Source organism: Nymphalis io, chromosome Z (genome assembly GCF_905147045.1).
Source record: "Nymphalis io chromosome Z, ilAglIoxx1.1, whole genome shotgun sequence".
Lineage (NCBI taxonomy): Eukaryota > Metazoa > Arthropoda > Insecta > Lepidoptera > Nymphalidae > Nymphalis > Nymphalis io.
Genome location: NC_065918.1, coordinates 14892495 through 15005935, shown reverse-complemented (window position 1 = coordinate 15005935; position 113441 = coordinate 14892495). Strand labels below are relative to the sequence as shown.

General features: G+C 32.9%; 2 protein-coding genes across 4 annotated transcripts; one reads left to right on the top strand and one right to left on the bottom strand.

Moving 5' to 3' along the window:
- The first annotated feature begins 35749 nt into the window (after positions 1-35749).
- Positions 35750-49225, top strand: LOC126780477 (UDP-N-acetylglucosamine--peptide N-acetylglucosaminyltransferase 110 kDa subunit-like). Of its 3 annotated transcripts, XM_050504998.1 has the most exons (9): positions 35750-35844; positions 36006-36249; positions 41323-41717; positions 42627-43864; positions 43937-44228; positions 44309-44489; positions 44571-44675; positions 48170-48353; positions 48924-49225. In XM_050504998.1, exons 2-8 carry the CDS (start codon positions 36137-36139, stop codon positions 48321-48323), a joined length of 2478 nt encoding a protein of 825 aa, XP_050360955.1. In that variant the 5' UTR covers positions 35750-35844; positions 36006-36136; the 3' UTR covers positions 48324-48353; positions 48924-49225. The 3 variants fall into 3 exon arrangements, with proteins under 3 accessions (XP_050360955.1, XP_050360957.1, XP_050360954.1); XM_050504997.1 differs by having other exon boundaries at positions 35753-36249; XM_050505000.1 differs by lacking the exon at positions 44571-44675 and having other exon boundaries at positions 35752-36249.
- A 10464-nt stretch (positions 49226-59689) lies between these two features.
- On the bottom strand, positions 59690-100493 carry LOC126780502 (gamma-aminobutyric acid receptor subunit beta-like). Its single transcript, XM_050505056.1, has 10 exons — positions 100386-100493; positions 69034-69134; positions 66462-66529; positions 64242-64468; positions 63382-63464; positions 61653-61790; positions 61010-61294; positions 60621-60799; positions 60371-60502; positions 59690-60016 (listed from the first exon to the last, which is right to left on the bottom strand). The coding sequence occupies exons 1-10, from the start codon at positions 100463-100465 to the stop codon at positions 59852-59854; spliced, it is 1458 nt and encodes a 485-aa protein (XP_050361013.1). The 5' UTR covers positions 100466-100493; the 3' UTR covers positions 59690-59851.
- Positions 100494-113441: the final 12948 nt, after the last annotated feature.

Genomic DNA, 113441 nt, shown 5'->3' with positions numbered 1-113441 from the left:
AGGACGCGTGTATCGTGAAGATATCTCATCTTCAGTAACGAAACGGTGGACGCACAGCAGTGTCTGTTAGGAGGTGAAAAATTAGGGCTCAATTAAAAAAAACATTTAAGTTTGAAATACTCGAAATATTGCTAACATGATGTGTCCATTTCGTGTTTTTAAATTCTATTTTCGTAAATCGTTAACCATTAATGAAAAATCTAATCTTAACGATTATGAATCCATTAATTTATATTAGTAGCTAGTATTATCTGAAGTTATTGGAATAGTATATATTAAATTATTAAAACGATTAAACTGAAAAATACCAATTTCATAGAATCGATGTTCCGCTATAAATTTTTAAGTGCTCAGTCAGTCATCGTCGTTCACATGTCGTTTGTACTAAAACATTCATCAGGTTGATTACAGAGTTCGTGATACGAAGCAATATTGTTTTAATGATTATGAATCATGTTCAAAATGGACATTTAAATTTGTGAAAGATATAATTTTATGTGCGACTTTTTTGTTTTTATAATTTTTGATTTATGAATTTTCAGTATTTCATTTCGATAGATTTTAGTCTGTAGTAGAGTTTATAAAACTATGATAATATTTTTATTTAAAATAGATAGACAATAAGATGGTAAAAGGTTATTACTGCTAGATAGACTTATAGAGGTTAATCCCTTACATTGTTATTGCGGCACCAAACTTTGAAACTAAGATGTATAGAGTATGTCCCCTGTGCCTGTAGTTGTACACTGGCACTTACCCTTCCAACCAGAATACGACAAAACTAAGTATTTCTATCTGGTGCAGACGGGCTTACACAGAACCTTACCACCAAGTAAATGTTTATATAAGCCTTTTCGTAAAACTTGTGATTTGGATTAGACCTCATGAAAAACTTATGAGGCGCACAGTTAGATGTATTAACAAGTACGGGCGAGAATGTTGTCTCGCATTGACATATTGGTTGATAGTTTTAAAGCAACTTACCAAAAGAGAAGAGTTATCTAATAATTCTTCGGATTTTTTATACATTTGCATTTGCATATCTCGATCACCATTTCAGATGTAATCTCGAATGGTGGAATCTCGGTGTAAATGGAATAAGGTTGAAAAACTAGTCTTATTTAAGCAGCACTTCAAGGGTCTACCCAGTAATTACAGGGACTAGGGTCATTATATTATTTCCCAAGGTTGATGTCGCAATGTTGATGTAAATATTTACAGCGCCAATGTCTATGAGCGGTGCTGACCACTTATCATCAGATGCACCATTTACTAACGCCACCCTCTCTATTTTATTATTAAAAAACAGTTTATATTATTTTAACAGTTTTACCCTTTCTAGCTTTGATTGTTACCAACTAATTGTAAGTGTTTTGATAGTGAAAATATTCAAATACAATGTAACTAACTAAGAGCCGAGATGGCTCAGTGGTTACAAAACGAAAATTTTAACAGAATGTTTCGAGTTTAATGATTTTTCACGTGCTTCATTTGTGTTCATTAATTAATTTCGTTCGGTGAAAATAAACATTGCCCCCTTAAAAGTCTGTTTTTAAGTATTGACTTTATAAACTAAAAATAAATTTCAAAACCGAACTCTCTGTTCTTTAGTTAAAAACCAAATTTCAACTTAAAATAATAAACAAGAAACGTTGTGGGGAGCATTATGAAACTTGTTTGAAGTTTTTTTTAAGCTCATTGGAGCATTTGTATCAAATACAAACAGTTTTTTGTTAAAATAATATTTGACTTTGACATTGTAAATGAATATAGGATTTTTAGTTTTCTGTGCCTGATTATGTCTGGTGCATATATAATGAATGATTAATAATGTAATACTTAAAATTTTGATGTTGTTTACTAACTGTATTGTGGTCCCTCATATGTTCATGCTCTGGGTATTGACTATATTTTTTTGTTATATCATAGCTGACGTTTTGTATTAATTGTGCTACATATATTTTGGTTTGTATCTTCTGAGAGTACGAGGATATTGTCGCCTACGCAGGCCTGCCAGTGCATATGTCTCTGGTCGATTCCACTCAATAGGAGTAAGTTCCATAGTTTTAGGTCCACTAAAAGATTCCTGGATACATCCTTTGGATGTATGTAGGTTGACTTCTTAACATAGGTATTTGACGCCCTCAAAAGCGTCCTCTATGTCTAATGAAACTAGTATGTAAGCATTTTTTTTTACTTTTGATTTTTAGTTGCACGTGATATAAGCTATATGTTAGAGGGCATCCTCCGTGCTGCCATGATGAACAAAGCCGTATTGTCAGTGCTGCAGCTAGGTAACAGATGACACCTAAGTATTCGACTATCATTTTTTCTAATATATTTTCATCCAGTCGCAGTTGCCTCGTAGGCTTATACGATTTTAGATATGGGCGAAGAGTAATTTTTTAAACGGTTTCAGTAGGACTCCTCCTGCTGTTTTTTTCACAATGCTGGAAAGTATTAAAGGCTGTATATACCTATTGAATATTCCAAAGAATATTTCTTGTACCGATCCACTTAAGGTTTTTATACAGTTACTAGCTACAGCTATATAGCTTTATTTGTTTTAGCGTAAACAATTATACGACATAACTCACGCGCCATCTATACGTTCATGGTACAATGCCAAAATCATTCACGTATTTTATGGACAAATAACTGGTATTTCATGTTTCAACTCGAATGTATGACATACGACGAGAACAAAAAAGTCCCTTTCAAATATATCGCGATTATAATGAAAGTGATTGTTTGAAAATAAAAAATTTCAGTGATTAAAATGTACTGTAACAATTTAAAACTGATTCATGAAAATATTTTACTTTTATAATATTGTAATAACATTTCTTAATTATTTATGTATTTTGTTTTTTTTTTAATATTACCCTACCGTTGAACTATTATTTTTAGGTGCTTCATTTTGCTATAAAAGGGGTGCTCAATTGTATCAGGGCTCATTCTATTGTAAAGCATCAAAGAGTAAGAATTGAGAGGAATAGACGAGTGATGGAACTCTGTTTTATATAAATAGTGAACTCCGAAACTTTTAAATGTAAGTAGAATGTTAACACTGTCCTTTCATTATCTTTGTACATAATGAGTTGTTAAAAATTATAATATTATATAATATATACGCAAAAAAAATTAGAAAGAACTTTTAATACAAACAACAAACTCAATATGGGAAAAAGATTATTGTTTATCTTGTTCTAGGTACCGTACGTTTCGGACCAATTGATGTTCCATGATACCATGGGGCCAATTGCATATGTATATTGCTTGTACAATGCCATTGGATTTAGTTTGTTGTTTGAATGACGCTGGTGACAAGTATTTGGGCCAACAAATGATATTACCTAGGTCATAGGCGACCGAGCTTTGCTGGGTTCTAATAATAAGTTATAAATGGTGACCCATTAGGCTATTGTCGTCCCCACTCCTGAGACAAGCTATAAATAAATATATGAATAAATGAATAATAAATATATGAGTATTAATAATTCCTTAAATAGAGACATTGCTAGAATCCTTAAACAACTATTTACTGGTGGTAGGGCTTTGTGCAAGCTCGTCTGGGTAGGTTCATCAGATATTCTATATATAAACAGCAGTACTCGGTATTGTTGTGTTCCGATTTGAAAGGTGAGTGAGCCAGTGTAATTACAGGCACAAGGGGCATTATATTTAAGTTAAAAAAGGTACCTACCGAGATCAAGAAGATCTTGCAAAACCTACAACCAAGAAATAAAAGACTAATTTAGTATTTTAAGATTATAAATGGTATAAATCTATTCATAACATTGCCAAAGTGCCATGGAATTGAAGTTGTTATAGTATACGTGTTAAAATTTCATAAAGAGCAATACTAATCATTAGTATGTAAGCTCACACTCTGAACTAAGCTTAGCAGTAATGCCTTCACAATAGATGAAGTTTCATTATTAATGTTCTATTATTTAATCTATCTACTTTGATATGTGCATTAGCTGATATGTTTATAATGCATCTTGTGCTGAGCGATGATAGACATTGTGAAGACTATTATATGTCATCACAAGGAGAGGCTTACAAAGTTTTTCGTGGACACGGTACTTGTTAAACATGTTGCAAACAGTGTTGCGATTGCCAAACGAACTTGATTGTCTCAACTGAAAGGCTATGTAGCCGTTAAAAACGTGAATATGAATTTAACTACAGTAAAAATTATTGATTGAAAAAGTTAACATGATGATCGGGGCTGAAGAATGGAAAAGGTTTGCAATCACGCGATCAAATGTGAATGTGTGGGTGTTAGACAATTACACTGTTATACTTTTGATAAATACAGCTGATAGTGACAATGATATTGACCTCATTGAGAGCATATAGAGAATTTAAATGTACGCTATTAAAAAAATCATCAACATGATACAAAAATGATCTTTTTATTTTATTTTTATATACTTAATCTAAAGATTAATAATAATATAAATAATTGGTGTTTTTTATTCAATTACATATTAACTCATAATTTTTTTAACAACTCCTATAAGATACCGGGCTGTTAGTGTTTCGTGCGACAGAGATAACGCTCTACGAACCCGAAATTAGTCGATTGTATTTTTTCAATGGTCAATGTGCAATGTATATTGACGGATACTATTTTGGCATTATTAGATAGTTATAAAAATAATCAGTTTTATGAACAGAGCTTCCAACGTCCATCGCTAGATGCCTCTATTAGTCTTTTAAATCGCGCACTTTCACTCGGTGCGTTCCTACATAAAAAGCGCCATTTGTTTGGAAATATAAGTTTACATAAATTAATTTTGAACTTAAAATTTTTGGATCGTTGTATAGACTAAATGTCTACTGCCATGTCGATAATTACTTTTATACCTTACGCTATTTGAGCACGATCTTGATAACAAATGTATGATTGTACGAAATTAAAAATGTATGTATGTAAATGTATGTGTATGTAGACTATTGACACATTGTAAAGTAATTACCAAACACTATGTTTTTTTTACTTGTAGGGAAAAGATATAGCTTAACGCTGTAAGTTGTATTACTCTAGATATAAAATAACTGCTCATTTCATATTAGTACCTAGGTGAGCCAACTTCGTTCGGATTTTATAATTAATTTAATATTTTTTACGACAAATTTTAATTAATTATCTGTGCTTTTTTTCAAATGTTGCTACCTCGTTAACTCGACTAGATAGAGAAGTGAAAAACACAATGTTATTGTTTTTTAATAATAATAATAATAATGACTGGAATGAGTTCAGGCGCAGAAGAAACGACTTTAAGTCAATTTTAGTTGAACGATTGTTAAATTGAAAGCGACTTCAAACACCGAAACAAATTTTTGGTGGAACAGATGCAATAAAAATAAATTAGATACAAGTTAGCCATGTTATAGGTTTTATTAATTCCAATATCTTGTTTTTGAATTTAATTTTTTTTAATAGCTGAGGTCTTTGTGGCCTATTTATAATAGAAAAGGAAACATGAATTGATTTCTTTAGGTTGCATATATACATCATTAATACTGGGGTAATGCCTACTTGTTCAATGTGGAAAACAAGAACACCGACCGTAATGCACAACACATACCCGGCGGCTCATCCGTTGGCTTTGTTTGCAGCAGCCACTGGCTTTTATGTCCGTAGTTCCACAATTATCAGCAACAATTCGCTCGTGACTTCAGACGATAGTGTTAGTGGCGTATATTATTAATACAGCTCTTTAGCGACCGTTTTTTCAAAATACGTATTTTGTTGTTTAAGTAAAAACTTTCACATAATCAAAATATCCAAGCCAAACTATTACAGACGTCTCTAACGCCCTTTTGTATTATGTTATCGTATAACAAATTTTAAAACCGACACAACTAACTTCCGAGCCGAGAAGTGTGATTCTAAGCATAACAGAAGTTTGCTGGATCCAAACACTACTTAATTTTCATGTACTTAATATGTGTTTATAACTATTCAACTTTCGAGTGCACTAACATGCTGCAGAGCAACGTGCTGGAATAAGCCCAAAGCCTTCTCTCCTCAAAAGGAGAGGTGACCTTAGCCAAATCGTGGATCATTTACACGCTTATTTAACTTTATACTTTCTATGCCCTAGAAGTATTTATATAAGAATTATTTACATTAAGGTCTTAATTACATACAAATATAAGCTAAATTTACCTGCTGTACAAATCATCTGTATCGAATGGTAAATTATAATAATAGTATGCAAGTCTCCGAAGAACGCATATCCTCGTTGAATTCGGAACAATTGCATTTGTAACATTCTTACTGACGCAAACGTCTGAACCGTTCTTAATGTATTCAATTTTCATTCTGGTAAAACAAACGATATTTTATTTAGAAAACATGTATCGTATGTTTCGTTAAATAAAACTAAGACCGAACTATGGATTAGAATTTTCCATTGTTACTTTTCCAAGAATCTAATGCAATATGTGTAATGTATTGCGCCATCGCCTGGTCAGTAGTTCCCATGAGACTTGAAAATAACATACAAACATTGGTTTGGATTTAAAGAAACAAGGCACAGCTTCAATTATAAAATAACTTCATGAACGCAAAAAAATATTAAAATATATTACAAGTATTTCGTCGTATAATATTGAGTCGTCGATCATAGTTTCCATTTTCATCTCAGTTAAAAGCACAATTGAGTTTCGGCCAACTCTAAGAAACTTACAAGAGCCAGTTACAAGGGAAAATGTTTCTTAAGATCATATATAGTCCTCCAGACCGATTTCAGCTACGGCAGCCGGTCACAAGAGAGATAAGCCAACTGGTGCACTCTCTATTCCCTAACTCTCATAATCCAATGGGACGGCAAACCGACAGGACCGGAACGAGTTCAGGCGCGGAACCAACCGCTTTACGTGCTTTCCGAGACATGGGAGTGTACACACTTTCAATTTTCAGACACCGGGCTGCTATTGAAAATTTTCGATAGAAAAATTCAATAACTTTTTTTTATTGGCCTGACCTGGGATTTGAACCCAGGACCACAGGGTCTGCAGCCTTAGATCTAGCCACTACACCAACGAGGTAGTTGTCTGTTCTTAAGATCACATAAAGTGAGAGCGTTCTTCACCTTGTAATAAAAGTTTAACAACCATTAGCTTGAGTAAATATCTGTTACCAAGAAGGAATTTTATATTGCACGCTTTATCATAGTTCAGTTTATTTAAGCCAGCTAGTAAACAAAATCTTGGAAGTCAACCTTAACCTATTTCTAATTCTCGTATCTTTTTGAAACTGCAAATACAGTACTTAATATTACAATACAAAAATTTCGTTGTGACTTATTTGAAAATGGAGCAAGCATTATTAGTGGAACTTTTCACCTCTTCAGCTTACTAATCTTTTCCATTTTGATATAAAATTTCTCACTGTGATATATAAGCTCTTCTCTTTTTAACTGTGATTAATTTTTACGCTATTAAAATATAATTACATATTACTTTTATGCTTTTATGCTTGCCACCATTCCACGCGGTCAGACTTTGTACAGTAGCTACTTTTAATTTTCATTTGTATACATTTATGGCTATCATTGGAATAAATCTTATTTAAAATTATTGTCAATAGATAGAAAAATAAGCTTTTGTGTTATTCTGTAAATATATATTTAAGCATAAAAAAATTAAAAATAAGAAAACCTCTCCGACATATTATGAAGAGAAATGAAATTGAGATAGTCCAAGAGACTATCGCAAAAAAACGTACTCGCAATTATTTATAATTAACGTCAAAGCCGTCAAAGGATTGAATCACGCCTCAATAGTAATAATTAAAATTTCAGTGGCTAAAGCTTTTAAAGTACCTAAAATGTTACTTAATATTGCAAATAAAGGTTAAAGGTTAAAGGTTAAAGGCTAAATGTTAATTTGTTCGAAGTTATAATATACTAAGTGCCTTTCCCGACATAGAAAGATTTATCCTTTTTATTGGAATAAAAATTAAAGGATTTTATGCTGATATATTTTTAATCAATGACATATTAATATTCGCCTATGGATCTACTCACCCGTTTTAAGAATGCATCATACGACATGCCCTAATTATTTTTTTATATTCTTGTAATATGTATTTTTAAAACAATCGATTCGAATTTCGAAGTGCTAAGGGCAATATATATCTATATAATACGTTTCAAATTAATTTCTTTTTTATTTTAGTAGGAATTAATACTTTTATTAGACGTTTAACTAAAGGACAGTCATTGTCTTTATTTATTCTTATCTTAAACGTAGTAATGCTTAGTTAGTTATGTTTTAAAGATATACGGTTGCTGTCTGTTCTTTAGACGTTATTGGTACTAATAAATCTATCTATATTGTTGGTAGACGCTTTAAAACACATAATATTCTGTTCGAATACGTCTGCATATAATAATCTCGAAAATATATATATATGTTAGTGACAAGTGTTGACAGTTACAAGGCTTCGAAGACCAGCCCCTGCATGTACTGGTTTACTGCGAATAATGAATGATTCATGTAGCCTACGTCTGACCTGAAAGTATAAATTAAAATTATTTTTAAGTTACACATCAATCGGATTAGTAATTTTTGCGCGAAATTGAATAAAGCGAATAAACGAAAATTATCTCTTTATAATATTAGTTCAATTTTATAGTATTTTACATAAATAATATTTTTTTACGACAACGGTGACTTAAATCTATCTTGATAATATAGTTTTAGAATTAGGATTAAATATATTTCATTTATGGTAACTACTAAAGCCGCGTCTCGAATAGGATAGGTAATTTGTACTACTACTAGCACTGCACGCGGCTTTGACTGTATTCAGCTGGTGATTATAAAAGTATAAGTACAGAATCAAGTTCAATAATTTTCTTCGTCACTCTACTAAACTAAGTTTTTGACTCTAAGATCACGGCTTCAAAAAGGAGGATGTTCTGATTTATACGTATTTTTGTATGTATGTATATTCACCGATTTCTCTGTCAATCGTATACTGAATTTGAATTTCTTTTTTGTTTGAAAGAGTATGTGTCTAAGTCTCATTATGAAGTCATAATCTAATGAGGCGCTCCCTCTTGGAAATCGAGGGAAACCCTTAAATTGTATCGGCATGTACAGCCTGTTTATTGAACTCTCTAAAATCAAATTAAATCTGTTAATGATTCAGGCGTTCGAGGGTGCTTACGAGATACACGCTCACACACGCGGGGAGACTGGAAATGTAGCAGGAGCGAATTCAGTCTCTCTATCTACTTACTACCTATTTAGTATGGCAACGACTTCAAGCCGGTCAGTAGGTATCGTATGCTTGTAATAATATTTTATTGAAATTACAGGCGTGTAAATAAATTATAAATGTTATTAATAATTTGGTTATTTACCAAGTGGTAGGCCTTTGTCTGGGTAGGTATGTAGTACATGACATCTTTATTCCCAAGGTTTAAGGCGCATTGGCGATGTAAGGAATGGTTAATATTTCTTACTTACTTTCTACGCTTGTGGCACTTCCAGTCTGAGATCTTACTACACTCATGTTGTTCTGTGTAACTTACGTATGACGTTGCGCATAGAGGACGAAAAATTATGAGCTCGTCTCGTTTCCCCGAGGTGGTGAGGGGAGGGCTAGAACGTCACTAGCTTGGGGTAGGTATTGCAATGTCAAAGGTCGTAACGACTCACAATATTCGTAAACTGTTTGTGATTTTATTGTGTAGGATGAGAAATGCTTTTCACTTGCTAAGAGATTTAAATAATTAAAATAATTTGTCAACACGTCTGCTCTGCACGCCACTAGATTATTTCTATTATTATCTATTACGCAATCACTAGACCTGCATAATAAGATGAAGGATTAGAGATTGGTTTCAAGCAATATATGCAACTTTTTAACTAAAATGGAACAGTCGGGTTGGTCTAGTGGTTAGGCGCCAGTTAAACCGCTGGAGAGGTGGGTTCGAATCCTACACCTGACACACGATCTAAAGCTCTAGTCTGCTTTTGTTTTTTTTTACATTTTTTATATATTTTTTAAATAAATTTAAATTTTAAAAATAATACTTGCAACCTATGCCGGCTTCTCACGGAATCAATTTACAAACTGTACGTTCATATTTTATAAAATATATTTATAAGTTTATGTAAGTACTAACTTTCCGCCGTATATAATATATTTTTTTATATAAAATTAGAGCAGTGGATCCACGCATGCCGTGTATTTAGCTAGTTGCCTAGTTGTTATGAAATCCAATAAACCAAATATTGTAATTTTATTAACGCTAAAGTTACCTCAATACTTGGAAATCTCTATTTCAGGCAATTCTTGTAATTAAGACGCCTTGACGCATTGCATGCATCATTTTACAATAACAAGATTCCTTCAGAGACTTGTGCAACAGCAATTGTTGAAGTAACTGTATTGAATCATACAAAAAAAAAATAAGAAAAATTTACAATTATTTGAAATATTGTTTCACTTTAAAATTATGTAGTGATTGAGTGTTATTGTTTATGTATTAAATAGTATATAATATTTTATATATATGTACCAGCATATTATAATAATATGCTGGGACTTCATTCACACACGACCATCTGATCCCAAACTAAGCAGAGCTTAAACTATGGACAACAGAAAACTGATATACTACTTTTCTTTTGTAAATACATACTTATATAGATAATCACATCCGGACTCAGGACAAACAGACACGTTCATTAACACAAATGTCTGTCCTGGGTGGGAATCGAACCCAAAACCTTCGGCGTAAAAGGCAAGTATCTACCAACCACGCCAACCGCCCAATAAATTTATATATATATATATATATATATTTTATATATGCCCCGGGATGGCAAATGACTCTACTCCACCTGATGGTAAGTGGTAGTAGAGTCCAAACGCGACGACGGCCAGTACAGACGGGAAAAACGTTCTAAACTAGCCGCCTTCGCCTTGCCGGCCCGCAAGATGCCTCTTCACGCCTCGTTTGAAGGAACCCGGGTTGTAAGAGGAGAGGAACACGTGAGCTGGTAAGGAATTCCATTTTTTGGTAGTGCGACAAAGAAAGGAGTTGCCAAATTTCTTTGTGCGCGATGGAATTGATGTCACAGTTAGGCGGTGACATCGAGAAGCAGCTCGCGTGGACTTAAGAAGGAAGGGGGAAGCAGGAATTAGAGAGAATAATTCCTCAGAGCACTCGCCGTGATACAGTCGATAGAAAGCGCTCAGTGCTGCTATCTCGCGACGCAATTGTAAAGGTTCAAGGGTGTTTGTGACCTTTACGCCGCCAATAATGCGTACTGCACGTCGCTGCAACCGGTAGTAGGTGTAACGGTAGTAGGTAGTAGCCTCCAGTAGGTGTATAGGTTATATAGGTATTTGAGAATATAATTTTTGTCTTCAAATTTGATTATCCGCCTTGAAGTGTACTCTTTTAAATAAAACTATACTGTTGATTAAGATAATTATTACCTCTTTATTTTTTTATGTCACCTTAAAATCCTATTAATAGTATTGCACCAATAAGAATAGTATATTAAATTAAAATATTACAAACGTTAATATATATTTAGCAATCAGTTGGACGTATGTTCAACTTATAATCTAAGCTAAAATATTCAATGGTTCCCATAAGATAATCAATCTGGCATTAGTACAGTCCTTGAGCTCAAGATGTATCCAGATCGAATTTACGGATGAGATACACGGTGATTCAATATATTTTATTTATCACGTAATTCTTTACTGTGGTCACTGGAAAGGATTTGATAGATTTCTAAACATACTATAACTTCGAAGAAGAAAAGTGTGCATAAATTTACACTCATAAAATTTGGTCGAAATAGACAAATAAATAGTTGTAGACCTACCACAATAAATTAATAGTGGTCTTAGGTATACTATAACAAATGAATTATCAAAAACCCCCACCTATCCTACGTCTGCTAAAAAATACATTCAAGGTATCGGTAAATCAAAAGTATCGGTTTTTATTGCATTTTATTTATTTATTTAAAAACTTTTGCCCACCACAGTGTGTAGTATGACAAAAGGCGGACTTAATGCCTGAAGGCATTTTCTACCAGTCAACCTATAGGCTAAGCAGAAATTCGTGTAGGCAGTTTCTTGTAAGCGTTTTATTGTAAAAATAGATAAAAGGTAAACTTTAGATCATATAAAAATAGATAAAAGATAAACTTCAGATCATATAACTATCAAAAAATTACTCTAATACTACAATGAACGCGTACAAAATCTCCAGTTTTATATATTTATAAATTATAATCACTTCATTTGGCGTTAATTTGATAGGATTGAGGATATGAATCGAAAACGTAATCGATAAATCTAAAAAGTATAAATCAAAACGATTTGAGGTTGTGTGATTGCGTGTGATTTTCCTTATCATATTGAACAATTCGGTCCAATCTTACGAAGTCATAGTCAAATTAAGACAAATAGCAACCTAAATAATTTGTAACTAGATCAATTACTACTGTAGTGTTCCTACTCGAAATATTAAAAGACAAATAATAATAATTTTGGAATGGATTATGAATAAATAAAAATATTTAAAAATTGATATAATTTACACAATTAATTAATTAGATCCATGTCTCAATTTTGGAATACGTAGAATAGTTACTGTGATACACATTTTTTGTGCCGATCCTTATAAATCATAGTTAATAAAGTCAATATCGCTCGTAGTGAGGAGTAGTAGTTCTTACATTTCAAGATAGGGTTTACAATCAGTTTCTAAATTGTACTTTCCAGTACTTACTTATATTAATATATAATTACATTAAATATAAATGCTGTAAAAACATAACATTTTAAGATTTTTTTAAATAGATTATCGTCACAGACCTCTGTTACATTTTTTTATAATTTTGATCGAAATTATATTTTATGTTATTATTTTTAGGTTCCAGTTTGAAATTGGTCCAGATATTATGTGAAAGTTGTCCTTGAAGGAGACATATTGGTCTTTACAAGCTTGCTTAAGTTAAGAACGTTTCTGAATTCAGCTTATAAGAACATATTTATACATTTTGCTATTTAAAATATTGTAAAATCAACTAAACTCTACCCTTACATTAGTGGTTAAAATAATCTGACTTAGAATACATACCTTATCGACCAATATTTTTTTGAGACAGACTTTATATTTATTAATCGACATATGAAAAATATAGCTTTCAAATATTAAAACTGTATAAAGTGATTATTTTATTAGATTTTCGTGGTTTTCATTCTTATACGATATAATTAAATAAAGTTACTTTCCAAGAATGTGGACAGTTCTCAATCTATTCACAGTTATGTATACTGTCTAGATTTGTAACAAAATAACGTTACTTAGAATTTTACACTGGCTTATATATTGTTTTCTCTGTAATAGAAGGAAAACTAAAGCATATACAATTTCGATACGATAAAATAGTTCAGATGCCCATCCCCGTAACGCAATGCCGTCATAACCAGGTAAGGTTATGTTATGAACAAAGAAACACATTTTTGGCTAGGATCCAGTACGAAAATAGGTTAAAATATTATAAGATTTTTTAACAAGAAAATTATTTTTGATTGATGATCTAATTAACTAAACGTTGCTATAATTTAATGTCCTACAAATCGTGGAGATTATTTTATAGATGTTTTTAATTTTACGAAGCAAATACAACTAACGATTATGAAAATCCCACAACTGCTTTTTAATCCAAATAAAAAATATTATTTCACGGCATATTCGAATTCTATCCGATTTTCAATAAAATCCGTCTCGTTTGAGCACAGCATGCTTTGCAATGCCTGTTTAAATTTTTTTGTATGCAATTCACAGGCGTTCTATTGTTGACTACACTATGCTAGAATCTTTCTCGCTAGTACGAGCGAGTACTGTAATACTGTATAAAGTTTCAGCTCATTCTATTAATGGCTTAGGAACGCATACAAGCAAATAAATATTAATTCTTATTTACATTTACATAATATTATTTCTATAAGTTTTCGTTCGGAAAAAATATTGGTTCACTCATTGGAGGTTACTATAAATAATAATATTTAAAAACCCCAAACGTTTCATTCATAATATTATAGTTTTTTTTTCATAAATTTTTCAAAATATATTTTAACATCTTTCAAACTGTTTGGCGGAATTTTTTATTTACATGAAACGGAAAATTAATACGTGCATTTTTTATTTACATGAAACGGAATATTAACGGAAGTTTAATCCGTGCAGTGACGGAGAAAGAATACATTTCACTGCCCCTCTCTTTCCCATGGGTGTCGTAAGAGGCGACTAAGGGATATCTGAGCGACCATCTGCTCATCTGGTGGTAGGATGCTAACATCCGCCTGGCTTGTTACCACCGTACGCATGGTGAAAAACTCGTGTAGTGGCTTGCAGCCGCGTTTCGAGGTCACCCAGCGTACAGCCAGAGCCCGAGCGAGTATTGCCGCGATGGGTGTTGGTCCAATTGGAGACGGCTGTTGAACCAATGCCGGGGGAAACTGTATTGACCTGCCGGACAGGGAGACCCGAAGAAACGGCTGTTCCGCTGGCCGCCCGTGGCATAGTACAGGGGCCCGAGCGTGCCTAACCAGCTCGTGAGGCTGCCCCACCAGGCCACGCATAATCTCGGGATGGACCGTCGTGCCGGTTGGTGACCGGTAGGTGGGGTCCCGGCGGCCACTTCCGGGGGGGTTCGGGGGCCCTTCCGTCCGGCGGGTCAGTGTATTTTTCCTTTTGGCAACCACTTGGGGAAACACGCCTCCACGCTTTGCCCATCCCTATCGTGGCAATACATCGCTCGCTTCATGTCTCTTTTCCATTCTATTTTTCCCAAATGGCGCAACAAAACAGAAATAACGGTCGTACAGCGGTGCACACCCCCACCATACCCTCGCTGTTTGAGGTCGAGTTCTCTAACATCCGAGGACTCCACACTAACCTCAACGCTGTCCACCACCATCTCGAGACAGCACGGCCAGCAATGTTGTTTCTCACGGAGACACAAATACTCCGTCCTGCCGATACCAGCTACCTTAATTATCCCGGCTACACGCTTGAAGAATCCTTCAAAGCGAAAGCCGGAGTATGCTTGTTCGTCAGGACGGATGTTTGCTGTCACCGACTGCGCTGCTTGGAGGACCCCTCCTTCTCCATGTTGGTGGTACGTGTGGACCTGGTTCGTCCGAGCCGAGTCTACGTGTGCCTCTACAGATCCCACAATGGTGACTTGGAGACAAGCCGATTATTTGACCATCTTAGTCGGGTGGCAGATGCTGCGCAAGAGCAATATCCTAACGCGGAATTGGTGTTTTTGGGGGATTTTAATGCTCACCACGAATTCTGGTTGAAATCCCTCAAAACTGACCATGCTGGAAGGACTGCTCATGCTTTTGCTCTCACACATGACTAGACCCAACTGGTTGATCAGCCTACCAGGATCCCAGACATTGATGGGCAAGCACCTTCTCTACTGGACCTTCTGCTGACTTCTCACCCGGTGGAATATCAGGTTGTGGTTCAGGCTCCTCTTGGCTCTTCGGATCACAGCCTTATTTCTACCAGAGTGCCACAGGCCAAGCTGCCGCCACTAGCGGTATGCAAACGTCGCGTTTGGCACTATAAGTCGGCGGATTGGGACGGTATGCGCGATTACTATGCGTCGGTCCCTTGGAAGGAACGTTGCTTCAGTGGGAATGACCCGACAGCTAGTGCCGCTGCTGTTGCTGGCGAGATCATGCTGGGAATGGAATACTACATTCCTAGCTCAGATCTCGTCAGTAGGAGTACGCGTAACCGTTGGTTCACTCGTGAATGTGCCGATGCTGTATCAGCTAAGCAGGCGGCATATCGCAAGTGGATCAACGGCTGCATTAGCGGGGCATCTAACATTGACTCACTGAAAGCAAACTATAATAAAATTTCCAAGTCCTGTAGAAAGGCATACACGAGAGCGGATGCACAGCGCATTGTACAGATTGGTCATGACCTTGTTTCGCATCCTAGGGGCTCCCGTAGCTTCTGGCGTCTGACCAAGACTGTGCAAAACAATTTCTGCCAACCTTCGCGGTGGCACCGCTCAGAAATCCGGATGGATCGCTAGCTCACAGTCCGCAAGAGCAAGCTAATCTCCTGGCTAAACTCTTTGCCGAAAACTCTGTGATCGATGATTGTAGTGCGCTACCACCAACAATACCTTCATGTGGCCACACGATGCCTGACATCAAAATCAGGCAACGTGATTTGCGTGCGGAGCTGCAATCACTTGATATACGGAACGCTAGCGGTCCCAATAGAATACCAGCCATAGTGCTGAAGAAGTGCGCGGCGGAGCTGTCTCCTGTGTTAACGCGCCTGTTCCAACTTTCTCTCTCTTCGGGAAGTGTGCCGGAGGCTTGGAGAAGAGCTAATGTGCAAGCGGTTCCCAAAAAAGGGGATCGGTCTGACCCGGCAAATTATCGGCCAATAGCTATCACCTCAGTACTTTGTAAGGTGATGGAACGGATTTTAAACAACCAACTGATCCATTACCTAGAAGATCACTCTTTAATTAATGATCGTCAATACGGGTTTCGACCAAAACGGTCCACAGGTGATCTTCTAGCGTACGTAACGCACCTCTGGGGTGAAGCTATCGACAAGCATGGAGAATCGTTGGTTGTCAGCCTCGATATCTCCAAGGCTTTCGACAGGGTCTGGCACAGAAGTCTTCTCTCCAAGCTGCCGGCATATGGTCTGCCTGCTCAGCTATGCACCTGGATTGCCAGCTTCCTACACAAGCGTAGCCTTCGTGTTTTAGTTGATGGTTGCGCTTCACAATTCTATGTAGTGAATGCTGAGGTCCCCCAGGGATCTGTGCTATCTCCCACACTCTTTCTTTTGCATATCAATGATATGCTCTCTCTTGGGAACATACATTGCTATGCAGACGATAGTACAGTGCATGGTGGATACCACGGACGCGCAGTGGCTGGGCGAGCGGAAATTGAGGAGAGGCGGAAGAATCTTGTCATTGAACTCGATAGGACGTTAGAGCTCATCGCCAAATTGGGCTCTGATAATCTTGTTGAGTTTAATGCCAAGAAAACACAGGTATGCGCTCTCACGGCGAAAAAGTCAACATTTTCCCCTCTTCCCTCCCTCTGTGGTACTCCGCTGGTGATGCAAAGCAAAATCGCCATGCTGGGGATTGACGTTCGCTGCGACCTTAGTCCAAGGGATTACATCGAGGCTGTTATAAAAACAGCTTCACGGAAACTCGGAGTTCTGAACAAGGTGCGGCGCTTTTTCACGCCACAACAACTGTGTCTGCTGTACAAAACACAGGTACGGTCTTGCGTGGAATATTGCTCGCACCTTTGGGATGGCTCCGCTAAGTACCTACTTGAGGCCTTGGACCGGTTGCAGCGACGTGCCGTACGCATTATTGGCGACGTAAAGGTCACAAACACCCTTGAACCTTTACAATTGCGTCGTGAGATAGCAGCACTGAGCGCTTTCTATCGACTGTATCACGGCGAGTGCTCTGAGGAATTATTCTCTCTAATTCCTGCTTCCCCCTTCCTTCTTAAGTCCACGCGAGCTGGTTCTCGATGTCACCGCCTAACTGTGACATCAATTCCATCGCGAACAAAGAAATTTGGCAACTCCTTTTTTTGTCGCACTTCCAAAAAATGGAAATCTTTACCAGCTCACGTGTTCCCCTCCTCTTACAACCCGGGTTCCTTCAAACGAGGCGTGAAGAGGCATCTTGCGGGCTGGCAAGGCGAAGGCGGCTAGTGCAGAACGTTTTTCCCGTCTATACTGGCCGTCGTCGCGTTTGGACTCTACTACCACTTACCAACAGGTGGAGTAGAGTCATTTGCCCTCCCGGCGAATATAAAAAAAAAAAAAAAAAATACGTTATTTATTTGATCCACTAATACTGTACGACCAGTAAATGAAATGAAAGTTATATAAATATTTTTTCATATTTTTTCAACAATATTTAGATAATGGTTAATCTTTTTTATTTACAATTCAGCAGTACATTAAATAATAATAATATCCTGGGACTATATTCACACACGGCCATCTGATCCCAAATTAAGCAAAGCTTGTGCCATGAAACCAGAGAGCTGATATATTACATATACTACTTTTCTTTTGTAAATATATACTTATATAGATAATTACCCAGACTCAGGACAAACAAACATATTCATGCACACAAATGTCTGTCCTGGGTGGGAATCGAACCCACAACCTTCGGCGTGAAAGGCAGGAAACCTACCAAACACGCCAAACGGCTCGTCAAATGTGTAGATATCAGTTATATTACGATTTTTAATCTGAATAATGTAAAAATCGTATCAAATAGAAAAAGTTAGTGAATAATATATGGACAATCGCTAACTGATTCTCAGTTACAAATAGTTTTATTATAAGTTCAACATATTTGGTAACTGGTTTAAATCATATTTCTCATTAATTAATTAAAGTCCAATTTAAACCTTTATTGCTACCGACTTTTTTTAAATGGCTTCCGCTGTAATTTAATACAATAAATGTAATCCAACGGAAATTCGAAATAACTCGTCGTCGGCAGCTGTCGAAATTGTGAAATATTACGTTCAGAAAATGTTTTTTGTTTACAATTATGATGAATCATTTCATTTCCGTTCATCAAAATGTTTTCATGTCTTCATTTATAATACATTTCCAACAAAAATTTTCGTGAAAACTTTTTTTGATTCGCATGTCGTTTTGAGTCATTTCCTATTCTGTTATTTAAACACTTTTTCAAGCTTTTTTCACATTTTTCTTAACCAAAACTTTACTAAAAATGGCCAGAACTATCGAAAACTTATAATTTATTAAAATTTTAACACAAAGCGAAGCAGATCTGGGTCGTACAAGATCAAGGGAGTTGTGTCAGCGATGTTGCGCAGGAAATTGGCGTAAATAAATGTCACCTCCAAAAAACCTGATTATCCAAAAAAAATAGCGAAGAGGGTTCAGGGAGGGATTTACCTGTTCGCCTTAAGTGGCCTAAGGCCTTGTCAAGCAAAGATCAAGATTTCAATAGTTATATTATATCATATATCTAATGAAAGAACACCCGGAGAGGGTGTTTTTGCATTCTTTGACATGAACATAAAGAAAACGGGTCGGGCAGCGGATGCGTACGAGAAAATAATCTAGCGGTCTATCTGATCCACATCAAGAACGGATAGCTTAAAGGTTTTTGGTGGTTAATAATCCTGTATAATAATAATAATGTCTCAAGACCGATTTCGCCCACGGCAGCAAATCTCAATAGAGATTAGCCAACTGCGCAGGAGCTATTATAGTGCACAAGTATGTGCGCAAACACAAGTGCAACATGATCGGAAAGAGTTCAGGCGCAAGACCAACGCTTTTCTGAGGCACAGTACTCACTTACAACTTCCAGACTCTGGGCTTTTAATTGGCCCGACAAGGGAATTAAACCCAAGACCTGCGGGTCTGCGACCTTACATCTAGCCACTATACCAACGAGGCAATCCCGTATAGCCTTGTACATAAAAGGCCAGGGTGTGTTTGTAGAGCTTTCTCCTACCATAATTAAAATTTAGAGCTAATTAAAATTTAGTTATGTACCGTTAAAAGAAATACTTTTTAGTTTCATGTTTGAAGACTAAGAAAGCCAGTTTAATTAAAAGATCTTAGTACCCATGATCGGTACCTATTACTTTTATTATGCATTTCATTCATAAAAATACAACAATTTTATTACACACCAATGAAATAAAATACAATAAATTGTCTGGAATGTTCGAGAATTATATTAATTAGTTGACGTTCAGAAGTCCCACAAGAGTAGTATTACACTGATCGAAATATACAAACTACACACACTTACGTCCTATTTCAAAGCAAATCAACCTACGGTGGTTCGGTATAGTTATAATTTTTTTTATTCATTTGCTATCAAAATAGAGTTGTAACTTTATTCTAATTTTAAAATTCTGAATAAATCCAAACAACCGAATTAGCGAAGAATTTGGTCTCATAACATCATTTAATATAAGTAACCGACAAGAGCGCAGCACGTAACCCTCGAAATAATTTTCAAGAATGCGCAATGGGGCATTGTCAAGAAACTCGATAATTGATTGTCACTTATTTTAAATAAAAATAAAAATGACAAATTAAATAAAAACTGACAAAATACGATGATTAATATGATCTAAATAAGTCTTCGCTCTATAAGTAAATGTACATAAAAAAAACAATATAAAATCCGCTTAAAAATCACAGGCAACATCAGCTCATTCCATCGCAGCAGAAATAAGTCACGAGCCAGTTGGCGTGGTTGGTAGATACCTGCCTTTCACGCCGAAGGTTGTGGGTTCGATTCCCACCCAGGACAGACATTTGTGTGCATGAACATGCCTGTTTGTCCTGAGATTGGGCGTAATATCTATATAAGTTATGTATTTATAATAGTATGAATAATGTCCCAGGATATTATTATTATTAACCTTCTCCTCAAAATAGGAGAGGAGGCCTTAGCCCAGCAGTGGGACATTTGCAGGCTGTTACTATTACTTACTTACTATTATTATTATTATTAAATAAGTCATTACTTAAAATACTCGCGTTCCTGAAAAGTGGATTCATTTTTAACATTGCACAACACTAGAAATCGTAGTTTAATTTGAAACGAAGTCCTTTATGTGTGAGTAAATTTGATCCGTCAAACGGCAGCTATTATATATCCTATGTAATATGAAAACCACTTTAAACGAAATAAAAAAGTGCAGAACAGCGTGACCTAGTTTGATGCGTTTGTGATGACCTCGTTCGTGTTTTGACTTTAATTTGTTTGTAATTAAGGCTTAGAGCAGCTTAAAGTCAAATTATCGCATGATCATATATTATTTTATCACGAGAAAGACATTACTTTGTACACTTTTCAGTAAGTTCAAATGTTTTATTAATGTTATAAAAAATTGTTATGAAACTATTACACTTTAGTGATAGTAAAATTGCTTTGTTAAATTGAAGTTTGCCCATTTTTCATTAAAAGTAACTTCCGCTTTTAGTAACACAGCTTAAAGTGGCTTTCAATTCAATGTTAATATTCGCTCAATATTTTTTAAGCTTTATCTTCTATAAACCAAAAAATGATCATTAATATTGGATAAGCATTTGCAGATGAATAACGATTAAAGAAAACAAAATTAAACAAAGACTGTTATTGAAATGAATGTAATTCAAAAACATGCGAAGGAGATTCGCAATTTAAATCATACGTTTTATACATAATTTATATGTATTATATAAGTGTGCTAGATAAACGTAATATCAATATATGTAATCTAAAGCTTTTAGCTAAAGAATAACGTTAATCGAGTAATACATTACGTACGTAATTGTTTGCAGTTGTTGCAAGTTCAGTATGCGTATTCGCATATATTATAGCGTAAGTTTTATTTGCGCAAGGCCTTATCTGTGTAGTGACAGGTGTCTAATTGCTAACAGGCTGACTAAGATCACAATTCAAATGTAATTATGACTATATTGGAGATAATCTGAAGTATATATATTGATGGAAATCTATTTGAAACACAAGTATGCTTCGTTTTTAGAAGCACAAATAGGTTAATTATATTTAAAAATAATTAACTTCAAGATGACTACTATTTTAGTACTGTATTCAAGACACGAATTGATAAATAAAACTATTTTATACCAACTCCTAACTGAAAAATTTATTCATTTAAACAATTATATCAAACTTTAATAAACCACATTACTGGTGGTAGAGCTTTGTGCAAGCTCATCTGGTAGGTAGGTACCACCCACTCATCAAATATTCTACCGCAAAACAGCAGTACTTGGTATTGTTGTATTCCGGTTTGAAGGGTGAGTGAGGCAGTGTAATTAGAGGCACAAGGGACATACCATTTTAGTTCCTAAGGTTCGTGGCGCATTGGTGATGTAAGCGATGGTTAACATTTCTTACAATGCAAATGTCTATGGGCGTTGAAGACCACTTACCGTCCAGTGGCCCATATGCCCGTCCGCCTACCTAGTGTATAAAAAAAATACCAAAAGTTGCAGCGCGCTTCGGAGAAGGTTTTATTATATAATATTATTATGTAAGTAACGCTTTGAACTATTGACGTGACAAGCGTGAATTTGTCTTCTCCTTAATATTATATTATAATAATATTGAATATTGTTGTTAAAGTATTGTAAATATTGTTTAAAATTAAAATAGATAAATATGAATCGATATCACCGATATATCTGAAGCAATTAGTCTAGAACAGGGACACAAAAAACAGTCGCTTATACAAAGTTCATAATCGATATAAAGTACATACAAGGTATCGAAGTCTGACCTAATATATGTTCACATACAAAGTTGGACGCAAATATGACATACATTTGTGAGTTGTCATAAATAATGAACGTTGTTAACAAATACAATTCTCGCGATATAAAAGGTGCCTTTTTATAAAATAATTGTTTTCAAAATATTATGAAAATATACATTATTTAATTCAAATTTCAAATAATGAATAATGTAGTATCCTAGATATAGTATTTTCGGGACGTTGTCCGCCTAACTGTCGCTCACAATATAATACAAACTGTTTATCATGGTTTAAGGTTATATGAGTAGGTGATTGATAAAACAATACTTTGGTTTTATAGGTAATTTATATATAATTATTTAAAAAATTAAAAATGTGCAGTTCATATTCTTTTATTGTTTTTAATTGAAAATAAAATATCTACTAATATTCTACTTATGTGTATATTTAACCGAATTTAAAGAGGACGGGAGGGCGTTATATATTTTTTAATTATTATCCAAATAGATAAGAAATAATAAATATATTTGGTTACTTTAAAACGACTAGAATGGCCTATATGATTGAATATATATAATTGAAGGCCTATATAATTGAAGGGCATATAATATAATATTGAGCCTTCTAGTAACATATCGTAAACCCAATATTGTAATAAATCGCTAAGACTAATAATAAAAATAAAAATATTTATAAAGATTTTTTATTGTATTGGTAATTGGTCATCCGCCCATAGATAATATTAAATATTCCTTACATATCGAATGCGCCACCAACCTTGGAACTACGTTATGCCCCCTGTGCGTGTAGTTAGTTACACTGCCTCGCTCGCACTTCCATCTGGAACACAACCATATATTGCTCACACAACCAAGTATTGCTCTTTGGTAGAATATTCTGATGAGTGGTTAAAATCATTGTTCCTTTCAAATATCAGTTATTAATAGCAAAAAAAAAAGTTAGGTCGTTTCTGTGTTAAGTATTTAATTTTTTTAATGCCTCCCTGGAAACGTTTTATCAAGGGACATAAAATCTTAGTTCCCAAGGTTGGTGGCGCATTGGCTATAAGCGATGGTTGACATTTCTTACAATGCCAATGTCTAAGGGCGTTTGGTGACCACTTACCATCAGGTGGCCCATATGCTCGTCCGCCTTCCTATTCTATAAAAAAAAAAAAAAATAACCTTTCGTCGGCTTCTGCTCAAGCCAAACGAAGACGATTGAGAAGATTAACAGAATGTCAACCATAGCGAGGAGAGCGTCTAGTATCGTATCGTTCTAGAAGTGCTGTCTCAGTCTCAAGAGATTTTTTTCTGAACGAGATCCGAACTGTTCAGTTAGAAGAAGACTGGCTGCGACATGACGTTCTAAAAACTGCTGTCTCTGATAATGTTTCGCGAGTAAACGATCCCAAAGAGAGAAGAAGAGTAGAAAAAAAGATGATTTTATTATGTCTCAATAATAATAAAATTTGCCAATTATACACATCTTGACTGTAGGAACGATATATGATTTCCGTGCATTGAAGTAGAATGAAGAAACCAAAGAAATGTGTTGTTCATCTGGCAAAGTTCATTTAGAGAGAACACAAGAACTACCAGAATCATTGACAGTACGACCAGTAAATGAAATGAAAGTTATATAAATATTTTTTCATATTTTTTCAACAATATTTAGATAATGGTTAATCTTTTTTATTTACAATTCAGCAGTACATTAAATAATAATAATATCCTGGGACTATATTCACACACGGCCATCTGATCCCAAATTAAGCAAAGCTTGTGCCATGAAACCAGAGAGCTGATATATTACATATACTACTTTTCTTTTGTAAATATATACTTATATAGATAATTACCCAGACTCAGGACAAACAAACATATTCATGCACACAAATGTCTGTCCTGGGTGGGAATCGAACCCACAACCTTCGGCGTGAAAGGCAGGAAACCTACCAAACACGCCAAACGGCTCGTCAAATGTGTAGATATCAGTTATATTACGATTTTTAATCTGAATAATGTAAAAATCGTATCAAATAGAAAAAGTTAGTGAATAATATATGGACAATCGCTAACTGATTCTCAGTTACAAATAGTTTTATTATAAGTTCAACATATTTGGTAACTGGTTTAAATCATATTTCTCATTAATTAATTAAAGTCCAATTTAAACCTTTATTGCTACCGACTTTTTTTAAATGGCTTCCGCTGTAATTTAATACAATAAATGTAATCCAACGGAAATTCGAAATAACTCGTCGTCGGCAGCTGTCGAAATTGTGAAATATTACGTTCAGAAAATGTTTTTTGTTTACAATTATGATGAATCATTTCATTTCCGTTCATCAAAATGTTTTCATGTCTTCATTTATAATACATTTCCAACAAAAATTTTCGTGAAAACTTTTTTTGATTCGCATGTCGTTTTGAGTCATTTCCTATTCTGTTATTTAAACACTTTTTCAAGCTTTTTTCACATTTTTCTTAACCAAAACTTTACTAAAAATGGCCAGAACTATCGAAAACTTATAATTTATTAAAATTTTAACACAAAGCGAAGCAGATCTGGGTCGTACAAGATCAAGGGAGTTGTGTCAGCGATGTTGCGCAGGAAATTGGCGTAAATAAATGTCACCTCCAAAAAACCTGATTATCCAAAAAAAATAGCGAAGAGGGTTCAGGGAGGGATTTACCTGTTCGCCTTAAGTGGCCTAAGGCCTTGTCAAGCAAAGATCAAGATTTCAATAGTTATATTATATCATATATCTAATGAAAGAACACCCGGAGAGGGTGTTTTTGCATTCTTTGACATGAACATAAAGAAAACGGGTCGGGCAGCGGATGCGTACGAGAAAATAATCTAGCGGTCTATCTGATCCACATCAAGAACGGATAGCTTAAAGGTTTTTGGTGGTTAATAATCCTGTATAATAATAATAATGTCTCAAGACCGATTTCGCCCACGGCAGCAAATCTCAATAGAGATTAGCCAACTGCGCAGGAGCTATTATAGTGCACAAGTATGTGCGCAAACACAAGTGCAACATGATCGGAAAGAGTTCAGGCGCAAGACCAACGCTTTTCTGAGGCACAGTACTCACTTACAACTTCCAGACTCTGGGCTTTTAATTGGCCCGACAAGGGAATTAAACCCAAGACCTGCGGGTCTGCGACCTTACATCTAGCCACTATACCAACGAGGCAATCCCGTATAGCCTTGTACATAAAAGGCCAGGGTGTGTTTGTAGAGCTTTCTCCTACCATAATTAAAATTTAGAGCTAATTAAAATTTAGTTATGTACCGTTAAAAGAAATACTTTTTAGTTTCATGTTTGAAGACTAAGAAAGCCAGTTTAATTAAAAGATCTTAGTACCCATGATCGGTACCTATTACTTTTATTATGCATTTCATTCATAAAAATACAACAATTTTATTACACACCAATGAAATAAAATACAATAAATTGTCTGGAATGTTCGAGAATTATATTAATTAGTTGACGTTCAGAAGTCCCACAAGAGTAGTATTACACTGATCGAAATATACAAACTACACACACTTACGTCCTATTTCAAAGCAAATCAACCTACGGTGGTTCGGTATAGTTATAATTTTTTTTATTCATTTGCTATCAAAATAGAGTTGTAACTTTATTCTAATTTTAAAATTCTGAATAAATCCAAACAACCGAATTAGCGAAGAATTTGGTCTCATAACATCATTTAATATAAGTAACCGACAAGAGCGCAGCACGTAACCCTCGAAATAATTTTCAAGAATGCGCAATGGGGCATTGTCAAGAAACTCGATAATTGATTGTCACTTATTTTAAATAAAAATAAAAATGACAAATTAAATAAAAACTGACAAAATACGATGATTAATATGATCTAAATAAGTCTTCGCTCTATAAGTAAATGTACATAAAAAAAACAATATAAAATCCGCTTAAAAATCACAGGCAACATCAGCTCATTCCATCGCAGCAGAAATAAGTCACGAGCCAGTTGGCGTGGTTGGTAGATACCTGCCTTTCACGCCGAAGGTTGTGGGTTCGATTCCCACCCAGGACAGACATTTGTGTGCATGAACATGCCTGTTTGTCCTGAGATTGGGCGTAATATCTATATAAGTATGTATTTATAATAGTATGAATAATGTCCCAGGATATTATTATTATTAACCTTCTCCTCAAAATAGGAGAGGAGGCCTTAGCCCAGCAGTGGGACATTTGCAGGCTGTTACTATTACTTACTTACTATTATTATTATTATTAAATAAGTCATTACTTAAAATACTCGCGTTCCTGAAAAGTGGATTCATTTTTAACATTGCACAACACTAGAAATCGTAGTTTAATTTGAAACGAAGTCCTTTATGTGTGAGTAAATTTGATCCGTCAAACGGCAGCTATTATATATCCTATGTAATATGAAAACCACTTTAAACGAAATAAAAAAGTGCAGAACAGCGTGACCTAGTTTGATGCGTTTGTGATGACCTCGTTCGTGTTTTGACTTTAATTTGTTTGTAATTAAGGCTTAGAGCAGCTTAAAGTCAAATTATCGCATGATCATATATTATTTTATCACGAGAAAGACATTACTTTGTACACTTTTCAGTAAGTTCAAATGTTTTATTAATGTTATAAAAAATTGTTATGAAACTATTACACTTTAGTGATAGTAAAATTGCTTTGTTAAATTGAAGTTTGCCCATTTTTCATTAAAAGTAACTTCCGCTTTTAGTAACACAGCTTAAAGTGGCTTTCAATTCAATGTTAATATTCGCTCAATATTTTTTAAGCTTTATCTTCTATAAACCAAAAAATGATCATTAATATTGGATAAGCATTTGCAGATGAATAACGATTAAAGAAAACAAAATTAAACAAAGACTGTTATTGAAATGAATGTAATTCAAAAACATGCGAAGGAGATTCGCAATTTAAATCATACGTTTTATACATAATTTATATGTATTATATAAGTGTGCTAGATAAACGTAATATCAATATATGTAATCTAAAGCTTTTAGCTAAAGAATAACGTTAATCGAGTAATACATTACGTACGTAATTGTTTGCAGTTGTTGCAAGTTCAGTATGCGTATTCGCATATATTATAGCGTAAGTTTTATTTGCGCAAGGCCTTATCTGTGTAGTGACAGGTGTCTAATTGCTAACAGGCTGACTAAGATCACAATTCAAATGTAATTATGACTATATTGGAGATAATCTGAAGTATATATATTGATGGAAATCTATTTGAAACACAAGTATGCTTCGTTTTTAGAAGCACAAATAGGTTAATTATATTTAAAAATAATTAACTTCAAGATGACTACTATTTTAGTACTGTATTCAAGACACGAATTGATAAATAAAACTATTTTATACCAACTCCTAACTGAAAAATTTATTCATTTAAACAATTATATCAAACTTTAATAAACCACATTACTGGTGGTAGAGCTTTGTGCAAGCTCATCTGGTAGGTAGGTACCACCCACTCATCAAATATTCTACCGCAAAACAGCAGTACTTGGTATTGTTGTATTCCGGTTTGAAGGGTGAGTGAGGCAGTGTAATTAGAGGCACAAGGGACATACCATTTTAGTTCCTAAGGTTCGTGGCGCATTGGTGATGTAAGCGATGGTTAACATTTCTTACAATGCAAATGTCTATGGGCGTTGAAGACCACTTACCGTCCAGTGGCCCATATGCCCGTCCGCCTACCTAGTGTATAAAAAAAATACCAAAAGTTGCAGCGCGCTTCGGAGAAGGTTTTATTATATAATATTATTATGTAAGTAACGCTTTGAACTATTGACGTGACAAGCGTGAATTTGTCTTCTCCTTAATATTATATTATAATAATATTGAATATTGTTGTTAAAGTATTGTAAATATTGTTTAAAATTAAAATAGATAAATATGAATCGATATCACCGATATATCTGAAGCAATTAGTCTAGAACAGGGACACAAAAAACAGTCGCTTATACAAAGTTCATAATCGATATAAAGTACATACAAGGTATCGAAGTCTGACCTAATATATGTTCACATACAAAGTTGGACGCAAATATGACATACATTTGTGAGTTGTCATAAATAATGAACGTTGTTAACAAATACAATTCTCGCGATATAAAAGGTGCCTTTTTATAAAATAATTGTTTTCAAAATATTATGAAAATATACATTATTTAATTCAAATTTCAAATAATGAATAATGTAGTATCCTAGATATAGTATTTTCGGGACGTTGTCCGCCTAACTGTCGCTCACAATATAATACAAACTGTTTATCATGGTTTAAGGTTATATGAGTAGGTGATTGATAAAACAATACTTTGGTTTTATAGGTAATTTATATATAATTATTTAAAAAATTAAAAATGTGCAGTTCATATTCTTTTATTGTTTTTAATTGAAAATAAAATATCTACTAATATTCTACTTATGTGTATATTTAACCGAATTTAAAGAGGACGGGAGGGCGTTATATATTTTTTAATTATTATCCAAATAGATAAGAAATAATAAATATATTTGGTTACTTTAAAACGACTAGAATGGCCTATATGATTGAATATATATAATTGAAGGCCTATATAATTGAAGGGCATATAATATAATATTGAGCCTTCTAGTAACATATCGTAAACCCAATATTGTAATAAATCGCTAAGACTAATAATAAAAATAAAAATATTTATAAAGATTTTTTATTGTATTGGTAATTGGTCATCCGCCCATAGATAATATTAAATATTCCTTACATATCGAATGCGCCACCAACCTTGGAACTACGTTATGCCCCCTGTGCGTGTAGTTAGTTACACTGCCTCGCTCGCACTTCCATCTGGAACACAACCATATATTGCTCACACAACCAAGTATTGCTCTTTGGTAGAATATTCTGATGAGTGGTTAAAATCATTGTTCCTTTCAAATATCAGTTATTAATAGCAAAAAAAAAAGTTAGGTCGTTTCTGTGTTAAGTATTTAATTTTTTTAATGCCTCCCTGGAAACGTTTTATCAAGGGACATAAAATCTTAGTTCCCAAGGTTGGTGGCGCATTGGCTATAAGCGATGGTTGACATTTCTTACAATGCCAATGTCTAAGGGCGTTTGGTGACCACTTACCATCAGGTGGCCCATATGCTCGTCCGCCTTCCTATTCTATAAAAAAAAAAAAAAATAACCTTTCGTCGGCTTCTGCTCAAGCCAAACGAAGACGATTGAGAAGATTAACAGAATGTCAACCATAGCGAGGAGAGCGTCTAGTATCGTATCGTTCTAGAAGTGCTGTCTCAGTCTCAAGAGATTTTTTTCTGAACGAGATCCGAACTGTGCAGTTAGAAGAAGACTGGCTGCGACATGACGTTCTAAAAACTGCTGTATCTGATAATGTTTCGCGAGTAAACGATCCCAAAGAGAGAAGAAGAGTAGAAAAAAAGATGATTTTATTATGTCTCAATAATAATAAAATTTGCCAATTATACACATCTTGACTGTATGAATGATATATGATTTCCGTGCATTGAAGTAGAATGAAGAAACCAAAGAAATGTGTTGTTCATCTGGCAAAGTTCATTTAGAGAGAACACAAGAACTACCAGAATCATTGACAGGTTGCGCTAAAATAAATATTGTTTACCTAGCCGTTCCAAGTTCATTTTATAAATTCTAAACTGCCTAAAATATAAAAAATAAAAATATAGATACCTAATTCTAATTTTCATGCGAACGAAGTCGCGGGCATAAGCTAGTCTTTAAATCTTGGTTATTTTAATTCTTGGTCAACCGACACTTTTGAACTATGTATTAATAAATGAAACATGAGACGCCAAACGCTACAAAGAATAAAGCTTTCAGAGTCGTTTAAATATAAAGATATATCTACATTTCTCTTTATTTATTACGAATAGGTACGTTTCCATTTTTAAAAGATAAAAGATCTTTGTTATTTAGTATTTGAAAAGTTATATCATTCGATTAAAAAAGTCGACGTTCGAAATTATTCGAAAAGTTTTAACCTCGGGGATATTGATTACACGCTCGATAAAAGGCTCTGGAATTTAGAGAAATTGGCATCTTCGGAGCTTATGATAAGTTTTAATTTTTTTTTTTTACTAGTAACAACCAAATTACTTGTTTTCGTTCATGTGGTCGTGTAAGTGTCGCGTAGGTGTTATATCTCTGACCTATATCAAAGACATAGTATGAGGTTTGATTACAATAAAATTGTGTAGGTTGCTTATTTATGTGTGCGTACCTTTCACGTCACTTCTAATAGAATTAGCAAAACGTCAGCATTTATAAATTCTAAATACTTTATTCGTATCCCATATATATTGACGCTTTAAAAAGTACGAATCTACATGTAACAATTATGATTTAAACGTGATTTTTGTTTATTTTTTTTACTTTAGGTAGGGTTTTGTTCATGTTCGTCTGGGTAGGTGTACCTGGGTAGGATGAGTGGGTCATCAGATATTCTACCGCAAAACATCAGTACTTGGTATTGTTGTGTTCCGGCTTGAAGGGTGAGTGAATCTGTGTAATCACGGGCACAAGGGACATAACATCTTAGTTCCCAAGGTTAGTGGCACATTGGCGATGTAAGCGATGGTTAACATTTCTTACAATGCCAATGTCTATACATTGCTTACCATCACGTGACTCATACGCTCGTCCGCCTACCTATTCTGTAAACAAAAAAACGTAATTATTATGTATAAGAACGTTTAGTTTGTGTTTGAAATCCTTATGATTATATACAATAGTCAAAATTTATTTTATGACCGTCGATAATCTGCCAGAAAGAGACAAAAAAATAAGAAAGGGAGACTAAATTTATAATGTAATATCTAATAATAAAAATATTTCTTTACGTCTTCGTTGAACTTCTCCGATGAAATAATTAAATTAACTTCTGTAACGTTTTAAATTGATGTCTTCGGGGCATTCTCTGAAGAATATCGCATACTTTTCATCTTCCAATATTTTATAATACTTGAACAAATTAAAACATTTTCCTTAGCTTATTTTGTTTTTTCTCATTATCTAGATCACATATTCGATATGTCTTCATATTCAAGTGCAAAGGTTTCATTTAACACTGGTTTGCTCAGATGTCGAAATTCGACTAAAACAGTTATTTCTGCGTTTGCAATGGCTGCCAATAAAATAAAGAGAGTCGTTTGACAAAGAGATGAGATAAAGGTACTGCACTGTTTTTCCGTAGTATATTTATATATAGATACTGAAATTACACTTCTTAAAACACTCAATACTAATACACTATGTATTAAAGGTATCTGTATATAATATCCATCAGGAAAATATAGAAAAAGATCGTAACATAATGTAATCATGTAAGCGAAAAAAGGACAGAGGGTGGCTTAGTCTCATATTGCTTAATCCCGGATTTTTTCTACGCACCTGTATAATTTAAAATGAATAAATGCCAGTATGAAATGGCCCAGTGGTTAGAAGCGTGAATCTTAACCGATGATCGTGGGCTCAAACCCGAGCAAGCACCACTGAATTTTCATCTGCTTAATTTGTGTTTATAATTCATCTCGTGCTTGATGGTGAAGGAAAACATCGTGAGGAAATCTGCATGAGTCTAATTTCACTGAAATCCTGCCACATGTGTATTCTACCAGCCCGCATTGGAGCAACGTCTTGGAATAAGCTCCAACCCAACAAAAAAGAAGAGGAGGCCTTAGTCCAGCAGTGAGAAATTCACAGGCTGTTACTGTTTTGCTGTCAGTATAACTTTGAAACAATTAAAACTTTTAACATTTAAATATTGTTTGTATATTTATGCATGAAAAAATAGATAAAAAAGGTATTAATATACATAGCCAGTTACAAATAAATTAACGCTTTTTGGTATAAGTAAACACACCACATTCGAGTTGATCGTGCCATTGCGGTATTCGTCAATTATTTTGATTGAGTGTATTTTTGTGCTTGTATGTTTTTATTTTCATTTTAATTTTCTTCTATAATTAGAAACGGGTGTTATCGATATTCGCTTTTTTCTGGTTTCCTAGGTTAGTCTAAATAATGTCTATCATGGATTGCCATTTTTGGATTGTAGGCCAAAATCTGATCGCTAGTCGTTGTGTCTTCTTTGTTTAATTAACGTGGCAGAAATCTCGTTATTATTTAATATAAGAACTGTACTGTTGATGTAAAATTTGTGGAGATGTGCTAGATTATTCATAGCATTTAGTCACTTTACTTGAATAGTGATTAGTTTTCGCTAATAAGAAATTAACTGCCGAGGCTTAATATAGTTTTGGAATAAATTAACAAACAAAAAATTTTGTAATATAATAAGCATGCCACACATAAATTATGTATATACATATAAATCAATTGATTATATACGTATGACGATAGAAATATTTCCGTTCACATTTCCTTTTAGTAGCCTGAAGGAAGGTACACATTTTCCTCGTTTTCGTCGAGCCTGTTTTATGTATTTGGGTCTTAATATCGCATTGACAGTAATTTTTTTATACATATTACTATTTCATGTTTTTTTAGAGAGCGAAACGTGAGTGTTATAAGTGTACAAAAGAAAAATCTAAAAATATGAAGAATAATAATATAAAATTGTATATAAGATTGTTATCAACAAAAACGATAAATTATATACATATTTAAAAGAAAAATAAGGATTTCTTCCTAATATTTTTTTCCTAACAATCCTTTTAACTTACCAAGGATACAACAGTGCTTACTAAAAGTACAACAACAATTTGTATTGTTGTGTTTCAGCACGAGACACGAGTGAGCCAGTATTACGTATATAATTAGAATAAGACGTAATATTTTCGCTCTCACGGTTGGAAGTACATCGACAATGTCAGTGACGGACAAGTCGTCTGATGTCAATGTCTTGGCAGTGATGATCATTTCCTAACAAGTGACAATATTGCATAACTGTCTTCGTGTATCCCATATAAATAATATATTAATAACTGTTGCTAACGTCGAGTTGGTCATTTTGCGTGCTATTCCGCTAATTGTTGCACATTGCTTTTTGCATTGTTCTTTTAATATGGCTGTGGACTGTTCACAGGATATTCATATTGAAGTCATTTCAGATATTAGAGACAAAAGAACTACGACCTTACTATAAGGAAAATCCTACCAAAATTTTTTTCTAATAAAAATAAAATAAATTAAAATTAACTTATGAAAAAAAAAACAAACTAAAAATAATGACATATATAAAATACTCACGTAATTAAAATAAAGTAAGCATTACAAGAGTGACCATGAACTCTACAGGAATGATTATTTTTGGTCTTATAGTATTGATTTAATTAAATAAAAAAACGAGAAACGAATAACAAATTAACAATATTTTAGGTTTTCTAGCAACATTGGTCATATTAAATATAATCGTCAGGTCGTCGTATATAGTGGTAGGAGTTTGTGCAAGTCCGTCTGGTTATTTACTAACTACTCATCGTGTAAGGAATAGTCAATAACTATGGGCAATGGTGACCATATACTATTAGCTGGTACTTCTGCCCGTACTCCTTTCAATTTTATAAAAGAAGGAGTAAGAATATCCTCTGTCGACATTTTAAATTATTTTTTGCTAAAAGATGATAATGATAGACTCAACCGTTTACGTTTTGGCCTTAAATGAATTGGTTTCCATTGCGATTTAGATGTACCGACATCTAGATAATGAACGGGATCTAAGCTGGACCTTGATTTATTAAGACTTGTAAGCTCAGAAGGGCTTGATTAATTAATTTTAGTGGTACTAATGTGTCTCATATAGATAGCAGCATATTCAGTCTATGGCCAAATATATGATAATAATTTCGTGATGGGAACAACATAAGTATCAAAAAATTACTAAGCGGAAAGTAAAACTTCTTTGTTTAAAAATAGTAAAATTTATTTTCGCCAAACTAAAATTTATTTTTGATGTCTTCTGTAACAAGTTATAATAAAAGCCAGGCCAAAATAAACCATTGATTAATTTATAAATGTAAAACATGATTAAAAGTCACTTAACGTTTTGTCGACGAGTTTGTATAGACAAAAGCGATGTCAATAGAACTGAAAAAAATATTTAATTTAGATTTACAAATGCATCCAGTATATGCCAATGCCATTTCAACTTTTAAAAATCAAAAATATGCATGTTACAACATGCATGCGACAAACGTTAGAAATATATCTTCGTATTTCGGTTTCATAATTATTCCAAATATTATTTAAAATTTTTACGATATCTAGCGTTTTAAAATAAGTAATTTTATATTTTTTTAAAACAACACCAAATTCATGTTTTTATATAAATACAATATAACAATTCACATTATCTGTTATTTACAAATTAAACTTATTACAGAAGGAATCGCTTTTTATGTATTACTATAAAAGTATTTTAATACATTTATTATTGTGTTTAATTAAAAACATAATTACATTGCCAGACTAACCTTGACACGAATCTATAAATTACTATATCTAACTAGATTTGAAAACATTTTTTAGGAAAAAATAAAAAGTATAAAAGAAAAATGATTATATTTAAAAACCTGCTATAGACAAAGAAACGTTAATATACCATAATTTGTTTTGTTGATTTGAATGGACTGTTATGACTTTCATAAATAAAAATTTTGAAACAACTAGAAATAGTTTCTAAGTGAAGCCCTATGAATGTACCACTGCTGGAAGGCCAGCTGTTCCTTTGAGGAGAAGGCTTGGAGCTTATTTCAAGCTGCTCTAATGCGGGCTTGTGGATACACATGTGGCAGACTTTCAATGTAATTAGACGCATGCAGGATTCCTCACGATGTTTTCCTTCACCGTCGAGTACTAGATGAATTATAAACACAAGTTTTGGACATGAAAATTCAGAGATTCTCGCTGGGACTTAAACCCGCGATCATCGGTTAATAATTACGCGTTCTATCCTCTAGGCCATGAGATTGAGGTTAAACATCACTGAAATTAGTTCGTCCTAAAGCTAGACAACAAATTGACAATTGACTATTGACAATTTTGGCTTTTTATACCATAATAAATAATAAAATAAAATAAAATGTATGTAGCTGTTAAATATACAAAGGTTGCATCTTTGCGTTCTACTTATTTTTTAGGGCGGCAAGGGTCAAAAGCTAGCAGTCACCGTAAAAGTAAGTACAGTCAACCTTAATAATATTTAAAATATATCTGCGTTTTAAAATAAAAGCTACAAAAAAAAGGTACAGCGTGGTGAACGTACAGATGAAGAAGCGATGCTGTTTTTGACTTCGAGTGTACGCCAGCTTCACGCGGGAAAGCCCAGCGACCGGCCGCAGTCGCGTATCGCCCGCCGCGTTACAAACTCGCGTTGTTTTCACGAATCGATACTATCGCGACGCGCCGTCAATGCACACTTTATTGCAACACGTAAACATTTTACGACTGTTTAAAACTTTTATTGCTCTCATCATACACTATTTGTAATACATGACAACAGCTCAAACGAATTTAATTTATTAATAAATAATTTAATTGTTTTTTTTTTCAAATGTACATGTAAATTAAATGTCGCCGCATGTCGTGAATAGATTGCGTGAAAATTTCCCGCCGTGCGATAAACGTGCGAAGGTCACGGCTTGCGTAGCCGTTGGCAGCGGCGCGGGCGCGTCCCGACCGTCCCGTCAGTAGCGACGTGGGCCCGTCGGGACATGTCCACGACATGGATTACCAATGCGTGGTCGTGTACACGGTCATCAACATCGCACCGCCTCGACTAACGCAAACTGACATACCGAACGGCTGTGTTGATTGGATTAAAAATAAAATCAAAAGGCAAGTATCTTTCTTTATTTGCGTGCTAGCGAAATATAGTAAATTATTTAGTGTATTATTAAATATTAGTTACATTATTTAATAGTCCATTGGAAATTTAAAAAAGCAATAATATATTTTTTCATGTAAAACATCTTTCAGACGTAATATAAAATATAACAAGGCGATATAATTGAATAAATTCTTTAAAAATATTTAATTATAATCTAATCAAACCTTTGTATAATATGAAAATCTCAACAATATTCGATAAACAACATTAATCCTTTTTGAAACACTTATTTAAGAAAATAAAAATGAAATATCTAATATATTAATTCTATCATATTATGTCCTTAACAATATGAGTTGTAATGCGTAAGTGCTCAAACATCCCATCATCATAATGACACCAGATGAAATAATCTACTATTTTTCTATCTGAAAGTTAATAATATTGTGTAATTGTTCGTGTCATTAGGACTTGAAACCTGTTTATTACAGTTATTTAGTTAATTTTAGTGACCAAATTTATTAAATGCGTTCTTTATTTGAACCACAAAAAATTAAAAATCAAATTAACATTATAATTTTAAGCGCATAGCTCATTATTATGGTTTTCTTTGTGTTTAATTATTCTGCTGTAATCCAAGAGTATACGTACATAATGGAAGACATTTCTAGAAAATCGGTTCCATTTTTAAATATCTATAACAATAAGATCCAAAATAGTGGTATGAAATTTAATGTGTCGTAAAAACTGTGTGTTTGTGTTTAAGTAAAACTTAAATCAATTTTGCTAAGCGCGACGTCTGCTTAACATAGAATTTGCATATACGGTGTACAGATTTGATATAAATTGTTATATCTAGAATAGAGTAGAGTACGAGTCCTTTAATCATTTGCACTGTGAAGTAATGCCTGAGACTGCTTTGCTCTTAAATATGTACTTTAATAATGCATTTACAGATTTTCGGTACATAATGTAGTATATCTGTATTACGCGATCATATATTGTTACATATGTTGCATCGTCATTGAAAGCTAGTATAGGTTAAGGTTTTTTTTTCTTATAAAATATATTATAGTCATCCATTAAGGGTAGTTGAGATAAATTTATAAAGCGAAAAATTGGTTATCTGTTTTGGCCTATAGAAACTTAATTACCAATAATTATGTCAATGAGTCCTAAGGTAGGTGCTTATCGCTGTTTTTTTTACTATTTTTAATAGGTATGAATGTATGAATCCCAAAAATAAAGTCGAGATAATACCGAATGAAGTCCGACCTTTGCGCCGACAGCGTTCTTGATTTTACAACCTAATCACATCAAAGCAAACGTATTGAAAATTATGTTCTTAACGTAAATTAAAATTTCAATAATTAATTTATCGTTAGAACAACGCTCGCTACCACGCGTCTACTTTTAACTCGCTAGTTATCAAATTAAGTTAAAAATAATTTAAAATGTTTAAACCTTTAAATTTTACACTATTTAGATAATAATAATGGTAATGCTTCGAAGTCAGTGACCTTTATTGTTATGGTAAAATATTATATATATTCTTGATTTTCTTGTTTCATCTTTGGCTGGCTTAGCTATAGACATACCTAAATTAAATATCTGCAAAAACAACGTCACCAATTCGCCGCTGATAAAGATAAGTACCGCTTAACTGCTATTGCTTTCTATAAATAATGAATGGTAAGCTATCCACCGATCTTAAGCTTTAATTCATTACCTCATGACTGATCAATAAAAGAATAGTAGGTATGTGAACCTGAATTTTTTTTTTTCATAATCCCATTACAACAGTTATGTTGTCGGTGTATTTGGTGTACGTATCTTTCCAATTTGGATTTACGTTGTTTTATTGAACTTGATTGTTTTGAAACCAGGCAGCAGCACAATCTAAGCTCAATAATGTAACATCGGTGCACTTTCAGTTCTACATAAAGCCATTATGGACTCAGAATCGAATTCTGAAATATAATGTAGTATAAACATATGTATGTGTTTAACCCACAAATGGATATATTTATTTTATTTATTCTCATAATAATTTTTTTTTTTTTTTTTATAGAATAGGAAGGCGGACGAGCATATGGGCCACCTGATGGTAAGTGGTCACCAACGGTCTTAGACATTAGCATTGTAAGAAATGTCAACCATCGCTTACATATCCAATGCGCCACCAACCTTGGGAACTAAGATTTTATGTCCCTTGTGCCTGTAATTACACTGGCTCACTCACCCTTCAAACCGGAACACAACAATATCAAGTATTGCTGTTTTGCGGTAGAATATCTGATGAGTGGGTGGTACCTACCCAGACGAGCTTGCACAAAGCCCTACCACCAGTGTAAATGTAAATGTCATATAGGTAACTGGGTGATTGAATAAATCTTATAGAACTTCCAGAACATTCCTTACAATTATTATAACATGGTTTACAATTAGGATAATTAGTAATAAGATAACGATCTCGAGTTGTATTTACAGCGAGACAAATAACGCAATACACATATTTGCATTGAAAACATCAAATTATCTTAGCAGAATATTCATATTAACAAAATCAGTCTCACTGCAGACTTTTCGGGATACAGCTGACTTAAAAGTGGAATAAAACGTAAGCAAATGTAATTATACCACAGCTGGGCAAACGCATCGCCTCCTCTTAGGGAGGTTCGGAGCTTATTCAACCACTTTGGTTAAATGTGTGATGAACGAGCGCTAGAAAGTTAACTGACCGTATTTTTTTAGCAGTTAACTCAAAAATATTTTTATTTACTTTTATTGTACATTAATTATTTTTAGGCTTCGTCGTTTTCGGTGGTAGAATAAGAGCTTACGAAAAATGTTTATATCGTAATACATATAACAATGTTTTTTTTTTATATAGAATAGGAAGCATACGGGCCACCTGATGGTAAGTTGTCACCAACGCCCATAGACATTGGCATTGTAAGAAATGTTAACCATTGCTTATATCACCAATACGCCACCAACCTTGGGAACTAAGATGTTATGTCCCTTATGCCTGTTATTACACTGGCTCACTCACCCTTCAAACCGGAACAAAACAATACCAAGTACTGCTGTTTTGCGGAAGAATATCCGATGAATGGGTGGTATCTACCCAGACGAGCTTGCACAAAGCTCTTTTTTTTATATTTGCCGGGAGGGCAAATGACTCTACTCCACCTGATGGTAAGTGGTAGTAGAGTCCAAACGCGACGACGGCCAGTACAGATGGGAAAAACGTTCTGCACTAGCCGCCTTCGCCTTGCCGGCCCGCAAGATGCCTCTTCACGCCTCGTTTGAAGGAACCCGGGTTGTAAGAGGAGGGGAACACGTGAGCTGGTAAGGAATTCCATTTTTTGGAAGTGCGACAAAGAATGGAGTTGTCAAATTTCTACCACCAGTGTTGACGCGGCACGCCTGTAAAGCTCCTAATCTGTAATTATTTCTGACATCTTCGACAATCGTCTTCATAGGTCAGCCATTTTAAATCCCATTTTAAAAAATAATAATAAATTACATACTTAAATATTTGTAGTGAACCACTCCATCCATAAAATCGTATGAAAATCCATTGGGTAGTTTTTTTTATATATCTCGTTCAGATGGAAAGAAAGACAGTCGCGGCGGGGGAGATTTTGTTTTATAATTTAGTGATAAATGAGTTTGGTAAGGTTATAATTTGACTTGGTAGAAGGGCTTTGTGCAAGCTCATCTAGGTACGCACCACCCATTCATCACTTATTCTACCGCTAAACAGAATTATTATGTATTTTTGTGTTCCGTCTTGAAGGGCCAGTGTTTTTAGTTAACCAGTATTATAAGATATATAATATAAATAACTTCTTAGTACCCAATGTTTGGACGATGTAAGAAATGGTTAATATTTTCTACAGTGCCAATATTACGGCCATCTGCTCGTCTGCCTTTCTATTTTATATAAAAAAAACCATTGAATAATTTTGAATGTAAGAAAAGAGTTTTTTAATACTGAAACAAAGTCGCGGGCATCATTCAGTGTGTTTTAATTAATTTTATCAAGTTGAGAGAAAGTATATTTGTTTTTAATAATATCTATTCGTCGTTTTCTACGAAATAATCGAGAAATTATTATGACGACGACAAAGAGGTTACATCTTAGAGGTTGTTTTACTTTTCATAAACATATTTCGAAGCTGAGTACAATTAGTATTCATTTTATCGAAACAGCACTCTCAGTGCAAATGAAAATAGGTCGCATGTGAAAATTGTATACTTCACAGAATAATATGAAACCTGATTATTTCCTTATTTTTAGCTTATAAAAAAATCATTGTTCCCCTCTACGTTTTCCATGTTAATTAACATATAATGAAACTTTTAAACGATTGAAATACATATTTTCATAAAATATCTTTCACTGACAACAATAAAAATATTAAACGAATTCACAGTTTTGTTTTCAATTAACGGAGAGATTACGTCATTTTGTCCAACATCATTTATTTATTCAAGAGGATTACAGACAGTTGTGATTTTCACTTTTGTATTGATAAGACCGAAAAAACTACACGATTAAGCCAAGTGAAAACGAACGTGACCTGCAATTTAGTATTGAATTTACGTGCTGTTTACATTTAGAGTTTTGCAGAAGAAATACATTGAAGTCACTTTGTTGGGTGAAATTAACAGAAGCGTTAAGCACAGTTCTGCGTCGTAGTCGTTTCCTTGCTGTCTGGCGTCTAGATGTTTATCTTTACACCCGTAAAGTATATAATAAAACTTTCCCTAAGCAGCTTGTTAGATAATGGTTTTCTAAATGTGATTTCTGTTATTTCCTCAATAATAAAATTACTAATATTTGATTTTAGTTTTTCACTTTATTTCATTTAACTAAATGATTTTCTGCAAGTCATTATTGTATAAATAGTTTTTTATAAATATGAATTGTGAAAATCATTGATGTTTAAAACAACTCCGTTTTAATAAAAAACAAACTCAATTACTTCAAACAGTGTTTATGTAAGATTATCATAACAAAATCGTTCGATCATCGAGGAATAAGTATTAAAGATTGTTTATTATTTCAGAGCGGTAGCAGTGTATCTTCAATCACTGAAGCTAACGCCCAACAGCGGAATAATACATGGAAACTTGGCCTGTCTATATTACAAACAGGGATTGATAGATCTCGCTATCGATACGTACAGAGAAGCTATAGAACTGCAACCAAATTTTCCAGATGCCTATTGCAATCTCGCTAATGCGCTCAAAGAAAAAGGTCTCGTTCACGAAGCAGAAGAATGTTACAATAAAGCCTTATATCTTTGTCCTACACACGTTGATACACTCAACAATCTCGGCAATGTTAAACGGGAACAGGGAAAAATTAAAGAAGCAACAAAATTGTACCTGAGAGCGTTGGAAGTATTTCCTAATTTTGCAGCCACTCACAGCAATTTGGCATCTCTCTTACAGCAACAAGGTATTTAATATATTTCTTTTATATTGTTTTGTTGAAATTCGTATATTACAGAAAGTCTTGAAACATAGTTAAAAATCATGACTGGACATCATGTTAAGCGTAATAGTTGGTACAGCGTTCTGTTAACGATCAAATTATTATTTGTCAAACATGCGAAATATTGTTGAGTGTATGTAGTTTTGTTTTTGCGCGTTAGTCATACAAACTATATGTTTGACAAGTTTGAGAGAAATTTTTATTGACGATTTGTTTGTCAAGCACGTTTCAATGAGTTCATCTTAGTCTTCGTTATAAAATAAACAACATTTATTCCAATTTGTAAAACGCTGCTCAATGTGAGATTGACTAATTTGACTTAAGTCTAAATGTACATTGGTCGATGGCATCCGATGACGCAATATTACTAATGGGCATTCAGTAGATTGTCGGATTAGTAAATCTAATTTTGCTCATCATATTTGACCGTTTCCGTTATTGTTTGATGAATACCCCACGGTTTGACAAATGAATTTGCTGAATACATTTTATTACTAACACCTTGTTAGCAATAAAATGTATTCAGCAAATTCATCAGCTTAAATGTTAATCATTAATCTTTTTTGTGATAATCTAAAATACGTCTTATGTAGAAACTATCATATATTTTAAAAAATTTACATGCTAAATTAATTATTATTATAACACAAATAAAATTTTGTATTCATTGGAAATTATAGTAACTTTTATTAGTGAGAAATTTGCGTCAAAAAATTTCACCAAACCAAACCTGATAAATATTAAGGCGATTAATATATGAAAAATTTAATAATTTCAATTAAATTAACAAACGAGTTTGATATAATTTCACGAATGTTGTAACCTAAAAAATAATATTATTTTTTAATATAATTTGTTTATATAATACTGCAGGTAAATTTCGGGAAGCATTGTTCCATTATAGGCAGGCGATAAACATACAACCAAAATTTGCTGATGCCTATAGTAACATGGGAAATACATTACGGGAAATACAAGACAGCAAGGGCGCATTAATGTGTTTCAAGAAAGCTATAGAAATAAACCCGCTATTTGCTGATGCCCATTGCAATTTGGCCAGTATTTTCAAAGACATGGGTAATATCACTGAGGCGATTGCATCGTACGAAATTGCCTTGAAAATAAAACCAAATTTTCCTGATGCTTATTGTAACTTAGCACACTGTTTACAAATCATTTGTAGTTGGGACAATTATGAAGAACGAATGCGAATAATCGTTGCGATAGTCGAAGACCAATTGTATAATAGTGATAAATTAACCTCAATACACCCACATCATTCCATCTTATATCCATTATCGAACAGAGCGAGGAAAGAAATAGCGGCACGACATGCTAATTTGTATTTAGAAAAAGTGAATATGCTCACTCAAATCACGTTCAAACATAGTAAAACATGTAAAGGACGTTTACGGATCGGTTACGTTAGTAGTGACTTTGGTAACCATCCCACATCCCATTTAATGCAGTCGATACCAGGATTGCATAATCGTTTAAATGTAGAAATTTTTTGTTATGCTCTGAATCGAGATGATGGAACCACATTCCGTAGTAAAATAGTTAAAGAATCAGAACATTTTATCGACTTATCTTTTACATCTTGTAATATTGAAGCTGCTAGAAGAATATATAGCGATAATATAAATATTTTAATAAATATGAATGGTTATACGAAAGGTGCAAAAAATGACATATTTGCTTTAAAACCAGCACCAATTCAAGTAATGTGGCTTGGGTATCCAGGGACTAGTGGTGCAGAATATATAGATTATTTTATCACAGATGAGATATCAAGTCCAATATCAACAGCTGTTGATTTCAGTGAAAAGTTTGCCTTCATGCCACATACCTACTTTATTGGAGATCATAAGCAAATGTTTTCTCATTTAAAAATTCGGTATAATATTAAAATAGAAGATGAAGAGTGCGAAGGTGATAATATAGCAGTTTTAAATGCCGCAGAAGAAATTAATGTAAATCAATATATAAACGTTAATTATCACGAAGAAACTATATCGTTTGAAAATTTGGAACCGATAACTGTTATTGTAAGTGAAGTAGACATTCCTAGGTGGGTACTTGAATCAACAATAAGTTCTAAACAGGAACAGGTAATAATAATAAAATAAAGTGTATTTTTCACTTTTTTACAGTTATTTTATTATTTAAAATTATTTTTACAGTTGTATATTAATAAAATACCAATAGATAATGGTGTTTCTATAAACTTTTTGGACAAGAAAATTGCATCAGGGGAAAAAAGATATGACAATATTGTATTTACTTCGAGAAGGCAGTATGGACTTCCTGATGATGCCGTAGTTTTCTGCAATTTTAATCAATTATATAAAACGGACCCAAGTATTGTTAAAACTTGGGTTAATATCTTAAAAAAAGTACCAAATAGTGTACTTTGGCTCTTAAGTTTTCCGGTTGCTGGGGAACCAAACATGCTAAAATACGTTCAAGGATTAGGTACATATTGTATTAATCTTTGACATTATACTATTAATAGACTAGTCCGTGTGTTAATGTATTTTTAACGCTTTTTGCAGGTATATCACCTGAACGTGTTATATTTTCAAAAATAGCTTGCAAAGAGGAACACATACGCCGAGGACAATTGGCTGATATATGCTTAGATACATCACTTTGCAATGGTCACACGACAACAATGGATGTTTTATGGGCTGGTACACCTGTAATTACGCTACCAGGAGACACATTAGCTTCAAGGTATTATGAACCCATTATTTTATCAATAAGATAGTCATACTGTTCATTATTTTAATACATGTATGAAAATATTTATTATAGAGTGGCAGCATCGCAACTCAAAGCATTGGATTGTCCGGAACTTATTGCAAAAAGTATGAAGCACTACGAACAAATAGCCGTGAAATTAGGGACGAATAATCAATAGTAAGAAATATTTTTAGCAATTATTATGATAATATAATTATATTTTTTATGTGCTTAACTGAAGTAAGACAAATACGTGGTATTACGAAATTTTCAAAAAAATCGAAATCAGACCGATTTATCTATCGAATTGATATTCGATGATATAAAAAAGTAACATTTCGATCCTAAGAACAAAAAAGTATTTTAATATATAAATTGGAAATTGAATATATAACAATTAGCCATTTCAATATACAAGATAATGGATATCGCTTACCGTATTCACCGACATTTCAGCATTTGATATTTCAATTAATTGAATTGTAACGACCGTGCAATTAAGTCACTGGTATATTTTATCCAATGTTATTTGTTCAACTGCCTGCCTCGTTGATCTAGTGGCTTGATGTAAGGCCCCAGATCCAGAGGTCCTTGGTTCAATTCCCAGGTCGGGCCAATAAAAAGTTATTGGTTTTTCTGTCAGAAAATTCTCAGTAGAAGCCCGGAGTCTGGAAGTCGGAAGTGTGTACACTCTCGTGCCTCGGAAAGCACGTAAAGCCGTTGATCCTGCATCTGAACTCTTTACAGTCGTGTCGGTTTGCCGTCCCATCGGATTATGAGAGTTAGGGAATAGAGAGTGCACCTGTGTTTGCGCACACACTTGTGCACTATAATAGCTCCTGCGTAGGCTAATCTGTCTTGAGATTGGCCACCGTGGCCGAAATCAGTCTGGAGGACATTATTATTATTATTTCAAACAGAAGCGTTGTTTTATTGTTTTTAACTTTGATCACTTCCACATGATATGTTTATGTAAGTAAAATGAGATTTCTGCATTTGACTTCAGACAATATGTACCTGTACGTAATTATATTACAATTTAAGGTGGGGTATTGAAAATTACAATATATGATAGCGTGTATTTTTATTTCGCTGGTTAAGAATCAGATAAACGTATCAACGAAATTTCTGTTTGTTGAGAAATCGAAATTTAACAAGCAGAAGTGGGCGTCGATAACATTTGACTTAATATAACCGCTAATTGCGTTGCTAATATGAAATAAATATATGAAATATTATTATTTTTTAGAAAAATATACATATATAAATATTCAACTCGTTTTTCTAATACTAGGTCTTTATTTACGGTTTTCTCGAAATGTTTGACATAGACTTTATCTGTTGACCTTAATCTGTTGATATCGTAAGAGCGAAACTAAGTTCGAGGTCCTGAGGTCGAATACAATAAAATTGATTTTGTAAACTAAAAGTAATACTTTTAAGATCAATATAATGTATTTCATATACTTTTTTGTGGTGCGAGCAATTTTTGTCAAGTATTTCTTTCAGTGGGAATCGTTTATTTAAAAATCCTGTAGTTACTTCAAAATTACATTTAAGTAAGTACTAGCTTTTCGTCGTTTTGGTACATCGTAAATAATTATTTCATCTTAATATTGCGTGTAGAAGGCATTTTCGTAAAAAAATGACATACGTTCATTTCTTCATATTTAATCGGTGATTTAATGTTTGTAATATTAAACATATAGTATGTTTTTTAATTAATCTCTTGTAGATCTATCCGATTTTTTTATTGAAACTTATCAAAAAGCCGTCTTAGAAAACTATTTTTAGATTTCTATTTATTATTGCCTTCAATTTAGTAAGTTAAGCAAAATATACTGAACCACACTCAGTGTTATTAAGTCGAAACCATATTACTATTAATGTATTCATTTACCGTAAAGGTTAAATACTACGTTGATAATAAATCAATAGTTCATTTTATTTCATAACAGTTTAATAGGTTGTATACAAGAATAGTGATTATTTGTTCCAAATAATTCATATTCTATGCAGTTTTTTGATAAGTTAAAAAAATATTTTGAGAAAGGTGACGATGATAATATTATCAAAAAAGAATGAGTACTTTGATTTTATTTCATGGGATTAAAAGGAACTTGACACTAAATATCAGATCATGTCTGTAACAGCTTAAAACCAAAATAATGAAAGAAAATTTTTTTACGTATATTTGCGAAATAATTAACTGTAGGGCTATTCTGTAATAATAAACTTCAAACTCACCGCCAAAGTTTGAAAGTGATTTGCGATATTGATAAAAATTATAACATTTCAAGAATACACGTATCAATATATATATATCACCGTGAATCGCTTGTCAACATCTTACGGGCGAGTAATAGAGTGAGTTCTTACAAAATGGCACTGCTGGTTGTAATGTAGTGCAATATTGCCTCTAATAAAACGAGCTTGCTCACTTTCTTTTTTAATGCCATGGGCTTAACAGTTCAAAAATTGATAAAGTCGTGCAAAACAACAAAGTTTCCGATCAATTAATCATTAATTAAGTGTCAAGGATTTTCGAGTCTATAAAATTTCTAAACGGATTTCTTTATTCAGAAATTCTTGTCATATACAAACAAATAAAAGAATATCAGAAATAACTTTATTATGTTTAGATTATAACTTGACAAACAAACGAATGCGAATGTACTCCAACCTCCAATTCATGCTCGGACGGAGATTTATTATGTTCCATATAAACTTTGTTTTGTTTGACTTATGTCCTTGTGCTCCTTACCTATGTTTAAAGATGACGGCGTTTTAGTGTTAAAAAAAGAATAAAGTAAATGTTAGATGTCTATATAGATGGGCTTTAAGCTTAATCTTTTTTAATGTTAATATTTAAATGAAAATTGATTTTGTACGATAGGTGACTATTTATTTTCATTGGAGCGTTGGTGCGTATTTCTCCGTTAGCGCGATCTAATATCGTTCAGCGCCATCTATTATAATTTTCGAGTAAATATGTTTTTGTACATTTTACTTTATATAAACATTTATACCTATTAATAAACTCATAAATGTGTTCATCTATTATAAATAATGTGTCTTTCTATCATAATTTTTCAATATATCTATACACTTTAAATTATGCTTTAAATTTCAAAGTAACTTAAATGTATATAATTTAGTTAAAGACTAAAAGCAATTTTTCAAGTGAGGTAACATATTCGATGGCTATTGGCTTCATTGAGTTCATTATATTTTTAGTACATACATCAAAACCATTTTGTGCTATAGACAGATTGTTTATTTTGACTTGTGAATTTGGCGCGTATCCTTTCGTTAAAATGATATAAAACTATTCAGCGCCATCTATTAAATATACCAGTAACTGCGTTCTTTTCTATTTAAAATGGAAGCTTGTATATCCTATGCAATAACAATATACATGTAACGACGTGCATGTCAAGTATAATATCTAAAAGAACGCAGTTACTACAAAATCTAATAGATGGCGCTAGATGGCTTTTTAGACATATTTTCGTATAGACATAATAATTATTTTAAAAATTCCGTGTCTCTGTTTTTAAAAATCTCTTATTTTATATGATAATGAGAAATTTTAATCAACTTGGTGTTTAGAGTAAAACCATAATATCGCGTTTTTCTTGTGTTTTTAAAACTAATGTTTATTATTCCAGCCGTAAATATATTCGAGCTAAAGTCTCGAAAGCACGATTAAATAGCACATTATTTGATTGCAATCACTACACCCGTGCGTTGGAGAATCTTTACGGTCAAATGTGGGAACGTTATCAAGCTGAAATGCTCCCGGATCATATAAAAGCCTTTTAATCGTTTTAATGAAAAAAAAAACGTTTTACGGTAAGTGATCATAAATGTTTAAGAAATATATTTACTACCCACTATCGGTCAAAGGTCCAACTTAAGGAGATAAGGATACTTCTCTTCTCTTGAGGAGAAACGGAGATGCAGATGTAGTCGCTTTGGTGGAAAAAATATTGGGTTTTTCTTTCAAAAAATTCTCAGTAGCAGCCCGGAGTCTGGAAGTTGGAAGTGTGTTCACTCCCGTGCCTCGGAAAGCCCGTGAAGCCGTTGGTCCTGCGCCTGAACTCTTTCCGGTCGTGTTGGATTGCCGTTCCATCGGATTATGAGAGTTAGGGAATAGAGAGTGCACCTGTGTTTGCGCACACACGCAATGATAATCTCTCCTGCGTAGTTAGCTAATCTCTCTTGAGATTGGCCGCCGTGGCCGAAATCGGTTTGGAGGACATTATTATTATTATTATAAATAATTACTTATTTTTATATCGTTACTATTGTTTCACCAAACTTTAGCTAACTTCACCTATATATAAGTTTAAGATAGTAATTGATAAGTATTTTGTGAATTTAATTTTGATTTTGTTTTCATTAACGTCTTTCTTCTTACAGATACACAAACGTCTGTTTTGTACACAATAGGAATTTTGAAAAATTTCTCCGTCCGGCAACAAAATTAAGTGGTGTAAATGTTTATTCGATTTTTAAAAATTGTTATGTTTGTGTTTGAAAATGTTGTCATGTTGTATGAAATAATAAAGTTTCAAAATATTTTCGATTCGACTTACTTTATTTTAACATTCAAAAAATCTTGTAAAAACAAATATTTATAACATATAAGTCGGGGATTGTTAATCGTTTATTTGTTATTTGAATGAAGAACCAATAAAACTAATAAATGAATATTTATGACAGCTGTTTTATCTTTAATTAATGAATACAAAATTATAAATATACACTCAGATATAGAAGTTCTATCACAGGCACATTTACACGATATATGGCACTTTTTTAATGTGTTATTTAAAGTATAAAATCAATGATATTTATTTCTTACATTTTAAACTAATGTCTTTATATAATATGACACGACTATGATTTGTGTGATAATAACAATATCCTGGGACATTATTCAAACACGGCCATCTAATCCCAAACTAAGCAGAGCTTGTGCAATGAAACTAGACAACTGATATAGTACATATACTACTTTTCTTTTGTAAATACATACTTATATAGATAATTACACTCAGATTCAGGACAAATAGATATGTTCATGCACACAAATGTATGCCTTGGGTGGGAATCGAACCCACAACCTTTCACTTTTTACACTGTCATTTATTAAATGTAAATGTATTCAAGATATTATTTAAAATTGAGATTTAGCGACCGACTATATTATCTATTAATATATATGAGCCGGTTGGCGTGGTTGGTAGATACTTGCCTTTCACGCTGAAGGTTGTGGGTTCGATTCCCACCCAGGACAGACATTTGTGTGCATGAACATGTCTGTTTGTCCTGAGTCTGGGTGTAATTATCTATATAAGTATGTATTTCCAAAAAAAAGTAGTACATGTAGTATATCAGTTGTCTGGTTTCCATAGCACAAGCTTTGTACAAGCTTAATTTGGGATCAGATGGCCGTGTGTGGAAAATGTCCCAGGATATTATTATTATTATTTCAATTTAACTTTTAAAGTTTCTCTTCTTTCGAAGGGTTTAAACCTAAAACGCGGGCTGCAGCCAAGCGTTAAAGAGTGTTGCTTATATTAAAAACGTTGATGATAAAGTGGATGATGATATAAACTTTCGGGTGATACGGCAGGTGTTAAGGATTATGGCTTTTTGAAGTATATGGAGGATATATGTTGGCATTTGTAAGGTGTTCAGACTTTGTGTCAAGGATTTTGGCACGATACCTGTGGATGATAGGACTATTGGGACTATGTTAACTGTTTGTGCTTTCCATTGCGTTTTAATTTCTATGGCGAGATCTTGGTATTTACTTAACTTTTCAGATATTGTGGTTTGTATGTTATGTGAATTAGGAACGGCTATATCGATAAGATAAACGACTCTATTGATTTTATCATGAACGGTAATATCTGGTCTATTATAACATATAGTTTTGTCAGTTATTATTGTTCTATCCCAGTAGATTTTGCAGTTTCTATTATCTATTACACTTTCCGGTTTATATTTGTCATATGGATTCATTTCTGTTATAAGTTTATATTTGTTTGCTAAATGTTGGTGTATGATTGCAGCCACTTGATCATGTCGATGCTTATAGTCGGTCTGTGCGAGAGATTTGCAAGCCCCCGTTATGTGTTGAATAGTTTCAGAGGCTGCGTTAGTGTCTACATAAGACAGTGGGTTGATTGTGATCCTTCATTATGTACTTCCTATAGTTACGAGTTGCTATTATTTGGTCTTGAATGGCGAGCATAAAACCTTCGGTCTCAGGGAACAGTTCACCTCATTTGAGCCATTCGTTCGACTTCTCTTTGTCGACGTGGGGTTGGTTCAAATAGGCTCGGTGCCTCCCATGCAGTGTTTTTTCAGCCCATGCCAATATTTGTTGTTGTGTACTAATGATATGTTCGTTTACTTGAGTGTTTTTGTCATGTAGGTTTAATGGTGTAAGCTTTTTGTCTATTTTTGTTGCGTGTCTATGTAGAGGTGAGTGTTCGGATTTATCATGGAAGTATTCTCTGAGTGAGAGTATCTGCTTATTGTGTAAATTGTGTATGTCTATTAATCCCCTTCCTCCTTCTTTGCATGGTACTGTGATCCTTTGAATACAAGGTTTTGGATGATATTTCCTATATTTAGTGAAGTGAATGTTTATAGTTCGCTGCAATTTTTTTATGTCACTTTTTGACCATTGTATTATTCCGAAAGAGTACGTAAGTAAGGGTGTGGCAAATGTGTTAATAGCTTTTATTGTGTTTTTAGAGTTAAGGTGTGTCTTTAATACGAGATTTAATCGGTGAGAGAATTTTGTAAGCAGTTCTTGTTTTGTCGTAGTTTGTAGTATTTGCCTAGATTGTTTAAAACCACGGTATTTATATGTGCTTTGTTCATCCATTGGTTCAATTTATTCACCAGTTTCGAGTGTGTAGCTATTATTAAGGATTTTTCCTTTCGAGATTGACAGAATTTTGCACTTGTCGACTCCCAATTTCATATGAATATCTTTTGAGAATTGTTCCGTAATGCTTGCTAACTCAAGCAGCGTGTTTTTGTCAGTGGAGTAAAGTTTTATATCGTCCATGTACATGAGGTGTGATAAGATATATTGGGTGTTATTACCGTAAAGTGTGAATCCTGTATTGGTTTTATTTAACAAGACTGAAAAAGGATTTAAGGCCAAGCAAAACCAGAGGGGGCTCAGAGCGTCTCCTTGAAAAATTCCTCGCTGGATACGGATTGGTTCAGTAGTTAGAGATTTCATGGACGATTGTTTTATTTTTAATACAGTTTGCCAGTTTTACATCGAATTTTGAAGAAATGATATGAGGGTTGGGTTTATTTTATACAATTTTAAGACATACAATAACCAGCTATGCGGGACTGAATCAAAGGCTTTTTGATAATCAATAAACATAGTATGGATATCTGTTTTTGATTTTACCGCACTACTTAAAATGATTGCATCAAAAGTAAGCTGCTCCTTACAACCTTGACTATTTTTTCTACACCCCTTTTGCTGTTCGGCTAATATATTATGTTTAGTTAAATGTTTGTATATTTCTTCACTTATGCAAGCTGATAAAATTTTATATAAGGTTTGTAAGCAAGTTATTGGTCGGTATTTATCTGGATTTGTGTTATCATGTTTATCTTTAGGTACTAAGTATGTGATTCCATGTGTTATATATTTCGGTAGTAAATGTGGTGATTGAATGAATGTATTTAAGTACTTATATATGTATGAGTGTATGCTACTAAATTTCTTGTACCAATAGTTGTAAATATTGTCTGAGCCTGGAGATTTTCAATTGTGTATTCGTTTGATGACATCTATAAATGTTTCTATTGGTATGAATTTGAACTCCATCTCTGGTATATGTATAATTGTTTCGTTAACCCAGTCTGCATGTTCATTATGTTCTATGGGGTTTTCCCATGTCTTAGCCCTGAATTGTCAAAATATTTCAGGGGGAGGTATTTTTAGATTTTGCTCATTATCTTTGCAATTAGATAATAAATTTCTATAGAAGATTTTTTCATTGTTAGCAAATGTTTTGTTTTCTATTTTACGGGCAGTACATGTCAAATATCTCTTAAATCCACTAGCTGCTGCATTAAGTTTCTGTTTTAAGGTATCTAAGAAGTGTTCTATATGAGTGTTTGTATATTATTATTTTATAAATACGGTCCAAATATATTGGCTAATTATATTAAGAGGCAAAGACTTGAAAACTCTTGACTTACGTTTTTTTTTTAAGAATGAGTTGTTTAAATAAATTATGTTGTTTACTATCGTCGAACTTATTATATATTCCAATCACTAGACCATTTCAACTAAATAATAAAAGGGTTACAAAATGAAAAACGGAAATAGATTTATTTTTGTTTTTTCCACATTTAAAATTTCTTTATTACCCAAACGGTAAGTTGCAAATTGCGCAGAAAAAAACATACAAGAAATATCATGTATATAAATAAAATTGTATTAATTTTTTGTTACATAAACATTGGAAAATATAAGCATAAGAACATTGGATAGCTTATATTTGTTTAGACAAAGTAAAGAAATACGTAATAAATATCATAAAGCGTACAAAAGTTTAAAGTGTTGACAGTTAAAGCGCTTACTTAGGATATTGTATTGCTGAAATTAATTCAAAGCACTATTAACGCGGTGTCTTTAAAAGTTAGTTAAATAGAGGAATCCTACACTTCAGAGCAACATCATCGATTAAATCGCTTCCAACTCAAATGGATGTTTTCAATTTCGAAAAATGCTCAATAGTGCTGCATATGTCTCTACGAAGTGGTTAGTTAGACGAATCCTACATTTCATATCAACATCATTCATATATCACTTTCAACTTGAACGGATATTTCCAATTTAGAAAAATGCTCAAGAGTGCTCTCTGTGTTTTTACTAGGTGGTTAATTAGACGAATCCTACATTTCGTATCAATGTCGTCTTTAAAAATTCTTTCAACTCGAACGGATGTTTCCACCAAATTTAGAAAAAAATGCTCTTAATTTTACACATAACAGGATGTATCTGTTTTGACATCAATTTTAGCACACCGATCATAAGCTATCTCATTAAAATGTATCTCTAGCGAGCATTCTTCATTTATCTGTCATGAGAATCTAGACATACGACCGCAGCAAATAAACCTATTTCAATAATATTTTTTTCTACTAACTATGAATACTACAAATTTAATATTGAGTATAATTGTACGAGTAAATTCTATGTACCTACAAATATTAAATGCAATAATACTCGTGTGTGCTACAATCCATATATATATATAAATGATTATATAATTTATCAAATATTGACAACAATTGCCTTAAAAACAAAGTATTAGATTTGTGCCTATCAACAGACTTCATAAAGCAGGTTTACTCTCAATATGTAAATAATTTATTTATTATGGGACATTTTTTTGTCATTGAACCTGTTTTTGTGTTTATTTTTGAACTGGGTTCAGTACAGCTCCAAGGAGGTCTGCCATTTTAATTTTATTGATATTGGACATTGTTAAACTTTTGTTTAAAGCGTAAATCCAGGTAAATTTATCAAAGTTGGTTTTGACTCTTTTCCATATAATATTATTTATAAAATAAGAATAATTAATAATAAAAATAAATTATTTTATAATTAAACTATAATAAAAAAGATGACTATCATAGATTACAGTTGAGAGAAATCTAACGAAAGTCATGATGATTTAAAAAAGGAATTAAATAAATTCATTTTTATTAAGTAAAAAGATTTTAAGGTTTTAATATGGAATAGATAAGGTATCCTTAGATTATATAGTGACATAGATTACTGATATAATATATACATTTAGGTATATTTAGGTATATAGCTAATGCGATTAAAATATTTAGACGATTGATAAACATTGAAATGAAAATAGAAGATTTTTAGTGACACAATAATTAGGAAACAATGTGATGCTGTACGAATGATGATTGTAAATATTTATAAATGAAAATGAAAAATAGTTATTATAATGATTGAATTTAAAATTTCAATGTTAATTTTTGTTGAACATTATAAATGCAACCATCATAAATATGCAATCATGTTTTTACCACATTTGTACGATAGATGACGATTTTTTTTTTATAGTGTATATTGGCAATGAACATTTATTATACTACATAATCGATTTTTTTAAACTAATCTATCCAAATAATAGTACTATTTTACAAAATCAGTGCTTTTATTTATTAAATATTTTTATATGGTTCATTCAATAAGAATAGAATTATTTTCTATCTTTTTGGTCTAAATTTCGAGTAAATATCTATTCTTAGTCTTAGCATTTTTTCGTTTGACTAAAATCTGTACCACCAATCCAGGTATTATATATTACATATTATTAAATACCATTTGGAGTGTACCGAGATCTCTTTCCTTTAAATCATATTTTTATTTGGATTTTTTAGTGTTTAACGATTACACATTAAGAGAAAAGAATCTAGATAATTTTTTGTTTTTTTTTTTTAATTTAATTTTTTGACTTTTTTTAAATTATGATATAATATTTCTATTAGATATTGTCGCGTACGCGTTACAATATCTTTCTACTTTGTTATTTGTGCGTTACTCGGCATATTTATTTCTTATCTCATATTAACCTATAACTAATTCCTATGTATTTTTAAATGTCTACCACTTATTAATATGAAGCAGGCAAGGATGTTTTTTTTCCTTTTTTTATCATAGTATACGCAGTTCATTATTCGTTCCTTAACATCGCCGAATTTTTTTATTACAAAATCCTTGATATTCAATATTCACATTCGGGTCCAATTGATTGATTCGGTTCAAATCACGAAGGACTCAATTCCGCGCAAAACTTTCATGTGCCGCAATCATGCGATTCTACTTAAAAACCGGTCTGGTTGCAATGTACGAGTAATAATTCCTAGCGACTCGTACAGTGATATCCGAATCGGCTTATTATACATTCACTTTACCCTTCGTATTTGACTCTAGCGCCCGACTTCTTAGAACCCAAATGCAAAAAACTTTACATGTGCGAGGTTCGCCTGTTCGAATAGAAGAATCAGTTCAGGTACCTAAAGTGTGTAGCTACACTTAACCAACGGGTTAATGACATACCTATCTATTAATTGTTGTCGTGGTGTTCTTTAAAAATTGTTTAGTTAACAAATTGATCTATCGATTAACAATTGCTAGATTTTTTACGATATCTAGTAATTTAGAAGTGGACTATAAATTTTATCTTTTCAACATTGAATGATTCAAGAGGACTGAAATTAAGATCTATACGTACTTACGCTGGTATATTTAGTTTTTTATGTTTTTTTTTATGTATTTTATTTGTCTCTATCGGATAATAAATATTTGTGCCATTAATTAATGTAAAATTTTAATGTGATATATTAGCAAGAAAATGAACGAATTGACTAACGGCTTTACCTACAAATTTTATTTAGTTGGTTATTAGTTAAGCAATCCTCTGACCTCTATCTTCAAAAGTAAAAACATATGATGACAGGCTGAGATAGCTCTCTATCTCACTAAAACTATCCACCCACTAAACCATCCTTATAAGTAAAGCCGGTAGTATCTATACTACCCTATTATTATAATTATAGTACTATTTACCATATATAGTTAATTTAATTTGAAATACAATTTGATAAATAAATATTTACCTAATTCAAGTTTTGTTAATCTCTTTCAAATATAACAAGTATTTACTATCAGAAATGTGAATAAGTAGACCAGACTACAGCAAATACAGAATTTGTATATCAATTACTTTGAAAGCTGTCACCGTTTGACCAAGTCAATCCAATGTTTTCTGTTTATATATGAATTTTGAAATTCGACCTATGTTTTTATTGAACACGGGGATTGTTCCAAAACTCAAACGAATGTCATTATCTTTTAAATGATATCATCATGAATTAATTAATGTATAAATGAGATAATGAAATTACAATGAGTTTATACATAATGGAATATGAGAGTATATTACATAATTATGGTCTACATATTAAAATTCATATCTACTGACACTTACAACTAATCACTAAAATTTATTTTAGAATTTCGTTTCAGATTAATATCATTAAACATATTAAATAATACACTATCGATGTAACATTTTAATATAAACGATTGTTACTTAATGTCCGGTTTATATAATTAACGAATCGTTATTACAATAATGTCAGTTACCAGTCCTTTTTGAGTTATGAGTAACGACCCGTTAATCAGTGTCTATAAGTCACATCCGCGTAACTAAGAATCTTACTAAACGTATTTGAATTACGATTCGTACAATTTCAGCATCCGTAAGCTAAATTAATCGTTTTTTATACACGTTAACCGGACATGAATTTTTCAGTGCGTTGAATATAATTACTTATAATAATTTTATAATGACAATATTGTCGTAATACTAATTTAATAATTCAACGATTTCTTGGAATGTGATTCACTTAAAACAATTTCTATCGACTCAAACTTAATTGGATATCAATTTTGATATAAAAACATTATCAAAAAATATTATTTATTATATGGTACGTGCTTAGCCGGTTTCTATAAATGCATATTGAGCTACTTTCACATTGTTTGCGCTAAAATGCAACGCAATAATTGTTAATTTAAATACAGTTTTAGATCTTTAATTTTGCCAGTTTTTTTTTTTAAATCAATTTGTTTTCTGCATTTATAGAAAGGACTGTTATTTCAGTCATTTAAAAAATTAACGTAATTAAATTTGTATTATAGACATCGATTAGTTCTAAAAAACAACAAGCCGTTAAACAAATGTATAAATTTAATTTTTAAAAAGAATGCGATACCTTCCTTCGGGTTCCATAAGATTACAGATATATTTAAAACTATAACACGTTTAAATACACAATATACTAAATACAATTGCTTATCTAATTATTTTTTTATAATATCCGCACTGTTCATGAATACAATTGTTCAAAGTATTGCGTTTTTTTTACATTTATCCACACTCCTTAAGGAACTCATTTTTTATTCAATATATTGTTGACAAAGTCGTAGCTGAAGACAGGAGTTCTGCATCTCAGATAATCGAGGGATGTGAAGAAGAGTTGCTTAGATAGGGAGTGTTATTAACAGTTCTAATATTTTGAATCAATCAAAATCAATCAATCAATCAACAGCCAATCGTTGTCCACTGCTGAACATAGGCCTCTCCCAAAGTGCGCCAAACCTCCCTGTCCTCCGCCTTCCGCATCCAATAATATTATATTATATTTAACTGAATATTTTGAATGGTTCAAAATAATAAAACTTGATTGATATCATCCGAGAACGTAAATATGTCGCCATTACTCACACATTTTTCTAACGAAGATATGTGTAGAGTATTCATACAGCTAGCGGTTATAAGCCGCAATAGAGTAAACAGCTGCGATGGCCATTGTCGTTTGATACCAACCTTATTTAATTTGCTCCCCATATTAACAACTAAGGATCTAATGCTCAAATTGCGGAGTAACTACTAGAGCATTTGTAGGTAGGGCCAACAAAACAAGCTTATTTGTCTAATTTGAGAAGCCTTGCATGATCTACGTAACTGTGCAGTAAGTACTATTATATTCAAGTGATTAACTTCTTAATCAGTAAATAGTATGATATTATAATCTACTGCACAATTGCATTATTTATATGTAAATATTTATGAATAACTTTATGAATATCTTATATTATTACTAAATATTTTCAATATATTTGCAAAATAATATTTCGACTAGAATAAGCAAGGAAATAAGAAACTAATAGAATTTAAATTAAAAATAATTTTAGAATGAATGGATGTAATTTCGAATGATTTCTAATGTATTTTTTTTTTTCTTTTTTTTTCTTTTTTTTTTTAAGTTACTACGCTCATTTATAACGATCAGACATTTGGAGAAGGAGGAGTTTTTTTAATAATTCTTATAATATAAACATCGGATTATACAATGTGTTTTTATTATGATGTGCAATAAAAACAAATTGTATATGCTAAAGGCTTTGCATTCGGTCTTCGCTCATGCATGCTAATATATAAAGTGTGTATCATATTTACATTTAATTTTTGCATTTCGTCGACAGTTCAAGTATCGTCATATGTATATATCTAACACTATCATTAACTTATTAAATGCATATGATAATATAGATGCAATCATTGTTACATCTACAAATCTTTCTTGCAAATATCCTATTCATGAACAGCTAAGTTGAATATACCTTAAATGATACGCAATGCTTTTTTGCATATGTTTCATTTATAATAAAGACAATACGAAAATTTATTATAAATATATTGATCATGCTGCTAAGAATAGGATGTGTGCAAGTTTAGATAGTTGATATTTTATAGTATGAAGTCGTCATGCATATTTACAACGAGAAGCAGTATCGATCGCTTAATCGAGACTTTAATGCCATATAGTAACATATTCGTAATGAAACTACGATAATTAATTATTAAATATATGTTTTTGAGATGATTTGCGACAAAAATTAAAATAAAATTCCTAGTGACATAATAACAATATAGAATTTGCAAAACAATAAACAATTATCTACTTATTTAATAAAAGTCCATGTTTTTCTACTAATTTATAATACCTAATTTAAGCAAAAAGGTTGAGCATCAGACTTATAATTAATATAACTCAAGCTCCACTTGTTTTACCGCATGTGTAATAATTTGAAACATGTTATTTATAACGTCATAAGAACTACTTCATCTGTGTTATAAAAGTCGTAGATTTAATATAATGGCCTGTTTTTGTCTCCTCGACTGACGTAAGCTTTACAATTAATTAGAGGCGTGACTAGAAATATTTAATTTTATTTGACATTTATTTAATTGACATAGCCCGAATTTTAAATTTTGGAATCACTAAAAGTAAGGATCATTAAGGACTTACTTCAGATACGTCTGTCAATCTTCCAAATATTCATTTTAAAATCATAAAAAACATCATTAATCTCTAATTTTTTTTTGCGAACTAATTGATGCTAATGAAATATTTTTCTTACTCTCAATAAAAAGTTGAGGTTATTTATAATTACGATAGCTTATATTCTATTATATTACTCATATATTTCAGTTATCATTCATAAGCTTTGTTTGTAAAACAAAAACGTCACTCGGTAATTGTATTTGAAAACAAAATAACTTTCCACAGAGAGATAGTATCTTATGACGTAGATGTTAACATTGATTTGCATTAAATCATGAGTAGTTTCAAATTTTACTATAAGGCTTTGAAATGCGTTCAATCAAGTGGGCTTTGAAAAGCCCCCTCTATTTATCCTCTTCCAGAAGCACCAGATCGTCAGCAACGACGTCAGATACATGAAGGTATATGATCCAATACATAAGATTAAAGCAGACGAAGCAGACGGGAAATACTATGCGCGAGTATTTGTCGATATCCGATGGCGTCATACCCAACAGCTTGCTTATGTCCTGAAATTAAACACGTGACCATTAACTCATAAAAGGGGAGTTTTCATAAATAAGTACATTCGCTTTCATAAATCACTTGATAACATCAGCTATTTAAAACACGACACCAATTATAGAATTAACCTTCGTCATAGTAGCAAGTATTACAAGTCCTATTACAATTTATGACTAAAGCAATTTGAGACTCTTTCGCTTGAATATATTATATGTAATAAATATTATTAAAATTATATATTTTATCGGAAACAACACGCAATAGTTAATTCGCAGGGGCTTACACAAACGCAAACGCAAATATTCACCCAACAATTTACTTAGTAAGTAAGAAAACCTTGCTCGTTGAGCAAATTTTACCTTTCCGGGGTGGATAAGATGAGGAGAGGGTCCAGGGTTATCTTCCTCAGAGCCTCTGCCGCCATTAATGGTATTTTCCAGAATTCCCCCCTTTGAGTGAACTTTTGGGTCGTGGACCTTGAATCGAACTTCCTGAAAAGTTAAAATTTTGTCTCAAATCAAATGACATTTACAAATAAATCGAGTGTAGCCAGGATAATGTGAGACAATAGAATTGATTGAAATAAGAATTATTTCTATTTAGGCTTACTGATGGCCTTGGTGGAGGACATCTTCCCAAAGTTCCCATCTTAGATAGGGTATGAGAGTCACCAACTGAAGGACAATCCACGGGCATCTTCTTATTCTCTGAAGCAATTTTCTGAATAGCTACAAATCTTTGTTTTCTCATCTGAATCCTCTTTGCCATATATCCAACCGTTGCATATTCTGTAAAAAGATCTCCGTTCATATTAAAGAGTTCCATTATATGTAATTTTACTTCGCCTTGCGAATTTTAATTTGATTCGATTGTGAAAATTAATTCGCTTTGCTGCTAAGAAGCAACGCACATATATTAACACATTACTATATTAAAATAGTCATTGAATGCAAACCAATAATCGCCTCGCGATACTACTTACTGAGTGAAATAATTACCCAGTAAACTGGCGAAGACCATCACGAAGCAAGTGCCGAGGTAAACGTCAATCGATTTCACGTATGATATTTTTGGCAACGCAGCGTTTGTTGACGACATTAGAGTAGTCATTGTCAAGACAGTTGTTACACCAAGAGCAACTCGAGCCGGAGTCGCGTTCCGATTCAACCAGAAAGACACCCAGGATATAATGACAATCAAACCAGATGGTATATATATTTGAATTAGATAGTATCCCATAGAACGAACAAATTGTATTTCACATGCCAGTCTCGAGTAATTTCCTGTAAAAGTTATTCAGTTTTGTTTAATTTATTATCAAGCAAAACTCTATTTACATAGTATTGTAAATTTATTAGTGAATTGTTTTAACTAATACTTCTAAACAACTCAATACGTGTAGGACAACAAATTTTAATTTTACTCGTGAAAGGATTTTTTTTGTATTATTCTTAATAATTAAGAGGGGATCACTTATAATAAATTATCATTACTAAATCAAACAACTCAGTGTTGTTAGTGCAAAAATACAAAAGCAGGACGTGAAAAGAATCGTGGCTGTTTATGTTCAGTGTTTCACGTTTTGTAAATTTGTATTAAGTTTTTCAGTCGCCTACTTTTTGACTTCCCCGTTTATTGTACCTGTTGTAAGTGAGATCTCCATGGCTCGTTGACGATGGCCGAGCACCTTGAACTGTGGTAGCGACACCTCGCTCGATACACCAACAGAATTGGGCCCCTCGTTCCATTTGTATCGGATGTCCCGCATGGTGTAGCCGACTGTGCGCAGCGGATACATAAATGAAAAAACCCCAGGCCCATCGCAATGGGTTTTGTAACTCGAGTCGTTATTCGGTCGGGGTAAGAGCGGGGAGTCGCGAGCTCGGCGTCGCGCGTCTTGTCGTGCGGTTGTTATGTCGTATTTAGCGTGTGTGCTTGTGTCGCGGGTCGAACGTCTGCACACGGGCTGAGGGAGACGGGGTCGGATGCAGAGCATGGATGGACAATGCTTGGACAGCAGGCATTGCAAATTATTTACCTGTAGTGAGAGTTACAACAGTTGCGCTCTGACGGTGTCCCAGCACTCGAAATTGGGGTAGTTGCACCTCATTGCTCATGCCGACACTCAATAGCCCGTCCTTCCAGTGATACCGAATGTCTCTCATTGTGTATCCGACTCCGGAGACATGCCAAACACACAAAACGCTATCACTTACGCTGAGAAGCATCGCGTACCCTCACGCGGCTGGTGTCGGTGGGACTCGCGGGATCATAGGGCGAGACTTATTGAGCTGAGCCGAGTTGGATTTAAAATACAATTTCCAAACTCGAATCGGCTCGGTATGGATGATAGAAAAATATAAATCTACTAGTTCTATCTAATAGGTGTCATAACACGAAAGAAAAATCCTAATATACAAAATAGGTGCTAAATTTAATAAACATATAATATTGACAAAATAAAGCAGTCAGTGTTGAGAGGCATGCAAGGATTATCGGTCAGTGTCCTGTTACAAAAAGCGTGCGTATAGCGATGTTTTGTGGTGCGTGTCGCGTATTGCGTGAAGGGAGACTGGCGGGTGCGGATGGTGAGGAGTGCGGGGGTGCGCGGGTGCGTGGGTAATGTGTGCGTTCCGCGTCTGCGGCACGGCTCTCGGTGGTTGAGCAGACCCCGCGGTCGCCGTACCCCGCCTCCTTCGGCCCGCTCAGCTATCGCAGCGTCGATGTCTTGATATCAGTTCTTTCGCTTAATGCACGTGAGGACAAAGGCTTACTATTTTACGAGTCTGCCTTCTGCGGGTGCTGTATGCGAGAAGGAGACATTCCAATATATGAGAACACGAGGGTAATCACAGCACGTGTCGACGAATAGGTTGTACGCTTGTGCTCACAGGGTATCCCTGAGTAGCATCTGTGATACAAGAAAGTGGTCACAACACAATATCGTAAGCCTAGTGATAATTTGCATTGTGGTAAGAATCAAATCAATGATTGCTTTAGGTGAACACACACGCATCTCTTAAATAGAATTAATTATTATTTTTCTATCATCATCATTTCTCTTTAGCCTCGCATTTCGCACGAGTTTTCAAATATTATAAAAATATTCTGACATGTAATTGAACACCGGACGGAGACTCCACTGCCTTACATTAAGTAAATATTAGACATTTACACGATACATATTATATTAAGCGTGTTATTAATAACTTTTATTTAACAGCATATATATAAAAATAACGATAAAAAACATTCAAACATCACCATAATTATTAAATTTAATAAAATTTGTGTTATTTATATAATTAACATGTTCTTGTTGCATATTATACAATTTCAGAGTTATTCAAACTGTTGTCCAGATACTTACAACTCTCGATTTCGATATGACAAAGTTGCCGATCCATTGGAAAATATTGAAGATTCATAGGACATGATGCGGTGATAGTTAATCTGAAACATTAATTACAATAGTTGTAAAAAATATTTTATTAGCCCACCACCGTATAAATACAATGTTATGTGAAAAGAAATTATCGTTACATACGAATATATTGAAAAGGTTCAATAAAAAAAAAAACAAAGAATATAAGAAAAAAAATCACTAAAGGTAACCGTTAACGCATTGAAAAGAATTTATCCACAATACTATTTTTCTATTCGAACTTTTACAAAAATATCTTCATCGCAGATTCGTGGTTATCGGCGTTCTCGAAATAAATAAAATTGACGCACCGACTGACCGGTCCGATGTATGCGCTCGCTTGTTGTTCTTTTTATTTTTAATTGTAGTTCATTTTCATTCATTAGCGAATACAAACCGACAAACCACTAATTAGCTTAACGAAACTTCTTAATATTTTATTATATTATTACGTACTATTATTAGTTACATTAATATATTAAAGGAAATCCATTAATCCGCTTTGCACATAGTACATCATATTACATCACTACGTAAGATTATATGCACACTTGTTTGTATATATATTTAATTTTATTAAGTTATTATTTATAAACGTATTAATTATTGTGGGGGTATAATAATATACCTAAATAAAAAACTATGTTAAGCTGAAATGGTAACGTATTTTTTAAATTATTTCTTCTAATTTAATTGAATACTTCTAACATTATTGCCACCAATTCACGCGTATAACCACTATTTTAAGTCTTTAAAGCGATTTTGGTTTTTTTTACAATATTTAATATTATTAAGTACGATATTACCTGATGCTTCTAGTGATAGAGCCTGAATAGTGAATACGAATAAATTCGTTGCTGGTTGTCGCGATGTGGAAATACGATTGCTTTTCGTTTACAAAGAACGTATCTGGTACCCATATGTTCTTTATAAATTCAGAGCCAACCGATAATGTCTCAACACCAGGTCTCTTTTTGTATGCCAATCTAGGGTCAGTCCAAAATTGTCTGAAGTAAAAATCCAGCGTGAAATCCTGAAGAAAAAATACATAGACGTAATAAAAATTATTAAAAAAATAATAATAATCAAAATATAAATTGATACATAGCAATTAAAACACAGATCTCACTCATGAATTATTTGATTAAAAATGAAAATTTCAATGATATGGTCTTTTTAAATTGAATTATTCGATGTGAGAACTATGAATTTAGTAGCAACAGTTATAATGGTTTGAATAATAGAAAATTAATATACAATATACAAACATCTAACATTTGCATGCTTTGATATGGTAGCTGATACCCTAAAAGAACCAGTAAGGAGCGTTTGAGGGCGGCCTGATACCATCAGGTCTAACAACAAATACGATGCTAGTGTCGAAAATTCAATAGATATTTTACAATTAATACAATAACACGCACCTCGTATAGTTTTACTACATTGAATGGACAAATTGAGCGAAGCTAGAAACGATAAAAAAACAGTGCAGTGTTGTGTGTGACACGAAGCCTAAGTTAAATTGGTGTGGTCTAATAATGAAATGGGTGCTTGGTGGTGGGATAGGGCGAGGTGAGTGGGCGGTGGCGCAGGCACCCACGGCTCGATAAAGGCTATCTCTTAATCGAAGCTAACAAGCCGACAAATACACAAATTGCCACGTGTAAATATTTGGTCAATGTTTGAAGAATAAAATTTATTTATTTGGTGATTTCGGCTTATTGAGAATTATGTTACAAAATAGACAACCTCTCCATGCCATGGGTCACGTCTTACTGTGACCTTCTGAGCTTTGATTTGGTTTCCACTTCGGGGTCTTTACCCAAACGCCTAGCAGCTCGTAAAATTCCATATTTTGGAAGACCGGGTAAAGTGGGTTTAAGAGTATCATTGTTAGTATCTCTACATTACACTAATATGTAAAATATTAAAAGTAATTTAAGCGAATATAAAAATTAGAACTATATCAACCGGTGTTCCAAATTACTCGAGAGCGTGAAAGGTAACGAATATTTAGGCAATTTCAGTAGATACACACATACACATCAAACTACGAAATGAGTTACGAAGAATTAAACAGTCGTCGCAAATCCATAGAGTATCTTTCGATTGCACCGGTCTTGTATTAATTAGTTATTGGTGCAGTTGATACAAAAAACTATTTACAAACGAAGTGTTGATGTTACTTTAGAATTAATACTTTTAATTTATTATCACGCGTTATAAAATAATGAATCGTTACCTTAAGCGTTCCGTACCTAAAGTTTGTTTAAGAATCTAGCTTAACGTAATAACTTTAAGGTAGGTTCTTAACGTATTAACCTTAAGCTTACTATATAAATAATCAGACGACCGCCATCACCACTTCGCGTTAAATAGATAGATTTTTCTTTGGAATTACGAATACTGCTGGACACTCAACCTGATAACTTGTAAGGTTAAAACGGATTGCTGTTCTTATTATGACGTCATAAAGCAATTTCTGCTTAACACAAGTTATACGGTCTGGGGACACATAATAAGAAAGCAGGTTGGCTGACAAAGGGCGTTTGCTCCACGAAACGCGGACATGCTCGCAGCCTCGTATCTGGGGCTGCTCGGTCGCAGCGGCCTTGGCCGGAGAGACCGAGTCAAGCGTGAGCTGATAGTGGCGAGTACCATGAGCACTTCGGAGACGGAGCTGATAGAGAGCACATACATGGTGACGCCTACCTCCACTGGCGGACCTGCAATCAAGCCCAATTGTGAGTCGCGCGCGCGCCTCGCGCCGTGAAAACCAAACCAGAGGACAATGACGTGCCCCATTGCCGGAGCGGGGCGAGAGGCGCGGGGTGCGTGCGGAAAAGAACGCGACGATATCGCATCGATGCGATCGCAAACTGATCGTGATCGCATCGTACCGCGCCTATAGCGATCGAACCGTGGACACGGGTGCTACGATGAACGGTAATGCTGGTGATTGTACTAAAGGACAAATTTTGCTATGTATGCGCTGTGTCTTTATTATTGCTTTGATTGTGAGATACCATTTTCACTTCAGATAGAGAGCTGATGGAGAGCACGTACATGGTAACTCCCACTTCCACGGGTGGTCCTGAAAACGACACAATACACACATGACAAGTGGTTCTGTCGCGTGAACGGCGCTTTTAATTCAGTGACTAGGACAAAGAAACTATATGTTATTGTATTTTGTTGTGTAGTTTCTGTTGAATAGTAAAATTATTGAAGTAAAATAATTAAGAAAGAAGAAGTCTGAATAATTCTTGAACGGCTTTTATTAAATTAGTTCATTATTGATACAAAGATAATTTTAGATGACGTTTTTCACGGTAAGCTGTTAGATAATTTCTGAAAATGAATACGTTTTATCTTTAAACAAAGACCAGAAAAAAGTTAATTGGACAGAGTTCACTTCGTGCAAATTGTGTTCATGAAATGAATTTCGAATTTTGTTTTATAGATTGTTAATAAAACGATGTGTATTCCATTTAGACTATAAATCGAATTTAAGCTTGATTTCGCTTATTGCATATTAATATAAATTCTTGTTTAATTATTTATATAAACTTATGACTCGTTAATGTAAAGAATAATAATTTATTTTGTAAAAAAATCTAGGCAATGTTATATACAAAAGCCTCCACCGATAATATTCAAATGAGTATGTTGCTTTTTGTTATTTTTAAGTACTTTTAATCGGATTTTTCATTTTACAGGTTAATAATATCTTTTTATATTGCATATCCTATCGGTTTAAGGCGTTATGTCATATTGTTGTGTAAGAAGAACATGTTGTAGTAAATTTAATTGAAATGAGTAAAAAATATGAAAAGCAATAAACAAACGGAAGTAAGATAAAAAAATAGATACGCAAGAAATTAATCGCACGACAATCAAACCCATAACCCATAACGAAGTTTTTATGGCCTGCGATACACTGCGATTGTATCAAAAAAACAGCAATTTAAAAAATAAAGACAGTATTTGTAATACAATTTCTCAATCTTAGAGAATAACTTAGAAAACAATTTACGTCATTCCAATTTTCAAAATGATTTAAGAGACAAGGGGCCTTAACAAAAGTGGGCGATTTATAGCGATGCAAATGAAACTACAAGAGACATTTTACGTTTCCCAGGAATTTAATTTAAATGACGTAGTATTTTAAAAATCAACTATTTAAGATATTAGTTCTTATTGTATAAAACATATTATCGTATATCGTAACTGTATCGTGTATTCCTGCAAGGATTGTTTGGTTGGGCAATAACGTTGATCAATTGAGTATGATTAATTAAAATATGTATACCATATTTTAACGCAATGAAATAACAAAAATTCTAAACTGAATAAATATAAAAATCCCAGTGATAATTCATGTCGTATTATTCTCTGGAAGTCAATGAGAAATTAAAATGTATTACGTAATACCTGACCTATATAATTATGGTATACAAACAAGGATGTATAATGTAAACGCAACTTCGTGGCCAGAACTAAATTGCTGGACGTGAATCGAGATAATAGAATGTTAAATCGTTTTATTTTGATTATGTGTTATATTAACGATCGTTGGGTTGTATTATTGCTTCTGGCGCCGTTTAACAAACAATATCGGCTTTGCATGACTAGCGTAAATTAATCTCGGATCCAATAAGAAATAGCGTTAACGGCCTGGTAAAGTAAGGATTTTTAAGTTTAGAATACATTCGAAATAAATTATGTAAAATGTTGTTTGTTTTTTTTTTATAATATTCATATGTGGCAAGGATTTTTACCTAAATTATTGAAATATACATACCTTCAAGATCCGTGTTGTGTTACTTCAAACATAAATAAATACATAGAAGTAAATAATAATTTTACAATTATTATTATTTATAATTAGATCCAATAAATATTTCATGACAATAATTTTTAATTATACAAGACAATCTCCGTTCTTTTCATTTTTTTTTCAATATTCAATTCAATAAACGACTAAATTATAATCTAAATAAGAAATGGTATATTAAATAAGCTTAAACTGTTTGTGTAACGAGGATAAATATTTCCTTCATTTAAATGGATCGTCATTCTCATTGCTTATTGTTATTTCTAACAGATGGTCTCTAGCTTATTATCAGATATAATGAATCATATACCTACATAACGTATTAAATATTAAAAGGGACGAAGTAGACAACCGACACAAGGGAAATAAACCCTCATCTCTATAAAAAATATAAACATAATTTTGTATATCCATGTGACATAATTTTACACGTGTGTATTTTCACAAAACTACTCTTTAAGAGATCTTTACAATATATAACAACATAAAATGTTAAACCAACCATAATTACTTATAATTAAAATAATAATTCAATTATTATTGTTATTTATCAATAAAATATTAAATATTTTTGAAATGCTATTTCGATATAAATTATTTTAATATTTTCGTTTGCGTAAGGCACAAGAATTTTTTTTTAAGTAAAAATGGTATCTACTCGAGTATTTATTTAATGTTAATAATAATATCAGGGAATTTACGTTAATTTTTTTATAACTTATGTGTGTTATTTATTTATCAATTTTATTCTAGTTACTAACCTCCATAGTTTGGTCTTACTCTTTTGTCGTAACTGATACTGAAGGAATCCAAGATAGCAGATATATTGACGTCACCAAACATTCCACCCCCTCCAGCAGCCCTGAAAAAAAAACATTAAATAGAAAAATGATGCACTTATAAAATTATAAATACGAAAGCTTTTTGGAAATCTTTCAACAGTTATATTCCAAATGTCTCATTGTCATCATATACGCAGATAAGGTCAACTGAACGATTGCGTAAGATTCAGATGCATAGGAATATTATACACGCCAGATTATTTTTATTTTTTTCCGTATAAAAGGCAGGATAGAAAATCAAATAGTAATAATTAATATAGCGAAATCAGTCGATAACATATTACGAAAATAAATGTGATGCAGTTACTATAAAATAACTGGTCAGCAAACTAATTATAAGAAGGCATTAAGGAATAAGCTGATAGCTTATTCCATGCAGTAGTTGAATTAGTAGATAGTTTTTGGGGCACCAGAACATAATGGCTATCTATAAAAAAATATCCGAACAGGCTGGTCGAATACCATTTATACAAACTAATCAATACAGAAACCGTTGAAAATCAATAACACAAGGAAACTGACTCACAGCATTCTAAAGAATGTTGATCATTGCGAGCTTGAATTTTATATAATAATTTTATTTTTACCATTTTTGATCCTGAAATTTAGATCGTAGCGATGTTTGGTAATAAAAATATACAGGCACATTAAAATAACGTAAATCAAAATAAAAAAAAAAAAAAACACCTAACGCACGGACAAACGTCTTGCGTTATCGAGAGAAATATATTTAATAGCGTGGATGATTTTACATAAAACATAATCTCTGAGAAGCATCATATGAAAATATTAAAAACATTTTTCATTTTACTAAGTTTGAAACATTTAACATTAAATGTAATAAATTAACTCGTTGAAACTTTAGATATTTCATCTAGTTTCAAAATGCATTCGACGTCAAATTTTAAAGTAATTGGAATACCTCGAATGAATAAGGTTTGTCTAATAGATTGTGCTCTTTTAATAACGATATAATTTTGAATTGCGAGATTGCTTATACGTCTGTTAAATTTGATAACAACTATAACAAACTTCAACAACAAAGCGCTCTGAGTTCCAATTTTCATCTTACTACAATTTGTCTTGCATGAAGTCAAGTACAGTCATAATGATTTATTGGATTTTAATAGAATAGGAAATATATGATTTTATGCATGAAATATCATTCATTTCAGGCATATCCGTTAACATGTAAATGAGGTCGTTTATTGTCACGAACTATCTGATTTATTGATAATTAATCAATTTTGTAATAATAAGCTTTGTTTGTATTACAATTACTATTATAAATGAATCGATAATCTAAGTTTATATTAAAGCGCTTAACTTTAAACACACAAGATCTGCGGTCTTATAAGTTAGCCGCTAGATAACTAAATTAAGGTAATTAATTATAAAATAATAAAACTTTGAAAATTTTAAAAAGAGCCTGTGTCATGTGTAGCCAAAATCATGAACAAACATGTTGTTTTGTAACGATTTTTTGAAAAACTTTTATTTGTTGTATGTTAATCGCTGGAATAATTTGTTAGGTATATTTAAAATTTGCATTGATTGCGACCATTGTTTTCGTATTTATTTTCAATTTAGTGTAAGCTTGTGGTGAAAGTGAGAATTATAATAGCTCAAGGAATCTGAAGTAATGTTCGTATAAAGGAAGTGAGCGACTTGTGGAAGCCTGTATAAGCTTATAGTAACTCGATGGGAGAAGACGGAAATATTAACTGTAATTTAAAAACTAAGTTTTTTATAGTATAAGTAGACGGACAGGGATGGATATGGGTGATGGTCACGGATAAGTGGTCACCAACGGCCATAAACATTGTCATTGTAAGATATGTTAACCATCGCTTACATCGCCAATGCGCCACCAACCTTGGGAACTAAGATGCTATGTCCCTTGTGCCTGTAATTACACTGGCTCACTCACCCTTCAAACCGGAACACAACAATAACATGTACTGTTGTTTTGCGGTAGAATATCTGATGAGTGGATGGTATCTACCCAGACGAGCTTGCACAAAGCCCTACCACCAGGGAAGTAATACGCGTCTGTCATTTTTCAGTGTGATCTATGGGATCTATTAAAACGTACCTAATGAGCCTAAGCTTAGAGGACCCGACCATCATAACTTCAGACTTTTTAGTATCTACTATCAACTTTTCAACTTCAATATTGGAAAACGTTTAAATGAGAAAATAAATAATATATATTAAAACTATATTAATATTCATATATTGTAGAATGACTAAATAATATTATCAGTAGTAAATGTATATAATACTCACTTAAACATTATTTATTATTCAAAGGCATTTCGAGTCAGTTACTTGGTAAAGTTAGAAGTCAGTCCGCTGCTTACTTTAATATTTGATAAATCTGTTTGCATAAACTTAGACGTAAATGAATAAATGATATAAAATTAAACTATTAAAGTTATTGTTTCTTAGACTAGATCGTCATTAGTTTTAGTACAAATATTGTAATAAATTTTCTAATGAATGAGAAATAAGGACGTAAGTTATCTTGTTAATTTTCTGGCGAATTTTGTTATAAAAAAAACAGACACGATTAAAATTTAATCAATCTTTAAATTAAGTGTAACTACAAATACCATTGTATTTGCAATCAACACCAGAAATGTTTTAGTTACATAGATAAAAATATCAAACTAAATATACAAGATTTTTTAGACTATGATAATTTTTTATGATATGATACAACATTTAAAAAAAAACTCACCACTGAATTTAAAAACGTTAAAACATATGCTTATCGTTAAAAATTGTAATATTTATCTTTGATTTTTTGTTTTGATTAGAAATATAAGAGACGATTTCTAAAAACTTCCCGTAGTTCTGTCTAACTTATCTAAATTTCATAATTTTCAGCTTCAGTTCGATTTCTCTTTATATAATACACGAGTGACAATATTTACGTGAAAAGTATATTAAATTGAAATGTAACTTTATTCTGCACAAGTTACTAAAAGTACTTGAAAAGTAGTTTTCGCAATGCATTATTGACGCTAGTTCGTAATCAACATGCATGATACTATTTCATCAGTCATTACTTAAAACATAAAGTTTTAATAAATTGAATGATTTGAAAAAAGAATATTCGAAATCGCATTTGCGGCTGAAAATTGTCATTATCCTCGCTTTGAAAGCGGCTATTCGTTATATTAAAGACGCCATCGCAGATACGAATTGGCTAGAAATAATATAACAATACAAATTATACTTGTAAATTCATGCGTCAAAAATATATTTATAAATTGTGTTGGTTCAACATTACATATAGTATAATTTATTTTTAAATATTTTCACAAATGACAGCTGTTTTTTTTTCAAATTGTATAAAAACGTTTTAATCACTATCAAAATCACAATAAATATAAATATGAAATCACTATAAACACAAAGAAAAATATGTTGATAAAAAAGACAACATTTGCACGCAGACGTTATTTAAAAACCTAAGGTTTTATAAAATAAAAATATAGACTGCACAATATTCACTGGAATTTTCTTAAACTATCATTATTTTAATAATCGAATGAAGAAACATATCATTTTACATACTAATGTCACTAATCGTACAATTTTCTTCATAATTTCTGTTTATTAAAACGTTATATTACGGATTTTATAACTTCAAACGTCTTCTGTAATAATACATAATTATATCAAACGCTCATATCCATTGAAAAACAATATATAATTTTGGTTTAAAATTTAATCGTGTTTTTTAAAGCACTTATTTGTTTGCAATTTCTTGCGATTTACTGCGAATAATTAATGAATTAATATTCGTATATACAGTATAAATCAAATGTGTAAGTATAATTTTTTTACCTTCTTAATAATTTGATATGTAATTTATTTTTCATAATTATTTTATTTATGGGGTAGGTATAATTATAGGTTATTTTTTTATTAAATCGTTTAACGACTTCAGCTCTAAACGTGACGCACGTAAAGTAAATATTTCCAGGAAAAATGGATGTATAAAACTCCCTAAGCGGCACCTTTCCACGGATTGGGCTTGGGCTGCTGTTCCGGGTGAATGTATTTTAGATACCTAAGAAGGGTTTTGATTTCTTATATAAGTTAGATTTCATTGATTTTGAAATACATTTTCGACGGTAGCTTCGCATTTAATTTATATAATAAGCAATACCCTTTTAAAAAAGTAAAAAGTTATTTTATTATAATATTTTAAGGATTGAATAGTGTTAGATTTAGTAGTGTTAGATTAGATAGCAAAAGCATGCAGAAAGAGCACTTTATTTTTGTTTATTAAATTTGATTACCAAAGTGAAATGTAAAAGGGAGCACCTTTTTATTTGCGTTTTCCGATATTCTTTTTTACCGTTTTGGTGCAGATAGCGTACGATTTTTAAAACAAGTATTGGTTTTTGAACGTTCTTTCTATGAAAATTTTCACTGAAAAGTGTAAAATATCTAAACGTTAATAAACTTTTATCAATTGTTTGTGAAAGTCAACTTTATTACAAGTTGTTATAAATAAGAGCTTTTGTAATAAAATTCAATTTTAAGTAAAATATTTCGCGAAGATAGCAATATTTCAAATTTAAATTAAAGTACAACTTTCTTTCTATATTACGTTTCAATAATCTTTGACGCATATAGTACTTCGTTAATGTAAACTTTTTTATTATCTTTTTATTTTATTGGTTTTACATTTTTTACGTTTTTATAACAAAATTTGTTTCGTTTCAATAAAAAATATATGAGTAACATAATTTTAAACACTAATGCAATTATTTTTTATTATTTTTTTACACCATCATAATATATACATAGAAATAAAAAATAAAATCTGACCATAATATTCCTTATGTATGTATACAAATACTTTTCTTTGAATGGTAACATGACCAGCTAGCCTGCTGACGCGTCTGTCCTCGTTTTAAATATTAATATGCTTCGCTGTCACAGAGTATAAATGACAGCTATATGTTATGGAGTTTTTTATCTATTAGTACTAGCTTTTCCCGCGACTTCCTACGCCCGCAAATCAAGTATTTATATGTTGTTTATTTTTGCAGAGGCAGTTGAGAATTAAATACCAATAAAATGCACTCGGAACGTACACATTCTAAGTGCCTTAGGGTCCGTTCACACAGACCGGCTCGGAGAGCATCGGCCTGCTTTTTTCTTTTCACACAGACCGGGTCGTATACGCTTGGAATTGGCCGGAGCGGAGCCGCCAACTATTTCACATCGACCGGCTGGAAGAGATCTGAAAGCGGGTGCGAGCGAGAAAGAGCACGCAAGCGGAGCCGGTCGGCTCCTTTTATTACTTCACACGAAGCGCGTTCAGGCATTTTTAATGACAAAAAAGGTGCAAATGCAAAAATAAACTTTACTACAATCACTCAAAACACTGTTTCCAACGTGATAAAAATCTGCTCTCCTCTCCGAGCCGGTCTGTGTGAACGGACCCTAATACCCACTACCTACAGGTATTCTGGTAGTTCTTGTGATCTCTCTAACTGTGAACTTTGCCAGATAAAAAACACATTTCTTTGGTTTCTTCATTCTCCTTCTATGCACGGAAATGCGCGCATATATCGTTCATTGAACCAAGATGAGTATAATTGGTAAATTTTATTATTATTAAGACATAATAAAATCCATTTTATTCTACTCTTCTTCTCTTTTCAGGATCGTATACTCGCGAAACATCAGAGACAACCTAAGAACGCCATTTCGCAGCTGGTCTTCTCCTAACTTCATAGTTCGGATCTCACTGGATTGTTTCTGCTGCAAAACTTGCACACGACTTCTTCTTCAAGGTGATGAGTGGTTTTGTCCTGTTTATCACAGCAGCTACTGTGAGTAAACGATAAACACTAGACATGCTACTCATCTGTCTCCAACATCCGTGATATTTCATGGAGTTTACGGCCATCAGACAAATGTAAGTGTCTTTTCTTATCTGTTTCTAGAAAGTGTATAATTTCGCGTTGGGTACGATCAGCAGACAAAAATAATATTCCTTCCTCATGCGTTTCTACAGAACAAGAGATTTTGTGACGAGTGCGATCAGCAGATAGACATGACTCTCTTTCCTCATGCATTTTTAGAGAACGCGAGAGTTTGTGACGAATGCGGTCAGCAGACAAAAGTGATCTTCTTTCTTGATTTGACTTTAGGGACCGTTAGATTTTGTGATGGTTGTAGTCATTAAGCTATAGCTAAACACTGTTTTCGTTCGAAATTTGTCTCTATAGATCGGGTAATGTTGTGGCGGCTACGTTTAGAGCTTAACTGAATCTCACATTATTCCCAAGTTTCCGCAATTCATGCTTCAGTGTGGCGGGACTGGCTTGCACTCAATCGACTGTCACGTTATACGCTATTCTCTTTAGACCATGACGCGGCATTATGTCATCTATTTGCATTAGGACGCGATTCAGAAAAAAACCTCTTGAGACTGAGACGCAGCTCTTCTAGAACGCTACTATGCTAGATGCTCTTCTCGCTATGGTTGACTTTCTGTTAATCTTTTCAATCGTCCTCGTTTGACTGGAGCAGAAGCAGACGAAAGGTAAGACTGTTTTTAGGGAGAAATTAAAAATGTTAAATATTAAGCACAGAAACCCCGAACTATTTTTATCTTATTTTACTGGAATATGAAATAAAATACAATTATTATAACCTCAAATATTTTGCTATAGAAAAATATCTACAAAAAATTAATGTCTTTGAGGTTATAATGCGAATGTTACCTTTATGAAAAAATAAATAATTATATTATGCTATAGAAAAGACACCTAGCGACAGGTTCACCTTTTTGTATATCGTTCTTATTAATTGTAATTTCTGTTTAACTTTGTGTACCCTTCTATTCAATTCTCTTCTATTTGTTTCTATAGCTACATTTTTTTGACTTTGCTTTCGATGAAACAAAGCTAAATATGTTTTGTTTTCTACTATTGTATAAGATTAGTTGTAATCGGTTAAGATCGGTTAAGATAAGCCCTAAAATAAAAAAACAGCGCCATCTATGTTTTTTTTGGGTAGATACAAAACGACTAACTTATCTGTTCATTAAAGGGTGGCGCTAGTTTCCTATTCGCTTAGCATCATTTTATCTATTAGTTTAGCATTAAGTTTATTAAATAAAGTGAGATCTGGGCATTTCTAAACTTAAAACAATCGGAATAAGATATTTTCCTGCGGTAAACTATAGCTTATTTTAAGTTAGACATCTCGTAATACATCTGTGTAAACTGCAACCAACTCCATGCAGTAGTTCTTGCGTGATGCGGGTTCAAACATACAGACAGACAAAAACTCTTAAAACTTTTGTTTTGGCTTCTGTTGCTCTAAAACAGACATCATTTGTTTTTTTTTCAATATCTTTAATGTACAGACTTCTGTCTGTTCCAATTTTATTATATTTATAATTATAAGTATAGGTTGGTCGTGGGATTAAGTGACACATTTTCTTAGATATCTGCAACTTTTAAAGTCTCTCCTGGAACTTTTCCATCGCGATTGATGGAAAGTATTAAGTTATATCAGTTTTTAAAGTATTTAGGAATACTGGTCACGTAATACATGGCGCCAACCCGATCTGCTTCACGCACGCTGTCCCGCTCTTACTCAATCTGAGGCATGTACCATCTCCCTCGTGCGGTTGTACCGCAATGAAGGAACTTGAATGAGACAAACATATACCAACACAACGTGTAAAAATGAGAAGTATAAAAATTGGATCGTTTGGTTTAAAGTCAAACTTACACTTTACGAAGTCAGAAACATCGTTTTGTATTTGCTCAACAAACCCATAGCATTGAACAAACTCATATAAAATATTGCATTTTTTTCCAGTGGGAATTGATATTTCAGAATTACGTTTTATGAATAGCGAGATAAATTCCTTTTGTTTGATTATGAAGATTGTGATAAAAATATTGACATGTTGTCCTTTGTCAAGCTCTTCTTGACAAAACGATAATATTAATTATTCAAAGATGAATGTTAAATGTTCATTCCAAAATATATTCAAGTTGTTTCAATTTTATTTATTTTTTGTGTCTTGGCTGCATTTTTATAGACCTATATCGGTATTAACCCGTTGATTAGGGAGGGCATTACTATTTTAAAAAACGTAAATAATTATCTTCCGTTTATTTTAAGGGTTAATTTTACGATAGTCAGATGGAATGGCAAATGGGCCAAACCATAAATGGTTACAACATCACATATTTCTTACAGTGCCAATTTCTGCTCGCTATGTAAGCAATATTAACCGTTTCAAACATCGCCAATGCGCCACCGACGTGGGAACTATGAAGTTAGTTTTTTAGAAAAAGTGTTCGTACTACGTTCTCGGTATAGGAATATATTCTCCCTTTAGTCTAATTTATTTCCTTATAAGGTACTGGTGATATTGAAAAAGATATTAAGGTCTTTATCAAACATTATAAGGTAATAATTATTCAAGAAATGCTCCTTTTCTGAGCAAAGATGTACCTCCTTAAACTTAATCCATCGGTAGATGCTTGATATGATATGATACAAATTGATTAGTCGGAAAGAGGTTTCATACGATTACTTCTTCATGTCAAGCCGAGATAAATTAAAAACGCAAATTAGTGCCACGGATCTGAACCGGCGATCCTGCGTTAAGATCCATGTCTTACATCGATTGTAATATTATATGCATAAACAAACTATTTAAATACCGCTTTAATATTATAAATATATTTTAGTATAAAAAATATATTTTTAAAAGGTCATTTTATTATGAAAACCACTTACGATATTATGAAACTAAATTGTAATAAATTTTAGAGAACAGCGCTGGTTTATTTTCATAGAATTGTAATTGCAATGCAACGGTAAAATGTTGCTGGCATTCTTGACACTTAACGCAGTTGTGATTTAAATAGAGTAATTATGTTTAAATTTCCCTATTTACACAACCCTTCCAGCATATTAATATGAATATTAGTTACACAGTTACAAATTTAAATAAACTATACTATTAATGATATGACTGATATGAATGTTATAATATAACAGTACAAAATGTTAATTTACAGTATGAGTCTGTGAATGTCCCACTGCTGGGTAGCCCAGCTAACCTACTCTCCTTTTTTGAGTAGAAGGTTTGAACTTATTCCACCACGCTGTTCCAATGAGGTTTGGTGGAATACACATGTGGCAGAATTTCAGTGAAATTTGACACATGCAGGTTTCCTCACGATGTTTTCCTTCACCGTCAAGCATAAGATGAATTATAATCACAAATTAAGCACATGAAAATTCAGTGGTGCTTGCCCGGTTTTGAGCCTACGATCATCGGTTAAGATTCACGCGTTCTAACCACTGGGCCATCTCGGCTCTCAATGTTAAGTTACCTTCAGTCAAATACAATATTATTTACATAACAATAAATGTAAGCAGAAGATCAAAAAAAAATTTCAGTCTGAGTAGTTCAAAAAATTGTAATTTGTATTAATGCATCTGACTAGGCTTGAATTCTGGTTGTCGATGCATAATAAACTTTCCTGTGTCTGTTGTGTCTTTGTTTCAAATCTTGTTACTCAAGCTAAAGTTAAATTTAGCTTAAGTTAAATTTACCATGGCTGATTTCGTTTTGGTAAACATATGTATTGAACTTCATTTATCTTCCAATTGACTCACTAGAACAAATGAATACAATTTCTCAAAATTTTACATTAACTTGCTTTGTATGCTTATTTAAATGTTATATACAAATGGTTTTAAATAGGTTATATTGATTTGAATGCCAAGGAGACTCATTTATTAAGGGTTGAAGCCCAGGAAAGTTTTTATAATTCATCTCGTACGTACGTAGTTGTTTAATACACAGTTAAAAAACCCTGTATGTGTTTGATGATAATTTACTCTATCTCTATTTATTAACCTATACTGGTGGTATGGCTTTGTGCAAGCTCGTCTGGGTATGTACCATCCACTCATCAGATATTCTACCGCAAAACAGCAGTACTTGGTATTATTGTGTTCCGGTTTGAAGGGTGAGTGAGCTAGTGTAATTTCAGGCACAAGGGACATAACATCTTAGTTCCCAAGGTTGGTGGCGCATTGGTGTTGTAAGCAATCTATAACATTTCTTACAATGCCTATGTCTATGGGCGTTGGTGACCACTTACCGTCAGGTGGCCCATATGCTCGTCCGTCTTCCTATTCTATAAAAAAAAAAAACTTTTCGAATATTAATGGCTTTTCACTACAATATAATAATAATATCTATTATAATGCAACCAAATAAAATAAATCAAATTTGACCACAACAGCAAAATTAGACAACTGCGCAGTAATATACTAATACTCCTTATTATCCCTCTTTCTCTATTATAAACCCATAGGACAGAAGTCTCTTATGAATTTGTGGTGCAATTGGCGATGTGAGGAATAATTTATATTTCATTCAGTGCCCAGGTCTAAAGGCGGTGGTGACCGCTCACTAAGTGGCCTAGTCGCCAGTCTACGAACTTATTTTAAAAAAATACCAATATCCTATACAGGATATAATTATCTTTGGTAAAACTTTCCACATTCATCTCGAGGCTGCAAATGAGAATTTATTGACAGAAAAAACCAATAACCCGAAATTAAGCCCATGATGGATCTAGGATATCATCATTACGTTCTAACCACTAAACCAACGAGAATACAAAGTTCTGGTGTAATATCAAACTTAACTTTAAAGCATTGAAAAATGCTGTTATACTTTACTATAACGGGTCTTTAAGATAAGTTGACTTAACTATAGTATACTCTTAAGTATTAAAACTAAGACTCGAGGAAATATTAAATAAGCTTTATTGTAGCGTATAAAATAAGCAGCTCAAGAATCTGTAGTACGTAAGAATATAACAAGGAAAAGGCTCTAAGTGCTAAGTGAACGGATACAAGGCGTTGAACTCCATCACTACAGTTTTATACCCTTAAAACGTAATATTAACGCATTGAAATTATTTAAATTATATTTCGTATTTATCATCAATTTTTGATCTTATGCCATGTGGGCTCTGCGTAAGAGTTTTATAGCACTGATAAGTAAATATGTCGCATATTTTTAGGGCTGGCATTTTTAACGCTATCACCCTATGAAAACTTCTGAGAGTAGTTTGGTATAAGATCATCAAAATATTTGAACGTGATTGAATTGATAATAATAATAACGCTTAAATTTACGCATTCATAATGTAATAACTTAGAAGTAGCACACTAAAAATTAAAACGGTTATGTCATGGAATGTAAATTGAATATTAATAAAAAGAAATAAACTGTTAAAGGCTGCTTTGCCGCGCTGCTGGGCAATTGTTGTAGTAATATTAGGTTCTCATGTTAGTGAATGGGATTCCTGATGAGAATAAAGTTTCTTTAACCTGAAAATCCGCTAGTGAGCTAAAATTACTTTTACAATTTTGCATGGTCTACATTTAATATGATACGATTTTTTTTATTGTTATTTATTGCATTGTAATAGCCACCTAAGTTATTGTATTCAGCTTAACGAAAAAAATAATACTATTCAAGTTGTATGTGTCAATATTGTACATAGTTATATAACCCATTTAATAAAGTTAAATTAGACCTAAGCGTCTCTATTTATGTACATTGAAATAATTTTAAGCAAACTTTACAGAGAACCTTGACACTTAAGTTACTTAGGTGAAGTTATGATTAAGCTATGTTTAAATTTAATCGTCGCAGTAAATTGTATATATGTATTTAAAATAGCTAAACTAAGATGTTATAATCATACTTCTATAGGTAATACTAAAGTAATATATGTAACAATAAAAAACGCTAATATTTTACCGCATCTTAAATACCACTTAAATACCACCAACAAGGTGGGGCATTGCTAATGTTTTAAGTAGTGTGGACTTCTTACAATATTTTATCTAAATATAGACCCTGAAACTCCGGTTTCTTATGATAGCTATCCTACATGATGATACAATAACGGTGTCGTTTTCGGAGTAAAAATTATCCTCGCTGTTTTTTTGAAGTCTAAAAAAATCTAACCCAATTGATGTGAATTCGTTATGCGGCTTTATTTACAATATTTCATTGGCATTTTGTTACAATATCTCGATTAAAAAAGTCAAGTTATTCCGATTCTCCATTGCCGTATGAAAGAAGGACCGACTAACAAACACAATTTCGTAATTATAAAGTAAAGCGTAAAGTTATTAAATTAAAGTAGGCGATGTGTTCGTTTAAAAAAAAACTTTATATTTGCTATCAAATACATACCGCTCTAGTGATATGGTAAGTATGGAATCGCGTGGGCTTTTGGCCTCCAGCATAAAGATATATCGCTTATGTAAATTAACCCGGACTGCGGTAGAACCTTCAGTAAGCAAAAAATTCCAATCTCTCTATTCAGGCATAGCTTTTAAATCGCATACAGGGAAAATAGTTATTTTTTTTTTTGCATGTTGGTTTTGCACGCAATAGCTTGCACTCTGTTGGTTGGCTTTATTTTTATACAATATAGTAATTGAAGCTTTGATGAATGTAAATAAAGGAGTAAGGTTATGTTTGCAGTGTTGGATAGCTTTATTTTTACAGTATATTCATTGGATTTTTAATATGTGTAAATAAAAAAAAAATAGCTATGTGGTCTACAGTTCATGTAAATTTCAGATAATTTTTATGTAACGATTTATATTTAATTGGCTTAGCGTCAATTGTCTCTCCGTTTGAGGTCTTAGGTTCAAACCTCGGGGCTTACCGGTTATTAATTTTTATTGATTGGATTTTTCTCGTGACTTGGTCAAAGTGAAATCATCTCATGTCGTATATACGCTTTGACACGTATATACGACTTACCGAGGAGACCAGGACCCCCCTCAAGAGCCGAGATGGCCCAGTGGTAAGAACATGTGAATCTTAACCGATGATCGTGGGTTCAAACACGGGCAAGCACCACTGAATTTTCATGTGCTTAATTTGTGTTTATAATTCATCTCGTGCTTTACGGTGAAGGAAAACATCGTGAGGAAACCTGCATGTGTCTAATTTCACTGAAATTCTGCCACATGTGTATTCCACCAACCCGCATTGGAGCAGCGTGGTGGAATAAGCTCCAAACCTTCTCTTCAAAAAGAGGAGAGGAGGCCTTTAGCCCAGCAGTGGGACATTCACAGGCTGTTACGTTACGGATTTTTCTCTAAAAAACTCAATAGCAATCTGTTGTTCAATATTTAACACTCCTCTGGGTCGGAAATCACGTTACGTCGTTAGTTCTGCGCCCGAACTCGGTCGGTATCAAATGTATCGGTTTGCCGTTTTATTGGATTATAAGAGTTTGGGGATAGAGAGTGCGTCTATGTGCTACACATTTTGGCGCTATCTCATATCACTTGCGATATTTTTTGTTAGTAAATCTCATTGTCATCATCTCTGATTAAGGAATATATATTTCATTATTCCCGTTGTTAATATCCTTAGGTCACAAAATAAATAATGTTTATCAGGTTATTAAAGATTCAATTCTCGTATAACTAAATTAGACTGACTAAAAAAATTTTTGTCATGAAAATTAATAATAAAAACGCCTCACATTACGGCGTTATTCAACTTTTATTTATGGTTTGAAAATGGAATGGCCACCATTTTTAATTACCAACTGTGGACGAAAACCAACAAATTTACACAAATTGTCTGTGTAAAGACGACAGATAGCCAGCATGTTTCGCATACATATAATATAATATGTACGTGTAAAATTTGATTTTTTATTTTGTGTTAAAATGTTGTTCTTACACTACATACAATTTACTAAAAACTTTAATAAATTGTATTTGCCACGAGTTTTTCTAAAGCAAACTTCTAAATCTTAATATATCTTCTAAATATAATTTACGGAAGCCAACGGGCAAGCGGTTAAGGAAATGCACACTCTATTTTCCTATAGAGAAATTGAAAAAGTAACAATTTCGTGAATGTTATTCAATTATATTAAATTTAGGCGCAAGGGTAGACTGATAGAAACCGAATAACCAAAAAAAACTTTTTGGATTAGATTATTTGGTTACCGTCACTTTATAATGCAAAAAGTTTCTCTAGTAACTTTAAGAATTTTTAAAAACGGTTTTCATGGAAATAACCTTGTAAGGTAATAGACTGAGGGAACCGAGTTAATGACGCCAACCTTGGAACTAGAGGAACAACATAAACAAGCTTAAATTGCATGAATTTTTGCTCCATATTTAGCGATTCGTTGAATAGTAAGGAAGTTAAAGATGAATACTTTGCTAGTACACATCTGCGATTTGCTGACGACATTGTCATCATGGTGGAGACTCTGTAGGATTTGGAAAAGATGCTAAACAGCCTGAACGATTCTTCAAGACAAGTAGGTCTCGGGATGAACATTGAAAAGACCAAAATTATGGCAAACCGACATGTATCCCCGAGACCAGTGGTCGTAAATGATTCGAGAGCCATCTACCTGGGCCAAACTATACAACTTGGCCGGCACAACCTTGAGAAGGAGGCTAAAAGAAGAATACGTTTGGGTTGGGCGGCATTCGGGAGGTTACGTTATATTTTTGAATCGTCGATCCCACAGTCGCTTAAGACCAGGGTCTTCAATCAGTGCGTCCTACCTGTAATGACTTACGGTGCCGAAGCGTGGACACTTACCGTAGGACTGGTTCACAAATTTAGGGTCGCCCAGCGTGAAATAGAACGCGCGATGCTTGGGGTTTCTCTGGCAGATAGAATCCGAAATGAGGACATTCGCCAGAGAACTAAAGTCACCGACATCGCGCGTAGAATTAGCTCGCTGAAGTGGAAGTGGGCTGGTCATGTCTCCAGGCGCATTGATGGCCGATGGAGTCGACACGTGTTAGAGTGGAGACCACGCTTAGGCAAACGTAGTGTAGGATGCCCTGTGACAAGATGGGCCGACGATTTAAAAAAGGTGGCAGTTTCGGGATGGATGCGGACTGCCCAAGATCGGGATGGTTGGCGTTCTATGGCGGAGGCTTTCGTCCAGCGGTAGACGGCAAAAGGCTATAAAAAAACTTTGCTAGATCACCACAGCGCCATCTAGAGGCGATCCAACAAAGTAGTCAGTATAAATCTTTTTCGATGATAATAAATAATAATATCCTGGGACATTATTCACACACGGCCATCTGATCCCAAGATAAGCAGAGCTTGTACTATGGAAACCAGACGACTGATATACTACATATACTACTTTTATTTTGTAAATACATACTTATATAGATAATTACATCCAGACTCAGGACAAACAGACATGTTCATGCACACAAATGTCTGTCCTGGGTGGGAATCGAACCCACAACCTTCGGCGTGAAAGGCAAGTATCTACCAACCACGCCAACCGGCCCGTCAAATAAGTAGTATAAAATATAGTATAAATATAAGTAAAAATATTATCCTGGGACATTATTCACACACAGTCATCTGATCCCAAGCTAAGCAGAGCTTGTATTATGAAAACAGACAACTGATATACTATATATGCTACATATACTACTTTTTTTTGTAAATACATCCTAATTTAATTAAAAAATTATAAAAAATCTACCCACTGCCACATTGCCAGATTTTATGGTGATAGATCAAGGTATCTATAGGTAAGGATATATTTTATGGTAATAGGTAAGGTGGATAAGTAAGGGTCTATTCATCTCAAATAGACATACCAAAAACCATTTTTATATATTTAAAATTAAAATAGCATCGTGGACACTAAGAATAGATTTTATGGAAAAAGTCTCGCATGAGTCATAACTTAGTGGGTTTTATTACAAGGGTGGGTGTAGTGACATACTTTTCGGAATAACATGTTGTATCCGTAACAGCCTGTGAATGTCCCACTGCTGGGCTAAAGGCCTCCTCTCCTCTTTTTGAGGAGAAGGTTTGGAGCTTATTCCACCACGCTGCTCCAATGCGGGTTGGTAGAATTCACATGTGGCAGAATTTCAGTGAAATTAGACACATGCAGGTTTCCTCACGATGTTTTCCTTCACCGTAAAGCACGAGATGAATTATAATCACAAATTAAGCACATGAAAATTCAGTGGTGCTTGCCCGGGTTTGAACCCACGATCATTGGTTAAGATTCACGCGTTCTTACCACTGGGCCATCTCGGCTTTTTGTACTTTTTTGTGCTTTTTTTTAACATGTTTTTTGTGCTTTTTTTAACATGTTGTATATACAACTGAATTTTGTTATGTATAATAATAATAAAATCTTATAACTAATCATTAAATACATCAAATTCACAAAATGTATTATTATATTGCTCCAAATAATATACAGCTTTCAATAGATTAATTGTAGCATATAAACACAGACTACCTGCACACAACGCAAAATTCAATCAACGGAATAATTCACCCATATTAAAAAGCAAACATGTATTTTACAAATGTAAACAAACACTTACGATAGTATTAAATCCACATGAAAGCTTATTTATAAACGTTACTATAAATTTTAACTTTCACTTTCAGTGCAGCATGAATGAAGGCTATTTCTGTTACGATCCAATTCCTAGAATTTACGAAGGTAGTCTGAAAATTTATTTTGATAGTAAATACTAACTTTCAAAGGATTTAATTAGAATTTTTGTAACAGTACAGTACAGTAAAAGCCTGTTAATGTCCCACTGCTGGGCTAAAGCCTCCTCTCCCTTTTGAGGAGAAGGTTTGGAGCTTATTCCACCACGCTGCTCCAATTCGGGTTGGTAGAATACACATGTGGCAGAATTTCAATGAAATCAGACACATGCAGGTTTCCTCACGATGTTTTCCTTCACCGTCAAGCACGAGATGAATTATAAACACAAATTAAGCACATGAAAATTCAGTGGTGCTTGCCCGGGCTTCAACCCACGATCATCGGTTAAGATTCACGCGTTCTAACCACTAGGCCATCTCGACTTTTTCGAATTTTTGTAAATTGAGTTGAAAATTGATAGATATAAAATTAAAATAAGTGAATAGATTTAATTCGGTTCGAAAAGAATTCGAGAAAATATCTTTATCGTTATCTGTTTTTAGGGTTCCGTACCACTAAAAGAAAAAAGTAACCGTTAGATCACTTTGTTGTCCGCTTGTCCGTCTGTATGTCTGTCTTTTTCTCAGGAACCCTTAAAGATATAAAGTTGAAATTAATATCAAATACTAATCTGCTGATCGTTGAGCTAGAATCATAAAATGGCATGACATATTGGCAAAAAGCAATATTTTATAACCCAAGTATAGGAAAAAATCCGAAAACCGTAAACTTGTTGCTTACAAAAAAAAAAGAAAATTAATTTTTACGGACAAATTAAAGGAAAACCTATGAAAAATCTAAGTCTTAAAATAAAACTTGGTAAATCTTTCAGTATTGTGTGGTAATACGGAACCCTCAGTTTTCGATTTTTGCCCGGATTTGTATATTTATTTGTAGCGCTGTTTTTTTTATTTTATAAGCAGGCGGGCGAGTAAATGTGACACCTGATGGTAAGTGCCACCGCCCATAGATATTGACAATGTAAGAAATAATAACCATTCCTTACATCACCAATGCGCCACCAACCTTGGGAACTGAGATGCAATGTCCCTTGTGCCTGTAGTTACACTGGCTCATTCACTCTTCAAACCGGAACACAACAATACTAAGTTTTGCTGCATAGCGGCAGAATATCTGAAGAGTGGGTGCTCCCCACCCAGATAGCCCTGTCCAAAGCCACTAGGTAAATAAAAAAGGATTAATAAATATATTTCTGTATGTGTAACTTAAATTAGTAACAGCCTGTTAATGTCCCACTTCTGGGCTAAGACCTCCTCTCCCTTTTGAGGAGAAGGTTTGGAGCTTATTCCACCACGCTGCTCCAATGCGGGTTGGTAGAATACACATGTGGCGTAATTTCAATGAAATTAGACACATGCAGGTTTCCTCACGATGTTTTCCTTCACCGTCAAGCACGAGATGAATTATAAACACAAATTAAGCACATGAAAATTCAGTGGTGCTTGCCCGGGTTTGAACCCACGATCATCGGTTAAGATGCACGCGTTCTAACCACTAGGCCATCTCGGCTTTTTAAATAATATGAAAGGTTGTTATATTATTTAAAAATGCACACACGGAAACGCATATAAACATGTAACAACAATGCTGACACTTATTAACACACACACACAACCTAACGGAACGAAGATAATATAATATGTTTATCTATTTCGATTGAACAAATACGAATTTCAAGTACGAAATGCGAAAGCTAGTCTCTAATTTTATTAATATGGAAGAGGTGCTTATCATACTATCACGTCCCGATTGTAGTTCGAATATCGAATATTTGTAGATCGAATTTAAATGTAATAGTGGTAATAAAACATATATCTATGTTATACGCTTAAATTTAAAGTACTTTTTAGGACTAAGATTTAGGAACACACAGAGGAGAAACATATAAAGTTTCATTTTTATTCTTATAGAAAATTTATATAACTTTTTAATATTTTTGTGATTAATTATGCAAACGACTTGCGTTTATTATATTACGACGATGGTAAAGTGAGATGTAAATGTTCTCATGCTGGGCTAACGTCTCCTTTTGAGAAGGAGGTGGCTAGCCTCTACTAAATCCAGGACATTCTGAACTCATACTACTTAGGAACTATTTTTTTGATCAGACACAACCCTTGGAAATATTACAGGATACAATATTTTACTACATATGTAGTATTATATTATTAACTTTAAAATAGATTAACTTAAATAAAAACGAATAAAAAATTAGCAATTTTGATATTTAAGCCCCCTTTTTGCACAGCTACTTAAATTAAATTATATTTTTTCTTGCATTAATGTTAACGAGGACTAATCTCCTCATTCCTATTAATCAGTAAAATTCCTTATTCCACTTCATATTTAATGATTAAGATATAAGAAATATTTCTCTCTGCTATATGGTTTTAGTGTGGCTAAATTGTGTTTGCATTTTGTAACACGATTATGCTCTCGTGCACTTCAAAGCGGCGGCAGAGAATTAGATTTTCGGATTAAATCTTGTTTGAATTCTACCTGGTAATGGATACTGGCTTTGGTGTGATACTGGCACTTGTAATTTGTTAATCGACCGTAACTTGGATCTGACTACGACTTGGTAGATTAACTAATATATACACAAACTACAGGTTTTGTGTAAATTTAAATTATTAAAGATATTACAAAGATTAAAGAAATAATGTATTTTTATATTTTGGGTATAGATTTTCGTATGTCAACTTTTAAAGTAACAGTAACAGTAACAGCCTGTGAATGTCCCACTGCTGGGCTAAGGCCTCCTCTCCTTTATTGAGGAGAAGGTTTGGAGCTTATTCCACCACGCTGCTCCAATGCGGGTTGGTCGAAACTTTTTAAGTAGATAACTAAAATACATAATCCAACCCATCGATAGTATTTGATGAATTTAAATCTTAAAAATACTTAAGTGTCTTGTAAAAGAGTATTTAAAAACTTTTTATAAATATTATTATAAGTTTATATAATTCCTGCCGCGCGCGTCCCTATCGAGCGACGAAAGCCACCAGGTCAATGCCCTTTAAAAAGGCAGCGAAGCCGTTAGATATGATTCGTTTTCGCTTCAGAATTAAACCTTGGGCTAGAAGGGACAATAATACTCCTTAATTATAGACCAGTATTTATTACAGCTTTAATAAATTACTGTAAATAACAATATAAAACGCTAATTTTGGTCCAATCTTTTTTAATCAATCTGAATTTCTGTTTTTTTTTATGTTGTTCACAATTAGTGAACTAGTAAAAGCACATGCTCTTAAAAACTTACGTATATATTTAAGCAATAATAAGAAAATCATGTCTTAAGTCGATTTAGAATAACGCTTTATCTTTAGAACAAAAAAAGACTTAACACTACAAAAAAAAAATATTATTAACATTATTTTTATAACATTTTACGATCGAAAGAGTTTTCTAACAATATAAAAAATATATTTTACGTGTAAATTGAATTAAGTTTGTGTAATTTATTACGACTATTCGTAGGAAAAATGATACAGTTGAACGTGGTTTGGACTTTTTTAATTTTTTGAAATATAACACTAAAAGACAAGCCAATATTACAAGAAAATATCAAACGCATCTATGATGTCCTCCTGACTGACTTCGGTTACGGCGGCCAATCTCAAGAGAGATTAGCAAACTGTGCAGGATATATTATTGTGCACAAGTATGTACGCAAACACAGGTACTTTTTATTCCCTCACTCTCATAATCCGATGGGACAGCAACCGACACGACCAGAAAGAGTTCAGGCGCAGAACCTTTACCGGCCGGAACCGGCTTTACTCCCAACTCCGGGATGTTACTGAGAATTTTCATTAGAAAAACCCAATAACTTTTTCAATTAACCGACCTGCTGGTGGTGGTTCGCACACAGGATCCTGTGATCAGCGGCCTTATATCTAGCCACTAGACCTAAATTCGGAACATCATGCTAAGTTTAAATTAAAAACAAAAAAAAATATATCTGATAATAATTAATCTAACAAAGTAAAAGATATATTTGAAAATACAAATATTTGAAAATAAGTTGTGTTTTTGACCTCTATTGACGAATATTCAGAACGACCGAATCTTGAAAAAATATCCATCAACCAAATGTTACTACAATTTTATTATGCTCGGTGTTGATACTTAATCCGATAATGTCGCTTTTTATAGTCAATATCTCAGGATATTTATATATATACCTTAATTTCTAGATCATTGACCGATTGTAATACTTTGATAAAAATATAGTACACTGCGTTTATTTAAATATTACTTACAGTAAACTTATCTATATATTTGATTAAAGTTATAATACATGTTCACTTAAAAACAAAATGTGTTTCTCTCCACCTAATCGTGATTCAATTCTTTTATCTCTATTGGATTTAAGAAAAAAGGGTCTGGGCTTGTAATGAATACTCCTGATTTAAGCATCAGGCTGGGATATCAATCCACATGGAACAGTCAAGCAGTTGCGGCAACCTTATTTGCTAAGGTCAAGTTTGTGAAGGCTAGGCACTCCATGGTAAATCAAAAGCTGCGCTGTGTTTCACATTGTCCGTGAGATGGGTTCTTAACGGTCAAGTTACTCTAGAGAAGGCTAAGTAAAAGCAATCAGCAAGCGAGCCGTGATGAGAGCAATTCGCAAAATCATTGCGAATACCTTTCGAGATATTTTGGCTCCGAAAACATTGTCATTTCTAAGTACGTTCCTAAAATATATATTATTGAAATACACTTTAAGGTCCGTGTCAAAGTATTGGACACGAACTATACGAAAACCTTTTCTCGCTATTATATGAATTTAATTTTATTGAAGTCTCTGTTGTTACAAAATGTTTCATTAAATTCATTTCCAGATAATGTCATATCTATAATTTACACATTTTAATACTTCGCGCCTCACTTTATTTGTTTTCGCATGTCTCGGTCGAGTTGATTGCAAAGTAACCGAAATTGTAAAATAAACTTTAATTTTATACGGAAAAGTTTTCCACTAGTAAATATTTTACGAGAATATGTACATAAATACGGACTAAATTAATTTGTTAAAGTACATTTCACTTAAATAAAATTAGGTTATAAAATATAATTTATATTAAGATTTATATGAAGAGATGAGATTGACAAATTGTTAGTTCAAGTAGATCTTTCATCACGAGCTAAAATCTGGGAAATCTTTGAGTTTTCATATGCTTATAATTTATGTCGTGCTCGTGAATAAAAATTTCTGGAGGAACCTACTATGAACGATAGAATTTGCCAAATGTGTATCTGACTAGCATTCGAGCTGTATTGTCTATAAGTTTTAATAAGAAGACGAGGCCTTTGGCCAACAGTGGGATATATAGTGACTCAGATAAAACCACGCCCATAGATGTTTTCGCTTGAATTAAATTATAATTCATTCGAGTAGGTATTTATTACAAGCTCTGTTAAATGTTATAAAATTAATTATGCTTAGTACAGTTGATACAACAAATTTGTAATTATTATAGTGAATTTAAATTAATTTAGAACACCTCAATATGTAATATTGTTGTAATTTTATTTTCTTATGTTATATATCGTTCGTATGTTATATATCTTATTTTATTATTTCATTAATTATAAATTTGTGTCAGACTATCTGTTGTCAATTGTTCATAGTATATATATTAAAACCTTCAATAAATAAAATTAAAAAATAGTTACTGTACAAATCGTGATCGCGTGAGATGGTGGCAAGAATGTTAGCAGCATTTCCCCTTTGAATCGCAATTCCGATTCTCTGGGCGAAAAATGAACCAGCCCACCTGTCTACAGTGGAGGCAATAAGACGGTGTGTAATATTTTTGATGAAACTTTTTCCACTATTACTCCAAGGTTCAAACCTTGGAGTAATAGTGGAAGGGCGTTTCAACTGCAAAAGTAGTAAGTAGTATTATCCCAATACTCAATAACGTAAGTATAATTTACTTCAATGTTATTGAACATATTATTATTGTCCTATGTATAATGTAATAACTGTTACCAAACCTATTTAAAAAAAAATTGAATTGAATCTAAAAAATACTGCAGAAAATTAATACAATTTCAGTTTATTACAAAAAATAATAATATTGCTTTTTGATTTCTTAATAAAGATTTACGCGGCACTTGGTCACTTTATATTGAATTTATACTGAAATATTAACCATTTTTTACATCATCAATAGAAATTAAGATAAAAATTATATGCTAGATTCGAAAGTATTGTTGTTTGAGGGTAAATTAACTGAAGCATGGTTTCTATCGAAGCAACCTTTTGATTTAACGTGAGCTCTATTTATTTATTCGGGTTTATTTGCTTGATTCAAATTACCAATTTCACATTACAAATATTATTAATATTGTAAATATTCCTCTTTAGTGTTTCCAATCTTCAAAGTGCACTTAACGTTCGTTATATTCATACAAAGTCAATAAAATACATACGTTTTTAAAATACGTAACCGGTCGGTTTAAGCAATCAAAAATGTAATCTAGACCAATTAAATTGCGTCCCCCAAGGCTGATCTAACGCTATACGCTGAGCTTACGAATTTAACGACGTGAAAGTACTAGATATTAAAGGGCGTTTAACTCTCGAATTTTCCTTTGAAATACAAAGCTGATTAATTCAAACGGTTCTTCTGAAACGGTTGCAGCGCTCTGAGCCACGAAATTTTGCTTGTGAACTTTGAAATTGAAGCAAAAAACAGTTTAAGCGCAGGAAGTTGGAGTAAATTTCAATCTTTGTTTTATTTAATGTACTCCACACTGATTTGATGCCGCACTTACTTGTGCTTGATATATAATATGGTCGTATCGTCTCGTATGGTCGTATCTGATTATGTCTGTATTTCTAACACGATTTATTTTACAGATACGATTTTTTTTACAGATACGATTTTTTTTAAGATGATAAATAACGGCTGGTGTGTTGTGAACGTTCTTCGATTGTAGAATCTATTTTTATACGTGTGAAAGCTATTTATGTATTATTGTAGGGTAGTAGGGTAACGTAGCGTACATTTTCTATATATTAATAGAAAATGTTTAATACGTTATTAAACGCTTAAATGGCTTCTATGAAAGTAAATTATTATTATTTTCTTTTAATAACTTCCATACTTTTACAAATATTTTATAATTAAGTTTCAATGTATTGTTGTTAATAAGAATAGCAATAACTTTCATTATATATTTCTTCATTTTATTTAAAAAATGTTAGTTAAAATAAAAAAATGTTTAATCCCTTAATAATTTAAAATAAGTTTAAAGCGTCTGCGTTTAATCAGTTCATACAACTAACGAACTCAGAATTGCAAGACTGATTTCTGATAATATTTCGGGTAGAATGTAATTTTTTTTATTGACATTTATTACGATTTTATAATTTTATAATTATGGATGTCGGTCCATTTGATTGAAAATGTGTCAATCGTGCGTCATTAGTTCGAACAAGGGCAAGTATTACTGGGTTTTCATGGGATTAGTTTTTGTTGCTAGGCGTTGAAGATTAATAAACATCATGAAAAATCCTTCCTGTATCGCATAAGACCAGTGGAGAAGAATAAGCTCCAAATCTTCCAAAACAAGCTGTTTTGGAAGATTTGGAGCTTATTATATCTTATATCTTAGCTGGGGAAGATTAACAGTCTACTGCTTTATTTTTCTTGAACATTAAAAAGTAAAATCATGAAAGATAAACAAACGTTTATAAAAGAAAAAATATATTTTTTCATTATCAGAACGTAATCAAAGACTATCCTGGTAGCAGATTTATATATTCAATTTACATTATTCAGTAGGTCCAAGATTTTTTTTAATTAATGAGATACTAATAATCATATATATTTACAAAGTAAAAAGAATATATGAATTGTACTGGTAAATTTATTTCCGCTAATTAATAAGTATTACGAGATTTGTTATTGTTTTAGTATAGTAAATATTATCAAAAATGATTCTTTATTGTATTCTTTTCTTTCGTCCATCACTTCATATAATATTAATATGTGACTACTTTTAATTCTATCGGGGCACTAAAAATTGTTTCTTAAAATTTAAGATTTGTGTATGTTAAAAGGGGTATGTTTCTTAATCATCAACTATATCGATCATCTCGTTAGAAGTGTAATTTTCCCAAGCACAACGAGTTAATAAATATGTACGACAATAATATACTAGCCGGCCATATTCACACGTAAGATTAGACGTACGTACTGCGCTTAAAAAGCATAAATGTTTAAATTATTAATTTCCCTCATAAAAATTTAACGAAGCTATAAAAGAACAAAAATTAAAAATAACAGCTTTATTGGTGTAATTCGGGAATTTAAAATGACACGGATGCTTAAGTATGTATAGAAAGAAGTATTTAAATAAAAAAAAAAAACAATTTCCTCGTCAATATGTTAGAGTAAAGGAAAAAACGATTTACCTGTGTTTGTACATGTAGTTAATGTATATCTTATGGACAGTTAGCTAGTACTTGATATTTATCTCTATGGCAGAAAATGATAAGACATTATTACACAAAATATTAACTTTTTTTACAGGTAGGCGGACGAGCATTTGGGCCACCTGCTGCTAAGTAGTCGCCAACGCCCATACATTGACATTGTATTTTGTACACCCATACATTGACATACGACATTGGCATTGTAAGAAATGTTAACCATCCCCTACATCGCCTATGCGCCACCAACCTTGGTAACTAAGATATTATGTACCTTGTGCCTGCAATTACCTGGTTTTACCTACACAGACGGTCTTGCACAAAGCCCTACCACTAGTAAACACAATAAATATGTAAATATATGTGACCTTTTATTATTATTATTACAATGAAGTATCGTTGTCATACTTTAAATTTTACATGAACGTAATAATTGTGTCAAGTTCCCCGCGAAGCATTTTGCGCCTTTGCGCTACGCTGAGCGCTACGGACCGCTACGAAATATCGGGTAATGATTCTTTGAAGCAAATCTGAAGATTAAAATGAAAAAAGTTTAGATTACAATTTTGTATATTTAGAAAACAATAATGTATGTTTAGGTAAAATTATTCTTCATAGTTTTAAACTTGAAAACTATAATCCTCGCAACGTCATAATATTAAAAATATTCCACAATGCTCGTTCATAAAAATGTTATGTATCCAATAACATTTTTCACTGCGTCTGCCATGATAGCAATTTCGTGCTTTCAATATTTATTTGTTATAATTAATTATAAGTTTATCTTATGAATTATCCAATAATAATATACATTATTATCTCCTTTATGTTATTTCACTGTAAACTCGTAATCTAAGGTAGATTTATTAGGTAAAATTTATATGAAGTCAAATTCAAAAGAAATTTCTTTTTTATATTATTCAATAAAAATAAAACTTTATTTAACAGTTTTGTGAATAAATCCGTCGGTACATAAACTAGGAGGCCTGTATCGTGGGAGCCCGTTTAGATTTAACAATCCAGATATTGGTGTACGCTCTGTTAACAATAGTTAACCGAGCGTCCTCCAGTATCTGGATTAAGTTTTAGCTGTAATTACTATACTATAGAATGAAATTAAGGTGCCCGCATATGGTGAATATTATATATATATATAATTAAAGTAAACAATAAAACTGTCAAAGAATTATATTTTATGTAAATTTAAATTTTGTTATTTGAAATTATTAGTAGGGACTTAATCGTCGGGACGGCACGATAGTATGCGCAAGCGATCCCGTGACGTCCCTGGGCAAGACGTAGTGGGTACCGCTGGTTTTTTAGTGGATATTCCTGCGCCTTCAACGCCGGCGAGTCCTACAGACATCCCATCTCATGTGGGGGAAACTCGTAAACGTCACTGCTACGTTTCCAACCCCGAAACTTGTGGCGCGAATCGATATAGAGTCTATATTTTTTCTCAGTAAATGTGCATTTCTAAGATTTTTTCATATTAATTATTTTGGGTTTAAAACAATTTTATAAATATTCATATCTTTATTAATATTATTGATGCAAAAGTGAGTTTGTTTATTTGTTACCCTATCACGTTTTAACTACACAACCGATCATTACGAATTTTTAGATACATGATATATATTAAAAAGACATAGAGCTAACTTAACCTTACACTTCCATCCCGCCTCACTCGTGGGCGAAGACGCAGAGGGATATTAGTTATTATTATAAAACCAAAGAGCAGTAGAATATTTTGCAGAATACGTGTAACCATTAATCCACATTAGAGCAGCGAGGTGGAACAAGCTTCTCAAAAGAAGCCGAGACCTTTGTCCAGTGGACATTTACTTATTCAGATGTTTAAATTTACGAACCGTGCAACACATAATTATTTCATATAAATTTTTAAATAAAAACTTTATAAATGACATTTGGTCGAATATTAAGAAAATATGTCATAGATATAAATTATCGTAATTTTATTTTACGTAAAAACGTTTCTAGCAAACTTTATAAAAGCTAAAAATTATACACCGTTAATTAACAGTTAGTTTCCGCACCAAACCCATGTTTCGAGCCAAGGCCAATATAGTTCATTAAAAGTTGATTAGATCTTTCTAATAAAATGGAAACAAGTCATGGGTGGTTGTAGTCACTTTCTATCAGGTGGTAGGGCTTTGTGCAAGCTCGTCAAAATCAACATCTATAACGTAAATTACAACTTGCTAGACAAAGGCCTACGCGGTTCTTAAAGAAAAATATACTAGAGCTTACACAACTGTGCAAGATGATGATAAATATGACATAATTTCGATGGAACATGGATGTGTCGGTTGAAATCACTATCTACGGAATAGATTTACGTATTCTTTTATAAGGAATTATCGTCCCTTTTAATACACCATTACCCGTTTTTGTAAATAATAAAAAATATACGCCAATCGTATAATTATTACGACGTACTGTATCCTATTTTAAACAATAAGCTATATTATACTTACTTTTTATATATATATATATATATATATATATATATATAATTAATCATATCATGTCTTAATCGCTTTTCTCATCAAGTCCAGTAAACATTTCTACATTTCGTAAAGAAAGTGCACCCCTATCTTCATTTTATCGCCATTAAGTTGTCAAAACGGAATATAAATGACTAAAACTGGTACTTAGATTTCAGGAATCCTCTACCATTACAAACTATGAAATCGATAGTATTTGTAAGCATTAAACGTTCTTAATAATAATGTTTATAATGATATGTAAGTATGTCTGTTTTTTTCACATGCGAGTCCAGCTGAAGCGAGATGAACTTCCACATACTAAGCGTCCAGCTCTTATTTAAGTTAATTGATCAATATTTTTTTGAATGCTCACAAGCTCTATTTAAAAAAGGGACCGTTAATGTAATATTAATCATATGTTTTTCTGACAAACAAGTTTCTGTAAAGGTTGGGAGTTAAGAAGTTCGCATGGTTACTATAGGTAAGTACGTAATCAGGATAGTTTGTAGATTTTCAAAGCTCAACCCAAGCATTGAATCAGCTGTCAAATGTAGGTGGTCTGAATGATTGTTGCCGCCTATATGCTGGCCTGATACGAATATTGGCTCTCTATGCAGTTCCGATATTGGTTAACGCTCTAAGTCCCAGAATAAGGCATGCTTGCACGTTGCGGACTACAGGCCATGGTGATCAGACTTATAAGGGGGGCTATTGCACTATCGCATGTAGCGTGCATATTGTTTGGGACGCCGGCCAGTGCACTTCTCCGTTCTAGAGTGTCATAGACACAAATTAAAAAAATAAGACCCCAACTCCATAAATGAGTCTTAAGACAATGTGTGGCACTCACTTTGCACTTTTTATAGGTACTTGAAGGTCTTGGATGTTTAGCAGATATCTATGCAAGATGACGCGTTAAGAGCCTTTCCGAGAGTGCCATAAGCGTGGTCACATAGAAAACATCTCACGAAACACACTCCGGACCTAAGTGCCCAGAGTGGGTGGAACAACAGAAACAGCTTACCGTAGCTGAGGCTTAAGTAAAGTATTCGCCATATAGCAACAAAAGATACCTCGGGGTTTTAGTCACATATCTATTATTATTATTATTCTTTCATTTGCAAAAGTCAGATAAATTTATTTGCAATATAATATATTGTTTTAGCGGAGTAGCTTTTGGATAAAAAATGTTCTTAGGTGCGTTATGTTTTTTTTTTTTATGTTTATATGTCCGGGATGGCAAGTGACTCTACTCCACCTGATGGTAAGTGGTAGTAGAGTCCAAACGCGACGACGGCCAGCTCGTTTGGTTTGGAGTGTTTTTGTAGCTATTGGCCCTAATGGGCTCGGCGACGCCACCTGGCGGGAGAGTCATAAAACTCAAGGCTATCAGCCCTATGTAATTTGTGTTAATGCATTGACGATGTTAACAATTTTACTATTTAATAAACAACGTAATATCAAATTACTAATTCTATTGAAATGTATTTTTTTTTAAATTGTATACTATGAATGTGTTAAGAATGTACAAAAGACCGAGTTGTGACGAATCATTATTTTCAAAGATGCTACTAAATGAGCTGTAACTGTAAGTGTTAATAATATTGTTAATATTAAATGTTCCGATTTCACTTAAGCTATCGAGAAATGTTCGACATATTTCGGAAAACTAGTTTCCATCGACGCGGAACGGAAGCGTTGCATCGCCGTCGGCGACTTGATTTCGTGATATCGAAATTATACACGGAGCAATTTAAAAAAAATTATTATTCCTAATATGTTCATTTCTCCTTTAAAATTTTAAGCTTATATTATTTTTGCAGATGTTATCGTTGGCAGCATGCGATATATTTTCAGTAGTCATATCTCGACCCTATATGGTGCATAATGGTACAGCGTGTGTGCTATGTTTGTCTTATATAAGATAGGTATTAACATTTTAACATAAAATGTGTAAAAAGCGGTTAACCACATGAACTAAAACTAACAGCATAGTGGTAATTTAAACCGTTTCATGGCGAGCTTTGTTTGTATTAATCCATTATGTATCGGCTTAATTATTGAATGCATGAAATGCCATTAAACATTAAAACCAGCTGATTGTTATACAAGTAGGTCAGGTTATGAGGTTTTTAAAATTAATTCTTGAACGAAATAAGGTTTAAATTAATAACGTTGGTAATTAATTCGTATATGTTTCCAGTAATTTTTATTGTGTTAAATTTTTATCACAAATTGCACGATATTTAAATAAATTTTAATTGTTTATTAGTTTAGCGCGGATTGGAACAGTATGTTAAAGGGGGTTATAATATCTCTCAATAAATGGTTTATCTAACGCAAAAATGACTTTTCAAATCGGTCTAATAAACAAACAAATAAACAGACAAACAAATTATCCAGCTTTATTTATTAGCATATATAAAAAATATGTATACGTTTTGTTAAGATAATGTTAATAGTACTACGTTTGTCTTCAAAGTGCAGCCTACAAATGCAGTTCAAGCATATTCGATATTCAAAATTGACAATTTGAATAAATATAAATTACCAAAATCGGAATTGGACACCTTTCAGTGTCAGTTTAAATTTTATTTATCTGATTTCTATAACATTTTATTATTTAATTAAAATTACTAACCATATTATAAAACTTATCATTTTATTTAAAAAATGTTCCTAGTTTCAATATTTTGTTGAAACATACATATTTTGCTTTATGTAAATTTATAACAGCTTACTGAAAGATCCCTAAAAGCCTAAGGATCCCCCCCCCCACTAAATCAGGGCGATGCCGCGGGCATAAACTTACTACTTGTTGTATGGTTGATTTTTTTAAATGTATAATATAATTCCCTAAATACAATATCTCTAATCAGCCTTAATTTAAAAATGAAACAGAAAATATTATAAAGTTTTTTTATGCCCAATAAATGTATAAGCGTATTTAAATAAGATCAAACTTCACGAAACGCCTAAGCTTAAAATCCATTGATGGTGTAGTTTTGACAAAAAATCAATTGGAATCAAAAGAAACGCTGAGATGGAACAATGAAACAATGAACGAGTATGCCCAAATCTTAGTCGAATCGATAAATTCAACTCCACACCAACGCAATTGCTAAATTTTTTACTTAAAGCAGGTACACTTAGACATTAATGCAAGAAAACCAACAGACTTAACACAATCGTCTTAGTAAATTTCACGAAATTTCAATAGGTATCTCCATATTTTTCGATATATTTAATTACGAACACTTAAATATCTCGTCTTTGCGCATGTGACCTTCTAAACTACGTAAGTGTAAGCCCGAACCGCAGCCAAATATTAAAATACAGACATTACGTCACTTTATACTATCACTAAATGTCATAGAAATTTAAATTTCCCACTATAAATACGGATGCACTCGACGAACGCATTAACTTCACTGCAAACTTTTGAACGGCAAAACTTTTTTCGTTGATTTAATAAGCATCTTAAACTGCTATAAGCACAGTTTTTGCATCACAGGTCGATAGAAAATTTATTTATTTACCATTTTAATGCAATTTAAATCGAAAATAAGTTATTTTTAATTCATAACTTTATTAAAATAACTTCGTAAGTGAAACTCTCTGTATCGTAGCCGCAACTTCTCATTTAAAAAGTTTTGCTTGCTTAATTCACTTTATTAATTTTTAAATACTTACGCGACATAATCAGGATGAGGAAAAGAAACAGCCACAAGCGCTGCAAGTAGCAGCGGCAAGCTGCGGACGCGGCCGTTCATGGCGCGAGCACCGGTCGCATGGGACCAGGACATACGCGTGATGCCGCCGCCGAGATAGTCGACGGACTGCTCGCTCGACGCGCGCCTTACTTTGGTATCGATCCCTATGACCCGTACCGCTTACCCCGCTATCGACCGTAGCGCCACCACACGCTAAACATATTCAACTCCTAATTACGACACGGGGCGGTCGCATTAAAACTTCACGTGCGCGCCCAAATATATCTTCCAATCGTCAACTTTTTAACGTCACACCCCTTTCATAGAGAAGCGTCCTATTGTATTAGATTGTCTTCGCAATTGAAATCAAATATTTAAAAAAAAATGTCGTTAAGTCCTACCTTATTAGCATTTTTTATTCTTTATTTTTTATAACGCGCCCATATCTTATACCATTTTATTTTACGAACTATACTTAACTTATTTTTCCTGCAGGAACGTCCATAGTATTTATTTCAATAATGCGCCATCTACCGACCAATTTTGGAATCAGTTTCAAACAAAATTTTCTATCAAAAACGTAACTACCACAAACTACTATTTGACTTATAACACCTTAATATAAGATAAAAATTTTGATTTTCATTTTTATAGTTTACTTATGGATACCACATGTGTGTACAAAATGATCAGAATAGAAATAAATTTACGTCCTTAATATATAGGTATTTGATTAATTTACTTTGCACAGGTCTAGCTAGGTAGGTACAAATCAATTAATTACCAATTATTCTATTGACAAATTGTAATTTCCTAAATGTATACTTACTCTGTATTGCTTTGTTTGAAAGGTAAATAAGCCTACGGGCTAAGCGACCATCCGCGTCATTGTGCTATTGATGGCTAGTATTTCTTACAGTGTACGTATTATTTCTAAAGGTTTCCACGTTCAATTTGCTCTTTTATGTGTTTTATATCATTAAAAAAAATAGAAATAAACTCATTTAATTTTGCACTATGGAAAACTTTTACGTACAGATATAATTTTTAACTGAATCCTATTGGATGCTTTTTGAATATTATTTACTAAAAATAAGATATCCGATGCGGGCTTAAAGATTGAACACATAAACGACCGAGCTAAGTCAAAGCGAGTAGCGATATTATCACGATTGACGCCAGCCAATAACCTAATCTTCCTACAACCCGCTAATTATAATCAAACTTTAGCTTATTGCGTAATAATTCCTGTTTCCGTCTATAATTATAAAGCTAAAGTTGAATTTACCTAGATTACCATTACAATATTTAGTGTCCTTAAAAAATCGGAAGGGCTCTTATTGCGGCTGGCAGTACTGAGGAAGAGGTTAAAAATCTATCACCCTTACATTTTAAAATTTCTTAGCGGTTGTTTAGTTGAACACTAATTTCTCTCTTTCTCTCATTTTTGAATTGACATTTGGAAGAAGAAGATGATATTAACTAATGACTCACTAAACAAGGTTTAAAACATGTCAAACCGTAACCGTAAGTTTCTGCCAGCATTGATTTAGCACCTGATCTGGATTCAGACACATTATGTTCTCTTCTGTGCCCCTGAAAACATATATGCAAAATTTGTTAATGATCGATTTAGTAGTTAAGATGTAAAAGCGTTTCCACAAACAGACTCACTTTCATATTTATAATATTAGTACTTAGGATGATATACACAAATGTATACCTTTTATTTGTACCATTTTCTTCTTCTGTCTTTTTTCTTTCTCTTTTCTTTCTGTCTGGCTGGGTTTTGATACAGATATCACTTAGAGAAATAGCGATAGACGAGGAATGTTTTTGTATATAATTTGTAAATATTTTGTACAATATACAGCCATTTTACTAACGACGACATTTTTCTGAAAAAATATTTTTCGTACGCTTACATTTCTAACGATTCCTAAGCCATATAAAATACATCGAAAAAATGTACTATAAAATTATAAGTCTTAAAAGGCTAAAGAAAATCTGTAATATTTGTGTATATGTTTATCTTCTAAGGTACACTTACTAGTACTACAATAACTTGTACACACGTACACGCGTTATTAGTGAATCAATTTTCTATTGTTATCGCTTATTCAGATGTTATATTAGTTAACTTGGGCTATAATCATTCAAATCAATTGGAAAATATCACCGATTCCATATTGCGAGCAAACAAAAAATATTTCAGTACGAAACGGATAAAATGTGAAGTTAATATTATCCAAATTGGCAGTTAATATTATCCAAATCTATAAACCGTAGACAAAAATTAATCTATGTTACACAATAAAATTACAATTTAAACCAATTTTGATAGTATTCATATTTATCATATGTAACATACTAATATAAACTAACAAATGAATAAAATATAAACCTATTTTCTATATCGGTGAAATCCCCCTTGCGAAGTCGATTTGACATTTATAAATAAACAATTATCCAAAAAATTATTTGGAACATAATATTTACTTGAAAAAATATATTGATATAAATGTTAGTTGTATCTAAACATTATTATTTCAAAATGATAAATCTTTTGGCGAATGTTTATATCTCATTGGTTAAATAAAACCACGATGCAAAAACCTTAATTACATATTCAGCCGGCACGTTTGGCTAGCTAGCAGCAAGTTTTATAAAAAAAAATCATAAAAAAATATCTATGATGATCATAAAATACACACTTACCATCCCTTTTATAGGTGGTCCGATGTTAATGAACCGATGTGTTCGTGACTATAATAATTATACAGATTGTCCTCTGTAACGATTATTAGTTTATTAAGTTGTGATAAGTTAAGCATGACTACTAATAACTAATGTTATTACGGACAAACATGAAAAATATAGTTGTCACTATAAGTGGAATTCATTTATAAAATACAAAAAAAAAAAATTTAAATCGCTATCGCTTCTCTTAGTCACACAGGTGTCTCGATGCCTTAATCCAATCATGTATCAATTGGATACGCTAATGGACCAGCATTTAACCTTAAAATGATAAAAGTGACACTTCACGGGTTTATATTTTAAACTCGCAAATCGTATGTTTTATTAAATATTACCATTATAGCTAGTTTTATTTTAACTGTTTCTTTAATTTGTCACTTGCTTCACGGGATATATTTCAAACTTTAATAATAATAATTTATCCATAACCATAGCAATTTAAAAAAAAATCTTATTATATTTTATATTATGTATTTTGGATTTTTAATTTGTGTTTATAATTCATCTCGTGCTTAACGGTGAAGGAAAACATCGTGAGGAAACCTGCATGTGTCTAATTTCATTGAAATCCTGTCACATGTGTATTCTACCAACCCGCATTGGAGCAGCGTGGTGGAATAAGCTCCAAACCTTCTCCTCAAAAGGGAGAGGAGGCCTTAGCCCAGCAGTGGGACATTAACAGGCTGTTACTGTCCGGACTTATTCAGATTTTGCACTTGCGCAATTTATTAAGCCTAGATATTATATAGAATGAAAACATTTTTATTAATCACTATCTAATAACTGGATCAATTAAAAGTAAATAATTAATTTAAATTCTAGTTTTTTTTTACATATTATTACGATTTATTTTTCAATAATTATATCGTATATGTATTTGGAAATTATATTAGTGAATATCATTTCCTTGACTTGTTCAATTAAATAGCTTTTATAAGAAAATATCTTAACAAAAGTACCAAGTAAACTCTTATTTACTTATTTGTAATTATTAATTAATCAATCTTTTTCTTTATTCATAATTTATAATTTGTGTTATTTCCTTTCATGATTCCCGATCATGTGAGTCTAAAGCTAAACTTTGCAAATGAAAATAACAACCTAAATTGATTTCGTTCTTTATTTATTTTATTTAACGCTTTTTCTGACGACATAATAAAATGATATTAACGTCATTTTGACTTGTTGTTAAGATGTCCTATCCTACAAATGATATGATTAATCCATTGATTATGTTTTAACACTTTTAGAGACAGTACTAATTATAGCTCAGTAATAGTTATGATATACAAAGGTGCTTACTGTTCCAGAAAGTATAAGATTAAGGACTTGCTCCCACGTAATATGTTGGTATATCTTCATGATAAGAGCCCGGATTGATGTGACGCCTTTTTTTAAATAAAATATAGTCCACTGAGCTATTTAATTTTGTACGAGTAATTTTGTAAAATTAAGATTTTTTGAAATGCCATAGCTACTCGTAACTTTGTGGAACAAGTAAAGGGAAGACTGTGCTAATAAGACCGAGTAAACAAGACAACGGAAATAGGCGTGAAAGAGGAACCAGTAGAAGTATGCATGGACGAGACAATAGAAGTATGCATAACATGCAACTGTTAGCCAAATAATTTAAGTTAGTGAGTAATACTTAATCATTAATAAAATGACGTATTTATCTATAACATTAAAGTAGCATGTGATGTAAGTTTTTATAATCCTTATACTCGTAAATGATGTAGACGATGATTTATCAGAGAAGAATATTATACGATTATTTAATATGATGACCGATAAACTGTCTTTAACATCTTAATGTAAATGGAAAATATTTATACTTGTATAAAACGGTGCGGTTGCAATTAAAACATTAATTTTCGCCATATTTGGTGTCAGGATATGGCTATTCAAAGATGTAACGTAATGTATCTTGAACCACTTACTATGAAATATGGAAAAAAAGAAGTGGTAAATTAATCAAAATAATTAAAAAAGATTAATACATATACAGCTCTGAAATCTAGAAACAAATAAGACATGTATTAATAATGAGTATTGACAAACGTATAAATTATTAAATTTACTTAGTGCAGGGCATTGTGAAAGCCCCTCTGGGTAGGCACCACCCACTCATCAAATATTCTGTCGCCAAACGATACTTAGGACTGTTGGGTGCCGGATTAAAGGGTGAGTGTCAGTATAACTACAGGCACATAGGTCGTCTTAGTTCCCAAGGTTAGTAGCGCATTGACGATGTCAGCAGCGGTTAATATTTCATACTGTGCTAATGTAAAGACGTGTCCACTTGCCAGTCTGCCTACCTAGTACAATAAAGACTTTATTTCCATTGGATATATGCGATAAAAATATAAATAAAACATTAATTGGTTTGAGTAATTCTATTAATTCGGTATTAAAAGCGGAAGGTTTACGAAAATTATTTGAAATGATAAAGGTTTAAATACATTTCTTTATATACGTTGTCAGGGTTATTGAAAAGGACTTAGGGTGCTAACGCCTGCCTGCCCTCCTCAAACGCGGTCAAAAACTAGTACATCTATATAAACATGTCAGCCTAGTGTCGCTGTGTTAAAAATTAAATAAATATACAAGCTGAAGAGAGAAACATCTTACATATTTTTTAAACTAGCTGTTTTCATTTAATATACATCAATACAAAATTGGTAAGATAAAAAAGGTATTACTTTATGTCGTAAAAATATTCCGTTTAATTTTTTTGTTTGTATTTATATTACATAATTTTTCAACCCTACATAATACAAGTACTATGATACGCTTAATCTATATTGAAATATTTTGGTCGATTAAATATGTGTGTAAGCTTAACATACACAAAATACTTATCAGAAGAAATGTTGAATAAATTGAAAATAACTTTTACAGCTATTTAATGTATTACATTTGATAAGTTGTTAAATAAATAATTGCATAAAAAACAGTATTTTATGTTAACCAAGAACTTATGAGTCGAGCCACGATTGGCTAGTAAATCAATAGATAGATTCATTATTTTAGGCGTGGCTAAATGTCACTTGGGCTTTATTTATGTTCTATAAACATTTTTTCGATAAAAATTAATATGCATTTGAATATAATAAGCATTTGATTGGTAATGACCAACCAAGGTCAATGATATTTTTTACATTATTACAATTATGGCTACCGTAGTTAAATAAGCGTGCAAAGATTTGAACAATTCATAACCGCTACCTGGATTTTTTCACAATATCACAAGCAAGCTCATCATTTAAATCTAAAAACAAGCTCATCTGATTATGACATAAAATTGAAACATACTATTGCTTAATTTTCACCGCTTGAACTTCTTAACGAAGTAAACCTCGATTCAATTCGTTTTCATTTTCATCATATTCAGCGAGGAATATATATACAATTTTATAACATCTCGTATTTTAGGTAGTTATCGTGGAACTTTTCAGTGTTGAATTTTAAATTCGCTTATATTAATTGAATGAGGATTGATATGCAAATAAAAAACTCGTCGTTTCGAACGAATTTTTGAATGTAAAATGCTGTCATGAAATGTCGAAAAAAGAATATAGCATTCACATGTTGCGAGACGGCTCAATGGTTAGAACTCGTACATAAATCATTCATAAATATTTCGTTAGAAACCTGCACGTATTGGATGAAATTTTACCACATCTGTATCAACTCCGAATTGGAGCAGTACGCTTTAATAAAATACAAAACTTTATCCTCAAAATAAAAAGTTCAGTGCACAGAGGTGCAGGTTTACTGGTGGTAGGGCTTTGTGCAAGCTCGTCTGGGTAGGTACAACACCACACCCATCACACCCACTCATCAGATATTCTACCGCGAAACAGCAGTACTTGATATTGTTGTGTTCCGGTTTGAAGGGTGAATGAGCTAGTGTAATTACAGGTACAAGAGATATAAAGTCTTAGTTCCCAAGGCTAGTGGCGTAGTGGCGATATCAGCAATGGTTGAAATTCCTGTCAATGCCAATGTCAATAAGCGTTAGTGACCACTTACCATCAGGTGGCCCATATGCTCATCCACCTATACCAACCACCTGTACTATAAATAAAACAAGCTGTTTTATTATTTAAATACATTTAATCAGTTAAAACAGTTTTATCAGGTCCTGAGATTAGCACATTCAAAGAACTAGGCTGTTGGCTTTCCTGACTAAAATTATAGACGTGGTAGTGAGTTACGCTCTTACATCCAATCATCATGAAATTGGGTCAAAGATATAAAGTTGCTAACTATCAACTATCAATGACGCCCCCTAGCATACACTGTCTGAAACTAGTATAATATTAAGTATAGATTAATAAAGGTAAAATTATTTACTATTTATTGCATTTGAATGATTTTAATAGCAATTCAACAATAAATTTCTGTGGGAAGTATGTGTGGAACAGCAGCGAGCCCTCAATGAAATTGAAAGTGAATCACACATTCCTTTGGTATCCTGTAAATTAGCTAACGTGATAATTTTACTTTTATACAAATTTAATATGAATTGTGAAATAGTGAGGAAATATTGTCATATATTATTCATAGATAAATTCTACAATTAGATTGTCTGAAATGGTAAGTTATTCGAAACATTCAGAAACTTTCATACACGCGTTTCCACAAATCCGCATTTTAGCACGGGTTTCTATGCCTAGCTAGTCATTACCATTAAAATTAGAATCAATTTTAATTTCTGGCATGGTATTTAAAAAAAACGTTATTACGTACCTTAGGAATTAATATTTTTCAATAAGTCAGCTCCTTTTTTACCTATTACCCCTATTAAAAATAATCTTTAACTACTTTGCATTGAGGTCCTTTTGTCTTTGATCCAGATTTAATTTCTTAACAATAGCATTTCTTAGAATTTCCTACCTGGTCTCTTTGTTATCTAATTTTCTCCTGAGTTTATGATTGTTACTGTACTTTTTATGTACCGATGGATAGCTAAGGAAACGCAGATGTTTTTAAAATGATCCGCACGATAAGAGCCATAGTGATTTTTACAAAAAAATTGCGAGTAACTTAAAGAATCAAAATTAAAAATCGAAAAGTTGTACAGTTTTGGATCTGTAATTTAAAAATGCTTGAAGATTGTTTTTGTTTTATAACTGGTTATTATTAACTAGGATGTACCCTAGCAAGAAATACAAAAAAAAAAATAGGGAAAATACGTTGATTTTTTTTTATTGAATTTTAGAATCTTAAACATCCTTTAAATAAAAAAAATATTAAAAAATTAATGACTCGAAAACGATACACTTTTGCATAAGCATTTTGGGGGTCATTTGATAGCTATTGTCCTGAACTATAACCCTTTAAAAGGATCGTGACATATTACCCTGTAACCCGTATATTTAACAATGGATGGTTAGTTAACCAAACATTCAATTCTATGCAACTTGAGTTCAAGTTGCATAGAATTGAATTCATCGTTTCTCATATTAATATACTAATAATTTAATTCATCATAATTTTCTAAAATCGTCATGTTTTTGATCGATTTTGGTTACGGCAGCTACTCTCTAGGAAGACAAGAGAAGCGTGGAACATATTATAGTGTACAAGTGTGTGCGCAAACACTAGAATTTAAATGTACTAGGTAAATTACGTAATGAGTTTTACGAGAACACATACATGTAAAAACCTGTTCCAAAAACTACTTCCACGATTGGTTCTAATATAAAATCGTATATTCGTAAATCAATCATTCGGTTTTTGTTTATATATAAATAATAGGTAATATTTTTGTTTTGTCGAGTCGCCTGCAAAGTATGAATATTATTTCATTAAAATTGTCTTTTGTGTTTCGTTTTTAAAAAACAAAATTAGTTCCTATTAATTATTTTGTCATACTACTACAGGCACAAGAGACATAACATCTTAGTTCCCAAGGTTGGTGGTGATTTAAGCGATGGTTAACATTTCTTACAATGCCAATGTCTAAGGGCGTTTGGTGACCACTTAGCATCAGGTGGCACATATGCTCGTCCGCCTTCCTATTCTATAAAAAAAAAAAAAATATCGTTTGTGACATAATAATAACATGCATCTATTTACATACATTAATCAGGCCTTAATTAGGGGTGGACTGGTTTAATTCATTTGAGGAGACAGCGCTTTGTAAATATTGATTGATTAAATGAGCGCTAAACAGCTAATTCATAAAGGAATTTAATAATTTATAACCGTATTTGTTTTTCCTAATACATTGCATTAATACAATTTTGTTTTAATAAATAATTATATACATTGTTATTTGATAATTTTTAAACAATAAACGAAGAATAAAAGTAAAAGTCTTAATAAAAACTTTGGTCTGGATGTAATGTGGACTTTCGACTTATTTTTATTTTACTAGCTGAGAGTGATAAAAATAATCAATATTTACGAACGTTTCTAAAGATTTTAAAACAACACTATCTAAAATTGAATGTGAAATTCATCAGATTTTCCATACGTGCGCGTCAGACCAATTTGGTTTATCTACAAATACAAGTTTTTTCGTTTACAAATACGCTAACAAAATAGGCACTCACATTTATAGCAAAGCAAACACGAAATTTATTAAAAAAAACCTCTGGGGGAATGACAGCCGCCAAAATATGACCCGTTATTATACACTATCTAAAAATTTGCGTTTCATGTAAATATTGCTTAAATTAATGTGTGCGTATGTTTATGAAGGGTTTTGTTCAGGTGTTTCTTAGTAAACAGTCACTTATCAGTTATATTTTACCGTATCAATGCTTCGTATTGCTCTATGCTGTAATACGGTAATTTAAAGTAATATTTTCTTCCTGTGGCTTTTGCGCGTATGACGCTGCAACATACGGATGGACAGACAGAAAGTTTATATTATTTCCAACAAAAATAATTTTAATAAAAACTAAATAGTTAGTATAAAACAAATTTGATTATGTTTTTGTTAAATTTGTAAAAAAAATAATGAATTGATCTATTTAGATTTATTGCTACAAAGTTAAAACCGTATTGAAATCGTAATGATAATAAACCATATCTGTTAACAACGCAATTTAGGTCAGTCATTTTTGAAATGTGCAGTTATAATGTTTGAAAATGTGTAAAAACAATGGTATTGCATTGAATACGGTCGATGAGAGTTCAGTGACTACATCGCAATGTGTATACTACACATCGTGTTGGAGCGATATAGTTAGATATAGACATAAGAACGTGAAATACATCTGAAACGAACGCTAAACAAGTTATGTAGAACCGATAGTGTAATTCATTATACGGAAAATAAATGATGGAACGATGTATCGATCTTTAATAAATAAGTTATAATATACGCTGATTATAAAAATGAAAGATGGCAAAGAGGTTTATAGTTTTTAGATCCATCTAAGCGCTGTTTAAATAAGTGAGAAGTGATATGTTCAATAAAAAATATATATGATAAAATCTATAAAATCGAAGAAATATACATCATCAATCAAATCAAAGTATAACAAATAAAAGAATCAGCTTAATCATTCAGTGGAGGTATTGAGGAGTAGAGGAAAAAAGCATAGCCAACAGTTGACTAAGAATAAATAAACTAGCGGTTCATTTATGTCCTAATGCGTAAAATGTGTAAAAAAGCCTCATCTGAGCTTCAAACTTACGCACTCACGCTGCTCAAAATCAGGTAGGCAAAGTGAGCAGGTAATCCAATAGATGAACGTGCTATTAATTGATGCTTACCTTCACTGGTTGTGAATTCTAAACATAAATCAAGCAGAATATAATAAAAAATTATAAAAGCTTTTCTGAGTTTTAAATACGCGATCGATAATCTCTTATGATCCTAATCCTATCTTTTGATTCATTCCAATTCAAAACTTAGTCCGAATACTTTGTACTGATTCATATGACTGATTAGTTTCCGAGGCAAAATCAGCTAAGCACTATGTTGTTCTTTAACGCCTGATATAAATTTGCAACCTTTAGTTAAAATCCACAATCTCCTGCTGCTGCTGCTTATCTAACACAAAATTCAATAATAAAAAACGCAGTGTTATTTATTTAATCTAAATTAAAATTTGCTTATTGCTTATAAAAAGATTTAAATTGAAATGAACTATGAATAGATATCGAACTGTCTGGCGTTAAATTGTTTATATTCTGAGTCAAACCTTGGATTTAAGCATCTGCCCTAATATAGGTACTTAACAAAAAAAATTTCAACTTAACATTAATCATTATAAAGTTCTATATTTTATTTATAATACACAATTCATTTGAAAAATACATCGATGTTAAAAATATTAACACAGAATAGAATTAGAATATCAGTCACACTTAAATGGTATCACTATTAGCTTTTAACGAAGGGATATATTCGGAAGGAACCTCAGAATTCGTCTGCATAGGCTAAATTTCTATTTTCCGTGCGCTTTGAATTCCATTTAAAATAGTTATCTGTATTTTCAGATGACCTGAATATCCGTCAGTTATGTAAAGAGAAGATAAGCTTAAACTGAAATGTTCAAAACCGTATTTGTTTCAAAATTGGTCAAATTTTAATTTTATTAAACTAGAAACATTTGAAACCATCAGTACTTTTTGAGTTTGGCATGCACAATCGGCAACAGTGGGTGTTGGATAATATTTATAATCAAATATTTTACTGCAACGTATAAAATTATTGCAATGATTATATTAATAATAATATGACACTTATTTTTCCTATCACCTATAATAAGCGTAATGTCTCTGTGTTTTAGTGCATTTGGGGTAAGGCTTTTATTTTTCAATAAAATCAAATCGCTAAACTTCGCTCTTAACTACCACTATCGGTCGATGTATTCATTTTACACGTTTATATCCACAGTTATCGAATCCATTGTTAATTCTTAACATTTTTTACTTCCTTGACAAGTTATACTTAAGACATTGGGTTGATTACAGCTTGTCTTTGGCTCGGCTTAAAATTACCGACATCGCTGAAGGTATGAAAAGCAAATGTTTCACCTTTTATGCATGTATCTTTATTTAGTTGATCTCAGTAACGCGTTTTTTGAAATAAGATAATGATTTGTTAATTTGATAGGTATTTACAATATGACAAGCCTCTTAATTAAGTGGTCATCCTCCTTTAAGGCTGCTGAAATGTTATTGGCCCTTGTCCTCAAGGCCTCCTTCTCAAGTTCCTCAAGCAGTATTTTATCTCTATTACATTTTTTGCAAATGCAGTCTTGACGGGGTTCCAGGGCGTCACCAAGAACACGCCCTGGAACATCTAGGTGGGAGACTTCGGGAACTGTTTGATGAATGTCTTTCCAGTGGGCAGTTTCCGAAGCTGTGGAAGGAAGGAAAGTTGGTTCTGTTGCCGAAGGAGGGGCGTCCACTCGATTCTCCTTCGGCATATAGGCCAATTGTGCTGCTGAATGAGACGGGCAAGCTCTTCGAGAAGATCCTCGCTGCCCGTCTTATTCAGCACCTCAACGAGGTGGGGCCGGGTCTTTCAGAGGCTCAGTACGGGTTCAGGGAGGGTCGATCAATCATTGACGCCCTAAAGACCTGGACCACCGAGGCGGTGGCCCGAGGAGACGTAGTCCTGGCGGTATCGCTGGACGTAGCGAACGCCTTTAACAGTCTTCCCTTCGAGACTATAAGGGAGTCACTCCGATACCACAGGGTGCCTCCCTACCTCAGAAGGCTGTTGGGGGCATACCTTCGGGACCGAGTGGTCCTCTGGGAGGGGGACGATGGGCGACTTGTCCGGCGTTGGGTAGGCTGCGGCGTTCCACAGGGGTCGGTACTCGGCCCAATCCTGTGGAACGTCGGATTCGATTGGCTCCTTAGGGCCCCCATCCTTCCCGGAATGAGGGTGTTGTGCTACGCGGATGACACCCTCATCACGGCGACGGGGCAGACCTTTCAGGGGGCGGCCCGCCTGGCCATGAACCGGATTGGGATGCTGGGCTTGAGGGTCTCTGTCACAAAAACAGAGGCCCTCCTATTCCACGGTCCACGTCGGGGTCCCCCTCGAGGGGCGTCTATCACCGTCCAGGGGATGGTGATTAAGGTGCAAGCCCAGATGAGGTATCTGGGCCTTATCCTGGACGGAAGATGGAGCTTCAGGCAGCATTTTGTCCAACTCGGCCCGAAACTCATAAGCGCTGCTGCTGCCCTGGGCCGCCTCCTACCCAATGTAGGAGGGCCGGAAACACCATGTCCCACCAGCGCTTATACGATGGCGTGGTACGCTCCATAGCGTTGTACGGTGCACCCATTTGGG

Excerpts from the sequence above, each read along its gene's own strand:
- LOC126780477 (XM_050504998.1), top strand. The coding sequence starts at position 36,137 with ATGGATTACCAATGCGTGGTCGTGTACACGGTCATCAACATCGCACCG. Across the intron at positions 41,718-42,626 it reads ATCTCTCTTACAGCAACAAG|GTAAATTTCGGGAAGCATTG; the intron begins GTATTTAATATA and ends ATAATACTGCAG. Across the intron at positions 43,865-43,936 it reads TAAGTTCTAAACAGGAACAG|TTGTATATTAATAAAATACC; the intron begins GTAATAATAATA and ends TTATTTTTACAG.
- LOC126780502 (XM_050505056.1), bottom strand. The coding sequence starts at position 100,465 with ATGAACGGCCGCGTCCGCAGCTTGCCGCTGCTACTTGCAGCGCTTGTG. Across the intron at positions 66,530-69,033 it reads AGTAAGACCAAACTATGGAG|GACCACCCGTGGAAGTGGGA; the intron begins GTTAGTAACTAG and ends TGTCGTTTTCAG. Across the intron at positions 60,800-61,009 it reads GGTCTTCGCCAGTTTACTGG|AATATGCAACGGTTGGATAT; the intron begins GTAATTATTTCA and ends ATCTTTTTACAG.